Source organism: Stegostoma tigrinum, chromosome 19, assembly GCF_030684315.1.
Source record: "Stegostoma tigrinum isolate sSteTig4 chromosome 19, sSteTig4.hap1, whole genome shotgun sequence".
In the NCBI taxonomy this organism is placed as follows: domain Eukaryota; kingdom Metazoa; phylum Chordata; class Chondrichthyes; order Orectolobiformes; family Stegostomatidae; genus Stegostoma; species Stegostoma tigrinum.
In genome coordinates, this window is record NC_081372.1 from 26,191,503 (window position 1) to 26,335,681 (window position 144,179).

A 144,179-nucleotide genomic window follows, 5' to 3' on the forward strand; every position below is an offset into this window, starting at 1 on the left:
GTTGTGGCCATTTCGGAGACATGGATAGAGCAGGGTCAGGAATAGATGTTGCAGGTTCCAGGGTTTAGATCTTTCATTAAGATCAGGGAAGGTGGTAAAAGAGGGGGAGGTGTGGCTTTGTTAGTCAAGGTCAGTATAACGGTGGCTGAAAGAACTTTTGAGGAGGACACGTCTACTGAGGTGGTATGGGTTAAGGTCAGAAACGGGAGAGGAGAGGTAACACTGCTGGGAGTTTTCTTATAGGCCTCCACAAAGTTCCAGGGATAGAACATAGAACATAGAAAAGTACAGCACAATACAGGCCCTTCGGCCCACAATGTTGTGCTGTGGAATAATCCTAATCCAAAAATAAAATAACCTAACCTACATTCCCCTCAATTCACTGCTGTCCATGTGCATGTCCAGCAGTCGCTTAAGTGTCACTAATGACTCCGCTTCCACGACTACCACTGGTAAACTATTCCATGCGCTCACAACTCTGTGGGTGAACAACCTCCCTCTGACGTCTCCTCTATACCTTCCTCCTAACACCTTAAAACTATGACCCCTCGTGGTAGTCGATCCTGCCCTGGGGAAAAGTCTCTGGCTATCGACTCTATCCATGCCTCTCATTATCTTGTACACCTCGATCAGGTCACCTCTCTTCCTCCAGAGAGAAAAGTCCGAGCTCAGTCAACCTCTCCTCATAAGACAAGCCCTCCAGTCCAGGCAGCATCCTGGTAAACCTCCTTTGTGCCCTCTCCAAAGCCTTTCCTATAATAGGGCGACCAGAACTGGACACAATATTCCAAATGTGGTCTCACCAGGGTTTTGTAGAGCTGCAGCATAACCTCTCAGCTCTTAAACTCGATCCCCCTGTTAATGAAAACCAAAACACCATATGCTTTCTTAACAAACTTATCCACCTGGGTGGCAACTTTGAGGGAGCTGTGCACTTGAACACCAAGATCCCGCTGTTCCTCCACACTGCCGAGAGTCCTGCCTTTAATCCTATATTCAGCATTTAAGTTCGCATCACTTCGCATTTATCCAGGTTGAACTCCATCTGCCATTTCTCAGCCCAGCTCCGCATTCTGTCAATGTCTCGCTGAAGCCTGCAATAGCCCTCGATATTATCAACGGCACCTCCAACCTTTGTGTCATCAGCAAACATACTCACCCACCCCTCAACCTCCTCATCCAAGTCATTTATAAAAACTACAAAGAGCAGAGGCCCAAGAACTGAGCCCTGCGGGACACCACTCACCACTGACCTCCAGGCAGAATACATACCATCTACAATCACTCTATGCCTCCTGTCAGCCAACCAATTCTGAATCCAATGTGGAGGAGAGGAATGGTAAAACTATTCTGGGCAGGAGTGAAAGGAACAGGGTGGTCATTGTGGGAGGCTTTAGCTTCTCTAACATTGACTGGAAATGCTATAACTCTAGTACGTCAGATGGATCAGTTTTGTCCAATGTGTGCTGGAGGGTTTCCTAACACAGTATGTCGAAGGGCCAACAAGAGGGGAGGCCACACTGGATCTGGTACTTGGTAATGAACCAGGCCAGGTATTTGATTTAGTGGTAGGTGAGCACTTTGGAAGGAGTGACCATAGTTCGGTTATGTTTAGTTTAGCAATGGAAAGGGATAGGAACATGCCACAGGGCAAGAGTTATAGATGGGGGAAGGGCAATTATAATGTGATTAGGCAAGACTTAGAAGGCAGAGAATGGGTTAGCAAAATGCAGGGGATGGGGACAATCAAAATGTGGAGATAGATGTCAGAGGCAGGTTCTTTACTCAGAGCGGTAAGGGCGTGGAACGCCCTGCCTGCCAATGTAGTTAACGCAGCCACATTAGGGGCATTTAAACAGTCCCTAGATAAGCATATGGATGATGATGGGATAGTGTAGGAGGACGGGTTTAGATTAGTTCACGTTAGCAACATCAAGGGCCGAAGGGTCTGTTCTGCTCTGTAGTATTCTATGTTCTTTGTGTTGTCCAGAAAATTCCTTTATCATTCGCAGATATACCCAGATGAGAAGCAGCACAACTCAGCCTTCTCTCAGGAAATAAAGCAGGGCAAATAACTAAGGTGAGAGTTCAGGGAAGCACTTTGGGACCAGTGACCATAATTCTATTAGTTTTAGAATAGTTATAGAAAAGGATTGGCCTGGCATAAAAATTAAAGTTTTAAACTGAAGCAAGGCCAATTTTAAGAGTTTTGGACAGAAACTTTCAAAAGTTGATTGGGGCAGACTGTTCACAGGTAAAGAGACGCTTGACAAGTGGCAGGCTTTCATAAGTGAGATAACCCGCGTTCAGGGACAGTATGTTCCTGTTGGAGTAAAGGGCAAGGCTGGTAGTTGTAGGGAACTAAGGATGACTCAAGATTTTGAGTCTCCGGTCAAGAAAAAGAGGCATGTCAGGTATAGACAGCTAGGATCAACTGGAATCCCTTGAGGAATAGAGGAGAAGTAGGAGCATACTCAAGAAGGAAATCAGGAAGGCAGAAAGGGGATATGAGATGGCCTTGGCCAATAAGGTTAAGAAGAATCAAAAGAGATTCTACAAGTACATTAAGGGCAGAAGAGCAGCTAGAGGGGAAATAGGGTCCCTTAAAGATCAACATCTTTATTAACATCTGTGTGAGAGAAACCACAGAAGATGGGCAGGATACTAAACAAACATTTCACATTTACTATAAAGAAAGACATGAAAGCTAGGGAATTTGGGGAAATAAACAGTACTATTTTGAAAACAGTCCAAATTACTAAAAAAAGGTTGAAGGATAAAACATGGATAAAGGTAAATAAATCCTGGGACCTGATCAAGTGTATTCTAGAACATTGAGAGAAGTCAGGAAGAAGAGTCCCCAATAGAGATATTTGTATCATCTGTAGCCACAGGTGAGGTGCCAAAGATGGGAAGGTGATAATGTTATGCCTTTATTTAAGGAAGACTACAAAGAAAACCCAGTTAACTATTGACAGGTGAGTCTGACGTCAGTGGGGGTAAGTCGTTGGAAGGGGTTCTGAGACACAGGATCTACATGCACATGGTGGGGCAAGGACTGATTAGGGATAAAAACAAAGTTGCTGGAAAAACTCAGCAGGTCTGGCAGCATCTGTGAAGGGAAAAACACTGCATTCTGAGGAAGGTTCACCAGACCCAAAGCGTTAACTTTGCTTTTTCCTTCACAGTTGCTGCCAGACTTGCTGAGCGCTTCCAGCAACTTTGTTTTTGTTCCTTATTTACAGCACCCACAGTTCTTTCAGTTTTTACTGAAAAGGGATAGTCAGCGTGGCTCAGTGTGTCGGAAATCGTGTCTCACTAACTTGATTTGAGAACTTTTGACAATGTGACCAGGAAAACAGATGATGGTGGAGCAGCAGACATGTCATGCTGAAATCCATGCAGGCACTTTGACAAGATTCGGCACGGTAGGTTGTTGAGTGAGGTCAAATCTCACAGGATCTAGAGAGAGCTAGCCAACTGGATACAAAATTGTCTTGGTGGTAGGAGATAGAGGGTGGTGGTCAAGAGTTGTTTTTCAGACTGGACACCAGTGACCAAGCAATGTTCCACAGGGATCGGTACTGGGTACACTGCTGTTGTCTGTCATTTACATAAACAATTTGAATGAGAACATTTGAAGCATGGTTAGTAAGTTTGCAGAAGAGACCAAAATTGGTAGTATAGTGGACAGTGAAGATATTTATCCAAGAGGATCTTAATTGCTGGGCCATTGGGTCGAGGAGATAAATGCATTTTGGTAGACAAGCCAGGACAGGACTTCAACAGTTACCGGTAGGGCCCTGGGTAGTGTTGTCAAGCAGAGACCCAAGGGTTCAGATACATAGTTCCCTCAAAGTGGCATCACAGTTGGACAGGGTGAGAGAGCTGCATTTGGCATGCTTACCTTCATTCGTACAGGACTTGGGATGTCATGTTGCAACAACATAGGATATTGGTGAAGCCACTTTTGCGGTACTACATACAGTTCTGGTCACCCTGCTGTAGGAAAGATGTTGTTAAATTGGAAAGGTTACAGAAAAGATTTACAAGGATGTTACTGAGAATGGAAGGTTTCAGTGAAAAGGAGAAGTTGGAGCTTTTTTCAATGTAGTGTAGAAGGTTTATAAAATCACGAGGGGCATAGATAGGGTGAACAGCAAAAGGTCTTTTCCCTAAAGTAGGAGAGTTCAAAACTAGATGGCAAATGTTTAGGTGAGAAGGGAAAGATTTAAAAAAAGGGTCCTGAAGGGCAACTTCTTCCACATGGAAGGGTGGTGCACATATGAAACGATCTGCCAGAGGAAGTGGAAGATATAGGTACAGTGACAGCATTTAAAGGACACCTGGATGGGTACATTAACAGGAAAGAAAATGGACCAAACACAGGCAAATGCAACTAGTTTAGTTTAGGAGAGCTGGTTGGCATGGACGAGTTGGGCCAAAGAGTCTGTTTCTATGCTTGTGTGTGTTATGAATGAGACCAGAACCCCTCAAAACATTTTTTAAAAAAGTAGCCTAGACCCTAATTTTGTCTTATTTAAAAGATAAATACCAGATGCTCCTTTCCAAATGCAATTCAATTGGTCAAACTACTTGACTTTAAGCAAAACATTTATTCAAATACTTTAGTTCAAATACAAGGAAAGGAAAAAAAGAACTTGGAATAACAACTCAATTGGAAAACTTAACAGAATAATAAATACAGCAGCTATTACTAATTAACTGTCCCAAAAAAGTAACATCCCATGAACGTACCCTTGGCAAAAGGCACATTGACACAAATTGAATTGTGTCAGATGCAATCAAGCAGCTTAGGAAGAGAACATTCAGCTTTTGGCTGTAACTGAGAGTAGGGGAGAAATTGCTTCCACTTCAAGACCCCAACAGCAACAGCTGCTGAAAACTGGAAACTAAAAATCCCTGGTTCTCTGGTGGGAGTTTGACCACACCCATTCAAGCTGATTCTACTGTTCCAACTGTAAATAAAAACACCCAAAGCTTCACACAAGTTATTAATCTTCTCATAAACTGCTCAGTACCTGTCCCCCAATCTCTCTCTCTCTCTAAAAGAAACCAGGACAAAACACCCCTCTTAAGTCACAGCATTGTCACAGATGACTGTGTTTGGTTAAATTGAGTGATGAATTTAATACAAAATAGGTGGTTACGCTTCCACAGCATAGGGTATTGCTGATAGCATACCAGGAACATGATGCAAATTACTGGTCTCATTATTTAGGGAAATGCATAAATGCCACAGAAGCCGTTCAAAAAAGGTTTGCTAGAATTATGCCTAAAATAGAAAGGTTGTCTCATTAGAAACTACACTTGCATCTACTGGAATTTAGCAGAGTAAAAACATGACTTGATCAAAACATAAAACATCTCAGGGTGGTGGAGGAAGAGAAAGGTCGACAGTGTGTGTGGAAACAGGATGTTTCCTCCCATTGGAGAATCCAGAACTAGTGGGTCACCATTTAAAAAATAAGGCGTTGCTCATTTTCATTGCGGGGATGTGGGCTTTGTTGAATCCCATCTGTGATGAGCTGCCGTCTTGAACTGCTGAAGTTCATGTGGCACAAGGGCACCCACAGTGTGATTAGGGAGAGTGCTCCAAGATTTTGACCAAACACAGATGAGGCAATTTCAAGCCTTTGGAACTCTTCCTCAAAAGACAGGTCAATCATAGGAGCAGGTCAGAAGGTGGGATGTTCTACCGTGCTAATTCATCTCCAGACTCACTTTAACGCCATCCACTATCCATGAGGCACAAGCTGGGAGTATCATCTAATCCTCCCATACCTGAATGAGTGCAGCTCCAACACTCAAAGCTTGAAAATACAGGACCAAGTGACCCACTTCAACCCAAGCACTATCTTAAACAGTGATTTGCTTCACCAATGGTAGCAGTGTGTAGTCTACAAGATACACTACAGCAACAACTAAGCATTCTTGGACAACAGCTTTTATAACTGCCACCTTCACCAACTCAAGAATTAAAGGCAGCAGATTCATCTGAGCACCACTGCTTGCATGTGCCTGTTCAACTCACTCATTATTCTGACTTGGAAATCTAACCACTGTTCCTTCATTATTGCTAGCTCAAAGTCATGGAACTCTTTCCCTAAAAGGAACTGTGGCTGAACCAACACAACAATGAAAGAAGCAATTCAGAAGGCAGCTCACCACAACTTTCTAAGATGCAGTTAGAGACAGACAATTACTGCTGATAGCAGTGTCACAACAAACTAACAAATAAAAATATAGATATGAACAAGTTTTTAAAGCTTAAATTCAGGTCTATCTTAAGAATATTCTAATTTTTTTGGCTATGCAAGCAAAGCATAGACGTTGCTTTATAGTAGGGTTGACAACTGAAATCGCTGACCAGGCACAGGTGTGGCAATAGCAAGACAGTTTTAGTGATATGCACTAATTATAACCTAAAACGTTTTAGACACATCAGCACAACATTAGTAAACATTGTTCTTGTGAGGCATTTTACTCAAAATATCTATTCTTTAATCGAGTGAAGCACTTAACCAAAATATGACTTCTACATTCTGCTTTTGTCTTACCATTTTAATCAACAAACACACAATAATGTGGAAGGACACAATTAGATGTTGTGTCAATGTGTACCGAAATCAAATGCCCAGTAAAACATTAATTGTTGAATCAGAAGTGCAAGATTAAGAAATAACTGCATACACTCATTGGTAAATGTGCTGGTCAACCTTATCACAGAATCACAAGTGTGGAAACAGGCCATTTGGCCCAACAAGTTCACACCGCCCCTCCGAAGAGCATTCCACCCCAACTCATTCCTCTATCCATGCTTTTCCTCATGTCTAGCCTGCATAACCCAAACATCCCTGAACACTACAAGCAATTTTGCATGGCCAATCCACCTGCCCTACACATCTTTGGGCTGTGGGAGAAAACCAGAGCACCTGGAGGAAACCCATGCAGACGTGGGGAGAATGTCGCCAGAGGGTGGAATCGAACCCGGGTCCCTAGCGCTGAGGCAGCAGTACTAACCGCTGCAACACTGTGCCACCCTCTTTGATGGAAGCAGCAAAAATGCTTCCCCTCGCACTACACAGAAACCTGAATATGAAAAAGCTTACAGTTTTGAAAGAAATCCCCACAAACACAGCAGTAAAAGCATCTGTGCAAGATTTTCACAGGCTTGTCATTAAAAATGCTAGCGCCAAATGATTGAATTAGAAAATAACCTACCATCTGGTTTCTGTTAATTAGCTATTACTGAAAAGAAAGACGTCAGATGTTAATCTAGCTCATTAGAGCTCCCTTAAATATGATCAGGACTCCTAGTTCTTTTTCCTTTATTTCCAGAACTGCCATTCAACTCCAACTAATTAATATCCAAAATCCATCAACAATAGTAAAAGCAAGCCTTATTTCAGTAGTGTAGCTCACAGATTCGGCAGCGTTTGTGGAATTAGCAGCTTTAAAATCAGTTTGGTCATGTCTATGCCTGAGTAACCTAGTGGGTACAGATTCTAAACTGATCAGTTTTTGTATTAGAAATTCAGGATACATAAAGAACAGACCTTATGAAGAAACAAATTCCCATTTTCAGAATTATCACTGAACATAGGGTAGGGGAGTCCAAAACTAGAAAGCATAGGTTTAAAGCGAGAGGGGCAAGATTTAAAAGAGGGCTGAGGGGCTACTTTTTTCCACATGGAGAGTAGTGCACGTATGGAACAAACTGTCAGAAGATGTGGTGGAGGCAGGTACAATCACAACATTTAAAAGGCATCTGGAAAGGTGCATGAATAGGAAGGTTCAAGAATATGAAGGTTTTAGAGGAATATGGGCCAAATGGGGCTAGATCAGTTTAGGACATCTGGTTTGTGTGGATGAGTTGGACTGAAGGGTCAGTTTCCCTGCTGTATAACTCAACGGTTTAAGAAAAATAGTGCCAAATGTTATAAGCCAGAAGTTTAAAGGAATTTTCAACAGTTTAAAAAATAAATTATTTTAACCTTTAACTTTCTACAACCCTTAAATAAGAATCTGAGAGAAGAACCCTAACAGATATATGGCTCTATCCCAAGTACTTCACACAGAAAAACAGATTCTGAACAACACCATGAGTGAGTGTGGATAGATGACCAATAACCATCAAATAGGTTTGATGGCAGTGTTTTGAAATGGGAAGAGGCAGAGTCATGCAGAAACAATGCACACATTAGAACAATATAGAATAATGGTGAATGGGATTTAAGAGATCAGGAAGAGCGAGTTTTGAGAAGATTTGTAGCTCAGGTCGAGGTTCTGGATGTGAGTTTGCTCGCTGAGCTGGAAGGTTTGTTTTCAGATGTTTCGTCACCATTCTAGGTAACATCATCAGTGAGCCTCCAACGAAGTGCTGGTGTTATGTCCCGCTTTCTATTTATCTGGTTAGGTTTTCTTGGGTTGGTGATGTCATTTCCTGTTCTTTTTCTCAGGGAATGGTAGATTGGCTCCAAATCAATGTGTTTGTTGGTGGAGTTCCAGTTGGAATGCCATGCTTCTAGGCATTCTCATGCATGTCTCTGTTTGGCTTGTCCTAAGATGGATGTGTTGTCCCAATCAAAGTGGTGCATTTCACCAGCTTCAAAGTCTCCCCTTCCCCAACCACATCCCAGTTCATCCTCTCCCCCCACTGCACCACACAACCAGCCCAGCTCTTCCCCTCCACCCACTGCATCCCAAAACCAGTCCAACCTGTCTCTGTCTCCCTAACCCGTTCTTCCTCTCACCTATCTCTTCCTCCCACCCCAAGCCGCACCTCCATCTCCTACCTACTAACCTCATCCCACCTCCTTGACCTGTCCGTCTTCCCTGGACTGACCTATCCCCTCCCTACCTCCCCACCTATACTTTCCTCTCCACCTATCTTCTTTTCTCTCCATCTTCGGTCCACCTCCCCCTCTCTCCCTATTTATTCCAGAACCCTCACCCCATCCCCCTCTCTGATGAAGGGTCTAGGCCCGAAACGTCAGCTTTTGTGCTCCTGAGATGCTGCTGGGCCTGCTGTGTTCATCCAGCCTCACATTTTATTATCCTTCCTTATCTGTATGTAAGGATACGAGTGATAGTGGGTCATGTCGTTTTGTGGCTAGTTGATGTTCATGTATCCTGGTGGCTAGCTTTCTGCCAGTTTGTCCAATGTAGTGTTTGTCACAGTTCTTGCAAAGTATTTTGTAGATGACGTTCGTTTTATTTGTTGTCTGTATTGTCTCCATCAACAAACATATTGATTTGGAGCCAATCTACCATCCCCTGAGAAAAAGAACAGGAAATAACATCAACGCAGGAAATGACATCACCAACCCAAGGAAACCTAACCAGATAAATAGAAAGCGGGACATAACACCAGCGCTTCGTCGGAGGCTCACTGATGATGTTACCTGGAATGGTGACGCAACGTCTGAAAACGAACCTTCCAGCTCAGCGAGCAAACTCACATCCAGATCAGGAAGAGCCAGATCACAGAAGGTAGGAGACTTAAAAGATTTGTATGGCACTCAATCACCTAAATTTGGAAACAACATAAATTTACATCTGCATCATCCTTTACAGTGGCAAAGATATAACCACAGGGCAACTAGAAAATGCATACAAGTTAGCTATCAAACATTCCAAAAGGTATCTTGATCAAAGGGTCAATGGCCTGAAAAATGACAGATGGAGTTCAATCTAGATAAATGAGAGGTATTGCATCTTAGTACAACAAACAAGAGTAGGGTTTATACAATTAACGGATCTAAGGACCTTAGATAGTGTTGTAAGACAGAGGGACCTGGGGGTCAGATACATAATTCTTTGAAGTTTGTGTCAAATATAGACAGGGTGGTTATAAAGGTGTTTGGTACACTTGCCTTCATTGCTCAGTCCTTTGAGGACAGGAGTTGGGAAGTCATATTGAGGTTGTACAGGGCACTGGTGAGGCCTCTTCTGGAATCCAGTTCTGGTTGCCAGTTGTAGGAAAGATATTAAGCTGAAGAGGGGTCAGAAGAAATTTACCAGGATGTTGCCAGCTATGAAAGGTTTGAGTTATAAAGTACGGCCGAATAGGCCGAGACTTATTTCCCTGGAGAGTAGGAGGTTGACAGGCCATCTTACAGAAGTTTATAGAGAGGGCTACAGATAGAGTTAATGGCAATTGTCTTTTCCCTAGGATAGAGGATTTCAAGACCACAAGGCGCATTTTTAAAAATCTCTCTTTTGTCACCTTAAAAAAAGTCATGAAAAGCAACTTTTTACACAGAGGCTCGTTTGCAGGTAGCAAGAACTTCCTGAGGAAATGGGGGTACTATCATAATGTTTTGAAGACATTTGGACAAGTACATGAATAGGATACATTTGGATGGATGTGGTTCAGCAGCAGGCAGGTGGGACTAGTTTAGTTTGGGATTATGTTCAGCATCAACTGTTCGGATGGAAGAGTGTGTTCCCATGCTGTGAGATTCTGATTCTGGAAGGATAAATTCATCATTATTGCTTTGAAAGCGTATTAATTCAACATTTGCCCAGAAAGTACTGGAATTAACATGTTGTTTTATGAGAATATGTTGCACAGGCTGAGCTTGTTTCTACTACAATTTAAAAAAGAATGATGGATGACCTGATTGAAGTGTACAATATCCTGAATGGTCTCGACAGATAGACATGGCAAAGATGTTTTCTCTCATGGGTCATGTCAAAACAATGGGACATTATTTTAAAGTTGAGGTGGACCTATTAGGGCAGAGACAAAGATATTGTAAAACTCAGCATTGTGCTTAGTAAACCAAATCAGAAGACAGCTTAGGTGCGTCATTAAGTATTTTTAAGACAAGGATAGATTAGATTTTTGTTAGGCAAGGGAATCAAAGTTATGGGGTAGATGGGTATGTAGAATTTGAAATACAAACACAACAGATATAATATTATTGAACGGCTGAACTGGCTCAAAGGGTTGCATGGTCTACTTTTGCTCCAACTTTTTAAATGAACAACTTTAAAGGTTAACCAAAAAGGAAATTTCCAAGAATTCAATAATGCGAGACCAAGGAGTTTTGTGATAAGATGAAGAGACAGAATGTTCTTCTGTTTGCTTCAAAAAGAGAATGATTTTTTTTCTGATGACACTAATTCTGAGGAATCACCCATTGTGAAAGTCACTAGTACTCCAAGTTGATGTTGGACCTGAAATCAGACCCTTATGATTATTTATGAAATCTATATTTTCAATTTTAAACTAACTTTGGTTTGACACAAAATTGTGCCGATAATCTGCAAACTCCATAGACTTCGTCAAAGATAATCACACAATGGGGTTAGTTAATTGTTGATGTTAGTTTACATATTAAACAATAGCTTACTACAGCTTAAAACAATTTTAATAACGTTGTTTATATTTCCCCAAAAATTTACTTAACATAAAAACTAAAAACATAAAGTGCACCTAAATCGTGGGTGGGGGTTATTCGAGAAACTAAACACAGTACAATTTAAAATCACTGAAAACTCACTTTTTTCACTCCAACATGCAACCTCAAAATCCCAGTCACAAGCAAAATACTAACAGCTTTGCCACATATTAGTAGAGATGAGAAACCATAACCTGTCCAGTAAAACAAATTTTTTTTTAATATTTCAAACAGATAAAATTTGGAGAATGCAAAGATCAGAGCTTCGTGGATTTATATGAACAATGTACAACATCACAATATAATTAATGTATTTTATTCAATTTACTACACAATTCAATACTGTGTAAAGGTGTAAATAAAAATACAGCAAATACAGACAGAAAAGTCACCCACGCATTAGAGACTAATAAATCCCAAGCATATACTCAGTCAACACAACAGCATGAACATAGACAAATAGAAAGGAGAAAGATTTGATGGCTGGAGATTAATGTACCCTGAGAATGAGTTGGTAAAGCCACTTCTAAATAAATTTATATTTGCAGAATGTCTTTGGTAAACAGGGAATGAGACTCAGGTCAAACAATGAAGTAAAAGACTTCTGCCCCATTGTTCTTTACAATTATAGATGGAAAACAACAAACACTTCTATAAGGCCACCTAATAAGCTTGCATCTTTGCTAACACTGTTCATAGGTTGTATTCTACCACTTCCAAATAATGGGGAAGCAAGCTAAACAAAACAAACTGTAAAGATACCGGTGTCAGTAATGCACTGGAAGCACCAAATACTGCACTCTCCAATTCAATCTTTATGAAGAGCAACATCACCAACATGCAAAGCATACTAATGTAGGAGACTATAAGCATTTTAACATTGAAAAAATAACTGAACACTGCTTTATATTAGGTCATGAACAAATAGCAAAAACTCAACATGCTTAATCATGTGGTCAGTTTTACAGTATTAACATGTTGCTTTCAGTTTTACAAACTAAATCAGTGCATAGACCATTATTGTGGAATCAACAACTTCATCTTTACACATTTCTGGTAAGAAAAGACTAGCATCAGCGAAAAAATTTCTAATAGGAATTCCAACAGATAGGTCCCTCATGATTTGCAGTCCAAAAATGGTTCATTAGGAACTGCTAAGATACACTTCCTAATGTATTTGCATGCAGTTTATCTGCCTTTCCATTTATGTACAGTGGCCAGACTGGACTCAAAAAAGGCAAAATTATACACAATGATACACAATTTTGATACATAAATGTTGCACTTTCACCATGCTATAATAATCCACATCATAGGGATTCAGATTAGTCATTTCTTCACAACAGTTCTTCACTATCTCACCACAAGACATGATACACAAAGCTTAGATGGGCCTATACAATCATCATGGCAAAATGCTCCACATCCTTTGCACATGATCATGGCCTTTAATCTGCAAGAACATTTAAAAGTCATTTCATTGACACCACTGCTTTCAGCAAATGTCTGAGCAGGAACCGAAGAATTATGATTCCCAAAGTTTGCCTTTTGGCTCAGTGACATTACGCTTCCAGCAAGAGATGCTGGAAAGTTACTCATAGAGAGTTCTGAAACAGATGCGTTGGTGATATGACTAAATCCTGTGCTACTAAAGGAAAGTTTAGGAAGCTTGCCGTATAACTGCTGTTGAATACTGAGCTGGGAATTAATCAGAGAATGTTCCGACGAATGCTGAAATTGTAGACCAGTCTCTTTAATAACCTTTCCAATATTGCAGTCCATCTTTATTGGTCCAACATACAATTTGTCTTTGGAATCAAACGGAACGTATGCGCCATCATTTACACCAATGATGTCTTGGTTTTGGTTATTCCCTCTACACATGGGAATATTTTCAGTTTTGATGACTTTAAAGCTTTCATGCAGTTTAGGAAGCCATTCCCTTCTTGCATTTGGCATATTCTCCATTCCAATTAAATTCCTTTCTGGTGAAGTCTGGGCAATGCCTGGCACATGCTCAATAACAGAACCCTTTGACTGAATCTTAATTACTTCTGTTGCTCTACAGCTTCCATCATTTTGCACAACAACTGTGTTATGCAAATAACCATGACTAACCTTTTGCCTCCCTGGAATTCCACTGCAAGCTTTAGCTATTACTGAACCAAATATTGTGTTCTGAGCCTCCAGACTTTTACAAAAGGTTGGTGTATTTGGAATGTAATAGCCAGACACAGTAGAGTTACTGATTTGCTTCAACGTCTCAGGCATGTTTCTAATTATAGGATTTTTCACATTGGAATTGTGTATGTTTCCAGGGGAGACTTTCATTAGCTCTTTGCTGCCATCTTCAAAACTGCAAGTAGCCCGAGTTACCTTTTCTGTTGTTGCATCAGACTCTTGAACAGGTTTAGAAAGATCTGGTGTTCTATTTTGCTGCTCCTGTATAACTGGACCATCTCCAAGACTCCTAAAATCTCTGTCCAAGACCATCTGTGATTGCACATATTGCTTACTGGACTGCAGTACAGATGACTTCATCTGTTCAATTCGTTTTTGAGACAGATCTCGAAAATCTCCTGACAATATTTTATGCAAATGACAATCAGATAACAGTGGATGTACTCCACTAATTATACTTTTGATATCAGTTGTTTGTGGTACATCATCAACAGTCGACTGACTGAAATTTCTTTCCTGCTTAACTTGTGGGTTCTCAGAAAGCAACGGAGGTGGAATAAGCAGTCTAGTTATCTCCAATTTGGTACCAGAATGAGATTGTGGCAAAACCTTCTCTAAAGGAAGGCTGCCCTGAAGTAACTGGGTGACCAAGGGGTTATTGACTTCAACGGATGACAGTGGCCTGTTCAAATTACCAATTTTTTTTGGCTCTTCAACACTTGGATGTAGCAAAGAGACAGTCTGATGCAGGTTATGCAAATTTTCAGCCTTACTGTTCTGACACTCATTTGGTCTTTCATCCTTTGGCAGCTGATCTTCCTCTACCATTTGTAACTGTTTGGGCAGATCACCATTATCAGTCCCTTTGCAGGCATCAGGACTTTCCACAATTACACCACTTTTAGAACCAAGAGAGGTTCTGTCATCTTTCAGTATTCTTTGATTTGTGGGCTGTATACAACTTTCATCAGACAGGCGGCTACCTTTTTCAGTCTTATAATACAAAGAACTCTTATTCAGATCACTCCCAGAATTTTGCTGCCTTTTGCTCACTAGCTGGCCAAAGACATCCTCTAATGCTGCAACATCTGATTCTACTGACTGGTGCCTGCCATTTGCTATTGTCTGCTCATGTTTCACAAGCTGCTCTGTAGCACCTTCTGTGTCATCAGAGACAAAGCAGTCATGCTGCTCAGACTTGAGAGAGAGTTTTTGTGCTAATGAATGGCTGGAATCTTTATTAGAGCATGTTGACACTATTACAGATGTCATTTGTTTCTCTGCGATATGTGATACATTTGAAGCTTCCGGCAATGTGTTTATTTCATGCTGGTTATTTACATTTACTTCAACACAATCACTGTCATTTTCGTCTTGTGACTGCAAAATTGGAGAACAAGTTACTTCATGGATTAATGGAGATTCAATTTCCTTTATGGTGCACCTATTAACCTCTTGCTCACATAAATCAGTTTCTGGAAATTCACCTGATAGTTGGGTGGACAAAACATCTATAGTGTTTACTTTAGTCTCCATTTCATTACTTGGCAATGAATCAGATTCTGCAGTTTTCACCCCCAAAACAGGGATGCCCATAGTGTTGAGGACGACAGTATTCTTAGTTTCATCAATTATTGGTCTAGAGAAACCACAGTTTTGAAGAGATTCTTCAATGCAAGTTGTTTTATCTTTTACAGACTTCTGGGTTTGATCACAGGGTAGATGCACAGGATCATCGGTTTCAGGAAATGAAAGGATTACTGCTTCACATTTAAGCTTTTCACTCGATTCTATACAAATATTGTCTCTGTCAACAGAGAAGTCCAGTGTTTCCGGTGGTTGGCCCTCTTGAAGAATTTCAGTTTCATCACTGTCTGTTTGCCCATCAGAAACCACTACGTCACTGAGTTGAGAAACAGTAGCTTGGTTGCAATCTTGCACATCGACCACTAAATCCGGTGATTTACTGTTAATTACTGTGTAATTGGTATCACCTCCCAATTCAGTTTGCTGGATGTCATCTGTCTCCAATTTACTTGGTGTTGTGTCAATTAGATCACTTTCCACACACTCCTCAATTATAACACCTTGCTTAACGCTATTCTCTCCATCACTGCTTTTCCCTGACTCATCTGTTGAGCAGGTTTGGAATAGCTGTGCTCTATACTGATGTTTTGTTGGAGTTTGCTCAAGGGCTTTTGCTTTTCCGATCTGTCCGAGGGAATCAATGCCCCGTGGTCCATTACCACCACTACCCCTTCCCCCTCCTTCCACTGTAACACTGGCAGCTGCAGCTGCTGCTGCCTCCCTTTGTGCCCGGGCTTGCTGAGCACGGGCTTTGATATCTGCAAGTGTTCTGGCACCTGTCCTTTCTCGACTGACTGTTCCAACTGTAGTGATGATTCTGGGGCATATCTGATAGGTTGGCTGCCCTTTGACAACCCATGGTGGTTTGATTCTTGAGAGTTGAATCTGGAAGAAAAAGAATTAAAATTTATTCCAAAAGCTTTTTATGAAATGAGTTCTACAACAAAGACAGCAACTGGTTATACTTCAAACAACATCTTTGAATGGTGATTATATTGCACAGACATTGATCCTTCAGCAATTGTTAACAATTTCAAAACACTATGTAGCAAAACCAAAAGGGAAACTATGAATGAAAAACTAAAGTATGAACAGAAAAGCATGATCATACGCAATGGGTCAGCTAATCTGTAAAGAGAAAAAATAAAGTTGTCAGTATGCACTGTTATCAAGCTGTCACATTAACATGCAAACACAAACATAATTTTACAAGTGACCGGCTGCAACTTAATGTCTTCAGGTTTCTCCAGCTAATGTGTTTATTCTCTCCATGTCATGGTTTACCAATAGAATGTACATTTACAGAAAATTAACAAAAAAAAACCAGGAATAAAAAATGTCTCGTTCAGAATGAGAAAATCAACAGTAAATTACAGGGCACTGCAAAAATACAGATAGCAGGAGCTTGCACTTTATCAAATCTTTTGGATTTCCAAAGCACATCAACAGTACAGTAGTCACTGATTCTCTAAAACTCAGGAATTCCAACCCAAAGCTCCATAAACAACACATTAGCAATTATTCAAAGTTATATTTCAAATGCTGTTGTGCACTGACAAAGACATGGGTCAGGACACCAGGAGACAACTATTTTCGTATCATTCTAAGATTCTTCAGAACTATTTAAGCCATCAAAATAAGCAACAAGATCTCTGTTCAAACTATCTAAAAACAAAGTGCTTTCCCAGTACTACATCAGACCCACTCTGGATGGAACACGCCAAGCCCACTGTGGGGCATAAATTCACAATATACAGGATCAGACATGTGCAAACCAACTGAGTAAATTGCTGTGTTAAATATCAAGAGATTATGCAAATTTTAAGGTCTTTAAATTAATAAAGCACAACATACGATTCATAAAGATCTTACTTTGTAATTATTAAAATCTATGAACAGAATACACTTCCTTCAGAATTTTGTCGTTGAAGGCTTTTCAACATATAAGTAGATGAGTTTGTTTACACCCAGGCACTTTTAGCAGAATATCTAAGAACTGATTTCTAATGTGAACAAAGAAATTAATTTGTTCAGCAATCAAACATGTTTTTGCCACTATAATATTTTAGACTGGAGAACTAACAGGATTTTTCAGGCATTAGGATGATGAATTAAGATGATCCCTAGACCCTAGCAACTGCAGGGAAACTGCACACAGAAGGTCAGAAAACTATTTAGCTAGATTTACTTGTAAAATAAAACTGTAAAAAATTGACAAAGTTTACAATTCCTAACCTAAAACTGCCGAATGTTTACTGATAAAGAGAGTGTATATCTAACTGTGATACTGCAATTATGATCTAAAGTACCGCTTATTCAGTGATTCAGTATCAGTTGGAACCAAACTGCTAATCTCATTTCGGATACACAACAACGGAAGTTATGACAAAATAAAATAAAAGTTTTAAGTAGGGCCTAACCTGTACTGCATCTCATCTGGGACCATTCAGCACGAAACTGTCAACTGTTGCAAATCCTTTAGTCGTTCAAAACAAAAAGGCTTCACTTTAAGATCAACCGAAATTGAAAAGAAAAATTGATGAAGCATTCAACATTGAAGAAAAGAGGACTACCCATTTTTAAGAGTTAAGAATTAGAGTTGTTATTCTGCATATGGAAAGAAGAAACCAGTGATTGTGCTTTTCAAATGGGAGGCTTGGCAGGTGAATCGTAGCATTTCCTAGATTTAAAATTAATCTCGGGCAAACAAAATAACACAGATACTGTCCTAAACTGTCTGAAAGCATCTAACAACAGTAAAATGGAAACTAGAATGTGCTTTTCAAGTGATGATCCAACATTTTTATTTGTACATACCCTAATTGGTGGCACCTTTGGTTCTTCTTTTGTAGGATGCTCTTTTTCTGTCCGAAAGCTATCAATTGTGGTCCGAAAGGACTGATGGTCTTCAAGACGTGGTTTTTTCTCAGGGCCAGAGGTTGAGGCACCGTGCTCAGAAGACTTTCTCTTTTGGTCTTTGGACTCTGAAGAATTGTGCTCTATCTCACTTTTCAAAACAGCACTCCTTATAGTAAGACAAGTGATCTGATCCTTAGAAATTCCAGCAGGTTGCACATCAGTCAACTTTGAACATCCATCAGATTTGCTATGTTCTTGAGATTGTATTCCTGCAGGTCTTTCTGTAAGTAATATAGGTTTCGAGTTTAAGACAGATTTATTTGGAAGATTTTCTTCTAGCTGTCCCGGTCTAGCTTCATTGTTACTTAAACTAAGTTGATCTTCATCTGCATAGCCAACAGCGTGAAACACCTTGGCCTCATGACTGTGCTGCTTCTGGCCTCTGGTATCTTGAAAAGACACCGTGCATGAATCTGTTTTTTCACTTGGCTCAGGAAGTTCAGCCTTTGCTTCTTTAATAAGGCTCCTCTTCACTCTACATTTGAGGTCCACCTTTGAACTTCTAGTACATTTCCTTAATCTCTCATCCTGCTTTTTAACCGGACTTTGCTGTTTAGATGGTCCTGCTAATACAGGTGAACTGGCTTCATTTTCTATTCCCACTTGTACTGACGTCTGCTGTTCTGATTCTTCTTTAGTCATGCCCAGTCTGTTAACATAACCAAAACAAATACACTCACATTTTTTGGATCGCATTGTATAGAAGCAACATGTGACAACGTTAATATTCAATTTTCCTTACTTAAATATTAATTTAAGTTTCATTTCCATTATTTAATTGGATTCCACCTGCACTAATTTCATCCTGAAGAGGTAATTCCTGCAGTTTAAGCCGGGTCTATTGCATATGTTCAAGAATATTGCAAGACAGGAGGTAAAAATTGGACTTTTTAAAACCAGGTTAAGTTTTAATTCATTTCTGAAATGTATGCCTGCACTGCAAAGTTAGACTGAGGCAAAATTCCATCAATAGTCATTAGGAGACAGTGTAGTTAACATTTCAGCACAATGGGAGGACTGTGAACTTTTATGTGCACAAATTGTTGAAACACTTATTAAATCATCAACAGAATGTTAAGGTGAATTCAGTGTTAAATTTAAGTACTGTGAAGCTGCATTAAAAATAGGAGAATCAAAATAATGTGGATGCTTCATGGTGTTGACTCTGGATAATGTCTGACAAGCAAATCAGGAACTGCAGCCACCCACAGAGAACTGACCAACATCATGCTGTGTGTAAAGTGAAATGTCTTAGCTGGTCTCAAGCCTAACATTTCTTCCTTTCTTTGTGAAGCTGAATTGGTAGTTAACATTTAAGTCTATGCTGTTGTATGATATGAACACACTGAGGTGAACTAAAAAAGTTAAGTTGAAAAATGTTGATTTATGTTGCAAAGCTAACTACCTGATATATCAGCCAATGTAATAGGAAACTGACTCAGAGTCATGTATAACATTAGCATCACAATTTGGAAACTGAAGGAATCAGAAATATTTTCAATCTCTGAAAACTGAAAATGGCTGAAAGCAGGATAAACCCGATTTATAATAGATTCTTGATCAGTTGAAGAATCAAAGGCTACGGGGAAAGGACAGAAAAGTGGACATGAGGAGCGCTGGATCAGTCACAACCCTATGAAGTGGCAGAGCAGGTCTGTTGAGCTGAACAGTCTTATCCTGTTCCTATACATTACTACCTATGATTAATGCCGAAAATAACTAAGGACAAGGTTCACAAAGCCTTGTTTGACAGAAGTACATATCAGGAATAAAGAAGTCAACACAACTTACTGTGTGAAATGTTATGTAGACATTTCAAATGCCTTTAATTTTTAAAACTTAGCCAAACTATGCAAACGGACCCCTCACACTACTATTTGCAAAGCAAAATTGGACACACTCATCTTCACACCCAATTATTAGATCTGTGCTCCTATTAAATGAGGTTCCAGTTTTGGAATGCAGCCATGCAAAACTTACCCCAAATGTGCATGAAGTGGTTAAGTCCGTAGAAATCACTATTGCATAAGAGGAAATGTTACAGAAATATTTATGAACTTCCTTAAAAAAGCATCACAAATCAGTATGGGACACTGAAATCAGACCATTTGGAACACAACTGTTCAAATATTTGGCTAGTCATTTCTAGGTGGGGTAGTCTACCTTTGTTCTTTGGTTGACACTCTACTTACCATCTATAATTCAGCCACAACACTAGGAGGGATGACTGGCATAGCTGAAATCAAGCGAAGTTCAAGTTGTGCTCATCTTTCCTAATAGATAGGTAGATCTAAGCATTAATGTCTAAATGAAGGACTACAGGTTGCTCCATTGCAGCAAAGTCAACCCAGCAATAGTTACTAAGAGTCCTGTTAAGTAGTTGTCACCTTGATAAATCACAAGTGACCACAAGAAAAAAGGGTTTTTTTTTGGACAAACTGTGGAGATTACTATTAAACTAAATGTTTGAAACACTCAAATGGAATTAAAATTTCTTGATGACATTTGCACATCCAAGATAATCCTGAGGATTTTTTCAAACTGTCAACAACTAGGGAACATTCAGTGCAGATTATATTGCAATTATTTCTGGCATTTATACAACACCTTTTAATCATGGAAAATATTCCGAGGCACTTAACAGAAGTGATACAAAAAAAGGTAATTAAGGAAAATACACAAACAAAATTGTCATACAAGTACTTCTACTCCAGGTTGCTCAAAACACCTGATAGGAAAATGTTTCCATTATCTGGAAATCTGGCTTCTGGGTTAGCTCAACAGATTGTGCCCAACATTAAGTAGATATTGCAAAAAATACAGCTGTCAGGATCAGACATTGAGAAGGTTGAAGGTGAGAGGATAAACTCATACTTTATATGGATAGTCAATGCCCATCATTTCAATCTTAAAACTGCAAACCTTTTGTGCATTAACATTTAGACAGATATGAACATCTTTATCTTCAACATTAATAACTGCTTAAATAGTCACTTTTTCAAAAAGCCAATCTGAAACTATTTCCCACTTTAGAAAATTTATTTCAAATTTGCTGTGAACAATTACAAACAAAACCAACTATGTGGTGGAGAGCAGCAGACAAAGCATAATGATGTCATGTTTATTTGCATGAAACAAGGGAAAGATAGCTGCAAGTGCCTTAACAATTAATATATTAAACAAGTACTGCTGAAATGGACTATTGGGAGTTTGGCAAGTTCAGGGAGTTTGGATCTCTATCTTAAAATTGTATTTGTATTTAAAAATTATCAGGAAAAATTCAGTTAAAAGCCACTGTTGAAATTCAGGAGCCGAACAAACTATTCACTGTGGACTGATAGTGCAGCTTGTGTGGAGCACTGGGAGTTTGGTAGGTTGGGAGAGAAGACAGAAGATGGTCCTTCGCTTTCTTTGTTGCCTTTTTCAACCTGGTAGAAACTTGTTTTTACTCTAATCCCTAATTACCCAATTGAGGATTACAGCAGAAGCTGGCTGGCAAGCAAAAGTGAGTAATTCTGCTTTCTACTCTCAGTTTGAATCTTCGCTCACCTTCAATCTGTAGTAAACAGTCTAAAAGAAAGTTTACAGAAAGGCAAGGCACCTTGTCCCACACAAAGCCTATCCCATGGCAAATGGGGAATCTTGGGATATTTCATGTCACTTACTTACATAGAACATTACAGCACAGTACAGGCCCTTTGGCCCTCGATGTTGTGCTGACCTGTCATACCGATCTCAAGCCCATCTAACCTACACTATTCCATGTATGTCCATATGCTTATCCAATCACGACTTAAATGTACCTAAAGTTGGCAAATCTACTACCATTGCAGGCAAAGCGTTCCATTCCCTTACTACTCTCCGAGTAAAGAAACTACCTCTGACATCTGTCCTATATCTTTCACCCCTCAATTTAAAGCTATGCCCCCTCGTGCTCGCCGTCACCATCCTAAGAAAAAGGCTCTCCCTATCCACCCTATCTAACCCTCTGATTATTTTATATGTTTCAATTAAGTCACCTCTCAACCTTTTTCTCTCTAATGAAAACAACCTCAAGTCCCTCAGCCTTTCCTCGTAAGACCTTCCCTCCATACCAGGCAACATCCTAGTATATCTCCTCTGCACCCTTTCCAAAGCTTCCACATCCTTCTTATAATGCGGTGACCAGAACTGTACACAATACGCCAAATGTGGCCGCACCAGAGTTTTGTGCAGCTTCACCATTACCTCTTGGATCCAGAACTCCATCCCTCTATTAATAAAAGCTAAAAACACTGTATGCCTTCTTAACAGCCCTGTCAACCTGGGTGGCAACTTTCAAGGATCTGTGTACATGGACACCGAGATCTCTCTGCTCATCTACACTACTAAGAATCTTACAATTAATTCAGTACTTTGCCGTCCGGTTACTCCTACCAAAGTGCATCACCTCACACTTGTCTGCATTAAACTCCATTTGCCACCTCTGCAGCTTATCTATGTCTCTCTGCAACCTATAGCATCCTTCGTCACTATCCACAACTCCACCGACCTTAGTGCCATCTGCAAATTTACTAACCCATCCTTCTACACCCTCATCCAGGTCATTTATAAAAATGACAAACAGCAGTGGACCCAACACCGACCCTTGCGGTACACCACTAGCAACTGGACTCCAGGATGAACATTTCCCATCAACCACCACCCACTGTCTTCTTTCAGAAAGCCAAATTCCGATCCAAACTGCTACATCTCCCACAATTCCATCCCTCCGCATTTTGTACAATAGCCAATTGTGGGGAACCTTATCGAACGCCTTGCTAAAATACATATACATCACATCAACCGGTTAACTCTCATCTACCTGTTTGGTCACCTTCTCAAATCTGCATACGTGCAGATGGTGTCACCAGCTGCAGAAACTTTAGTTCTAGATTTCAGAGCTCTAATGGCAGCTGGAGTCACTACAATTCATTTACAAGACAGAGATTTATGTTATCAGCACATGTAACGAGGTGGCCAAGACAACAAAAGCAAAGGTATGCAGGCAGATAAGGAGCAGATGACTGCTGGCAAGGTGAGAGAACCAGGCAGTTGCTGTAGCGGGAGACAGGCCCATGGCCCACGCAGCTCAAGTGTACAGGGACGAAGGAAAGAAAGAAAAAACAGAAGAGCATTTGTGATAGGAGGTGTGACACGATTTCTGCCCACAGATGTTGATTTTTATTGCTGCCTATTTTCTGACATGGATAGGCGAATTCACAACTTGTGATTTTGGAGACTCACAGGATTTACCAAGTATCAAACAGAAGATAATATCAGAATAATACCAGGATAATTGGGCGTTAAATATTCCTGGTTGTGAAGTGTTCAGCAAAATTGTGACAGCCTTGTTTGAGGATAGCACTGTCATGCTGGAGAAAGAAAATGTCCCAGAAGGTTCAAGAAATGATTTTGCTGGAGCCAAGGAACAAACAAGCTGCAATTACATTGCTCAGCAAGGTTTAAAAGGACACTAACGGATGCAGAGGAATAGAATTGCAAGGAAATTACAGTCTAATGAGAAAGGAATCACTGCTCCTCCTGGTTCTTCAAAATGAGGTGTATCAAGTAGACCAGATGCAAGTGGTAGAACATTTAAGAGAGACAGCGATCATCTATTAGATTGTTGGGATTAAGATGACAGTGGAAAAGACAAATCAATAATCAACTCTGGACAGCTGAAACGTGAACTCTAGAACGAGAGGAGAGTTGGGCAGTACACACTTGAGCCTAATGTTGGACGGAAATACCGTGGGTGAACAATGGGCTATCTTCAAAGAAGAGATGATGATTCAGGTATAGTCAAGTTGTATTTCTACAAAAGGAAAGGTAGGGCAAACAAATCCAGAGATGACTGGATAAAATAACGAAATAGAGATTAATCTAAAGAAGCACAAATGTGCTCATGACAGGTGTCAGGTAAAAAACTACAATTGAAAACCAAGCTAAAATATACAAGATTCAGAATGGAAGTGAAAAGCAATTAAATGAAACAAAGTATGGTTACTAGCAGCGAACAAAATCGAACCCCAAAGTCTTCTAAAAGGCACATAAGTTTTTTTTTAAAAAAGTGGCTAAAGGAGGGTTATGAGTTGGTTGGGAATCAAGTAGATAACTTACATATGGAAACAAGGTCATGGCTGAAGTATTAAATAAATACTTGACATATGCCTTTACCAAGGAAGCAAATGAAACTCAGCTTGCAGTGGGCAGAAAAAGCTCAGTCATTACAGGGTTCTAAATTAAAGCTGATAAGGCAAAAGGAGCAGATAAGAGGCATCTAAAGTTATTGAAGATGACTGAATGGAAATTACAGAGACATGAGCCACCAAGTTCAGTCTTGCTTACACTTAGGGGTGGTGTCAGAGGACTGGAGAGTTGCAAACATTATGCCTTTGCTTCAAAGCAAAAAGGTGGAAAGACAAGAGCAGCAATTACCTACCAATTACCAACCAATTATTTTGACATGAATGGTGAAGAACATAAGAACCAGAAGCAGGAATAGGCTATCTAGCCCTTTTGAGCCTGCTCTGCCATTCAATAAGATCATGGCCTTAATTCCACATAGCCACCCTCTCACCATAACCCTCAAATTCTTTCCTATTCATAAAATTCTATCGTAGTTCTATGGACATCCAATGTGGAAGCCTAAACTACTTCACTGAGCAGGGAATTCCACAGATTCACAATTTTTCAGGTGAAGAAATTCCTCCTCAAATCAGTCCTAAATCTGCTCCCCCTAATTTTGAGGCTATGCCCTCTTGTTCGAGTTTCACCCACCAGTGGAAGCAACCTCGCTGTTTGTATCTTATAGAAACATTTAAAATCACGAAGGGAATATCTAAGACTCCATCCTCACCCACCTCACTCTTCTAAATTCCAACGAATATAATCCCAGCCTATTCAGCCTCTCCTCATAAGCCAACCCTCTCAAGAACATAGAACAATACAGCGCAGAACAGGCCTTTCGGCCCTCGATGTCACACCGACCTGTAAACTAATCTAAGACCATCCCCTACACTATCCCATCATCATCCATCTGCTTATCCAAGGACTGTTTAAATGCCCCTAATGTGGCTGAGTTAAGTACATTGGCAGGCAGGGCATTCCACGCCCTTACCACTGAGTAAAGAACCTGCCTCTGACATCTGTCTTAAATCTATCACCCCTCAATTTGCAGCTATGCCCCCTCGTACAAGCAGACATCATCATCCTTGGAAAAAGACTCTCACTGTCCACCCTATCTAATCCTCTGATCATCTTGTATGTCTTGTATGATTAAATCCCCTGAGCCTTCTTCTCTCCAATGAGAACAGACCAAAGTCCCTCAGCCTTTCTTCATAAGGCCTTCACTCCAGACCAGGCAACATCCTGGTAAATCTCCTCTGCACCTTTTCCAATGCTTCCACATCCTTCCTGTAGTGAGGCAACGAGAACTGCACGCAATATTCCAAGTGAGGCCGCACTAGCATTTTGTACAGTTGCAGCATGACATCACAGCTCCGGAACTCAATCCCTCTACCAATAAAACCTAACACACCGTAAGCCTTCTTAATAGCACTATCAACCTGGGTGGCAACTTTCAGGGATCTATGTACATGGACACCAAGATTCCTCTGCACATCCACACTACCAAGAATCTTTCCATTGACCCAGTATTCTGCCTTCCTATTGTTCTCCCCAAAGTAAACCACCTCACATTTATCCGCACTGAACTCCAATTGCCACCTTTTAGCCCAATTCTGCAGTTTATCTAAGTCTCCCTGCAACCTGCAACATTCTTCCACACCGTGCACTGACTTTAGTGTCATCTGCAAACTTACTAACCCATCCAACTATGCCTGCGTCCAAGTCATTTATAAAAATGACAAACAGCAGTGATCCCAAAACAGATCCTTGAGGCACACCACTAGTAACTGGACTCCAGGTTGAATATTTTCCATCAACCACCACTCATTGCCTTCTTACAGAAAGCCAGTTTCTAATCCAAACTGCTAAATCTCCCTCAATCCCATGCCTCGCATTTTCTCCAATAGCCTACCATGGGGAACCTTATCAAAGGCTTTACTGAAGTCCATGTACACCATGTCAACTGCCCTACCCTCATCTACATGCTTGGTCACCTTCTCAAAAAACTCAATGAGGTTTGTGAGACACGACTTGCCCTTGACAAATCCATGTTGACTATCTCCAATCAAATTGTTGCTTGCTAGATGATTATAAATCCTATCTCTTATAATCCTTTCCAAAACTTTCCCTACAACTTTCCCTCAGGCTCACAGGTCTATAATCACCTGGGTCATCTCTACTGCCCTTCTTGAACAAGGGCACAACATTTGCAATCCTCCAGTCCTCTGGTACTAAACCTGTAGATGATGAGGACTCAAAGATCAAGGCCAAAGGCTCCGCCACCTCCTCCCTAGCTTCCCAGAGAATCCTCTGAAAAATCCCATCTGGCCCAGGGGATTTATCTACCTTCACACCTTCTAGAATTGATAACACCTCCTCCTTACTAACCTTAATCCTTTCAATTCTAGTAGCCCGTAACTCAGTCTTCTCCTCTACAATATTCTCCTTTTCCTGAGTGAAAACAGATGAGAAATATTCATTTAGCACCTCTCCGATCTCCACAGGGTCAACACACAACTTCCCACTTCTTTCTTTGACTGGCCCTATTCCTAGCATAGTCATCCTCTTATTCCTCACATACCTATAGAAAGTTTTAGGGTTCTCCTTTATTCTACCTGCTAATGTCTGCTCATGTCCCCTCCTTGCGCTTCTTAATTCTCTCTTTGTATCCCTCCTAGCTAATCTGTAACTCTCCATCGTCTCATCTGAACCATCTCGACTCATCGTCACATAAGCCTCCCTCTTCTGCTTAACAAGAGATACAATTTCTTTAGTAAGTCACAGTTCCTTTACCTTATCACTTCCTACCTGCCTGACAGGGATATACCTATCGAGGACACGCAATATCTGTTCCTTAAACCAGTTCCACATTTTGATTGTGCCCATCCCCTGCATTTTGCTACCCCATTCTATGCCTCCTAAGTCTTGCTTAATCGCATTATAATTGCCCTTCCCCCATCTATAACTCTTGCCCTGCAGCATGTTCCTATTCCTTTCCATTGCTAAATTAAGCGTAACCGAATTATGGTCACTCAACCCGGGAATCAATCTAGTGAATCTCCTCTGCACCCCTTCCAGTGCCAGAACATCCTTTTTCCAATAAAGGAGACCGAAACTGCACACAGTACTCCAGGTGCAGCCTCACTAGCATGCTATACAGCTGCAACTACTTTCAAACTCAATCCCTCGAACAATGAAGGACAAAATTCCATTTGGCTTCTTAATTACCTACAAACCAATTTTCCGCAATACAACAATTTGGGATAGATTTAAAATCACATGGATAAACGTGGGTTAATTAAGGGGAACCAGCATGAATTTCTTCAGAGAAAATAGCTACAGGAGCTTTTTGAACAGGTAACAGAGAAGGCTGATGAGAATAATGCTGTTAATATGATCTATGTGCACTTTCAAAAGATGTTTGACACAGCACCAGATTTGTTAGCAAAGTTAGATGTCACGGAATAAAAGAGGCAGCAGCAATGTGGATATAAAAATTGCTGAGTCATAGCAAAAAGAGTAATGGTTAATATGTATTTTTTGGGCTGGAGGCAAGTCTGTAGTGGAGTTCCCCAGAGTTTTGTATTAGGACCCTTGCTTTTCATGATTCATATTAGAGATCTGGACCTTACTGAGAAAAGGAATAAGTTCAAAGTCTGCAAATTACATAAAACTTAAAGGCATTATAAACTGAAAAAAAAGGAAGAATGTCAAAAGGACATTGACAAGGTGGTTGGATGAGCAAATAGGTGGCACATTAATTTCAATACAGAGAAGACTTATGTGGTACACTTTGCAACAACATAAATTAAAACATACGTAATTCTAAAAGGTATTGAAGGAACAGTAAGACCTGGGTGTATATCTGTCTAAGTCATTAAAGGTGGCAGGACAGGTGGAGAAAGCATTTCATAAAGCAGACAGTACAGACAGTATCTGAGGCTTTATTAATAGGGGCAGAGTACAGAAGAAGGAAATAACGTTGAACTGTAGGACACTAGTTCTATTGTGTACAGTTCTGAAAATGACACTTCAAGAAGAATGTCAATGTGACAGACAGAGCGCAGAAGAGGCTTATGAGAATGGTTCCAGTGATGACAGATCTCAGTTATGCGGACAGACTGGTAAATCTGGGACAGGCATCTAGGGAGAATGGAGAGGAAGAAATTGTTCTCATGAGCAGAAGATAATACTGTGTGACGCTGGAGAAACACAGCAGGCCAGGCAGCAGAGGAGCAGGAAAGTTGACATTTTGGGTCAGGGCCTTTCTTCAGAAATGGGCCGAGAGGGAGGAGGATAACTTCAAGGTAGGCATCCCTAGATGAGACTTCACAGTGGAGTTATAACTCACTCACAGATAGTAAGAACTGCTGGTGCTGGAATCAGAGATAATACAGTGTGGAGCTGGAGGAGCACAGCAGGCCAGGCAGCATCAGAGGAGCAGAGAAGTTGACATTTTGTGTCGGGACCCTTCTTCAGAAATGGGGACAAGGGGTTTCAGATTTAAAGTAATTTCCTAAAGCAGTAATGGATGTGACAAAATGCTTTGTGACAGAGAAGGGAGTTAGGGTCAGAAATGCACTTCACGGAAGCATGGTGAACAGCATTCCTTTCTGGTTGCACGGGCCTCTGAGACTGGAAGTCAATGTTGCAATTACCACATGCGGAACCTCGGAGCAGCTGCATACACACAGCTTAGAAGGAACGTTAGTGGCAGTTTAGTTGACACATTCAAGAGGAACATAAATGATTACTCGAAGGGAAGTGTTCAGGGTTACAGGGAAGAGCAGAAGAAAAAAACACGGTAAACTGCTCATTTGGAGAACCAGTGCAAAGGTGTTAGGTCAAACAGCCTCACTGCACACCGTAATAATTATGAGCTTCTGGGTATGGAGAGAGAGGAGGGCACCAATGGGTTCCCGAATATTGCACTAAAATTCTGCAAATCAAAACTAGTTAAGATTTGCTAATGCTATATAGTTATATTCCTTCAATGAACACTTCATGAATTTCTCTGTACGCGTCTTTTTTTTTTACATAAACCCAAAATAATAAAGAAAAAGAACAACCCTGTAAGCCTTAAAAAGGAATATCTCTTTATATAGAGTCTTTTACTACCTTGACACAAAATGCTTCATAGCAAACTGTAATTTTTGAAATATGTTAGGTCTTGTGAGGAAACACAGCGGCCAATATGTGCAATACAGGGACAATGAACCTCAAAGAGAAGTTGACCAGAAATTCATTTTATTTCTTAAAACTAGTTGAGAGACAAACTCTGGCTAAACTACCGGAGAATTCACTTATTCACTGCCAGACAGTGTTATGAAACTTTTAATTTTCATTTAAATGCACAAAAGGGCATAATTTTGAAGTCATAAAATGACATGAGACAGAGTAGGGGAGTCTTCCCTTTGGTTATGTTTAGTACAAACTCTTATCAATTTCTGAAACTGATCTGCAAGTAAAGAAGTTTCAGAAACCAACACTATATTTTGATGCTAGAAAACTGATTGGACATACTTAATCAAAGTTGTGCTTACTTCTGCCCATAGTAATCTTCAAAGAAATTCTCTTTCCACAGTTCCACTCTCTTTTCTTTTTCCATTTCTTGACGAAGCCGAAGTTGCATTTCAGGTGTAAATTCCCCTTCACAAGGTTAAAAGTACACAGACATTACTTATTTCAAATGAATAACATTGCACATTTTAGAATTAATAAGGTCCAAACTGTGTAAAAAGGTTACCAATGGATGCTTATCGGCAAAAATGAACTTTATGCCGTATATTTGTGTCCACTACTGTCAGATTGTGGATGCACTGCTTTGGAAGAAGAGAAAAGGAAAAATAAACACACATAGCAATTACGCTGGTGAAGCCAGGAGTTGGATGAAGAATTAAGGATTTTAGGGCTCATTTCTCTCTCAAACCTAAATTTTGCTAACTAAATTAGTGTTTGAAACAATTTGTTAAGTCTCTACCAGGCTTGGACTGCTAGTTGAGCTAATCAGTTAAGAAATTAAGCAGGATTCTCTGCTTTAGCTGACTCATTGCACCTATACGATTTTTGAGAAAGGAAGGTTTCTTCGTGCTGCTTGAGCGCACAATGTGAGAAGCCAGAAGTTGGGTTTATGAAGGGAGTTAATGAATACGCAGATTCCTACTCATGATCCCATCTCAATGCCTTTTAAATCCGGTGACTGTACGGGCCTCGACCACCTCCTCTGGCAGCTCAATCCATACACACACCACCCTCTGCATGAAAATACTGCCCCTCAGATCCCTTTTAAATCGTGTGCCTTCTCACCTTAAACCTATGCCCTCTAGTTTCTGAACACCCTTACCCTGGGGAAAACATTTTGGCTCTTTACCTTATCCATGCCTCTCATGATTCTGTAAGGTCACCCATTAGCCTCTGACAATGCAGGGAAAAAAAGCCCCAGTGTTTTCAGCCTCTCCCTGTAGTTTAAACTCTCCAACCATAGTATCATCCATGTCAATCTTTTCTGAACCTGTCACATTTCACAATATCCTTCCAGTAGCAGCGATACCAGAATTACAGGCAGCATTCCAAAAGTGGCTTCTCCAATATCCTGTACAGCTCCAACATGACCTCCCAAATCCTATCTCAACACACTGACCAATAAATGCAAGGGTACCAAACACCTTCACTACCCTGTGTACCTGCAAGTCCACTTTTCAGTAACTATGAACGTGCACCTCAAGATGTCTTTCTTCAGCAACATTCCCCAGGACATTACCATTAAGTGCATAAGCCCTGCTCTGATTTGCCTTACTGAAATGCAGCACCTCACATTAATCTAAATTAAACTCTATCTGCCAGTATTAGAGAAATTAATGGCAACAAAAGTAGTTAAATTCCCTGGATCCGATGATTTACACCACAGTGATGAAAGATGTTGCTCTAAAGACAGAAGCAGCTTTGGCAGTCACTTTCCAAAATTCTAGAGATTCCAGAACGCACCAGGCTGATCAGAAGATAGCAAATGTCACCCCACAATTTAAAGGAGAGAGAAAGAAAATTGGTAGCTACAGGCCTACAAGGCTATTACCAGTCAAAGGGAAAATACCAGAAACTATGACAAAAAAAGCCATAATAGGACACTTCAAAGATAATGACTGAATTTGGCAGTGTTGACATGGAATTATGCAAGGGATATCATGTCTGTCAAACCTGTTGAGGGGTTTTGTTGATCTAATTAGCTGAGTAAATAAGGGGGAAATCAGTGGATATGGGAAAGTTAGACTTTCAGAACCACTTCAAAAAGGTTCCATACAAGTGACTGGTGAGAAAATAAGGAGTGCATAAGATTAAGGAGAATCGTTAACTGATTAACATACAAAAAACAAAGACAAAATAAATGGGTCATTTCTCGTTTGGCAGGAAGTGAAGGAGCACTGCTTGGGTCCCTGCTATTCACAATCCACAGCCATGATTTTTATGTGAGGACTAAATGCAATATTTCCAAGTTTGCCTAGGTTACAAAACTATGCGACGTGAGCAGGACACTTCAAGGTGATGTGGAGAGGCAACATGAGCAGGCAAAACTTTGGCAGCCGAAATAGAAAAGAGAGCAATGTTAGGTTATCAACTTTGGTCAGAGCAACAGAAGTACAGTACTACTTAAACTGTGAGAAGCTGATGTTTCTAACTTCAAAAGGGACTTGGGTGTCCTTGTTCATGAGTCACAAAGTTAACATGCAGGTACAGCAAGCAATTAAGTAGGTTTATAGTAGGTTGGCCTTTATTGCAATAAGATTTGAGTAAAGGATAAACGATGCTTTACCTAATTATATCACTTGAGACTGGAGTATTACATGAAATATTTGTCTCTTTAGCCAAAGCAAGATGTAACTGCCACAAAGGGAATGCAAAGATGATGTACGAAACGAATCCCTATAATTTGGGAGTTTGGGGCATTCAAATTCCCATAGAACAGAGTCTCAGAACAGGGGACAGATCATTTAGAATTGAGAGGCAAAAGGATATTTTCATGGTAGTGTCTCTTGAGTTTCTTGCTCCAGGAATAGAAGTAAATAATTATGTTGAAGACTGAGATCGTTAGGTTTCTACACAGTAATACATTAAGAGAGAGTGCAGAAAAATTGAGTTCAAGTAGAAGATCAGCCATGATATCAATGAATGGCCAGAGTTATCCTTGAAAAGGCGGTGGCAGGCTGCCTTATTCAACCGTTGTAATCATGTGTTATAGATAAACCTACAAGGCCCTTACGGGGTGAATAATAAGATTTTGACCCAGCAACAATGAAGGAATGGCAACATATTTCTAAGCCAGGGTGGTCAGCGGCTTGGAGAGGAACTTGCACAGGTTCATCTACTCTAGCTCCTACTACTTCAATTCTGTTCTTGTTTTCATTAAAATAAATTGCTCGTCATACAGATACTATAATGACCTGGGTATGATGCACAAGCCTCCTTCATCAGTATAAATAAGTTAGAGATGGAAGTAGTAACAGGGGGTCTTGAGTCAAGTCTCAAAATAGCACACCTCTACACAATGCCACAGTGAATGCTTGGCCTATTTTCAGGCAGGATCTACATCCAAGATTTGATGTGAAACTGCCTAAGCATTTCACTTTCAAACTTCAATGAGCAGAAATGAAAAATTTCTATCATATATGAATTCCAGTTCTAGACATATTAAAACTGCTGTTATGAATACTTGTTTCAGAAAAATAGTTTGCAAAATAAATTGAAAATAACAAAAATACTTGCGTTTTGCGAAATGTGCTGAACAATACGTATCAAGTGTATTAGATCTTAAAGGTATGATGCATTTACATATCTTATTCAGGTATTCCAGTCGTCTCAATTTTGGATGCTAAGAACTTCTTAGAAAGATCGCATTACTCCCTTGCCCCTCCCACTCCCTCTTCCACCCTGCCCAATTTCAATTGTTTTCAAGATGTGTGACATCAACAGTTGTAAAAGACAACAAAGCTGACGAAGAATGAGAGCAACACTACTGCAGATGCTCATGTGGTTGTCAAAACAGCAAGAAACATGCCCTGGCATGCACAAAAAAGTAACAAAGTGAATTAATCTGTGTTTGAACTGACCACAAGCACAGCAGTATGCTTCATACTTCACAAAAACGACGCTTTCAAGTAGAAATGAGGTGCAGAACTTTCATTGTTACTTTAGACAGCAACCCCTACCACTCTGCTGGTCTGTGATTTTTAGAAACTGAATTAAGCTTATGATGGTAAATGGAAGGAAGCAAGCTAGCAAGAATAAACAGGGCAAATGAAAAAATGTCATCCACAATTCATTGAATTTACAGCACAAATGGAGGGCACTCAGCGCAGTACACCTCCAGTATTAATTCTACGAATTGATCCTCTGAAGGAGTAAAAATAAAAGCTTACTTTAAAATGAAGTTAAGGAATCTACTAAACAATCAAGATGCAACTTCTACTAGTAGGCTGCTTACCTTCTGCTAATCGCTCCTTCCATCCCTGAGCTGCAGAGGTGAAAAACTCATTATTTAGGGCTGAACTGCTGAGCCGCATTATACCATCAGTACCAACCTGGAAGAGTTAAAGAAGACAGTTTCATTTAATTTCAGTACAGAAACTGGAACTTTCATCCAAGAATGAATAAACACTGAAACACATGCTGCAAAAGCTATGAAACCTCCTTTAGGCATACAATAATTAGACTTGAATATATTAATTCAACAGAAACAGATAATCCAAAGTTTTGATCATTATCAATTTAAAAACCCAGCAGAATCAGTCCAATTTTGGGTCAAATGCCACAAAAGAACAGCACTGCAGTTGGTAGTGCAAGATTTCTTCTCCCGACGTGAAAGTGACACCCAAGATTCAGATACAGCTCAATTTTAGAAATCACAACTTGTAGTTTCTTCCCCCCAATAAAGCAGGATAAAAGACTCACAGAAACTCCCATCATTGCTTCTTAAAATAATAGATTTAAAACAATCCTTAAAGTTTTGTTTGAAATAGTCACATAATAAATCAAAAAATTTAGGCAGTTACAAGTTTAGCTTTAAAAGATTAATAAGATTTCAGGTTTGACTCCTGTTTCCGGTATAGTTAACTAAACATAACAAGGTTGGTAACAGTTGCTGTTTTGAAATGGAGAAATTGAAAGCTAGATTCTCACTTTTCATTAGCCTATACTCAATTTGAAGAATCTGCATATGGGAATGAAGCATGGGTAGAATTAGTTGTGAAAACACGTCTAAGTTCTAGACGGAGGTTTGGAGCAGTGGGAACAGCTTTCAGTAATGTACATCAAAAACTGCAATACTAAAGCACAAGGGTGGAAATTATAAAACTAATTAATATCAAGGTAAATACAAACTTAAAACAATACACCAACTGGCCAGTGGTTACTATAACCTAACTAAAACTTCAATTTGGTCATAAAAAGGAAGCAATCAACTTTTTAGTCTTGCAAAAATTTGGTTAATTTGTATTATGCTAGGATTAGCTTGCAGTGCAAACAATAACAAACCAGTTTGACCGGTTAAGTAAATAGTTAATCTTCTCCCACTAAAGCATCTGCAGACAGAGAAACATCTGTTCCCAGTAAACTGAGAAGTGTATGAGGCTCTCCACAACAGCCCGCTCCTTTCAATTTACAGTTTTTTTTTGTTACATTGCCATTTGAAGACTGCAGTTGAGCTACACTGCCCTCATGTTCATGTGCCATTCATACAAGTTCAAACAACTAAATGGGCATTCATGAGAAATAACTTGGTTTTCGTTAGGAGGAACATCTTGGTAGGTTAATATATAATAATGTAGATTTACAAAGTACTTCAACCAGGACTGAGATGCAAAATGATCTAGAAATTGTGAAAGTAAATGAAAGGATCTGTTTCTGTGTTGTATATTTCTACAACATTAACTAATCCCCTGCCTCCACCAAAATTAAAAGTGGAATATTTGCTCTTAACTAGAGAGCAGAAATGCCTTGTTGGAGAAGGGGTGAATAAAAATTTCGTTTACAAGTTCACAATTATGACTAATAATGAATTTAAAGCTTGTATGTTGCTACTGATCACAGTGCCACCCACTGGTCTGCACATCATACACTACCTATCAGAGATAACAAAGTATGAAGCTGGATGAACACAGCAGGCCAAGCAACATCTCAGGAGCACAAAAGCTGATGTTTCAGGCCAAGACCCTTCATCAGAGAGGGGGATGGGGAGAGGATTCTGGAATAAATAGGGAGAAAGGGGGAGGCAGACCGAAGATGGAGAGAAAAGAAGATAGGTGGAGAGGAGAGTATAGGTGGGGAGTTAGGGAGGGGACAGGTCAGTCCAGGGAAGATGGACAGGTCAAGGAGGCGGGATGAGGTTAGTGGGTAGGAGATGGAGGTGCGGCTTGGGGTGGGAGGAAGGGATGGGTGAGAGGAAGAACAGGTTAGGGAGGGGGAGACAGGCTGGGCTGGTTTTGGGATGCAGTGGGGGGAGGGGAGATTTTGAAGATGGTGAAGTCGACATTGATACCATTGGGCTGCAGGGTTCCCAAGCGGAATATGAGTTGCTGTTCCTGCAACCTTTGGGTGGCATCATTGTGGCACTGCAGGAGGCCCATGATGGACATGTCGTCTAAAGAATGGGAGGGGTAGTTAAAATGGTTCGCGACTGGGAGGTGCAGTTGTTTATTGCAAACCGAGTGGAGGTGTTCTGCAAAGCGGTCCCCAAGCCTCCGCTTGGTTTCCCCAATATAGAGGAAGCCACACCGGGTACAATGGATACAATATACCACATTGGCAGATGTGCAGGTGAACATCTGCTTAATATGGAAAGTCATCTTGGGGCCTGGGATGCAGGTGAGGGAAGAGGTGTGGGGGCAGGTGTAGCACTTCCTGCGGTTGCAGGCGAAGGTGCCGGGTGTGGTGGGGTTGGAGGGGAGTGTAGAGCGAACAAGGGAGTCACGGACAGAGTGGTCTCTCCGTAAGGGAGACAAGGGTGGGGATGGAAAAATGTCTTGGGTGGTGGGGTCGGATTGCAGATGGCCGAGTGTCGGCGGATGATGCGTTGTATTTGGAGGTTGGTGGGGTGGTGTGTGAGAACGAGGTGGGATCCTCTTGGGGCGGTTGTGGCAGGGGCAGGGTGTGAGGGACGTGTTGCGGGAAATGCAGAAGACGCGGTCAAGGGCGTTCTCGACCACTGCGGGGGGAAAGTTGCGGTCCTTGAAGAACTGGGACATCTGGGGTGTGCGGGAGTGGAATGCCTCATTCTGGGAGCAGATACGACTGAGGCGGAGGAATTGGGAATAGGGGATGGAATTTTTGCAGGAGGGTGGGTGAGAGGAGGTGGAGCCTATCACTCATTTTAGTCTTAGTATACAGCTGAGCTAACGATCATCCACCAATTAAAACAGAAAAGGACATTGGAAATGAGTTACTCAAGCTAATTTTCACCAAAATCACCAGATATATTCAAAATTTCTAAATCCTAGTTAGGAATTATTTTCTCCATTTCAAGATTTTAGTTTTTTTTAAAAAATCCTGTACAGCTTCAAGGTACATTACGTGGGTATATCAAGTTTACTCCTATCATCTTTAATTCATCGTTAGTTAAGTCTTGTAAGCATTTTGCAAACAAAAGACTCACCAATGTGCAGGAGAAACCCTAAGCTTATGTTAATTATCTTAAAAATCAAGAGCACTAATTAATCTTGTTAGCGGCAACCTTTTGTAGTATTTAATTTCACAAGAACCAGAATAAAAATTGATTTTGGTCATCAAATCTTCTCTCTTGCTGATATGCTCAACGGAAAGATATTCATCTGCAAAGTACAGCTAATCGGCTTCAAAATCCCTGTATTAGCAGTTGCAACCAACGCAAGGCATATATGAAGCAGTCCATAGTGACTTATCCCCTCTGTTTCTAGACACAGGAGCCAAACCTCAAGGCACACGCAAGATACTGAACAGAAATAACAATAGCAGGAACTTTACCACTTCATTTAGCACCAACGTGCAGTTGAACTGGATTAAATTTCTATTCTCAACAGTGAATCACAAAAAGAAAATTACCAAACAAAATACTTCAGAAACAAAATCTGGAGTGCTACAAAAATTCATCATTAGTGTCTTTTTACATATAAGGCTGCCAGTTAAAAGATCAACATCTGACATTAACACAAATCAAAGGGATTTTTTGAGGCAGCTCAGCTGTAGCACCTGAAACAATTCATTTTTTAAATAATACTTTTTCACTTCTCCTTCCCTCCGAGCAAGGGAGCCCAGATTTAAATCCCACCTGGTTCAGAGTGTGCAATAACATCTCCGACCTGGCCATTTAGTAAATGTTCCCATTTGACACTGTGTAATATTCACGATGAGGAAGCTGAAGACCTCATCAGAATACTACATTTGTATTAACTTTAGAATTCTTATATGTTCAAAGTTTTAAGAAGCAAAATTAAAGACAATTGCAAAATAGAGTTGAAATGAACTAGAATGAAAATGGTCTTTCAAAACCAGAAAATGCATCTTACAGAAGTGTAGACTGCACAAACTGACCAGATTTCAAACATGTAGGAGGTTAATATTTTTAGGCACCTTTACACAATTCATTTGTTCAATCTCATCAAAGCTTACATCTTATAGGATGAGAATCAGAGTATATAATCAGATTGCTCAACAGTTTTTCCTTAGAATTGACTAATTGCAAATTTCTTGGTGTTTTTCCCCTTTCAAAGAAAGATATCTTCCCAATGTTCAAGATTCACAGATTAAGAGGTAATTAATTTTACCTTGTAAACCAGATTGATGGAACTAGAATGAACATACACTGTGCTCAACTTCAGCCTAATCTATGTCGAGTCAACAACATTAACATGTTTTTGTTGTTATATCACATCCCAGTGTGCAAGTCAATTGCAAGCAACAATCTCAAAGAAAACTTGTTCACTGGCAAACAACAGCATGGAAAAACCAGGAGAGATCTTACCAGTCATAAGAAATCCACTAATAACATGGTCATCTGGTATTCCACAACAAAAAAAATGTCAACAGAATACTTTGACTTGTCCTGACAAGAGCATGGTGAAACTCATTAAAATAGCAATTCTGTCTGCAAATGAATAATTAACAAAATGAATCCTCGATAAGTATATGCAATGATACAAAGCCTCCAAATGTGTATAGGAACTTCTATTTGCATCGCACCTTTACTGTGATAAAATCAATCCAAATTTCATCACAAGACCACTGGAGCAGACTCAATGAGCTAAATGACCTATTTTTACTGCTAAACCTTATTAGAAAGCAAAATTGGACGCTGAGCGACATAATCTGATACTGGGCGGATGAATTTGATCAAAAAGATGCATCTTAATAATTTTTAAAAAGAGGAAAACTGTGTTTAGGGAGGGAATTTTACTGCTTCAGGTCTGAGGCAGCCTATAGCATGGACACCAAAAATGGATGATTAAACATGGATACCACAAAAATCACAATTGGAGAAGCACAGATATCAACGGGTTGAGAAGCTGCAGCAGATTACAGTAACAAATAATGTCCCATAATGATCTTTCTTGGGGCCCCAACAGTGCTTCTAACGACATACGCCTTTGGCATAGAATGCCACACATGCAAATTTGACATGAACACGAAGGTAGACAGCATTGTCAGGAGTGTTGATGCAATGTGATATTATATAGACAGATTACAATATATTCAAACAGGAGGTCAATCACTTCAGACCAAGTACATATGGAATAGGGTATTTCTTTATAACTGGAGAGCTAGAATATAAATGGAACAAATTTTTGCCAAAGCTGCAGAATGCTTTGGCTAGACCAGACCTAGAGGTCTGGGCAAAATTACAGGCACATCTTTCAATGGAAATACAAGCCAAGCTTGGAAGGAGCTCCACGTTTGTTTACTAGACTGTTATTCCAATTTCAAAGGTTCAAATATGAGGAAATACTATATACAATTGGAATAAAACCTGAAAATGCTGGAAATCGAAACAGCAATTGTGAAGAGAGAAACAGTTACCATTTCAAGTCCATGATCTTGCATTAGAACAAAATGAATTCAAGCTGCATTTCCAAGACCAAAGACAACTGAAGGCGGTGATTTGATTAAGGTTTTTAAGATTTTGAAAGAAGTTGAAACATAAACCTTAAAAGCAAAGCCATGACATCCACGGGAGAAGTTTGAAAACAATTCAGGTAAAGTTTAGCAGGAGTATAAATTTCATTCCCACATGAAACAGTAAGTACTATCGTAATTAATAATTTAAAAATGGAAATGAACAGATTACTTCCAGCAAGGGTGGAGCCAAGGTGGCTGGCTGGAGTAAACAAATTCATGAGCCATGAAGCAACTGAATGGTAGAACATGTTTGAAAGGGCTGTACTTAACTTTCAGTGTTCCCACATTAACTATATGGACATATGCTAACTTAGTGAGGACATTTTGAGAGCTTGTGAAAACACCAACACTCAAAGAGCCTTCAAAAATAACTTCAGAGCCACGTAACGATCCCAAAATGCTAAGTGGAGTATTTATAAAGGCCGATGACAAATGTAGCGTGACGATTAAACACTCAAAATTGCGTAGGAGTCATTCCTGCCAACAAGATTCCTCTTTGTCTAAATTAATATTTTTTTTAAAAAGCCATCTCATATGTGTTAAACCAAAAAAAGACTTTATTCATGTACAATTAGGTTATTTTTCTTGAATACTTGTGGTGATCAAAGGAAAACAAAATAGTTCAGTATGTCCTCTAGTTCTCAGTGCAGTTTGAAGGACAGTTTCTTAAGATGAAATGGCACCCTTTAGGCAACAAAGTAAATATAATATACAGACAGACGCTCGTTGCATGTTCTAATCAACATGTTCAATACCTCACCAGGTGCCACAATACAGCATTGAGCAGAATCTACCTGATTTGCAAATGATTTTGCCTACAAAACATGATCCTCAAAATTAACAATACAACTCTTCCAACAAATTCCAGAACAGATATTTCAGACTGAACAGTCAATGAGTTCAATCAGTTAATGCCACCCTTCAGACAGAAGTCAGCTTTGGCATCAAAGGTTAGAGGATATCAAGAACAGAATGTCATCTTATGGAGCAACACTGTCCTGAACGGTGGCCATTATTACTGATATTTCAATAACATTTTTAAACCCTTCTGCATAAAAAATATACAGCCAGTGTTGAAACTAGCTATTTGATTAACTACTGAAAGCCAAAAAACAAATGCTCGAAACCACAGCATGTCAGGCAGCATCCATGGAGAGACAACAAGCTAACATTTTACATCTAGACGACTCTTCATCAGAGCAGCTCCTGATGAAAGTCATCTTGACACGAAACGTTAGCTTGCTCTCTCTCTATGGACGCTGCCTGACCCACTGTGGTTGAGCATTTTTAGATTTCAGTACAGATTCCAGCCTCTGCAGTAATTTGCTCATTTGATTAACTAACCTGAAAAGCACCAGTAAATGATCAACCATCACTTTATACTCAATGCCAAACAAAGTCTTCACCACCTTGTCTGCCTGTGACTCCACATTCAAGAAACTATGCACTTGCACCACGACATCCTTTTGCTCTAGCAACATTTTCCCTCTTGAATTTGCCTTCCTAACTGCCAACTAGAATCCTGAAATATGACTAAGTCCCTTTGTGCTTCAGATTTTTGAAGCCTTGCCCTGTTCAGAATTTAGTCTACACCTTCCTTCTTCCTATAAAAGTACATAAACTCACTTTCCTAGTGTATTCCATGTGCCCATTTCAGAGCCCACTCTCCTACCCTGCCCAAATCCTGCTGCAGCCTGCCCGCTTCCCCGACATTACCAACCCCTCCACCTTTGTGTCAGCAGTAATCTTAGCATCAATGTCCTCAGTTCCTTCATCCAGATCATTAGTGAATAACACGAATAGCTACGGTCCCAATGTGGAGCCCTGTGGAACTCCACGAGTCACCAGCTGCCAGCTTGAAAGGGACCCATTTTATCCTCACTCTCTGCCTTCTGCCAGTCAACCAATCCTCTATCCATGTCAGGATCTTGCCCCTAACACCTTGGGATCTTATCTTATTTAGCAGGCTCCTGTGCTAAAGAACCTTGTCAAAGGCCTCCTTGAAATCCAACCAGATCTCACAGACTGGCTCTCCTTTGTCTAGCTTGCTTGTAACCCCAACTAATTCCAAACAGTTTGTCAGGCATGACTTCCTCTCGATGATGCCATGCTGATTCCACTCTATTTTACCATTACTTTACAACAGTCAAAGCAAGGGGTACTAAGTTCATTTCCACAAACAAAAACAATGCCAGGAGTACATAAATCTGATCGGGATCACAAATAATGCTAGTCTCTACAGACAAAATTCAACGCAAAAGCAAATTATGACAAAATCGAAATGCCAGAAATAGTCAACAGGTCAAGAAACAATGAACAGAAAAGCAGGCAGTTTTCAGTTTGATCAGCTGATAAAAGCTCATCGATCTGAAATGTTAATTTTGGTCCTACCCTCACAATTGCCAAGAATCAAATATATCAAGTGGAGAAAGTGAATCATAGCATATTGCATTTAGCCAGCATTAATACAATCGTTTGTTTTGGCCACATATTAGAGTCAAAGGCTTGTTATAGCACAGTCAAAAGCTCTTCAACCCATCTGTCAAAGTTGCCATCTTGAATGAGGAAAGGACCAGTATTTATTTTTATATACTCGCCACCCTCTTTTAATTCATTAAGCATGCATAGTTTTCCTTTTGAAACAAAAAGGATATTCAATATCCGTGCTCAGATCAATCCTTACCTGCCTGTCCACCTCCGGCAGTAGAAATAGCAGCTGTTGCTGAAAATGTAGTGGCAAAGAAGTAAAAGTCCGTGAGTTGATCAAAGCACGCAGATTCGTATTGACAAGAATTGATCCAGGTGTTTCAACATCAATCTCTTCCCCTCTGTTCCGCTTCATCTGTCCTGCTTTCAAAATACAATACCATGAATACAACAACATCGTATTTAGCTCCTGGCAGAATTTGATTTAAACTCTTATCCCTTCATGACATAACCACTGGGCAGTTTCCCAAGAAAGAAGTCTGAAAATTATGTTGTTTTGGATATCCAATAAATCAGAACCCAACTTCAAGTGCTTCAATGAAAATGAAGACAATTTGGGGAGTCAATTATCCCTTTATGAATCAACCGTCTGTAAGGTTACAGCACTGTATCAAGATAACTAATTGCACTTAGCAGAAAACTTGCACCATCTCAGTCAGTGTCACCCTCCCAAATTCATGCCTCTTCCACTCCCTGAACCTCCAAGCTGCTGGCAACTCTGCCTCTTGCTACCACCCTAGCTTTCACATTATCTCCCACAAGATAAGCGGTACAGACAGTAAATAACCAAGGTCTTTTCCCTATCACGGGGGAGTCTAAAACTAGAGGGAATAGGTTTAAGGTGAGAGGGGACAAATTTAAAAGGGACCGAAGGGGCGAATTTTTCCCGCAGAGGGTGGTGTTTGTATGGAATGAGCTGCTGGAGGAATTGGAAGAGACTGGTACAATTACAACATTTAAAAGGCACTTGGATGGGCATATGAATAAGAAAGGAGGGTTTAGAGGGATATGGGCCATATAGGTCTAGATTTATTTAGGATTAGCATGGACAAGTTGGACCGAAAAGTCTGCCTCTGTGCTCTACATCTCTATTACTCTACTAAGTTTCTTTTTGTGCTTCTCATTGCTGAACTACAGAGACCTTGGTCATATTCAGGGTTCAGGAGGAAAAGAGGCAGTGAGGCATGTGGTCAGGGAGCATTACATTTAGCGAGGTGGTGGTATGGCCAAGCAGCATCAATTGCAGGTGCAGAGGTCAGGAAACAGGAGAGGTGACAAGACGCATGATGAGTCAGAGGCTCAGCAAGCAGGATTGCCAACAGGAGGAGGGGTCACTGAGTGAGAAAAGCAGTGAAACAAAGTGGTGAGCAGATGTGAAGTAGGATGGTGGAACTAAAATACTTCTTCCACATATTTGAAATATTTTATTTTAGCTCTTATTTCAGTTCTGAATATGACCAATATTTATTTCTTTAACTGCATGTAGATTGTAGCGGTGAGATGGCTTTTTAAAATCGCTGCAGGTAATGTCACGTCGGTACACTCATAGCAATGAGTGGAAGGGATTTCCTGGGTTGTGACACAGCGAAGTGAAGAAACGATACCATTGATCCAAGTCAGGACTTGGAGGAATACTTGCAAGTGATAGCACTCCGGTGAGTCCGTTGTCGTTACTGACCCAAGTTGTACAGAATGTGGATTAGGAAGGTGCTGTTGAAGGAGCCTTAGTGAGTTCAAGAAGTGTATATTTTGGTAGCAGAGGCAGTGACTGTTTGAAGGTGGTGGATGGGGTGGAATAAAATACTTCGAATCATGATGGCATTGAGAATCTCCATCACACACTGCCTTGTAGATGAAGAGTAGGCTTTGCAGTCAGGAAGCAGGTTACTCACCTCAGAATTTCCAGCCTCTGACTTCCCCTTGCAGCCATAACATTTGTCTGGCTAATCCAGTTTAATTTCAGGTTCATGGTAACTATAGAACGTGTGAGTTCGTGTTTCAAGTTCAACTTATCACATTATAGAACATAAAACATTAATTCAAAGTTAACTGTAGATAAATGTGGACATCTCCTGAAGAAACTGATAAGCTAGCTTGTCATGCAATCCAAATCAAATGTGAAATTAAAAGTTAACTTGTACTTTATCTTAGAAAGATTATTAGGAGAGATGTGAAAGCTGCGGCATAGCAGTAACGCCACTGGACTAGCAACAGGAAGGTACACGCTAAAAACCTAGCCATGAAGCCATTGCTGATGGTTGCAAAAACAAAAATCTAGTTCATTACTATCCTTTGGGAAATACAATTTAACAACTTTACCTGGTCTCTCCCATTTGCGATTCCAGATCCCGTCTCTGCCTTATAGGGACCTAATGATCATTCTTGCTAATCTCTTCTTTTCTAACCAACATATATAGAAGAGTTACAACTTTTTTGCAAGTCTCTTGATGGTTTACTCTTGTATCCTACTTTTTTCAAATTCCTATTGATCTTTACTTCCAGGCTTGTTACTCTTTTCAGCAAAATTATATGTATTTTCCTTTGATCTAACAGTATGAGCAGCACTGTAAGGTGTCCTGTTTACCTTAAGTCAGATATCCAACCAAGTTGAACAAAGCAGCATACAACATGGTATCAAAATTTTTGGAGCCCCAAACATTTTTATGAAAGGAAAAACACAAAATTAAGCTATTCTGTTACTATCACATGCTTGCAATATACTACTACAGATTGAACACTAAGCATATTAATGATTTTATTTTCATTTTTTTCAAATGATTGTTCTGCATTTGGTACAATTCTCAAATTACCCAAAAATCATACTGAACCAATTGGGGATGCACTTTCACTCTCTGGTTCTAAGGAATCCTGGCTGAAAAACACTGTCTAACTGTTGTGAACTAACCCTCTGCCATTGCCTCATCCTTTTTAAAGTTGCCCAATTCATCTTTGCTAACTTTGCTGGTTTTGTTCAGATTTAGGTTCCTAGTTTCCTAAAGTTCTGAACTAAACTGTTCTCAAATTCATTGTAAAATTTTGTCACATTGTGAACACTTTTCACCAAAGTTTCCTTTACGATGTTATTAATTAAACGTGCTTCTCTACACAGAATTGGATCTCAAATAACCCATTTCCCAGTCGATTATATTATGAACTAGAGAAGAAATGAGTATTTCTTTGTCTTTTGCCTTCCATGTAATTTCAATTCTCCAAACTTAATTTTGTGTTCTTCCATGGGATATTTGCATTACTGATGAAAAAGCATTTATTACCTGTGTTTGCTGATTTGGAACTGAGGTAGTAGGCAGACTATTTCAAAAGGCTATTGAAGAGTCAAACATTAAACCCCTGTTACTAAGCCAGTAAACTACTTCCAGCATGGAGTAGGAATCAAGGGGCAGAAAACAAACACAAACTAATTCTATATATTAATTTTACAACCTAAAATCCTTTTTCTATTCTTGTTATTCTATCTTTTGTCCAAGGAAACCATCATCCATTTTGCCTGTATCCTCCAGGAGTCAAATATCTCAGATTATTTAATTCCTAATCACGGTGAATCTGCAATCACATCTCTGTAATAGCTATTAAAGCAAACCTATTAAATATCGGATATGAAAACAAAACACTGTATGTGCAAACCTGGTATGTATGAACAGAAATGCAATATAAAACATTCCATGGCCTTCCATAGACTAATCGCCTTTTGACATCGCTGTGAAAAATCAACTGTCTCAAATCACAGATGATAGCTCCAGATTGCCAGGTGCTTCCAGTAATTTGTTTTAACATTCATTCATTTTCCAGCATCTATAAGATTTACTGTTTGTGTCGATCTATAATGTATATTTTGTGTGGACCTTTAATTTATATGAGACTCCTTTTCGAGCACTATACCAATCTAAGTTGTTGAAGTACATCACAGAAGTTGCACGTCACCTGACATTAACATGCATGGTTCCACTGCAAGGAATCAACATCTAAATAAACAAAATATTTTTAAAAGATACTGGAGACATAAGTCTATGGACGCACAATAAACAGTCCTGATGTTTGCTTATAACTTGCCCTGTACATTGCTAGACACTCTCAAAGTACAATTTCCTATTGAGCTGATGAATAGTTACAGCACTTGTGAAACATAGAATTTTGAAACAATACATTTATCTGTCAACAATTAGAACAAGTACATTATTCCAAAAAAAGTAATAATAAAATCATTTCTTACCTGTGTTTGGCCTTCTCAGGGCTCTAAAATGCTGTCCAGGTTTCCGGTTCAGGCTAGGCCTGCATTGAAGTTTATTCATTTCTGTTCTGTTGTATTGTGTGCTCCCTGAAGTCACTGTGCAGGAACTACCACTAGATGCGCTGCTTGACTCACCATCTGTGTGCTTCGCCGCAAATGCTGAAAAAGAAATATTTCTTTATTCAGTTGTGAACACTTGAAGAAGTGGTATGAAGATGACATAAAAGGAAACTACGGCCTTGATCCAAAGCAGTTAGCTTCTTGATTTCAGATCGAAACAAGATTGAAGAAAATTAAACATCAGCAAATACAGCAATCTGGCCATAGATATAGATATAGATACACATAGATATAGAATCCCTACAGTGTGGAAACAGACCCGTCAGCCCAACAAGTCCACACCGCACCTCAGAACATGCCACCCAGACCCATCCCCCTACAACCCACCTAATCTACACCTCCCTGAACACACTGGGCAATTTAGCATGGCCAATCCACCTAACCTGCACATCTTTGGACTGTGGGAGGAAACCGGAGCACCCGGAGGAAACTCACGCAGACACGAGGAGAATGTGCAAACTCCACACAGACAGTCGCCCCAGACTGGGATCGAACCTGGGTCACTGGCGCTGTGAGGCAGCAATGCTAACCACTGTGCCACCATATGCTAAACATTTTCTGATAAACATTTCACCACTCAATAGAAATTCCACATCTTTGATTTAAATAGATCACTAGAGGAAAAGAAAACTGCAAATTAAGTCCTTAAAGTTTAAAAAGATAGGCACCTAAATTTGATTGTAAGTATGCAAAATCTAACAGCTCAACGAAACAGGTGTTACTCAGATCAATTCACTACAGGACTTTATCTATTCACTATAAATAACATTAACTTCTCAAAAGTAAACCTCTTGAACAAAGAAATAATATGCTTACAGAGCACAGCCTGTTAATATTTTGAGAGTAGGTGCCTAGTGTAGTTTATCCAAAAGAGTGAATCTGGAAAATCATTTTTTTTTAACATTTGTAAGACATGGGCATTCCTGGGTGGCCAGCATTTGTTACCTGGCCCCAGGTGGCCTTGAACTGAATGGCATGCTAGGCCATTTCAGAGAAAAGGAAAGAGTCAACCACATTGCTTTGGAACTGTAGTCAGATGTAGGCCAGACCAGGTGAGGATGGCAGATTTCCTTCCCTGAAGGAAAGTACTGAGCCTGATGAGTCTTTTCATCATTCAACGAAGGTGTCACTGTAGATTCTGGTTTTGACCTTTTTTGTTCATGTATTGAATTCAAATTCTACCATGGCAGTTTCTGGATTAATAGTCCAATGATAATATCATGCTGCTACAGTCTCCCTTACTATACACATGTAAGCTGGCATAACGCAAGGAATGCAAATGTACTACAGCAAAACAGCAGCAGTGCTTCTTCAAAGTCGAATAACATTTCCTCTAACTATTATATTAAAACAATACTATAATAGTAAAACCTGAATAAAATAATGAACTGCCCAAAAGCCATGGAAAAATAACTGAACAGTTGAGCAAGATGGTAGTATTACAATTTTAACTCATCAGCCCCTCCATTTATTACACTTTATCTCTAAAACACAGATCACATTATTAGTGACGAGTTTTCAAGAGTTGCATTTCCTTTCTCAAAGTAAAATAGACTTTTAGCTAGTTTATGTAAACAAGTCTTTCCCTACCCAGCATCCACAGTGATCTCCTTTTACTAAAGGATGGATGACTTCCTTCTGATGGAATTTTACAACAATCAGTCGTGGTTACGCAGCTGCCACTAAGCTAATTTTTCATTCAAGATTTGTTTCTTTTCATTGAATTCGCAAATTTCACCATCTGCCATGGTGGGATTCAAACCCATAACCCAGTGCATGAGCCTGGGGTTCTGGCTTATTCATACAACAACACTACCACTATTGCTGTAATAAGTGGAGTTACAGGGTTTTGATCAAGCAACAACGAAGGAACAGCAAGCTCCGAGTCAGTACAGTGGGTTTGAAGATAGCTTGGGAGGTGGTACTTTCTCTGTGCATCCATTTCCCTTCCAGGTGGTAGGCTGCAGGTTTGAAAGATACATTTGTTTTAATTTGTTGAACTGCACTGGACAATCATAAAGCTGCTTTCTTGAGACACTGTCGTCTCTGTGGTGTAGGGAGCCCCACCACGTGATTAGGAAAGTTGTTTCAGAATTTTAAAACAGTAACAATGAAAGAATGGCAAGATAGTTCCAAGTCAAGATAGTGTGCATCTGGATAGGAACATGCAGGTGGTGGTGGTCCTATGGGGTTAGATTGCAAGGAATTTGTTTTTACCTGTGCATTTTCTCAGAGGAAATAGCTTTGAGAAGAAGTAAGAGCAAGTTAGGGGCAGCATCGTGGCTCAGTGGTTAGCAGTGCAGCCTCACAGCACCAGGGACATGGGTTTGATTCCAGCCTTGGGTGGAGTTTGTGGTGTGGTCTGTGTGGAGTTTGCACATTCTCCCCGTGTCTGCGTGGGTTTCTTCCGGGTGCTGCGGTTTCTTCCCACAGTCCAAAGATGTGCAGGCTAGGTGGACTGGCCATTCTAAATTGCCTGCAGTGTTCAGGGGTGAGTGGGTTATGGGGGATGGGTCTGGGTGGGATGCTTCAAGGGCCGGTGTGGACTTGTTGGGCCGAAGGGCCTGTTTCCACAATGTAGGAAATCAAAATCAATAACAAAATTCAAATCAAATCAAAACAAAATTCAAATCAAATCAAATCAGGAGCTGTATCCCAGAAACGAAGGGTTATCAGACATCAAGGCTGTCTTATGACATGGCGTAACTTTGCAAAAAAGTGAGGCCTGTGCTGAGCCGAGGTGGTCTCACATGTGAGGCTCTTCGGTACAGCTGAAGGGCCTCCTAGCTGGATTCTAGTGGAAGAACTCCAACTAAATCACGGCCCTTGGAAAATAGCAGGAATTTCTAAAAGAAACAGAGAACTTGAGAGTTATGATACTTTATAAAATTCACTTTGTGGGATGTGAGCGACACTGACTGGCCAGCAGTTCTTGCCCATCCCTGAGTGCCCTTAAGATAGTGGTGCACTGCCTTCTTGAACCGTTGCATTCCTCCTGCTGTGGGCTTACCCTCAATGCTGTTAGGGAGGGAATTCCAGGGTTTTGACCCAGTGACAGTGAAAGAACGCCAATATGTTTCCAAGTCAGGATGCTGATGGAGTGACTTCGAGGAGAACTTGCAGCTGATGTTCCTATATTATCTTCTGCCCTGGTCTTTCTAAACGAAAATGGTCACGGGTTTGAAAGGTGCTGTCTGAAGATTTTTGATGAATTTCTACAGCGCACCTTATAAATAGTAAACACTGCTGCTGCTGTCGTTGCGTGTTGGTGGTAGATGTTTGTGATGGATTAGTAGATGGATGTTTGCGAATGTCATGCCAGTCAAGTGGGCTGCTTTTTCATTGGCTGTATCAAGCTTCTAGAGTATCGTTGGAGCTGCACCCATACAGGAAGTGGGGAGTATTCCATTATACGTCTGTTTTGCACCTTGTAGATGATGAATAGGCTTTGGGGAGTCAGCAAGTGATTTCCTCACCACTGTTTCCTAGCCTCTGACCTGCTTTTGTAGTCGTGTTTGTGGTGAGTCCAGTTAAGTTTCTGGTCAATAATGACCTTCAGAATTTCGATAGTGAGACATTTAGTGATGGTGACGTCATTGAATGTCAAGGGGCGGTGATTAGATGGTCTTTTATTGGCGATGTCATAGCCCAGCATTAATGTGGCACAAACAGCACTTGCCACTTTTCAGCCCACGTCTGCATATTGTCCAGATCTTGTTGCATTTATAAATGGACTTCAGTGTATGAAGAGTTGTGAACAGTGCCAAACATTAAGTAGTCATCAGTGAACATCACCACTACTGTCCGTATGATGGAGGGAAAGTCATGGATGAAGCAGTTTAAGATGGTTGGACCTAGGCACTGTCCTGAGGGTCTCCTGCAAAGATATCCTGGAGCTGAGATGACTGATGGCCAACAACCAGAACCATCTTTCTATATGCTGGATATGACTACAACCAGTGGATAGTATGGCCCGATAGCCACCAATTCCAGTTCTGTTCGGGCTCCTTGATGCCTCACCTCGGTCAAAAACAGCCTTGATGTCAAGGTCTGTCACTCTTACCTCACCTCTGGAATTCAGCTCTTTAGTCCATGTTTTAACCAAGACTGGAATGAGGTCAGGAGCAGAGTAGCCCTGGCAGTCCCAAACTGGGCATCACTAATCAGGTAATTGCTGAGGAGGTACTGCCTGATAGCAGTATTGATGACACCTATCACCACTTGACTGATGATTGAGAGTAGACTGATGGGCTGGTAATTGGCTGGGTTGGATTTGTCCCGTTTTTCTTATTTACAGAATATACCCGGATAATTGTCCACAGTATCAATAGATGTCAGTATTGTAACTATACTCGAAGAGTTTGGTTCGGTGAGGGTTTGTTCTGAAACACAAGTCTTCAGTACTACTGCCGGATTGATATCAGCATCCACAGTCTTTGCAGTATCCAGTGTTTCCAAACATTTCTTGATAGCATGTGGACAGGATTGAATTGGCTGAAGACTGGTGTCTGTAATGCTGGGGACTACTGGAGGAGGCCGAGGTAGATCATCCACTTGGCATTTCAGCCTTATCTTTTGCACTGAAGTGCTGGGCTCTTCCATCATGGAGGATAGGGATATTGCACAGCCTCCTCCTCCAGTGACCTGTTTAATCATCAATCACCATTCATGAGTGGTTGTGGCAGGACGGCAGAGTTTAGATCAATCCGTTGGTTGTGGGATTGCTTATGCTGTTTACCATGTAGGTAGTCCTGCTTGATAGCTTCACCAGGTTGACACCTCATTTTCAAGTGAAGATGGCTTGGAGGTAATAGTTAAGTGGGGGGTATGTTGGGCCAGGTGGTTGCAGATTGTGGAGTACAATTCCGCTCCTGTTGATGGCCCACAGAGCCTCAAGAATGTCCAGTCTTGAATTGCTAGATCTATTTAAAAGTCTGTCCCATTTAGCACAGTGATAGTGTCACAAAACATGATGGAGATTATTCTCAATATGAAGGCGGAACATCGGTTCCACAAGACAGTGCGGTGGTTACTCTTATTGATAAAATCATGGACAGATGCATCTGCAGTTTTTGCCTCCTGTTGATTCCCTCGCCATTTGCTGTAGACCCAATCTAGCAGCTCTGTCCTTTAGGAACCAATCAGCTTGATCAGCAGTACTGCTGCCAAGCCACACTTGGTGGTGGACACTGAAATTACCCACCTTTGTGCCCTTGCCATCCTCAATGCTTCCTCGAAGTGTTGCTCAACATGGAGAGGCCCAGGTTAACTTCAAACATTATATTTCATTTTTATGTTTGTAGCTGAGGTTATCAGCACTACTTAAAAATTCTTTGCTACAACTCTGTTCATTTAATTCTATAATGCATCAATACTTTTCCCATAGGAATTTGTCAAGCAAAACAAGGATTACATGGAAAAATAAAATCAAATGTATGCACCGAGCATTCTGCATCTTACCTGAAGCTGATTCCACATGTTCTCCATTTACTTTCAGTGGTGTCAACACAACTCTTGGAATAGATTTGCTCATCATCACTGGAACTCCAATCTTCTTTTTTGGCTGTTGCTTTACAGGCTGTTTACATATCATACATTTTTTAAAAATTAGCATACAATTTTAAATACAAAGTTCTAAGAAGTATCATGACTTGAGACTGTAAAAGGCACAATGTCTCAAAAGGAGTTGTACAGGCAACAAAGCATGCTCACTGTAAGGGCCAACAGCCAATTTATAATAAATCATAACTGAACAGACATTAAACAGATGAGTAGACAAAGTTTTTTAGAAGAGGGATGAATGTTAATCAGGACACTGGGTTAACTCTTTCTGAATAGTGTCACAGAATCTCTTACATTCAAAGATAAGGCCTTGATTTAACTTTTCATCTTAAAGTATTCACTCAGTGCTATATGAATGAGTCAGTCAATGGTATACATTGAAGTGGTCTGGAGTGGCTTTTGTATATTCTATGCTGACTCAGAGGCAAGAATGCAATCACTGAACCAAGTAAGCCAAAACTATGTCTCACAATTCTACCCGTTAGATCTCCAACTTGCAACTTTTGCACACATGGTAGCATAATGAGGACTCCAGACCAAAGTGGAAGGAGATTCTCGTTACTGGTCAGTCTCATTTCATTAATGTATCGGGATAAGCAGTTTTGACTTCAGATCTGTTGTTTGCATTAATGTTGCAGTGTTAATAGCTAGGGCACACATGTTCCATTATTGATCTACCTATGCTATTGCTAGATTTTACTGCATTTCCCACAGAAACAGGAGTAGGCCATACAGTCGCTTGAGTCTATTCTGCTGTTCAATGAGATCATGGCTGACCTGCGGCCTAACTCCATATAAAAGCCTTTAATGCATTTGTCTAAATACTTTGGCTCAGCAAAAATTTATCTTGCTCAGAATTAAAATTAAACACTGATCTTGCATCAGCTGTCATTTGTGGGAGAGAATTCCCAACCTCTACTACCGTTCGTGTGGTAGAAGTGCTTCTTCCTCTCCTGAATTATGCTGCCCTAATTTTTCAAATATATTCCCTACTTCGACAATCGTCAACCAGTGAAACAACATGGAACAAGACAATGGTTTGTTCAAAAGTGAAGATAAGCACATTAAGAAAACCACATATCCATGCTGCACCAATGAAAAAAAAAATCAACAATTTCCCTCACTTCAAGTAAAAAGGTGTTGACAATCATGTGTTACATGCAACCAGAGACCTGGCTACCTGAAGTTCAGAACTCATGCAACATCCCTCCATTTGAAATCACATTTCATTTTCACTATTTTGCCAGATTTAAACTTGTGCACTGGAGACTTGCAGAAGATTTCTCTCCCTGGTAAAACTCCCCTTCCAATAACACTGATTAAACCTCAACATCACGGAACAATGTCCACAAAGGCAAGGAGGTTCAACATCTCCAAATAAAACAAAAAAAATCTGCATTTTCAAATATCTTTAATAATAGTCAACAGTCTCATACTAGCCTAAATGCAGCATTACAACCTAGCCTCAAATAGAAGTCTGGTCATGAAAAATGGAACTACAAGTGCAGAACTCGATTTCTTGCCTCACCTATAGCCAGCTGAGTAATGAAATAACGCAACTGCACCATAAACGTTTCATGTAAACAAAATGTGAAAACATAGTGTTTTCGCAAATTGATTCAGTTCATCCACTGATCCAAAGATATTCAGAAATATGAATTAATCCTACGGTTTATTTTTGAAACAGCAACCAGTGGAAGTATGCTGCTTTTGCTGTATAGTTTCAACAACTGAAGAATTATTCCAAATAACTGACAGAACCAATATGAATTAGAACTAATTGCATGCGTTTTATTGAAGCAAGACAGTAAGGAAAACTTCTGTCAATAAATTAACAGAAATTCTAGTAACACTCAACAGGTGTAATTGCATTTGTCGTGACAGAAACAAAGTTAACACTTCTGATCTGTGACTTGTCATCTGAGATGGGCAAAAATCACACAAAAAGCTTTCCTCGAGTTAAGGGGCATGGGGGAGAAGAGCACAGAAGGACAGGCAAAACAACCAGGTCCAGAAAATGACAGTGAGGAGAAAGTCAAATGACAAAAAGCATGTAAGAGAGGATGTCCAAGAATGAATGTGTGTGTGCAGGCTTTTCTAAAGTTATACAATCACTAAGAATCTACATAGAGGCCTATATTTCAAACATAGCTCCCTGAAAGTTAATTGGTCATTTTCTTCTCATTTATCTGTGGAATTTGGTTGTACATAAACTGGCTTGTAAAAATCAATTTTCAGCATGTGGAATATCACATGCAGGCACAACTGGCTGCCTTTCAGTAACTTACTTTAAAACGTTGATGGTACAACTCAGTGGTTTGCAAAAATAACTTTTGGCAGGCAGGTGGGCAAGAGAGCTCAGTTCCTAATTCAATTTAAGTCAACCACCTTGGTTGAGAGTCATAAGCACATTAGCACTAAAAGGTATCAGCAATTCAGTCTCAAGTCTGCTCCACCGTTCAATACAATCATACACCGTTCAATACAATCATAGCTGATCTCATCACGGCTTCAATTCCACTTTCCTGCCCACTGCCCATAAACCTTTCACTTGTTCCTAATTAAAAATCTGGCTATGTGCCCTTTAAATTTACTCATGCCCTGGCATCCGCCACACTCTAGTGAGCAGCTTCCACAGATTCACAACCCTTTGGCAGAATTAAATTTCTCCTCATTTCTGCTTTAAAAATCTACTATTCCTTATCCTAGAATTATAACTTCTCATTCTAGGTTCCTCCACATGAGGAAACATCCTCACTACATCTACTTTGTCAAGAACAAAAACAAAGTTGCTGGGAAAGCCTGGCAGATCTGCCAGCATCTGTTTTTTTCCTTCACAGAGTTAATGTTTCAGGTCCGATGACCCTTCCTCAGAACTGAGGAAGGGTCACTGGACCTGAAATGTTAACTCTATATTTTCCTTCACAGACTTTGTTAGGCCTGCTGAGCTCTTCCAGCAACTTTGTTTTTGTTCCTGATTTACTGAATCTGCAGTTCTTTCGGTTTCTACTTTGTCAAGCCTTTTAGCATCCTATTGTCATTGGCAGTCACTCACAAGTATAACTGTTCACCTATCATCTTATGTACTTCAGTTAGATCTCCCCTCATGGGTCAGATCAGAAAAGGAAGATGCAGTTCTTACCTTGGACAGCCAAGCAAGTAATCAATTCTTTTTGATCAAAAATTCAATTCGGAAACTTTATCATTACTTTGATACCTGGTTATTTTGTTTTGTTTTAAATATCTGAACAAGATTGCTCATCCAAGATTCTGGCTGCCACAGTTGGCAGCACAGCGTTTGCAGTTAAGTATTAGAAACTGTGCCTAATTGCCTTGTGCCAATGATTATGTTTCATGTTATACAATGAATAACCAGAAAATACACTTTATCAGGCTACATCATACTTGGATGAGTTGGCAACAGACTAGGAAAGATGACAACTTGAGGAATAAAGAGGTTAGTTGTTCTGTTTTTGACTACTGGACTTAATCTACTAAGTAACTGGATATATATCTCCCTAGTCAGAGGCAACAGCTGGAAACTTATGGTTGCTATACATCAATGTAGATAAAAACACAGTAAAAAATTGTACAGATGCTGTTTTGTACCTAGAACAGTTCCAAACAACTTAGGATAATTATTGTTACATGCAACAGGGAAAGGCAGGCAAGTGTGACCAGAGCGGCAATACAAACAATTTGCAAGATGACCTGTGTTGCAAGTGTTCCACGATTTACCTAATTTTTCCAGTTAGAAGCCCAAACAAATAGTTCCAACTGGAAAGATGCATGACACAAACAACTAATTTTTGTTTGAATTTATGACGGAATATCCAGAAAAAATACGTAAAACAATCATTGGATCTGACTGCAAATGTTTCGACAAATACTTTCAGGATGTCCAAATGCACGATATTAAGAAAGCCAGATTCTTCTATTGTAAGTGTGCAAAATCTAAAGGCATAATCTCTTTCCAAAACCTAATAGGCATGTTAACTTTAATGTGTAAATTATCCCACTAAATGGTACTTCATATGAAGTAGGTTTACAATTTAGAGCAACTGTATTAACATTCAATCAATTTATATGTAATCAGTTTTGCAGCAAATTTATCTATCAGCTGTGTTTAATATATTTTTTAAATTTTCTAATCAACCTGTTAAGAGATATTATTACACATGGGCAGGGGAGGTGATGGCCTAGCAGTGTTGTCACTAGACTGTTAACCCAGACAATATTCTGGGGATCCAGGTTCAAATCCCACCACAGCAGATGACAGAATCTGAATTCAATAAAAATCTGGAATTAAGAAGGTAATGATGACCAAATATCCAGGGGGAAAAAAAAAATCATCTCGTTCACTGATATCCTTCAGGGAAGTAAACTACCATCCTTACCTGGTCTGGCCTACATGCTCCAGAACCACAGCAATATGGTTGGCTCTTTACTGCCCTGTGGGCAATTAGGGATGCACAATAAATACGGCCTGGCTATCAAGGCTCTCAGCCCATGACTGAATGAATAAAGGAAAAAAAAACCTCTGAAGAAGGTGGGACTTGAACTCGGGCCTCATGAATCACAGGTAGTACATAAGATTTAAAAACTTGGAAATATCAACATCCCTCATATTTGAACTAATGGAAAACAATTGATCAACTTACTGCCCTATTCAAATAATTTTACTGTTCAAGACAGTGCTAGAACCAAGTCCTGAAATTCTTCATCTGACAAGATGTGAAAGCAATTTCAACCTTGAACCACTACAGTGTAAGACATTTGTTCTCAAAGCAACCTAAGAATAAGCAATAAATGCTGGCCTTTCCAACAATGCTCACATCAAGTATGAATTAATTTTTTTAAAAAGTACCTTTTATTACAACCTGCAATCACTAATGCCTATGGATTATAGTATAAAGCAATCCAAGGTATATTTCAGTGTAATGACCAAGCCAATGTTTCCTCGAAGCTGTGTGGCTGTGAGGTCTTGTGCATTCTGATCAGCGTGCCAGCGCATGCAAGTTCGCATGTGGAACTTGCTGCCTTGCACAGATCTCAGAGGTCCACACAGCGAAAATAAGTTAGAGGGAAACACAGATGGCAACCCTGACATCCACGGATGAAGACGAACATTCCGTAATTTTTCATTTATATTTACATTCTTTTATTTACAACTGTAGAGCATCTTTAATTAGATGATAATCCAGTTGAATAATATGCATGTTAAATATTATCCAAGAATAAAATAATTCCTTAAAATGAAAAATTCAAGTAAGTACCTGTAAAGCTTGTGGAGTTCTACATTTGGAAAAACAATAAATTTACTTCATAGTTATTTGACACAAAAACAGAGGCCAGCCCTTCAGTTACTGTCATAGCCCTTTTAGATGCAGGGCAGCTATGTATCAATTGTAAATACTACTAAAATGTAATACTGTTAAGAAACATGACTCTGGGGATAAAACCAGAAAGATCAGTGCCAGATTACATTTCCATGTTTTAGTAATCATTCGTCAACAGATTTTACATTGAAAAAACAGCAGATACTACTATCTGCAAAGGTTTGCAGTCAGAACAGAGTTTGAACAGTTCCGAAAATGAATTGCTCAAGAACAGTTTCAACTGCATTACAATTTGTCTCACTGCCTCTCTTACCTGCTGAGTTGCTTTGTGGCTGTTCTGTTTGCCAGGGGACACTTGTTTGCCTTGATTATCAGTGGAACATGATGCATTTGAGGAACTCTCATCAGACACCGGTGATGCTAATTATGGAGTGAAAAATTAAGTGCTTAGACCGCTACCCTCTTTTTGATCTTCATTTATTCTGCATTTCACTAGTAATGGCATTAGCACTTATGGATGCAATTATAATTCAAAGCAATTTATTCCATGTTGTTTTAAAATCTAACTCAGCTTTCTTTACTTCTTTGCTCCTTTGCATGAAAAATCTATTGCGGATGAATTGTAAGCAATTTGATAATTCACAAAGATGCATTCTTTAGTGTAAAAATTCTAACTCCTCTGTAGGTTCAGAAAGCCTCCAGAAATGCACCAACTTTTTATATCTTGAATATTTTTATTTCTCTTTCAGGCCTTTGTGCGTCAATCACTCTTCAGTACAAGTTGAAGACCATCCAGTGTTAAAATGATAAAACCAGCTTATAGTCCTATTATCTCATAACCCTGTAATGCCTTCCATTAAAAAGTTTAATGGTTCTCATCTCAGCCTCTCCTGGCAAAGTTTTCCAAGTTCCAACAACCTCATTACAACTGAATTTCTTCTAATTGCTTCTCTTGTCCCCTATTGGTAACCTTCCAACTGAAGGCACATCATGCGCTACATAGCAGAAAAACTAATTTCAAGTTATGCAATTAGTCAGACGTAATTACTGTTTTGAGCATTTATAGCCTTAAACAAAACATCTACGAATATCATACGTTAACCAGCACGTACCATCATTTTCCTCACCCGTGGTACTGGTTTCATTAGAGTCACAGCTTTCCAAGTCAGGTCCATCATCATAACCTTCACCATCACCAATGGGTACATTTTTGGACCATAACAATGCATCTTTCTGAATGAATACAATTTTGAAAAAAAAATTACTCACTGAAAAACAATCAAGCTATAAATTATTGAAGATGGAAATTAACAAAATGCTGCCTTAAAAAAGGTTAGTTATTCCCAAAAGGTTTATTTCTAATGTAATATCAGCAGAAAAAGTGTAACTACTTTGAATAGCACAGCAAAGTGTTTAAAATGAACATGTATCCATTATTTCTGTAATAAGAATGAAATGTACACATTTCAGACAATTTCTTATAAATTACATACATGAATAAAAAAAAAGTGAAAGATGGCAGTATGACACTGTATATTTCCTTCCACTTCTGAACTATTAGGTTCATACTAATGCAATGTCTCCTTTTAATCGTGGCTCCATTTCTGAAGCAATACACAAATTAAAGACTCAATATTTTCTATATACACAGCAAAATAAACAGTATAAGGAGGTACCCAGGCAGCTCTTGTAAGATGGTTAGTTACACAGATCGGCCTGCTGTCTGATTACATCTCAACCAGGCAATGGTTTTGGGGACAGAGGGAAGGTAGTACAGATATGAGTCACACTAGCATCAGAAGGAAGTCCTCTATTTGTACTCGCACATTCAATATGTTAAACCCTAAGCAGTATATTGTTCTGAAAATAAGACATCACTTGCCAGATATATTTAATATTGTTAATTGATTGATTTGCTCCCCCTCAAAACAATGTTTGAGATCCACTCAAGTTCCAAAACTAAAGAAGTCACGCATCTATCACATATTTATTAAGAAAAATTTGTAAAACTTTTAAATGTTCACCGTTCTAATTACACAAGATATTCAATTTTATTCATGCAAACAATATCAAGTATTCTTTATTACATAATGACAAAAAAAAACAATTCCGAGGATACATGTAATTTGAAAAAGAAAAATGAAAATTTTGAAATAGGCAGCATCAGCAGAGGGAAAATCAGAGTTAAATGTTACAAATCAGTGACCCTTCAACGAAGTACTCAGTGGACAGATACAAGAACGCCATATTGAAAGAAGGAAACCTAAATGCAGCTCTTCAAAACAGGTACAGCATTGATTTGAAATTACCAGAGATGCAGTGCTGACATTTTGTGGCATAATTGCAAAGTTGGGAAGTCAGTGTAGTTTCAGAAGACTACTAATCTGTCTAGAAAACAAGATCCAATCTAGCCATAAAGGACATAAGTAAAGGCAACGCTAAGTAGTGAACAATGGTAAGAAATTTGCTACAATATTATATGCTCAATTTTTCACCCCAAAACCCATTAAAATACTATTCTTAAAAGAGTGGTGATTTACACATAATAGCAAAATATCATGTAATTATTTGTCTTCATCAGTTTTATTGTATAATTGATTCATGGAGTTATTGTTCGCAAGAACATTTTCTTCACAAACTGAAGGAGGAATACAGAACTTGTAAAGGAAACCTAGTTAGATTACATACATGCTGTGCACAATGTTGGGCAAACAACATCAAGAAGGATATAAAAACAAAAGGAAAAGGTCAAATATTCAAATAGTTTCTTTCAACACCATCTTTAAATTTCACTTGGTTGCCCATGCTTGAGATAACACTCCTAATAGATTGTCGTGTTCATTTTTGAAGACACTAGTGTTGTTACATTTTCTACAATAAATGCTTTGTAAGTGCACATTCGCCTCACTGTTACTAAGGTGGTGCTAGCAATTATTCACATTGTGAAGCGAGACTAGATAAAATTATGGATTTCTTTTACCCAAAGTGTAAATAGCATGGGTGACATGTTGTGATCCTCAGATAAAAGGCTGTACTGTATGGTAAACAGTAACAAACTCATCACTGGTCAGTGACAAGGTATCTTAAGGACACACAATTAAAAACATGATGCAGGAATTGAGGAAGCAGTAGAAACCAAGGCAAACATGACCAAGAAGAATAACAACAATCAGGGAACCATCACTGAAAAGAGCAGGGGAGGTGGTCAGAAATGCCTGTATTTCAATGCAGTAAGTTTAATAGGTAAGGTAGATGAACTCAGAGCTTTGGTTAGTACTTCGAACTATGGCATTATTGCAATTAGAGACACTTGGCTGAAAGAGGGACAGGACTGGCAGCAAAATGTCCCAGGGATATAGGTGTTTCAGGTGTGACAAAAGGGGATGTAAAATGGGTGGGGAGTCACTGGTAGAGGAATACGTCACTGCTATTCAGAGGGAGGATACATCAGATGACTCATGTGGGGAGGCAATGTGGCTAAAAGTCAGGAATAGAAAAGGTGAAGTCACCATGCTGGGGGTTATACTACAGGCCTCCCAATAGCCAGTGGCAGATAGAGGACAGAGTATGTAGGCAGATATAAAAACAACAGTGCTGTTGTGGTGGACGATTTTAACTTCCCCTATATTGATTGGGTCTCGCTTCATGCTAGGAGCTTAGATGGGACAGAATTTGTAAGGACCATTCAGGAGGGTTTCTTGGCACAGTATGTGAACAGTCCAACCAGGGAAGGGGTTATACCAGACCCGGTTTTGGGAAATGAGCCCAGCCAAGTAAGGGGGAGAGCATTTCAGGAGGAGTGAAAATGATGCTGTGGGTTTTAAGGTACTCATGGATAGAGACAGCAGCAGTCCTTGGGTGAAGTTGTTACATTGAGGGAAGGTGAGCTACAACAATATTAGGCAGAAACTGGAGAATTTTGATCGGAGGTGGCTGTTTGAGGATAAATCCACATGAGTTACGTGCAAGTATTTCAAACAGCAGTTGATAAGAGTTCAGGAGTGGTCCATTCTTGCGAGATTGATGGATAGGTATGGCAAGTTCTGTGATGCATGACCAGGAATGTTATGACCTTGGTCAAAAAGATAAAAGCAACTGACATAAGGTTTAGGAGGATGCAAACTTATGAAGCCCTTGAAGCATTTAAGGAAAGTAGCAAAGAAATTACACAAGGAACTATAAAGGCTAAAATGGGTCATGAGAAGTCATTAGCGAAACAGATTTTATGGAAAACATGTATAAAAAGCAGGAGGGAGCCAGGGAAAGGATTGGTCCACTCCAGGATAAAAGGAGGGTGTCTGTGCGTGGAGCTAGAAGAGGTAGGTGAGGTCCGAAATGAATACTTTATGTTGGTATTCACCAAAGAGAAGGAATTGGTGAAGGATAATCTCAGGGAATGGAGTACCAAATTTCTCAGTCAAGTTGCTATTAAAAAGGAAGAGGTATTGCAGGTCTTAAAAGTATTAAGGTAGGTAGGTCACCAGGTCCTGGTGTGATGTATCCCAGAATACTGAGGGAGGAAAGGTAACAAATTTCTGGAGCACTGACCAACATTTTTGCCTCCTGTTTGGCCACAAGTGATGTCCCAGAAGACAGGAGAATAACCAAAGTAATTCCATTGGTTAAAAAGGGGTAGCAGTGATAATCTGGAAATTACAGAGCTGAGTGCGTCACATCAGTGGTAGGGAAATTTTTGGAAAAGATTTTCAGGGACAAGATACATGTGCATTTAGAAATGAATGGACTTATTAACAATAAACAACATGGTTTTGTGTGGGGAAGGTTATGCCTCACTAACTTGATCGTGTTTTTTTGAGGTGGTAACGAAGATGGTTGATGAGGGAAAAGCAGTTGATGTCGTCTACATTGACTTCAGTGAAGCCTTTTACAAGGTTCTACATGGCAGACTCATTTAAGAGAAAGTCACATGGTATTGAGATGAGCTAGCAAGATGGATATGGAACTGGCTTAGGAGGTGTATGGTAGCAGAGGAAGGCTGCTTTTCAGAATGGAGGTTTATGACTAGCAGTGTTCCACAGGCATCAGTACTGGGACCTCTGCTGTTTGTGGTCTACATAAATAATTTGGAGGAAAACCTAGCTGGTGTAATTACTAAGTCTGCAAATGATACAAAGGTTGGTGAAGTTGACGACAGTGAGGAGGGTTGTCAGACGTTCAGCAAGATAAAGATCAGTTGGAGGCATAGGCAGAAAAAATGGCACATGGAGTTTAATCCAAACAAATGTGGGGTGATGTATTGTGGAAGGTCAGGTACAGGTGGAAATTATACAGTGAATGGCAGAACCCTCAGGAATACTGATATACAGTCACAGATCCTTGAAGGTGAGAGCGCAGGTGGATAAGGTAGTCAAAAAAAAAGCCTATGGCATGCTTACTTTCATTGAAAGGGGCATTAAGTACAAGGATAGGCAAGTTATACTGCAGCTTTAGAGAACTTTATTTGGGTCACACTTGGAATACTGCATACAGTTCTGGTCACTACACTACCAGAAGAATGTGAATGCTTTGAAGAGGGTACAAAAAAGGTTTACTTGCATGCTGCCTAACACAGGGCACTGTGTTCGTTTTCACTGGAATGCAGGAGGTTGAGGGGTGGTCTGACAGAAGTTGATAAGATTGTGAATGGCACGTACAGAGTAGAAAGTATGAGGCTTTTTCTCAGGATAGCGGGGTCAGTCACTAGGGGATACAGGTTCAAGGTGCAGGGGTGGAAGTTAAGAGATGTGCACGTTTTTCACACAAAAGATGGCGAGTGGCTGGAAAGCACTGCCAGAAGTGGTGATGGAAGCAGACAGTACAGCAGCATCGAAGAAGCACCTGAATGAATGCATGAATAGGAAGGGAATAGAGGGATATGGATCCTGTGTTCGAAGACAGTTTTAATGTGGAACAGCAAAATGCATTGGCACAGGCTTAGAGGGCCAAAGGGCCTGTTTCTATGCTGTATTGTTCTTTGTTTTTGTTTCTAAAATAAAACAAATGTGGTGAGAAGTGGAAATGGATGGAATAAAAGAAAAACTCTGACACAGGGACTCCCATGTATTCCAGTAAAGTGGGGTTATTTTCTTGTAAATTAAATGACAATATAGAGGACATGAGGTGTAAGGGAGTGAGATAAAACTGGGTGCACCACAAAGAAATACTATGGTACAGGCCTGATAGGCCAAATTGTCAATTTATGAGAACAGTCAACATTTTGAACATCAGTTAACTTCCAATTACAATCCAGCAGCTGAATGATAAGAACGTAATAATCAATATGTTATGCTTCAAAACAGAACAACTTCCAGATGGAGGATAAAAGATTAAAAAAGACCAAAACAAAAACAAACTATGAAAGGAAAATTAGGTTGCATCAAATTGAAGGCAAACTCCACGGCCACCGTGCATACATACCAGTTTCTGTGCCTTGTCCACGGAGTGACAGGAAGGAAGATCAGCTGCAGGGCATTACGTAAGGTCATGGAGATACTTTCTTACATGCTACAAACAAAAATGTCTGCTTGTTTTTTTGAAGCTTAAAATTTCCCAATTTTAAGGTAAATTTTAGACATGAAAAGCTAGCTTAGTTATTCATCTAGAAACCCAACAGAATCACTGTAGCACTAGAAATAACTCCGGGTGGTTTGCATTTATGATACTTTGAAGTTCATAGAATAGAATAGAACAAAATAAGCTGTGTGGAAACATGCCTTTCGGCCCAACAAGTACACACCGAACCTCACAGCATCCCACCAGACCCAACCCCCCATAACACACCTAATCTACACCTCCCTGAACACAATGGGCAATGTTAAATGGTCAATCCACCCTAACCTGCATATCTTTGGAGTGTGGGAGGAAACCAGAGCACCCAGGGGAAACCCACACAGACACGGAGAATGTGCAAACTCCACACAGTCAGTCGCCCGAGGCTGGAATTGAACCTGTGTCCCTGGGGCTGTGAGGTAGCAGTGCTAACCACTGAGCCACCGTGCTATTTCAAGGTCATTCTTTGGATGAAGAAATCTCAATAATCAAGAAAAACATTATTTTTATATCATGAACAGCTCTTTTCCTAATTAAAAAGCAACATTTCTTCATTTTTTCTCAGGATTTAATGAGTTTACATTAGTTATCGATGTCACAGCACTTCTCTACACTGATATCCTTCCATCTGTATATAAAGTTCAAACAGCAAATAAAATTGCATATGCTGTAGCTTTACATGGTTTACTTTTGCTGGCTCACAGGTCATGTTGTCATTTTCTTGCAATCAGGATCATCAGTCTTATGAGCTAGAATTGATAATTTAGGGTCTCGATGTCTAGAAGCTTCCAGGACTTGGAAAATTTCCTCATGTTCAGCAACCAAGATGAATTCTTCAGATTCCTGAACATCAGACTTGCCACAGGGGAACCCTCTATTTCTTCCAAGTTATCAGTAGACAGAACTTGAAGCACAGGGACCAGATGGCAGTTTGAATGACCCCCGAGAAGAACAGTTCTATCAATGCAAACAGAGTTCAACAAAAGGGGTGCTGCTGCACCAAGATTAGAATTGACAACTCTGGGTCAAGATTAGAATTTAATATGGCTATTTCCACTAAGCCATCTAACTGATTATTACCATCCTAATTGCTTCTTCACTGATTTGAAGATGAACATTAAGACCATTGAAAGCAGGTTGGCAAGAACATTAGCATCAAGTAGTGGGTTATGTGGAGGCTAAGACAGACGTTAGCAGATTTTCAAATTGTCGCAAAAAATTCAACAGAGAGTCTAATAGCAGCACTCTGGGTTGACGTGCATCATGTGGACTGCAGCTTACGATCTTCTCAACAGCTATTTGGGACACTGTCCTTGCCAATGAGTCTTGCGTTTCATAGACACATCCACAACTTTTGTGTTACTAGCCCAATAAGTGTAACCAATAGGTCACCCGATTTCTGGGTATTATAGTTTGAACAAATAAAAATGGAGCATGAACACCAGCAAACACATTAAAATCATACTCCATTTTCTCTTAATTAACAGATCTTAAAACGATATACATTATACACATACAATACACAAGGAACTGCATGCTGGATACAAGGAGAATTTGCTCAAGATTATTTAAAGACAGAATTACTGCAGCAAGAGTTCAGAGCTTAACACACTGTTTCACAATCCAATTGCTATATTAACAGCTGTAAACTCCTTTTAAAATTCTCTTCAGAACATTCATACCATTTGTAACATATTATGGAACAAAAATGAATTAATTAGCATTGACGGTCTCTTGAGATGGACACCTTAAATGCCAAGTTTATGAATGATATAGTGGATTCAACAATACAACATCGGGAATGACCAATTATGAAAAAAAACCTTAAATCTGAATTTAAAAATCTGCCCCTTTCAAGTCCCTTCAGAATACATTTCAATAAGATCACATCTCACTTTTTAAGCCCTCATGACTATAGGCCCACCCTATGCTCATGAGGCATGATGCCTTTTCAAGCGAAAAACATTTTACCTCTTGTGGTCAGTATCATCCTCTTCCCTGCCTATTCATATCTCTGTTAAAATTCCGCTTAAGTGTTGCATTCTACCACCTTTCTACCAGTGTGTTCCGGACACTGACTACCTTCTGTCCAAAAAAAAATTGCCTCTCACATCTCCTTTATACTTTCCTCCTTTTACCTTAAATCTATGTCCCCTAGTAAGTGAAATTCCACTCTGAGGAAAAGACTAACTATCCATTCTGTCAATGCCTCTCATAACTGTGTAAACTTCCATCAGGTCCCCCACCGGTTTCTGACTTTAAAGCGAAAATGTACCAAATTCTGGTGAACCTTTTCTGTACCCTCTCCAAAGCCTCCACATCCTTCTGGCAGTGTGGTGACCACAACTTTATGTAATGTTTCAAATAAGACCTAACTATAGTTCTATACAGTTGCAACATGACTTGTCAATTACTATACCTTATGCTCTGACTGACAAAGGCAAACTACTTGACTGTATTATCTACTTATGTTGTCACTTTCCAGCAACTGTGAACCTGTATACATAGATATTTTGATGTTACCATGAGTTCTGCCATTTACTGTATATTTTCTTCCTACACTAAACATTCAAAATGCATTACTCCTGATCACCTGCATTATTCAGCCTGTCGGCACTCCACGCACACCATTTGTATGATCTGTCAGCGACGCCCAGTTTTGGTTCTGCCCGGGCCACTCAGCTTCAGACCTCATTACAGCCTTGGTTCAAACATGGACAAAAGAGCTGAATTCAGCAATGTGGTGAGAGTGACAGCTGTTAACATCATGGCTACAACTGGACCGGACTATGGCATCAAGGAGCCCAATCAAAACTGGCATCAATGGATATCAGGGGGTAAACACTCTAGTGGTTGGAGTTACACCTAACACATAGGAAGACAGTCGTGGTTGTGGGAGGTCAATCATATCAGCTCCAGGACATCTCTGCAGGAGGCCCTCAGGGTAGTGTCCTTGGCCCAACCATCTTCAGCTGCTTCATCAATGACCTTCCCTCCATAAAGGTCAGAAGTGGGGATGTTCGCCAATGATTACACAATGTTCAGCACCACTTGTGAGTCCTCAGATACTGAAGCAGTCCATGTTCACATGCAACAAGATCTGTACAATATCCAGGCTTGGTCTGACAAATGGCAAGTGACATTTGCACCAAATGCCAGGCTGTGACCATCACCAGTAAGAGACAATCTAACCATTGCCCATGACATTCAATGGTGTTACCATCACTGAATCCCCCACTATCAACATCCTGCGGGGTTACCACTGACCAGAAACTCAAATGGACTCACCGCATGAACAGATTGGCTACATGAGCAAGCCAGAAGCTGGGAATACTGTGGAGAGTAACTCATCTCCTGACTTCTCAAAGCCTATCCACCATCTACAAGTCAAGAGTGTGATGGAATACTTCCCATTTGCCTGGATGAATGCAACCCAAACAATACTCAAGAAGCTTTACACCATCCAAGACAAAGCTGCCTGCTTGACTGGCATCCACAAGCATCCACTCCCTCCACCACCGATGATCAGTAGCAGCAGTGTGTACCATCTACAAGATGCACTGCAGAAATTCACCAAAGATCCTCAGACCGCACCTTCCAAACCCACGACCATTTCGATCTAGAAGGACAAGGGCATCAGATATATGGAAACACCACCACCTCCAAATCACTCAACATCCTGACTTGGAAATATACTGCCATTCTTTCACTGTCGCTGGGTCAAAATCCTGGAACTCCCTCCCTGATAGCATTGTGGATCAACCCACAGCAGGAGATATGCAATGGTTCAAGAAGGCAGCTCACCACGTCCTTCTCAAGGGCAACTAGGGATGGGCAAGAAATGCTGGCCAGCCAGTGACACCCACACTCCACAAAGTGAATAGAAAGAAATAAATCTCTGCCAATTGACCTCTCTGCTTATAAATTCTGTGCTGTGTGCTTCGCTCCTGCTTCACCTGAAGGGACAATAATCCAAAAGCTTGTGATTTCAAATAAACTTGTTGGACTATAACCTGGCATCATTTGACCTTGTCCCTCCACCCCAGTCCAACAATGGTACCTCAAAATCATGTTTATCTCGACTGACCCTTCCAAGATTTGTGTACAAGGATTTTCAGAACACACTGCACTACAGCAAAGTGTGATTTCTCTCTCCATTAAAATAATGTTATATTCTTCTATCTGCCAAAGTGGACATCCTGATCTGCCAATTTTTGCCGAATTCATCAATACATATCTCTTTCTATCTTGTCTCCTCACAGCTCATTTCCATATCTATCTTACTACCACTAGAAAATCTGGCTACAATGCAGTCAAGTTACTAACTTAGATTCTAAATAATTGAGGCCCCAGAATTGATCCCAACCACATTCCAATTAACCACAGTATGCAAACTGAAAATGAGCTATTTATCCCAATATTGTTTCCTGTTAACTAGTCAATCATCTACTCCAATATATCAACTCCCAATACAATGACCACTTTGTGCAATATATGGTATCTTGAAGAATGCCTTTTAAAATCTAAATATACTAGATGCACTAATTTCCTTCAACCAAACTGGATGGTCTGCTGTCCAAACTCCGATACTCGAACATGATTTCCCTTTTGTTCTGGGCCAGAATAGCCTACACCCTAGCGTTTATATTTGGTTAAAGACAAGTGTAAGACGCTGTGTTCCAGATGTAATCTGATAGGTCCACCACTAGGCTTTAAGCAAAACACATTTTATTCTTACAACATGTTTAAAATACAAACAAAAAGAACCGGCATAACTTTAATTCTACTGAAGTACTTAAGAAGATATTGTATTCTTTAACCACTGATCATCAACTGTTCCATCATAGATAGCATCCCATAAACACACCCTTGGTAAGGCAATTTATTAAAAACAGTTAGGGTTCTCACATGCTGTCTCTCTCCAGTCCAGAAGAAAGAAACAAACTACCCATTTTGATTTTTAAACGGAAGCCTTGTTGTCTACACTCTAGCAGAAGAGAGCTCAAGCTTTCAGCTTCAGCAGACCTTCAACTAACTGAATGAAAAACTAAAAACCTTCCTGGTCCTGTTTGAGCCTTAACCCTGTCCAATCATGATTGCTGTGCCTCATTTAAAGAAAAATGTAGGAAGAGGTCAAAAGTTGTTTACTAACTGCATGTCAGAAGGAAAAATTCTGGCACCACTGTGGCAACATCACTCAACAAGAGAAACAGGACAGGAGACATCTCTCAAAGGGTTAGTAGGAACTGCCATTGCTGGAGAATCTGAATTAACAAGGTGTAGATCTAGATGAGCACAGAGGCCAAGCAGCATCAGAGGAGCAGGAAAGTTGACGTTTTGGGCCTAGACCCTTCATCAGAAAGGAGGAGGATCCAGACCCAAAACGTCAGCTTTCCTGATCCTCTGATGCTGCTTGGCCTGCTGTGTTCATCCAGCTCTACACCTTGTTATCACTCTTAAAGGCACAGGTTTTGTGAAAGGGTGACAAAACTATGTTGGCTCTGTCTGACTACATTATGGTTTCTCCGTATGTCCTTTTATCACCTTCTTAATGGACTCTTGCATTTGTAATCAAAGATTTAAGTCTAAATTTGAGCTTTCTGTTTCCTGTCTTGGATAGCTATGTTACATTGGCAGCATTCAAATCGGCAGGCCATTTGCACAAAATTGAGGGTAAGTTGAAAAGATTAGAATCCATGAAAACATAACCCAGTCTGATCTGTCTCTCTGGCTCAAAGGGAAACAGCACACATTACATTTTATCCAGTGATATAAAAATTTGTGCATGTTAATATTCATCTGAATGATCATGGTTAATGGTAAACGATCATCCGAAAAACCAGAAGAAAACAAATCACGAAGTACAACTGGGGAAAAGAGGAGAGGAAGGAATGATCTTCAGAGATCAATACCATATTTACTTCAGCGAGAGAGGACATCTAGCACATGCCAGTGTACCTGCTGCACTCAAGTTTCCCCTTTTAATTGTAACATTTTATTCCCCTACTCCTTTATGCTTGTCTGGTTTCCCCTTAAATGCTTCTACACAATTTACTTCAACCAACCCTTATGGTAGAATTTCAAATTCTTAGCACTCTTTGGATAATAAGTTTTTTCCAAATTCTTTATTAGATTCGTTGGTAACTATCTTACATTAGTAGTTTCTAGATATTCTATCCATAAAAAAGAAGCCTGCTCTCTACACTCACTGAAAACCTTTCATAATTTTCCAGATCTCTATTCGGTCATCCTTTAGCATTCTTTTCGCAACAGCGTAAAGATCGAACTGTCGATCTCATGATATTGTAATTTGCACTTTTGGTGTCATCCTCATAAATCTTTTCTGCACCTTCGCCAGTACCTTTGTACTATTTTTACAGTATGGTAATGAGAACTGCACACTCCATTCAGTGTGGGTGAACCACAGTTCTATGCAGGTTTGGGAGAACTTCACTACTTTTCAATTCTACCTTTCAGAAATCGTACTTTTCTCACCTCAGTAATAGCATAACATTTACTGAATAGTGCAATTATTCTAAGTTAGTCCCGAATTAGAGATGTGTAGCCTTATGGAAAGAAAAACTGGAATATACAGACCAATTTGGACACTTTCTGGCCACAAGGTCAACCGTTTAATGCGAAGTATAGATCACCTACTCTTTACAAAAGAAGAAAAACACTGGAATGACAGCCACTCAATGAGACTATGGTTCCCTGTACTGGCAGTCACCTATTAACCCTGGACTTCAAAACCTAGGGAGTCATAAAGAAGATGACCTCCAAAGCTTCCAGCTATTACTGTAAGTTTCCTTTAATTCCAAAGTTCAAGTTGTGAATATAAATTCTTAACAGTGGTCCCAGCAATAATCCATGCAAAACACCACCTCCAGCTTCCACCACTTTGAATAACTGTCGGGTAAAGTTGTCATAGTGCTACTAGGCAGTCGGGCTGCTCTCTCATTAGAGAGAGAAGACTGCTGGTGGCTTCACCTAAGGATCACTACGTTTCAATCAAGGGGAGATAATAAGGAGGGGAATCTTTCATAGTAACCTATGCCAGTGCAAGAATTGAACACACACAGTTGGCAAAACAAAACAGCTGTTCAGCCAATGAGCTAACCAACCGACAAATATCTTTAAATAGATGGCAGAACCATAGGAACTGAAGAGCATAATCAGCAATGTAGCATTCCACAGATATGCATGCGCTGGATAATGGATTACCATCATCACCTTCTAATAGGAAGGATATAATTAAGCTGGGGAGGGTTCAGACGAGCTTTACCAGGACATTGCCAGGCATGGAGGGATGAGTTATAAGGAGAGGCTGAATAGGTTGGGACTTCTTTCACTGGAACACAGGAAGTTGAGAGATGACCTCAGAGGGTTACAAAATCATGAGGGGTATAGATAGGGCAAATGGCATCTATCTTTTCCCGGGGCAGGAAATTTCAAGACTGGGGACATTTTTTTTAAAGTGAGAGGGAAAAGATTTAAAAAAGACAAGAGACAATTATTTTTAAAACAGAATGGTTTGTGTATGAAATGAACTTCTGGAGGAAATGGTAGATGCGGGTACATTACAATGTCTAAAAGACTTTTAGACAAGTACAAGGATAAGAAATGTTTGAAGGGATATGGGTCAAACGCAGGCAAGTGGGACTAGCTCAAAATGATGCCTGAGCAAGTACTTCATCTTCCACAGAAATCTGAAAATTATTATTTCAGGAAGGCTGCTACAGAAGTCATTTTGTCGACTCAGCAGTACAGATACAAGGGGAGACGAGGGCCTCCTGGTCTTATCACCACACGATTAATTCCACAGACCCAGATTCAAATTCAAATTCTACCATGACAGATGGCGGAACCTGAATTCAGTTTTTAAAAATCTGGAATTAATGATCAAATGATAACGATGACATGGTGGTTGACTGTTGGAAAACCAATCTGATTCACTAATTTCTTCCAGAGAAACAAATCTGCCATCCTTGCCTGATCTGGCCTGCATGACCCCAAATCCACAGCAATCTGGTTGACTCTTAGCTGCTGTCTAGGTAATTAGGGACAGACAATAAAACGCTGGCCTAGGCAGTGATGCCCACATCTCATGAATAAATAAATAAAACAAAAAAATCTCTCTCTACAACAAAAACCTTTACTGAACCATCAGTTCCGTAGATTTCAAGAGTACTTCTGGCATTTGGCACATTTAAACAATGTGCGAACATGTCTGATAACTACAAACATTTTCATGGGTCTGTTCACTTTCACATAGGATTTACCACACCGTGGTCAATAGGTCATCCTTTTGTTTCAAATTAGATTTGTCCAAAGTTAGGTCAATTCTCCCCAGTGTTCCCAGTTTACATCAATGGTACACAGTATTTATTCAATAGCTACATTATTTGGTTACTAAATCCACATTGAACATTGCTAATCAATGCAACCCTTAGCCTTCAGGGAAAAAGTTGAACTGTTTAGTCTTATTCTGTTTCATGAATTGAAATTTGGCTCTCTATCAGATTCAGCATTCATCGAATCATACAGTTCCACGTTCCCAGTGAGTTCAACTAATAGAATCAAGCAATCAATCAATCACTACAAAAGGTTTTCTTTACCTCTGCCTCTCAATATTTTGGTGTCTCCTCTCTCCAAATTTGAAGCTGCTTTTTTCCAATTTTTTTCCCTCACCAATTCTCAACAACATTTTAATAAAACAGAGACGCTGTTTCTATATCTGGGAAACATTTTCAAGGATTAATTCGTGGTATTGGACAGCACAACAGTTTTCCCATCGACTAAACAACCCCTCTCTTACCTCTGACTTACACACCTCTGCATCACATATTCTTTTCCTTCCCTAATCAAACTACTCTAACCAACAGTTTCCACCATTCTGGTCTATATTCCACACATTCCACGACACAACATATCGCCAAACCTTGCAGAATTATCTGGGACCAGAATCAAAATCAAAATTTCCCATTGGACAAATAATGTCTTTTGGGAGCTTTAAAATTACACCTTAAAGCAAACGGGACATGTAATTCATGCAGACGCTCTGTCACAGCCTCAAGTTCATCAAAACTGTGATCTGACTGCATACATGGTTGTGTGATGATATTGAAATGGAATCCTGAGGAGATGTCTGCTTTCTCCAGCTACATGGTAATGACAGCGATCTGCATGGCTTAGTGGATGATGGATTTGCAGGACATAGACCCTCTTGGAAAACAAGAGAGACACCTTATTTTAATTTCCATGCCTCATAATCATTGGTAAAGGATAACATCATGGTCAAAACAGATAGTGAGCATGATTTTAACTTTCAAACTTGGATTATACACACAGCCGCCTACGATTTCATGGTCTGTACCTCTAAGGATATCAAGAAGAGTTGTTCTCCAAACGTCAATGCCCTCAGAAGATCTTATCACTACCTACTGCTGTTGATCTGCCCTATTGCTACAGTTGAAGAGCAAGTTTATCAACAATCTTAACCTATGCACTGTTTATACAACATTTTTGAAGGGAACAGTGAGGACATAAATGATTTAAGAAGTGATATATTGAAGCAATCGAGTCAGGAGTGTATTGTGTCCAACCTCCGGTCTGTAGGCTAAAAATTGCCCTAAAATCTCAGTAATCTGGCCCTTGAAGCCCCAGCAACTTAATCAGTGTTAATTATTGGTGATGTAATTATTTGTTTCTCAAACTGTGTGAACCTATAGTCTTGGAGTTAAGATTCTTCATTCAACTGACACATTGCAAGGTAAATCCTAAATCAGAAGATGTGTTAATATTTTAACTGGAAAGCAACAAATCAGTACAATGGTTCTTACCTTCAATGTATAAAGACCCATCCGCCCTGGAAGTCTGTAAAACATTCCATCATCTGCACGAGAATTAGTGTGAAGCATAGCATTCAGACATGCCAAGGGAGAAGTTCCACTACATAAAATAGATTGAAAAGCATATTTTACGTAAATACCTCAAATAAAATTCAGATTGGCACATTTTGCTCCAAATGGCTATTTTCACTATAAATGTTTACAGATGTAAAAGATACCAGCTAGATGAAATATAAAAATTCATTTTTATAAAGAAAATAACTTAACAATTGGAGACATTGTTTGCAATTGTTAAACCCCTTGATTTCCATTAACCCTCACTGTTGCTTCAGTTGTCAGACGAATTGTTGCGATTGAAACATTTCTTAATTAAAACCAAAAAGAACTGCAGAAGTTGTAAATCAGAAACAAAAACAGGCGTTTCTGGAAAAGCTCAGGAGGTCCAGCAGCATCTGTGAAAGAAATCAGAGTAAACATTTCAGGTCTGGTGACCTTTCCTCAGAACATGCATGTCTGAAGAAGGGTCATCAGACCCAAAATGTTGACTATGATTTCTCTTCATAGATTCTACCACACCTCCAGAGCTTTTCCAGAAACGCCTGTTGTTTTTTGAAACATTCCTTTTTCATCTCTTCATAATTAGCTTAAGCACAGGACATGAGTATAGCATCTGCAATTATCCCACTATCATTGAGGATGTAAGAAAGATTTGAGATTTGCCCAACACTTTGAATAGCCATACCATTTACTGATGAAATCGCACAAGAGATTTGTTTGAAGCTTTTCTCACTCAGTTCTTTTTATATATCAATTTTCTTTGGCACTTAACATGCTTCTCCGGCATGTTTGTTGGACAACTGAGTTTTGATATATCCATCACTGTAACTAAATTGCAATGCAAGGCTTTATTCTGGCTCTTATGACATTGCCAGTGTTTGAGGATCGATTAAGTCACATTATTTTCATCAGAGTACAGTTGTTTCAGATTACGCAATGCTAAAATAACCTTAAACAGTGATATGACAATAAAATTGCCTACTTTGTTAGTAACAGGCTCATTTTTAACCTTGGATGCAAGTCAACAAGTTGATATTCACTATTAATCTGCCACTTTTTTTCCCTAATCCAAGATGAAATAGTCTTATTCTAGTGAACAGAAACATGCAAATTAGTGCTGGGTCATTTGGACCCTCAAGACCAATATGCATTTTATCAGTTTATGGTTGAGCTATGGTAGCCTCAAATCCACTTTTCTGCCTACACCTTTTGACTCCCTAGCCAATGAAGGATCAAACTCAAGCTTTAAAAATATTCTATGATCCTGTTTCTTTTGTGCTTCAGAGGGCATTCTGAATTCCACAGTCTAGTGACTCAGGAAAAACACTTACAACCAAATATGCTGAATAGGTCGAGACTGTTTTCACTGGAGCGCAGGAGGTTGACAGGCGACCTGACAGAAGATTATAAAATGATGAGACATACAGATAGAGTTGATGGTAGTTGCCTTTTTCCAAGGAAGGGGGATTTCAAGAGTAGGGGACACTTTTTTTTAAAGGTGAGAGAGAAGAGATGATTTACAAAAACAGACATGAGAAGCAATTTTTTTTTTACAGATGGTGGTTTGCATGTGGAATAAACTTCCTGCGGAAATGATGGATGTGGGCACAATCACAACATTCAAAAGACATTTAGGCAAGTACATGAATAGGAAAGGTTTGGAGGGATATGGCCTAGAAGCAGGTAGCTGGGGCTAGTTTAGTTTGGGATTATGTTCGTCACGGACTGGTTGGACCGAAGGGTCTGTCATATGCTGAATGACTATGACAATAGAAACTGAGTTGGACTAGCTATATAAATACAGTGGCTGAGGTTGTTGACTTGATTGCTTTGCTGGCTTGTTTTTGTTCAGACGTTTTGCCACCATGCGATGTGACATCATCAGTGGAGCCTGCAATGAAGCAATGTTATTCTACTCTGCTAAGTTATACTGTCTGGTCCATTATGGTGAGTACTGTCATTTCCAGTTTTGATCTGTATCAGTTTATATCAACCACCACCCCGCAACATCAACTGTGGATCCAGTGCAAAGACAACACATTTGTCATTATTAAATGCAACAAATTAGAAGAGACCCACCACCTCATCAACAGCATATTCAGAGGGATTAAATTCTCAAGAGAAGAAAACAAAAATCGACTTCTGTTTCTGGATATTAAAGTAGAACGATTGACCAATGGGGAGTTCCAAACTTCAGGATACAAAAAAGCAACCTGTACAGATCAAATTCTCAACTTTCACAGCAACCAGCCCAATGTTCACAAACAAAGCTGCATTAGAAAACCATTTAAACAGGCCAGGGCACAATGAAACACCCCAGAACTTTGCTGGGAAGAGGAAGAACACTTCTACAAGATCCTTGTATTAAACTGATATCTCTGCAGCTTCATCCACAGATGCCTACAAAAACAAACAACAGGCAGACTGGCCACACTGCCTTATATCAAGAACATATTGGAACTGACAACAAGGCTCCTTAGACCACTACGAACCATGGTAGCCCACAAGCCCAAAGCCACACGATGGCAAACACTCAAGGATTAAAGACTCCATTCCCACAACATGCAGAAACAACATGGTTTACAAAATACCATGCAATGACTGCCAGAAACATTACATCAGTCAGACAGGAAGGAAACTAGCCATCAGAATACAGAAACATCAGCTAGCAACAAAACAGCACGATGAACTGTCCTTAATATTCAGACAATGAAGGCTATCAATTTAACTGGAACAAAGTAACCACAGTAGCCCAAGCCAAACATAGACACACAAAGGATTTCATAGAGGCGTGGTTCTCTACCCATACTTCAAATCAACAAGCAGACAGAATTGGACCCCATATTTAAATCTACACTGATCAAAACCAGAAAGGCCAGTCCTTACTAAAACGGACCGGAGAATATAAAGTCCAAGCACAGTAGAATAACGTTGCTTCATCAGAGACTCCACTAACGACGGCATTTAGTATGATGACAAAAGACTAGCCAGCTCGGCGTGCAAGTCTACAACCTCATCCACAACCCAAACTACAGATCTGTGCCAGAACTTTAAAAATATGGTAACTATAACAGTAAAATGAGGGGCTAGGAGTCCTGCAGTGAGTAACTCATCTCATAACTCCAAAACGTCTGTCCACCATCGACAAGGCATATGTCAGAAAGTGACGGAATACTCTCCATCCAGGACAGAGCAACCTGCTTAAGTGTTTGTGAACCTGGTGTCATTCATTCCTTGCAGCAATGATGCACAGGAACAGCAAGGTGAGATATCTACAAGATGCACTGCAATAAACTACAAAGACTCGTTCGGGAGTACGTCCCTCCCTAACAGAATCATGGCTGTTTCTTGAAGATCTTGTGTTTCAAGATAATCACTGTTCATTCTGCTCAACTCCAATGGACACAGGCCCATCCTTTCTCAGTAATCCTTTTATCTCAGGAATAAGTAGCCTGAACCTTTTCTGAATTGCTTCTAAAGCAATTTTCTCACTTTTCAAAAGGGTACCAAATTGTACACAGGACATGAGATTGATCTCAACTATAAAAAGTGTGAAGCTGTATCAAACATTTTTTACCTGTACATTCCATTGCTCTTGCAATAAATGACAAATATTTCATTTGAATTCCTAATTACTTGCATAATAATTTTATGATTCATTTACCTGGATAGCCAGATTTCAGTACACTTCCAAATTCTACAATCACTCAGTTTGAAAATAAAATTTGCTTTCCTAATTTTCTTGCCAAAGTGGACTTATTTTATGTCATCTGCTAAATTTTAAAATTCAGTTAATCAACACATAAACCCTTGCAGAGTCCTTATGCTGCCTCCCAAATTAACCACAGTCATTTCCTTTGACTTACAGCATATGGCAGCATTTAAATTCATAACATCTGAAACTGAACATCACTAATACTAGTGACCATGAAACAATCAGTTTTTCTAAACACCTTCACTGACATCTTTTAAGGAAGGAAATCTGCCAACCTTGCCTGATGACCTATATTCAACTTCCTACACTCAGCAATTTGGTGGACTTATATCTGTCCTCAAATGACCATTTCTCAACTACATATTGACTGCCTTCATTCAACTCTTCAACTGAAAGTAGTTGAGGCTTCAACACTGATGTCTGCAGCAATCCACTAGTTAGAGCTTGGCAACTGAAAATCACCCATTTACCACAACTCTCTGCTTTCTGTTAGCTAAACAGCCTTCTATCCATGCGATTCATGTATTTTCTTTGATACCATTAGGTTCTGTTTTGTGTAGTTACCTATGATTAATGGGAGATGGTGGCATAATGTCAATGGACTGGAAATTCATATGCCCAGGCTTATGTCCTGGCCACAGACAAATCTGATCACAATAAAAACAGCAGGATTTAAATTCAAAATGTCTGAAACTGAACATTAGTTATTACCAGTGACCATGAAACTATCAGTATTTTCTAAAAACTTTCACTGACATTGTTCAAGGAAGGAAATCTGCAAACTTTGCCTATATGCAACTTCAAACTCTCAGTAATTTGGTAGACTCATATGTGTCCTCAAATGGCAATTAAAGATGTGCAACAAATGCTGGCACCCAAAGCAACACACACATCCCATGAAATCTATCATAATAATGTGGTATTCGATCAAATACCTCTTGGGAATTAAGGGCATCACAAAAATATTCCCCTTTATCCAGGCCACTAGCATAATCCTCAAAAGAGCTATAATAAGTTATGATAAAAGATGATTTCCCTTCCACAAAACCATGCTAAGTCTTCCTAAGCGGATCAAGAATTTCTCATTCTCCTCAGAAAGATACTAGCATTTTCCTGATGATAGATGTTAGAATAACTGGCGTGTACTTGCCTGATTTCTGCCTCATTCTTTTTTTGACTAGAGCCATGACGTATGCTATTTTCGAACCTCAGGGGGCAATGTTCATTAAAATCCCATAAAATGAATTATTGAAAGGTGTTAAAGGTAGCAAGGAAGACAGTTTAAAATTAAAAATCTACCTCAGATGGAATGAAAATCTGAGGCAAAGGAAAATTTTGGCGACTAAGATTGTGATTGATCTTGGACCTGACCTTGTTCCCTTTGCTAAAGAGTTTATGCAGTCAATGAAAAATACATTTGAGCATACACACCAAACCAGAATTCACATTTAAGGACTTACTCTATTTACTTAAGCATTTCCCAAACAAATGTGCTCAAAACATTATGTTCTGTTGCACCCAATTGTAAACTTAATTCAATACATAACAGGCTGTGAAACTAACTCTGGGTATCTAGATTGGACAACAACATATTTCATTGATCACATGAAACCCAACTCAACAGACTTCAACACTAATGGGGATTCAAGATCTTAGGACCTGAACTTTGTCTTAATGGACAAGAGGAGTGCAAATGCAGTTAAACCTGTGTTATGAACAAATGTTATAGTACCAATCTTCAATAATTTCTTAACTAAGGTAATAGAAACACTCAGTAATGGAGAAACAACATCAAGAGCTTGCAATACTACAGTGCTTGAAAAGCTTAACTTTTAGAGTCTGCAACAATACACAGTCAAAATCATTTCTGTATCTGTAACAGGTAATTTTTGCATTAAGGAATCTAAAATGGTGTATTAGTTCATTTAAATCTTCGAACCTTCAATTTCAACATGAACTGATTTTAGTAGTGCCAAATTATGCTCAAAGCACAGATCACGTAAACTGTTAGTAAAATCCAGAAGTTTCCGTTCGATCATATAGAAGTGAGCTTTTTGTTTTTCCAAACAGTAATTCTGTTAACATCACATTTATCACTGCCTATGAACACCTTTTTAAAGCTCTACTAAGCAAAAATACATAGCAGGCATACAATAGAGATGCACACAGGCAGTTATGGATTGTTATTAATTTTTTGCAAGGATTTATTCAAAGGTAGCCTGGGAAAGATCTCACATGATTGATCTTACATCCATATACTAAGTATATTCATCAAAACTCAAACTATACTGAATAACATCATTTTCAACACGAGATGCAGTTATGGGATACAATTAGTATCCAGCAGGTCAAAATCCCAGCATGGAGATATTCAAGAGTTCAATCCCACAGAACTTAATGCTCTCTTTAGTGGTTTAGCAAACTACTGGGGTTGCTACAAAAACAGTGACCAGATGGACCTAAGAATCTAGGATCCATTATTCAGGATGACAGAATTAGGAACAACATAGAACACTCAGTATTCTATGGGTACTGCCGCAGCAATGAACAAGAAAATCAACAGTGAAGGAAAATCAGCTTACTTTCACTGGTAACAGAGACGTTGGGCTTGATATTAAAGTCCTGCACACCACTGGTACGCCACAGCTGCAGTGTGCTTTACTTGCAGGAAGCAGTGCAGTATCTAAAACCTATCCACAGCAGTCGCAAATCTCTTGATTACAAATGCTAAGGCTGACAAGGGCAGCAATGATACAAATACAACATCATATCAACACATGGTTTTAAATTGCTTGTAATCCATGTGACCAGGATCAAAAGTCAAAGTTTGGGAATTGCCTCTTTCATACCATCTTGGGAGCATTTCTCAAGGTTTCTACAAATCAGTCAATATTGTGCCAGGCCAACATAGGATATACACTAAGCAAGTGACACACATTAACTGTGCAATTGGACAAAAGAGAGATTCTTTCCAATAGGATTACATTGTTTGGCAAACTGCAAATTGGTTTGCATGATGATGGAGAAATTACGTTTTCCAGCAGCACATCTGTCTTGTGGTTCATTCATGTTCTTCTGATTATGGTTAATATTAAAGACCTAAAATATCAATGTTAAAAGCTGAATATGAACTCTTGTTCTTCCCCAAGCTTGCCAAGGCCAAAGTCGGAGTAGGTTCATTTAATTCTGTTGTGCTGAAGAGAAATTTTAATTGCCAATTTAATATAAAATCTGTCCATTAGGACTGTAGCTGCAACTAAACATCTAATTCTGTATTGTATTGCTTGAACCTTAAATGCATTTTGATGGAGTACCTAACTATACTGAACAAGAAACTTAAATGTTTCATTTAACTCCAGTTTGTCCGGCTAGAGTTCAATATTTCAAATGTCTCAAGCCAGGACAACAGTGGGAGCACAATGAGCTTAACATCTATGGGCTGCAGTTATTAAATATACAGACTTAACGTAGATAAATCAGGATGGCTATATTTAATTAGGAGATGGTACTACACTTCCACTATTGTCAAGCAGTGTGTCAACAACTACTACCTTTGGTGCTACAGAAGGAACACTGAAAAGATGGTGGCACTTATATCATCATGTTACCATCTCATGGGTGCACAACAACAGACAAGGAAAAAATACAGACAAGTAAAGTGAATGCTTGATGGCATCCTTCAATATTGGGTTTGAACGGCAATGCTTTCAATCATACAACAAACCCTTTAGAAGTGAACTGCACTGCATTGGCCAAGGTTTTATACAAAACAGTATGGAGCCTGTAACTGAGTTAATCTTGATACAGGACAATGTAACAAAGCAAAAGGGATTAAGCACAAAGTTTCCTCACTATGTCATCAAGGCAGCTGAAGACTTGATAATCAAAGGGTGTGTGCACACCTGTGTGGCATGTGCAATAAATCAGCTTTTTAACTACACGCACTTAGACAATTTTAATCAATTTCTCATTTAAAAGAACTTAAGGATTTTTAAGATCAGGAGGCAAAGGTGCAAGATGCATTCCCTAGCAGTCAAGGTTTTAGCAACTTTGTATGAAGCTAATTTTAGCAAGGCATTTTCTGGGGATAAGTCCAATCCTGAGACAAACAGCAGAAAAAAAAGTGTAGGACAGCATTTCTTATTCCTTATCGCAACTGAAAAGAAAATCAAGGAGAGTGGCACAAAAAAAGGGGGGAACTAATAGTCATTGTGAAAAAGGCAAAGGTCAACAAATTTCTTAAATTGCTTGCTTGTTAGTTTTGAACAGGACCTGATAGGGCTCCTGATACTAGGTCTCATCTTTTATTGACAGAAACCCAAACGTAAGCCTGCTGAACTTTGTCAGGTAAGAACACAAAAGGAAAACTGGGTGGTCAGCCAATACAGGAAGTTGAAGTTTACATTGTGACAATGCACAAACGTCACATTCATAAGAACCAGTAACACAGCTTGGCAATTTTAAAAAGCAAAAGGAGAACAAACCACAAATTCCATCAGCAAGATAAGATACATTAAACAAACCTGTTCAGAGATGTTACTACACACCTCTAGAGGAGGTGGACTTGAATCCAGGTCTACAGGCTCAGGGATATGAGCACTACCACTACACCACAAGAACCTCATGGGCAAGACTGAAATACCATGAATAACATTGAACATACAAGGAAATCCAGTTGACACTAATTTCCTGCTTTACAGTTATACTGTTGGCCAAAAATCAATATACAATTACCAAGTTTCACTGTGTAATGAATAGCTATGTAATTTCTGATACACGTTTGAAAATTGTGGGTCTTGGTAAAAAGAGTTTTAAAATTTCATACAGCACAATTCAGTGACAAGTCCACAGCTTGTGTCAACTGATTTTTCCCTCAAAAACCAAGCCCATTTTAGGACTCCTTGTAAAGCCTACCACTGCAGCCATCTGTTTAAACATTCAGAGCTGCAGGGCCCATCCTACTTGTCAAACAATATCTTGCACTCCATTATTTACACTGTTAGTAGCTGTAAGCCCAAATATACTTCTCAGCTCACTATACACTACTTTAATGGTTGAAAAATTCATTACAGCTTTTAAAGTCAAAGAAATTTAAACATGTGCCATAAAATTATTGCATTCCTGTAGAATATCATTCCTTGTAATAGACAAATTGGTTCGGAGTTCTCCGAGATTTCTCACCAAGAGAGAGGAGTTTCCAAGTCATACTTATGTTGAGTAATTGTAGTTATCTACAGTACCTGATTAAACATCAGGTACTTCATCCATTTTTAAAGTAGGTTTTGAACAAATTGCAATCAAGCTGAAGCTGAATTAAAATAGCAATTCTGTGCACTTTGCTTGTGTAACAAGCAGAAAACTGGTCAAGTCTTGTTGAGCACAGATGTACAATTCTTTTCCAGCCAATTTTTTCCAAAGACTTTCATTGTGAATCCAGACAATGAGCGCTGGCAGGTTTTCTGATGGAGACATCACACCAAAGGCTGACTCTTGACTGCATTCAACTTCCACACAGTCATGCATTTCCATTTCAAAACTGTGTACAATGATCAAATGCAGTAATGCCAAATTGTGTTCTTTTAGTCTGTAACATTTAGTTAACTGTACCTTATGACCACCTTTGCCAACATCAGTTAATTTAGCATGGTACAAGGACCAAACCTGAAGCCATTTTTGTTCTGACAGACTCCAAGTTGCCATCAGCAACTGACACAAATGATGAAAACTAATATAATGCCTGAAGACTGACTGCAGGTATGAAGTTGTTTTAAAACTACTAACCAATTTCACATTGTCGTCACACACAGTTTCAGAATGGAGACTACATTTTTGGGCCTGTTTTAATCCTGTTCACCCTTTCTCGTTCTGTTTTCTATTCATTTCCTCATCGCTCCATGACCTTAAATCCCTCCATCTTTAAATCATGCTCAGCTCTATAATTTCTGCAGTATCAGTGCTACTCCAATTCTGTATCCTGAACATGCCCATTTTTAATTGCTCCATCAACAGCCCCTAGCATCTGTATTCACTATAGATTATGCTCAGCCACCTCGGCCCAAGTTTTTGAGTTTCCTTTCTAAAACTGCATATTTCTCTTCACCCCTCTTTAAGAACCTCGAAACCTAGCCCACTGAACAAGCTATTAGTCACGTGCCCGAATACATGCAAGGGAATATATCTGAAGAAGCGTTCCGACCCAAAACGTCAGCTTAGAACATAGAACATTACAGCGCAGAACAGGCCCTTTGGCCCTCGATGTTGCTCCAACCTGTGAACTAATCTAAGCCTATTACCCTACACTATCCCATCATCATCCATATGCTCATCCAAAGACTGTTTAAATGCCCCTACTGTGGCTGAGTTAACTACATTGGCAGGCAGGGCGTTCCACACCCTTAGCACTCTCTGAGTAAACAACCCGCCTCTGACAAGTGTCTTAAATCTATCACCCCTCAATTTGCAGCTATGCCCCCTCATACAAGCTGACATCATCATCCTCGGAAAAAGACTCTCACTGTCCACCCTATCTAATCCTCTGATCATCTTGATCAGCTTTCCTGCTCCTCTGATGTTGCCTGGTCTGGGGTGTTCCGAGTTCCACACTGTGTTATCTCCGACTCCAGCATCAGCAGTATCTCCAGGGAATACAGTGTTTGAAAACTCTCCTGCAAACCACGTTAGTATGTTTTAAATGGTAATACATTCAAACTAAATACAAGCTATTATTGTTCTAGTGTTTTGTCTGCTTCAGCTTCAATCTTTCCTGCGTCCTTTACAGCAGGAGAGTATTTGGCACTAAACTCACGTTTTAGGAGTTTGGCTATAAAGTACTGGGTGGGGATGGAATCCAACCAACGCAATGGATATGTTACATTGCAGCTCATGAACAGGTGAAGAATTTGGGTCAAATGCCACACATTTTGATGGTGAATGCCGGACAGCTGGCCAATGAATGGCTGTCAACAGTCCTCTGGAAAGATGATGACATCTGCCAAGGTTCCTAGTGTGAGTTGACTCATCAGGCTAATCTGGAGCCACAGGCCTTTGGCATGTTAACAAAGGCCATGTCGGGTTTTTTATGTTGACTATTTTGTTGGATTTGTTGAGCAAAGAGATCGTACTACTGGTCCCTCTCTGGGCGCCTCAAAGTATGGCTTTGTCAATGGGTCGGAGATAATTCAAGAAGATTTGTGTGAAAATCTCTCTGTGGACAGAATGGCTATGCAGTTATGATTTCAAAGTACTGATTCATGACTTGTTGAAGTCAAACAATACTGACATGTCAGAAGTCAGAAAGGAGATTGTTGTACAGCTCACACACACGGCTTTGGTCATACGATAGATAATCTCGCATGTAATCTAGCAGTGACAGCATACTCAAATTTGATGTTTCCAGCTAGGTGCGTCAGATTCTGCTGACTTCCTATTATGAACATTCTGTTATGAAAGTTTCTTCCAACAGTCTCAAAGCTGGAGCATCCTTGAAAAGATAAATGCCATTTTCAGCTGCAAGGATGGGGAGGAATGTTTGTCTCTTTTGGTCTGTACATGGCATGGGTTACTTGGAAGTAGTTCCATACGTCTATGCAGCAGAGAATTTTATTGGCCTTCTCGACCCACTAATTATTCTTGATGATACGCATTATTCCGAGCTTCAGATTTAATTAACAAGTATTCACCTCATTTCTGCTCTGATGCAGAGTGATTCCAACATGTAATGAAAATGTTTCAATTACAATTGAGAATTGAGTGTTTTTTTTAATCATTTTTGAACCAATGTGGACTTCTGCAAAATTCAAACCTTATGATCTGGATATTTTCCATATTAGTATCAATGGAGCCTGAGAAAGCAAGCTAGAAAGAAAATTCAATCAGGAATTGTCCTTGCCTTCACAGACTGAAAAATGTGCTTGTTAAGTCTTCTCAGATTCCTTCGAGGATCTGTGGGTTTCAAGTGCCTGATGTATGACCATGGTGCAGCATATACATTTTGGCCCAATAATCAGTTGCACCAAAAATAACCCAGGTGACATATATATCTTTGAAATACTGACTGCAAGATCCTGCAAACCTAAGCAGATTAGTTCGGTTGGTTATTTCAAAAGGACTACAGTGCAAGTATATGCACATCAGATTGAAAATGCAAAATTATTTGCATCATGTCAGTCTTGGTTTATATTAGTTAAACTAGGAGAAAACAGGTACCCATTATGCCAGATTCGCCATGTCCATAAGACCATAAGACACAGGAGTGGAAGTAAGACCATTCGACCCATCAAGTCCACTCCGCCATTTAATCATGGCTGATGGGCATTTCAACTCCAATTACGCGCACTCTCCCCGTAGCCCTTAATTCCTTGCGAGATCAAGAATTTATCAATCTCTGCCTTGAAGACATTTAACGTCCCGGCCTCCACTGCGCTCCACGGCAATGAATTCCACAGGCCCACCATTCTCTGGCTGAAGAAATGTCTCCTCATTTCCATTCCAAGTTGAACCCCTCTAATTCTAAGGCTGTACCTAGGTCCTAGTCTCCCTGCCTAACGGAAACAACTTCCCAGCATCCACCCTTCCCAAGCAATGCATTATCTTGTAAGTTTCTATTAGACCTCCCATCAACCTTCTAAACTCTAATGAATACAATCCCAGGATCCTCAGCCGTTCATCATACGCTAGGCCTACCATTCCAGGGATCATCCATGTGAATCTCCGCTGGATACGCTCCAGGGCCAATTTGTCCCTCCTGAGGTGTGGGGCCCAAAATTGAACACAGTATTCTAAATGGGGCCTAACTGGATCTTTATAAAATCTCAGAAGCACATCGCTGCTTTTACATTCCAACCCTCTTGAGATAAATGACGACATTACATTTGCTTTCTTAATCACGGACTCTACCTGCAAGTTAACTTTTAGAGAATCCTGGACGAGCACTCCCAGATCCCTTCGTACTTTAGCTTTATGAATTTTCTCACCATTTAGAAAATAGTCTGTGCCTGTATTTTTTTTTCCAAAGTGCAAGACGTCACATTTGCTCACAGTGAATTTCATCAGCCATTTCCTGGATCACTCTCCTAAGCTGTCTAAATCTTTCTGCAGCCTCCTCACCTCCTCAGTACTACTTGCCTGTCCACCTATCTTCGTATCATCGGCAAACTTCGCCAGAATGCCCCCAGTCCCTTCATCCAGATCATTAATATATAAAGTGAACAGCTGTGGCCCCAACACTGAACCCTGCAGGACACCACTTGTCACCGGTTGCTATTCCAAAAAAGAGCCTTTTATCCCAACTCTCTGCCTTCTGTCAGAGAGCTAATCCTCAATCCATGCCGGTAGCTCACCTCGAACACCATGGGCCCTCACCTCACTCAGCAGCCTCCTGTGAGGCACCTTATCAAAGGCCTTTTGGAAGGTTAGTTAGATAACATCCACTGGGTTTCGCTGGTCTAACCTGCTTGTGAACTCTTCAAAGAACTACAACAGGTTCGTCAGGCATGACCTTCCCTTACTAAATCCATGCTGACTTGTTCTAATCCAACCCTGCACTTCCAAGAATTTAGAAACCTCATCCTTAACCATGGATTCTAGAATTTTACCAACAACTGAGATTAGGCTAATCAGCCTATAATTTTCCATCTTTTGTCTTGATCCTTTCTTAAACAAGGGGGTTACAACAACGATTTTCTAATCATCTGGGACTTTCCCTGACTCCAGTGACTTTTGAAAGATCACAAACAAAGCCTCCGCTATTTCCTCAGCCACCTCCCTCAGAACTCTTGGATGTAGCCCATCAGGACCAAGAGATTTATCAATTTGTAGACCTGTTAGCTTTTCTAGCACTCTCTTTCATAATACCTACCATACTCAACTCTGCCCCTAGACTCTCCTGAATTGTCAGGACATGGCTCATGTCTCCCACTGTGAAGACTGATGTAAAGTACTTAAGTTCTGGATGTAAGTTTGCTCACTGAGCTGGAAGGTTAGTTTTCAGACGTTTCGTCACCATTCTAGGTAACATCAAGGGTGAGCCTCCGGTGAAGCGCTGGTGTTATGTCCTGCTTTCTAATTATCTGTTTAGGTTTCCTTGGGTTGGTGCTGCCATTTCATGTTCTTTTCCTTAGAGGGTGGTAGATGGGCTCCAAATCAATGTGTATGTTTATGGAGTTCTGGTTGGAATGCCATGTTTCTAGGAATTCTTGTGCATGTCTCTGTTTGGCTTGTCATAGGATGGATGCGTTGTCCCAAAGTGGTGTCCTTCCTCATCTGTATGTAAGGATACTAGTGATAGAACACAGAACATAGAACATTACAGCACAGTACAGGCCATTCGGCCTCGATGTTGTGCCGACCTGAAGCCCATCTAACCTACACTATTCCATGTATGTCCATATGCTTATCCAATAACGACTTAAATGTACCTAAAGTTGGCGAATCTACTACCGTTGCAGGCAAAGCGTTCCATTCCCTTACTACTCTGAGTAAAGAAACCACCTCTGACATCTGTCCTATATCTTTCACCCCTCAATTTAAAGCTATGCCCCCTCGTGCTTGCCGTCACCATCCTAAGAAAAAGGCTCTCCTATCCACCCTATCTAACCCTGTGGTTATCTTATATGTTTCAATTAAATCACCTTTCAACCTTCTCTCTAACGAAAACAGCCTCAAGTCCCTCAGCCTTTCCTCGTAAGACCTTCCCTCCATACCAGGCAACATCCTAGTAAATCTCCTCTGCACCCTTTCCAAAGCTTCCACATCCTTCTTATAATGCGGTGACCAGAACTGTATGCAATACTCCCAAGTGCGGCCGCACCAGAGTTTTGTACAGCTGCAGCATAACCTCATGGTTCTGGAACTCGATCCCTCTATTAATAAAAGCTAAAACACCGTATGCCTTCTTAACAGCCCTGTCAACCTGGGTGGCAACTTTCAAGGATCTGTGTACATGGACACTGAGATCTCTCTGCTCATCTACACTATCAAGAATCTTACCATTAGCCCAGTGCTTTGCCTTCCGGTTACTCCTACCAAAGTGCATCACCTCACAGTTGTCTGCATTAAACTCCATTTGCCACCTCTCAGCCCACCTCTGCAGCTTATCTATGTCTCTCTGCAACCTACAGCATCCTTCGTCACTATCCACAACTCCGCCAACCTTAGTGTTGTCTGCAAATTTACTAACCCATCCTTCTACGCCCTCGTCCAGGTCATTTATAAAAATCACAAACATCAGTGGACCCAACACCGACCCTTGTGGTACACCACTAGTAACTGGTCTCCAGGATGAACATTTCCCATCAACTACCACCCTCTTCCTTCTTTCAGCAAGCCAATTTCCGATCCAAAACTGCTATATCTCCCACAATTCCATTCCTCCATATTTTGTACAATAGCCTATTGTGGGGAACCTTATCGAACACCTTGCTGAAATCCATATACACCACATCAACCGGTTTACTCTCATCTACCTGTTTGGTCACCTTCTCAAAGAACTCAATAAGGTTTGTGAGGCACGACCTTCCCTTCACAAAACCGTGCTGACTATCCCTAATCAATTTGTTCTTTTCTAGATGATTATAAATCCTATCCCTTATAACCTTTCCCAACACTTTACCAACAACTGAGGTAAGGCTCACTGGTCTCTAATTACCAGGGTTGGCTCTACTCCCCTTCTTGAACAGGGGAACCACATTTGTTATCCTCCAGTCATCTGGCACTATTCCTGTAGACAATGATGAGTTAAAGATCAATGTCAAAGGCTCGGCAATCTCCTCCCTGGCTTCCCAGAGGATCCTGGGATAAATCCCATCCGGCCCAGGGGACTTATGTATCTTCACCCTCTGTAGGATTTCTAATACCTCTTCCTTGTGAACCTCAATCCCACCTAGTCTAGTAGCCTGTATCTCAGTATTCTCGACAACATTGTCGTTTTCTGGAGTGAATACTGTTGAAAAATATTCATTTAATGCTTCCCCTATCTCATCTGACTCCACACACAACTTACCACTACTATCCTTGATTGGGCCTAATCTTACTTTCGTCATTCTTTTATTCCTTAAATACCTATAGAAAGCATTAGGGTTTACCCTGATCCTATCCGCCAACAACTTCTCATGTCTCCTCCTGGCTCTTGAGCTCTCTCTTTCGGTCTTTCCTGGCTACCTTGTAGCCCTCAAGCGCCCTCACTGAGCCTTCACATCTCATCCTAACATAAGCCGCCTTCTTCCTCTTGACCAGAGATTCTACCTCCTTCGTAAACCACGGCTCACGCACTCCACAGCTTCCTCCCTGCCTGACAGGTACATATTTATCTAGGACACACAGGAGCTTTTCCTTGAATAAGCTCCACGTTTCTAATGTGCCCATCCCCTGCAGTTTCCTTCCCCATCCTATGCTCCCTAAATCTTGCCTAATCTCATCGTAATTGCCTTTCCCCCAACTATAACTCTTTCCCAGTGGTATACACCTATCTATTTCCATCACTAAAGTAAACATAACAGAATTGTGATCGCTATCACCAAAGTGCTCACCTACTTCCAAATCTAACACCTGGCCGGGCTCATTACCCAGTACCAAATCTAATGTGGCTTCGCCCCTTGTTGGCCTATCTACATACTGTGTCAGGAAGCCCTCCTGCACACACTGGACAATAACTGACCCATCTATAGTACTCGAACTATAGTGTTCCCAGTCAATATCTGGAAAGTTGAAGTCCCCCACGACAACTACCTTGTCTCTCTCACTCCTATCGAGAATTATCTTTGCTATCCTTTCCTCTACATCTCTGGAACTATTCGGAGGCCTATACAAAACTCCCAACAGGGTGACCTCTCCTTTCCTGTTTCTAACCTCAGCTCATACTACCTCAGTTGACGAGTCCCCAAGCATCCTTTCTGCAACTGTAATACTGTCCTTGACCAACAATGCCACACCTACCCCCCTTTTACCGTCTTCTCTGTTCTTACTCAAAAATCTAAATCCCGGGACCTGCCACAACCATTCCTGTCCCTGCTCTGTCCATGTCTCCGAAATGGCCACTACATCAAAGTGTCAGGTACCAACCCATACTCTAAGTTCACCCACCTTATTCTGGACGCTCCTGGCGTTGAAGTAGACACACTTCAAACCAACTTCTTGCTTGCGGTGCCATCTTGCGTCCCTGAAACTTCATTTCGGACCTCCCTACTCTCAACCTTTTCTATAGTCGAACTACAATTTTGGTTCCCATCCCCCTGCTGAATTAGTTTAAACCCACCCGAATAGCCTTAGCAAATTTCCCCCCCCAGGATATCGGTACCCCTCTGGTTCAGGTGAAGACCAGTTTGCTTGTAGAGGTCCCACCTACCCCAGAAAGAGCCCCAATTATCCAAGAATCCAAAACCCTTCCTCCTGCACCATCCCTGTAGCCACGTGTTCAACTCCTCTCTCTCCCTATTCCTCGCCTCACTAGCACGTGGGTCATATAGTGGGTCATGTCTTTTTGTGGCTAGTTGATGTTCACTAGTATCCTTACGTACAGATGAGGGAAGGACACCACTTCGATTGGGACAACACATCCATCCTAGGACAAGCCAAACAGAGACACGCATGGGAATTCCTCGAAGCATGGCATTCTAACCGGAACTCCACCAACAAAACACATTGATTTGGAGCCCATCTACCACCCTCTGAGAAAAAGAACAGGAAATGACATCACCAACCCAAGGAAACCTAAACACACAAACAGAAAGCGGGACATAACACCAGCGCTTCACCGGAGGCTCACTGATGATGTTACCTAGAATGGTGACGAAACGTCTGATAACGAACCTTCCAGCTCAGCGAGCAAACTTACATCCAGACTCAACCTGAGCTACAAATCTTCTCAAAACTCGCTAGTATTTAAGTTCTTCAGCTATTTCCTCATCTCCCATCACTGGCCTTCCAGCATCAATTTGGAATGGCCCAATATCTACTTTCGCCTCTTGTTTGTTTCTTACGTATTGAAAGAAACTTCTACTATCGTTTCTAATATTACTGGCTAGCCTACCTTCAGATTTGATCCCCTCCTTCCTTATTTCTCTCTTTATTATCCTCTGTTTGTTTTTGTAGCCTTCCCAATCTGATTTCGCAGTGCTCTTGGCCACTTTATAGGCTGTCTCTTTTCCTTTGATACATTTCCTACTTCCTTTGTAAGCCACAGCTGTCTAATTACCCCGCCCCCCCCCCATTAATCTCCCTTTTCTTTGGGATGAACCTGTGTACTGTGTCCTCAATTACACACAGAAACTCCTGCCATTGTTGCTCTACTGTCTTCCCTGCTAGGCTCTGCTTCCAGTTGATTTTCGTCTGATCCTCTCTCATGCCCCTGTAATTACCTTTATTTAACTGTAACACCATTACATCCGATTTTACTTTCTCACTTTCAACTGCAGACTGAACTCTACCATATTATGATCGCGCTCTCTTAAGTGTTCACTTACTTTAAGATCTTTAATAAAGTCTGACTCATTACATAGCACTAAGTCCAGAATAGCCTGCTGCCTTGTCGGCTTCATCACAAGCTGTTCCAAAAGGCCATTCTGTAAGCATTCCATGAATTCCCCTTCTTTGGATCCAATGGCAACATTATTCACCCAGTCTACCTGCATATTGAAGTCCCCCATGATCACCATGACAGTGCCTTTCTGACATGCCCTATCTATTTCCTGGTGTGTCTTGCACCCCTGGTGCTGACCACTGTTTGGAGGTCTGTACATAAGTCCCATTATGGTTTTTTTTTGCCTTTGTGGTTCCTCAACTCCACCCACACAGACTCCATATCATCTGACTGAATGTCATTCAGTGCCTAGATTTAATTTCATTCTTAACTAACAAGGCAACCCCGCCCCCTCTGCGCACCTCCCTGTCTAGCTTAGTTAGGAGAGAAAGATAATGACAACGCAAAGCAAAACACAGCAGCTATTGGCAAGAATGCTAACTCTGATTATGATACTTAAATAGCAAATACTTGGTCATTCAAGCATCCAAAGGTGGAAATAAACATATCAATTTATTTAAAAATAAGGGAATCTACTATCATCTAGTGTAGCCTGAAGGAAAACTGGAGACCTAATGAAAAAATTTTAACTCAGGCTTAATTAGGTGAGAAACAAAACAAAGTTGCACTAAAAAAAAACTCAGCAAGTCTGGCAGCAGCTTTGAAGAAATAAAAAAATCAGTCAACATTTCCGGTGACCCTTCCTCAGAACTGACGGTAGCTAGGAAAATGCCAGTTTATATGCAGAAGATAGGGAGGGGAAGAGGGTGAGGAGTAAATGACAACCCAAAGAAAGAGAACAGTTGGACAAAGAAGTGGAGAACGATCTGGCTAGGAGTTAATAATTGATAATGGAAATGTTAGTGGCACCTGTTAGTCTGCCGTTACACACTACGTATTGTTACCCACTATGTGATAAAAAGAACTGATCTGCGGGGTTGGGAGCTGGGACATAGGAGAATTTAGCCCCTAAAATGACTCAACTCTATGTTGAATCTGGAGAGCTGCAGGGTCTCCAAGTGGAAAATAAGGTGTTCTTCCAATCTGCACTGAGCTTCGGTCGAGCATTGCAGCCAATCTGAGACAGAAATATTGGCTAGGGAACACGATGGTGTGTTAAAGGAGCAGTCAACTAGTAACTCAGTTATTTTTGCAGGCAGAACATAAATGTTCTGTGAAGCAGTCACCCAGTCTACACTTCATTTCCCTAAAGTAGAAAAGACTACATTGTGAGCAGTCAATGCAGTAGACTAGACTGTGGGAAGTGCAGGTCAAGTGTTGTTTCACCTGGAAGGTATGTTTGGGCCCTTGGATATTAAGGAGGGAGCAGGTAAGGAGGCAGGTGTTACACCTTCAATGACTGCAGAGGGAGGTGCTGTGGCACTGTGCGAGAGGTGGGGGTAAAGGCAGAAGTGTGGGAGATGTGTCCTCTCATTTTCTTCAGGTCAAAGGGGTGGCCATGAGTTCGCACATGGGCCCCAGTTAGGCCTGTCGCTTTGTCAGGTACATGGAACTTAATTTGTTCCAGTCCTATTCCAGCCCCCACCCACAACTCTTTCTCCAATATATTGTTGATGATGTAATTGGTGCTGCTTTCCACTCTCGTCCAGAATTGGAAAAGTTCAGTGATTTTGCTTCCAATTCCCACCCTGTCCTCACTTTCATTTGGGCTATTTCTGATTCCTCCCTTCCCTATCTTGATACCTGTCCCCATTTCTGGGGATAAACTGGCCACTAACATCCACTATAAACCCACCAGCACCTCCAGCTGTCTGGACTATACATCCTCACACCCTGCTTCCTGTAAGGACTCCATTCCATTCTCCCGGTTCCTCCGTCTAATTTGTTCTAAGGAGGCCAACTTTGATAAAGGTGCCTCTGAAATGTCCACCTTCTTTCTCGAGTAAGGACTCCCCAGCACCGTTGTCAAGAGAGCTCTCAACCAGGCACAACCCATCACCCACACTTCCACCATTAGCCCTTCCTCTTGTCCGCCCATGCAACAGCAACAGGGCTCCCCTTATCCTTACCTACCATCCCACTCACATCCACATCCAAAAGATCATCAACTGTCATTTCTGCTACCTCCAGCGAGGTACTAAACAGACTCCACCTTTCACAGGGACTATTCCCTCCAGGACACCCTGGTCCACTCTTCCTTCGCTCCCAACAGTGCCCCCTGGCACCTTCCTCTACAACCGCCAAAGATGTAACATCTGTCCACTTACCTTCTCCTTCTTCAGTATCCAAGGCCTAAACATACCTCCCAGGTGAAGCAGCATTTTACCTGCACTTCCCAGAACCTAATCAACTACATTCACTGATCACAACATGGCCTCCTCCAAACTGGGGAAACAAAGTTTAGACTGGGTGGCCACCGCAGCAAATGTACATTCTACATGCAAAAAAGACCCTGAGCTCCCAATTGTCTGCCACTTTAACAAACCATCTTGTTCCCTGACCAACACCTGTGTCTCAGGCTTGCTGCAGTGCTCCAGCGAAGCTCAGTGCAAGATGGAAAAATACCTCGCTTTCCAACTGGAGACCCTTCAGCCCTCCAGCCTCAATATCAAAGTCAATAATTTTAGGGCCTGAGCTCTCCCATGTCCTTGCCCCCTAACCCTATACACCAAATCTGGTTATTACAAAGCCTGCCATTACACACTACATATTGTTAGCCACTAACAGTCTCCATTAACAGCTATTCACTCTCCTGGCCACATCAATATCCACTCCTTTGTCTGTCCTACTGTTCTTCTCTCTTTGGGTTCTATTCCCACCTATCATTTACTCCCTACCCCCTCCTATCTTCTGTATATCAACCAATATTTTCGCAGCTACCGTCAGCTGAGCAAAATTCACCAGACGCAAGATGTTAACTCTGATTTCTCATCACAGATCCTGCCAGATGTCTTGAGGTTTTCCAGCAACTCCTCTTTTTACTTCTGATATACAGCTTCTGCAGTTCTTTTGTTTTTTTTTAAATTAGGTGAGAATTGGTTCTATCAATATACAGCCAGTCCCCAGGTTACAACCAAATTCCATTCGAGTACAAATCTAAGTCGATTTGTACACTAATTGGAACACAACATATTACAATATAAAACAACTGCATCTTAAATATGAGCAAACATTTAAAATAAGGGATCTTGTTCATAAATTGCAGACTGCCTGTAAAAGGAGCTAGCATCAGTAGTGATCTGAAGTGAAGCTCTCACCCAAAAGTGTGACTTGGATTTCCCATCAAATTAGAGAAAAAACACTCTACAACATAGCAAGACCTGCCACCTCTATATATGGTGCCAGAACCATTCCAGGTTTGAAACAGTAATTGTGGTACATTTCATTTGCCACTTGGGATCCTGCAGGTCTCAGGACTCAATATTGTGTTCAACAACTTTAGAGCCTGACCACCACCTTTATCCATAATCAACATTGTCCTGTCATCATATGGGCTGCTTTCAGCATAGCCAACCCAGCAACTCCAGAACTTATTAACAGCTTTCCTTCTCCTGGCTCACTAGTTCTCATCCTTTTGCCTGCCCAACTGCTTGTCCCTCTCTGGGCTCCATCACCAATCGTTTGGTCCTTGACACCCTCCATGCTGTCCTCAGCAAATACACCACCTTTTCCTAGCTACAACCAGTTCAGAAGCATCACTAGACCTGAAACTTTAACTCTGCTCTCTTTCCATAGATTTTGCCCGACCTGAGTTTCTCCAGCTACTTGTTTTTGAAACGGTCAATGACTTGTTAAAATTGTAGTGAATAATGGACTATGGTTATTCAACTTTTGATCCTTTGACTTCAATACAGAAACTGTCCCAGAGAAAACCAGTTGTTTTAAAGAAGGAAAACATAATGCAAATGGGCTGCTATAATCATCTGACAAGTCCAGGAAATCCAGAAGAATATACAAAATTTACTACATTGAAATTACCATTTTAATAAAGGAGCACTGAAGCTCAGAAGGGTATGAAATCTGCAACTCATTTTGCTGAAACTTGCATAATAAATTCATATTGAGAAATGAAGGTTTGCCTACAACTTTGGAGCTGCAAATTAAACAATGAAACATCAGAATCCACGAAGGAATTAGATATAAACTGCAGCCTTTGAACAAGACAGAAAGTAAAGTTGGCTGGTCACAGCAAGAATACCAAAAGCTCTTTGCTCCCACCCTATTGCACAATCCAACACTACTGAAAACTGAACTTGGGGAAAAAAAAACCTTTGTTCAAGAATCCAACATTATCTGCAAGCTTAACACTCCTGAAGAAATAAGACAATAACTGAACCTTTGAGACTCAGGTGTGATGCTCACAACTCAAGCATTCCAAGAACTTTAGACTACAACTGCCTTTACCACTGTCTCAGTGTAGAGAGCTTCTTCACAACACTGCTGCCTTCCCTCAGCTCCTTGTGCCCTCAAAAAAAGCCTTAGAATTGGCTCTCCTTTAATTTTGATCTGATTAATTTAGTTTAATTGAAGTGCAATCACCAAACACTTTAAACAAAACAAAATCTATTGTGATCACCTGACAGAGGTTAAAAAGAGGGGAGCGATTATGCCGTCACTGCTCTTCACCGAGTCTCTTATCAGCAACCAAACATGGGAAACAAACACTGTTGAAAAAATTATCAAAACACTAAGAAATACTTGAGAAAACGTGTCACATGGAGGAGACAGAAATGAGCAGGAAAAAAAAAACAATTTTACAAGTGAAATTTAGACTAAAGATCTACAGGGCTGAAACTGCGGCTACACAAGTCATCTTTACACTCAACACCAAATTCGTCAAGATTTTGGCAAAAAATTACAAAGCAAAAATTCAAATCCTGCCATTATGAAAATGTCAAAATACACTTGCAAAACAATTCAGAATTACTGTCAAACATTTGAGCACTGTTGCCAAAATTTGTAGTATTTGCCTTTTAAATATTAACATTTTGCCTTATTATGTGGCATATCAGATCCAAGTATTTTGCCAAGATTCATCAACAGCAACAGGAACTCTTATGAGATGAAAACTGTTATGCAATGGGTTCATGCTTTGCTAAATATACACATACAAAGCATTTTATCTCAAACAGTAATTTTTCAGTGCAATAAGTTTCCTGACCGGTACCACCATCTTGCACTGAAAACATGCTTTCGCATGTTACTGAAGCAGAATTGTGAAAACAGAACCTACAAACAGCTGTTGCATTGCAAGTAGATTGAAACGCAAACAACAGACTGTCTACCAAGAAAGAATTTACAATGACATGCAATTTCAGCATATCTCAATGTTCCAAAATCATAGAAATGATTTTGTTTTTGCAATTCAATCACTCTTACATTTTTAAAGAAAAAAGCCATTTGTGCAGTCACTTTTCTTAAGTAGAATTATTTGGTATGACTATCTTTTCCTGGTACATTGAAAATCAAAACAAGTATTTTACTGATTTTAATGAGAAAATGTTCAAGATTTTGCTTATTATTAAAATCAGAACAAAGGTGAGGGTGCAGCAAATTGATCCCCACCTCAAATTCAACATCTTCAACCATAAAGTGTACAAAATTCCTCCAATACAAGTATTGCAAGACTTTGTTACTTTAAAGTATAACTGGAACAGGTCAAAGGGGAGCAAAATCTTGCTACTGGAAACGTAATAAACATTGCTTGATTTTTCAGATCTGCATTTAATGCTACCACTGCAGTTACTCTACCCTATTCCAGTTCTCCTGATTGTGGGTAGAAATGGGAGACAAACAAACACTAAGTAACCTGCCTCTTTCCCCTATCTCAACTGTTACTGCTTTTCTGTGACAATTCCTTTGCCACACAGGTTCATAGTTTTCCCTTGCTTGTAAGCTGTATTCTATGCTGTGCCCATCATCACACACATCAGCAGACTGAATCAATCAGTGCACATAATTTTTTTTTGCCATTCATTCAATGGACACGGGTGTTGTTAGCTAAGCCAGTACTTATTGCCCAACACCAGGCGCCCTCAAGGAGACAGCGAGCTGTCTTCTTGGCTGCTTCAGTACGTATAACAAGCGGTCAGGAACAATGTGCCAGAATTTTGACCCAGGGACAGTGAAGGAATGACATTACAGTTGCAAGTCAGAGGGTGCACGCCATCTAAGTAGTGATGTTGTTCAACATGGTAATGATTGCTGGCTTGGGAGGTGCTGTCAAAGGAGTCTTGGTGATTGTTGCAGTGCAACTTGTACATGATGCACAGAGCTGTCACTGCACATTTGTGTTGGTGAGGATAATTGTTAAAAGTAGTGGACGGGCTATCAAATGGGCATCCTTGCTCTGGATGGTGTCAAGCTAAGTATTGTTGGGGCTGTATCCATTCAGGCAAATGGACAATGTCCTACCACTCAGAGTTCTGCTTTGCAGATGGACTTTGAGAGGCAGACGGTGAGCTACTTGCTGCAGGATTCTTCACCTTTGAGACAGTCTTGCAGCCACATTACTTACATGCCTCGTTCAGTCCTGCTCAGCTTTTATGTATGATAAATTTCCAGGTTTTACAGTGAGAATTCGGCAATAGTAATGCTAGTGAATGTCAGAGGGCTAGGTAGTTAGATGGTCTTCTGTTGGAATGGTTGTTGCCTAGCACAAATGTTACTGGCCACTTCTCAGTCAAGCCTGAATGTCACCTAGGTCTTGCTCCATCAAAATTTCATTACCAGAGGTGTTGCAAAATATGTTACCCAACTTGGAGCCAAATCAAGAAACACAGGGGTGACAGGTGAACAGTCATAATTGGAGATAAAACATGAACAAGGTTTGCATTGCCTCAGGTTTACGAAAGGTACAATATGGGACAAAAGTAGTAATGTGCTGGAAAAGAAAAGTCTAGACCTAACAAGGGAAGAAATGACAGTGTTTCAGCAGATGAGATGGTGGAAAATCTGAGGTAGAATTGAGCAGACTTAGCAATGGCATAAACATAGAATTAGAAGCTCCAGGTTGCAAACAGACTGGTTTATCACAGACTTCTCATTAGGGAGAGAGATAATGAATTTGATAGGTAGAGAAGGCAGTTGGGAGAAGGGACTGGAATCACTGGTTTAAAGTTTGACAAAATTTCTGCTCATAAGCAATCAAACAATTTCATAACAGTGAAGGATTTGAAACGGATGCTGGCAAGGTTGGTCTGGGTATAATCAAAATACATGTGAAAATATGCACAACAACAGAACAAATTACATCTTTTTTTGTGTTCAAGTAGAACTAAAATAAAGCGATTCGATGCCTACTTGATTTGACTAAGTATGTTTGAAGAAGCCTAAAATGGTTAAAAGAAAAAAGGCTGAAATGTACATGGTCATTGATTCAGACCATTTTAAATATTTAGTGAAGAAATGTTTACAAATTCAAATAGTTGATGCAAAATAAAAACATACAAAATTATTTCAGCAATAAGCTGCATTAAAAATTTGAGAATTCAAGCAACTGAAGCCACAGTAATTTAATTTTAAATCTTAATCAAATTGCAGCATGTTAAAGGCAAAAATCTCTCAAAATCCTTTTGCACAAAATGTTAGCACAATTAAAAATTCACAGCCTACCTACAATATGATCTCCTAAATTCTTGCTCCACCAAAAACTGACATTTGTACCTGTAACTGTGAGCAACCCAAGCTGATTAACAGAAGTGAAAACAGGATTTGGGCATATTAAGGATCATACGCAAGTATAATGAATGGTGGAAGAGGTCAGTTTTAATAAGGTCTTGCTTTAGAAACAAAGTCTCAAGATTTTATGCTTCCTGTATTAACTGTTTATGAAAGCCTCACATTCAATCTCTGTAGAGAGTGCAAAACAGTGTTCTTATAAAGGATATAGAAATGAAAGAACCAACAAGAGTTGAAAATTCATGCAAGGTTACTACAAGAACAATTTCCAGGAATGTACAATAGCAGCAACTGTGTGCATTTGTACAAAGGGGTTCACCTAAAACAAATAGATCTCAATTGTGTATACGAGAATAAAGATGCAGAAAATTACTAACATCAATTTTCCAGGTTAAACAACATGGAAAAAGCCAAAACAAAAAGAAACTAAGTACTCAAACAAACAAGAACATACAAAAAAAAAGACATTTCAGTTCTATGAACTTACTTCACCATTCAATACAACCATGACATATTAGCTAAAGGGATAGACAATAAATGTTGCAATGCCCTAGCTGGTGACACCTTCATCCTGTGAATGAATAAAAAAAATTTAATTTAACCTTACCTTTGCACATGATCCACATATCCCTCAAGTACCAAAATCTGCGTGCTTTGCATACTCTTATCAGCTGAATATCCTGTCATTCAATATGTCCTTGATCATTGCAAGCCTGTCCTTTCACAGCCACTCTACTGTCTGTTTTAGAAACGTAGTTCCCTTTGAGGATCAAAAGAAGAGCATCGAAACTGATTGAGGGCAGATGATGCTCGCTGGGTTTTTTTTTGAAAGGGTCATGGACCTCATTAAGCTGCCAATTGGCAGTGAAGGTATCAGTCAGGCTTGAAGACACCTCCAAGAATGCCTTAATTCTTAAGGAATCAGTCTGCAGGATGGTCGCAATTTCCATCAAATCTTCCTTCACCTCAACAATGCCCTGGCACAAGGACAAAGTTGAGGTAAAAGCTTTTGCCAGTGCTGAAGGAATAAGAAACAGAGAGGATTTCAGTGGAGACAATATCTTGATAAACTGAGATTGTGGTAAGGCATGGAGCGAAGTGGGCTGGAGGCATGGAGTGCAGCAGGGCCAGTTATTGGACTGGGGATCAGCATAGGCAGTCAGCAGCTTGCGAGGCCAGTCAGACCACACACGGAAGCCTCTGCACTGATCCACTGCGATATTGTGTTGATCTGTAATCTGCTAACCCATTACTGTAATGTTTATCCTTTTAACTGTATGTCTTCTTTTCTAACTTATACTATGAATTACTATAAGGTAACTTCTCTTCATTTCTCTTCTTAGTACCTAAGATTTGTACCTAGGTACTTCGTACCTAAAGATGGTTCCATGAGAAGTGACACTGTAAACTTTTCACTACGTACGACAATAAAACTTAATTCAAATTCTAATTCTGAGTGATGATAGCAACGTAGCAGCTGATTTGAAGGGTTTGGTCTCTGGACATCTTTTTAGTGGTAGTTCCAATAACACATTTACAGAGTACACTGGTCCAATAATGATCACAGATTTCACAAATGTGGTGGTCATGGATGAAGACATCAATGCAGAATACAAGGACAGTGGGGCGGTAACCTGATGTTTGAGAAAACAGAAGCAAGCGCAGGCACTAAGGATTTAATAGGGGTAGATACTGACTGTGGTGGCGACTAGTGAGGTTTCTCCACTATGTGGTGGAAAGTGGAGATGGATTTGGCAGCCAGTGTGGCATATGGTGCTTCCTCAAGTGAAGCCCCAGCTGCTTGACTACAGAAAAAAACCCTGTTGCTGAGGGCTATTTGATAAGCAATACTGCTCAATTAGTAGCTGTCTGACTGCTTGTTGGCACAGTGGATTTGAATCGTAATAATGATCCAGGCAGCAGACCCTGGCCGTATCAATGAGAAACTTGAAACAGAGGATCATGAGCAGGACAATGATTTCAAGAGGGCAGAACTGTGGACTTGAACAGCAAAGTGAATGCATATGTTAACAGTAGCTTTATGGGAAGCTGACAGTATCATGGTTATGGAATGTGTCTCCAATGGCAAACTTACCAGTGTTGTAGGGGACAGCCAATGGAAAGAGCTGGGTTCCTAAGGAATCTTGTGGTGCAGTGTCACTACCTCTAGGCAAGGGGACCCAGCATCAAGTCCCACCTCCAGAGGCAAGCATGAACATTTCAGAACTGGATAATCAGAAAGTATAAAAGCCAGCTGAGATCCTCTCCCACCAACTGCATTTTAATTTCATTCCCTCCCTTCTCCCTATCTCTCCTCACTTTTGTTGTTGCTGCATTGTCCTGATGGGCAGTTGTATTTTTTTTGTTTAATTAGAGACACAGCTGGTTTGCTGGTCGAGAAAGAAAAACTAACATGGGCAATTTGGTGGTCGTACAAACAGAGGTTTGAGAAAGCATCTCTGGATTGAGAAGAATAGCTGAATTTTTAATTGATGTTGATTTTAAAGTTTTTGAGAAGATTTGCTGTGGGTGAGATATAGACTTGCTGGCCGAGCCAGGACGTTCGACTGCAGACGTTTTGTCACCCTGCTAAGTCACATCGTCGTGTGCCTCCGGTGAAGCGTTGGTGTTCTGTCCCACTTGTTATTTACATGCCTCAGTTTGCTGGTGTGGTTGGCATCACTCCTGCTTTTGTTTTTATTTTATACTTCTGTTGATTTTATTTAAGAGTTGAGTTCTTGAGTGCCTGTGTGCAGTAACAGTGTACCTACCACTGAGCAAGGAGACCCGAGTTCAAGTCCCACCTGCTCCAGTGTGTAATAACATCTCCGAGCCAGGGTGTTTAGAAAATGAAGAGGTGGGTTCTTCCCCAATGGGGTAGGAACCTTTGGACAAGGAAAGATGGAACGTGTTAGCATTAAACTATAAGTATACAATAAAATGCTTGTAAATCTCGAAATCATTTTCTTCCGAATGCAACATATGGATCGTGATCTGTTAGCCTTCTTAACCTCTACCTCTTCTATATTTATATCAGCAAACCTACCTGACTTAAATTACACTCAGATTGTGAAGAGTTGACACCCAAGTACTGGTTCTTAAGAGTGCTATACTGGTCACAGACTGCCATCCTGAAAATAGGCTCCTACCCTCTGTCAATCTATAACACCAAACCAAAGAGTCATAATTTTGTGTAATTTTGTGTAACAACTTCATATACCACACTAACTAACTGAAAAATACAACGTACTAGACGCAGAAAAGGGTCCAGAGAATATTTAACAGGATGTTGCCTGAACTGGAGTTTCAATTCGGAACAGTGATTGGACAGGCTGGGTTTGTTTTTCTTACAGCAGAGGGGATTGAGAAAGCCACGACTGAGATGTATAAAATTGCAAGGGGCACGGATGGGCAGACAAAAAGAAACCTTTCCCGGGGGAATCAATTACCTGGGAGCATGGATTTAAAAGGACAAAGGAAGCGGGAGAAGATTCAGAGGAGATGGAAGGGAGGTCTTTTTCAACCAGATGGTGGTCAGAATCTGGAACCTGTTACTTCTAAGGGTGGTAGACATAGAAATCCTCCTAACATTTAAGCAGTATTTATAAATACACTTGTGATGCCAAGAAAAACAAGGTTATTAGCCATGTGCTGGAAAATGGAATTAGAACAGTTAGGTGGTTGTTTTTGACCAGTGTGGATGCGCTGGACCTAAAGGCCTTTTTCTATACTGTAGATCTCAAATGACTCTATTACTTGCACAATTAGTTCAATCAACTTGCCATAGACCATTAGGTCTTTCATACATCTGCATTCATCCCATCTAAATGTATGCTGATTTTCTGAGGAAGGGTCCCGACCCGTAACATTAACTTTTCCACTCCTCTGATGCTGCCTGGCCTGCTCTGTTCCTCCAGCTCCACATTGTTATCTCTGGCTCCAGCATCTGCAGTTCTTACTGTCTAACTCTGCAAAAGCCCTGTTGCCTTGTCCTTAAAATTGATTTCAACATTTTACCTACTACTGATCTCACCCAAACTGGCCTTGGATTTCATGTGTTCTCTTGTGAATTGAGGAGTTACGTATTCTCCATTCTAACTGATCTAACATAGGAAACTATAGAAGATCAAATCCAACAACTACCTCTCAAAACTCTTGGATGCAGGCCATGATTCCAATGGAGTTTGTCTACCTTTAGGCCCATTATTTTTTCCAGTGCTCTTCCTCTTTCAATTGTAAAAACTAATTGACAATCAACACTAATTGACTGCATTATACTTATGAGAATACTTAATTCTAAACATGAGTCTACTAAAAAAGACTTATAATTATATTACCTTACAAAAACCATAACCTCAGTATGTTTAGATTAGGTTGCCTATCATGAATAAAGACAGTGACGCTTTCCCCTTTATGGGATGAGATTTATAAAAACACAAAGCTTCATACTCAGCAATTCAGTATGAAAAAAAAAATCAGAATTTTAAGGAGTCTGTTCAGTCCAATGCGCACACAGACACAAAGCAACCAAGCAAACACAAGTGGTTTGATCAGATTAGTAAGCAAAGAAAGTAAGGAATTAAGACACATACACATGACCCACAAGTCAGTTGTCATTTTCAACAGCTCTTATCCAGCCAGTCTTAAATCAGTTTTCCAATTTATTTGCCAAATACAAATCCTAAAATACCAAGACGTGTCTTTATTTTTATGGAGCACTTCTATTACAGTTTGACACTGCGCATGCAACAGTTAAAACACAGCAAGATTTCTTGAATGGAGTCTTACTCTGCTCTAGAGTTAGTCTTCCCAGGTAACGTACATTCAGGTTTCGTATCGGCTTCTCAGCAATATTAAACTGGAAGCACAAATGCATCAGTCACGGAACAGGTCAACAAGATCTGTGGAAACCAACAGCTAAATTATCTGGGGTTTTTTTTGAGTTACAGAATGGAACTCAAAAGTGTATACTGGATGGCTAAAAGCAATGTGCCCTCAATAATGGCAAGTAAGTCCTATTCTGAAATAGGGGAAAATGTCTGATTTTTCAGTGGTTGGCAAAACACACGTCATATCTCTCTGTACTTGCACCAGAAAGAATAAATTTAAAAATTTACACATTTTAATAAAACAGGTTAACAAATATATTGCAGTACCCCACTTTCCTTGATTTGAAAAATAATCACTTTAAAGTCCTAACTTATTTTTTCATACTATAAGTGCAATGAATGTCATTGACAAATCAATAACACCACCAAGACACGGAAAAAGGCTTGCAGCTTTCAGTTACTTTTGAAATAGGGTAGTAACTTTGCGCCCAGCTGCTCAGTGAGGCTATTTTATTTTCAATGATGAAAGCATGCAAAATTAGATGCATTCCTAAACTAATAAGCCTAACGCCTTACACTAAGTAAACAAGCCTGTACTGTAATAACAAAATGAACATCAGTAAAAAACACACTGTGGGCACTAAAAAGCCTCAACCTTTTTTTGGAATAATGCATTTAAGAGGATGCAAGTGTCGGTCAGTACAAAACAGTGGCGTGATAATGGAATGCATTAAATAATGCTAAGAATTTAATGACTTAGGAGCAGCATTACTAATCACATGTATAGAAAGTAGCAGTTACTATAAGGGCAATCATAATCATCTGCTGCTGAAGTGTTCTTATCAGTGTAAAAGAATTGCAAATTACCATAATTTTTGAACAAAATTTTACTGCCGTGTTTTGACAGTGATCCACACAAAATTGTGTTTACCTGTATATTTTTGGCTTAATTAGTGCTTACCTTCTATAGTCATTGCATCACAGAACATGGACATGAAAAGGAAAAAAAAAACAACAATTAGTGCTATACAATACATATCCATGAAATAAAATATTCAGTAGGAAGGGGGGGAAAAAGACATTAACTTATAGTCACTGCATCACAAAACATACATAGGGAAAATTTTTAAAAGTGCTATACAACGTACATCCCTAGAATGAAATGCGCCACAGGACAAACAAGCATTAACTTATATCCAGTAAATGATCAACAAATTAAATTTGTCTTTCAGGAAAATTCAAAGACTGTTTACTTAAGCACATAATTAACAATTTAAATTGCTTTTCTTGCATTAATCCAGTTAAAAATGTTTTTATTTTAACTTGATTGAAATCTACGACAGTAAGACAGCAAGTAAAACAATTAGGCAGAGATACTGAGCTCAACAATGTAAGAGACATTTCATAATAGAATTTAGGGGTTAAAATTCTTCCTTGTTAACTGTCAAGAACAAACTTACAGAATGTCAAACTGAAATCACTAACACATATTCATCACACTAAACAGTTATTTTCACATATGGAACTGTATAATGCAATCCTCAAAATCCCAGTAAGGAGTTCCAGAATCCCATGCAATGTACAAAATTTGACTTCTTCACCATAAACCGGAGGCCTTGGGCAGAAGAAATCGCCATTAATCTTGCTTGTCTACACAACAAGTGTCATTAAAAATTAGTAGCTAATTGTACATGAACTACTTTTAGTCACTTGAGAAGTGTGTTATATCAAAGTATGTGTTTCTTGGTCCTTTTTACTTCCTAGCCAGATAAAGACTAAGTGCAAACGCCTGTTAAAATGGAAGTGAGCCAGGCTGCAATGGGCTACAGGTATGTGGCATTACAATATTAATGGCCATCTCTGAGAGGCATAAGGAAGAAAAGGACAGAAAGTGAATATTAACTTTTTCCTGAATATCTCCCTAGAACAAAAATCAACACGACAGATTAAATCAGGAGGATTTTTTAGTGTCTCTTTTTTTCAACTGAATAAGCAAGTCTTTGACATCTATTAGAAATCAAGCAGAGTTGGTAGCCCACAACAATTCTACTTACAGAGAACGTTGAACTCCCATTCTATAAGTGGGGTTCAAATTTAAAACAAAACTAACCTGTGAGCTAAGGTACAGATGGGTCTTTATTAGGCATTGATCTGGTCATTAGATGTAGACCTAGGTTTGACCTTTCCAACATTCTCTTTGTGAAGTTCTGTACATACTCTTACTCATCCAAAACACTTGCCACAAGTATGCTTCCTCACACTAAGTTTCACATACCTATTACTCTTGTTCTCAATGATTTACACAGGACCAGTGCACTGAATATTAAATTCTCAGTCACAAATCTCTCAAGAATTTTCTTCCAATCTATTCTGTGACTTCCTCCAATGTTGTTACAGGCCATCCTCCACAGTATTCCAACTTTAGTGTCCTCCCTTCAGTCTGCCCTTCCCACATGCTACACCTTTAGCCCCACTCTCAAGAATTCTACTAACTGCTTACTCTCTCTATTACCCTTTACAAAAGCATACAAGAAATCCATCTTTTTAGCAGAATTACAACCAACTTATCTTTTACTGCTCAGGATCTACATTGCTTTGATTATGCACTTTGGGACATTCATTAAATCCCACTTGTTTTACCTATTAGTTCATGAGGTGCTTGCAAAACACACTTAGGACATCACAGCGATTTGATATACAGTACCAACTGACCAGTGACAGCATGTAAGGAAAAGAAAATACTTTAAACATTATATTTTTGGAATTCATCTCTTTAGAAAAAAACCCTCAAATGATTCCCATCTATTAATCTAGATTAGAAGGGAGACTGGGTTAAATAGGACTCTGTTCTATTTTCCAATTCAGAATTTATAGTAAAAAACCCATTGACATTCTCCTAGCAAAGCCATTCACCACAACTGACCTCATTTCTTTGAGTCCTTCAGTCTCTATAACGTGCAGAATCTGTTTGGGGGTCATTGGAGCATCTGAGTAATTTTCCAACACCTGTGGACAGATATGTACTGAAATCCAAGTCAACCATTACCTGACAGCACAAAAAGGTTGAAAAGAAAAGATCATGTGCAGCAATATACGTGATGTAGGTTCTTTAATCTAAAGGACTTAAAAGCAATAACAGTCAGTTTGCAGACTATGGCCACATTAGTGTTTAAGATATAATTTATAGAAAGATTTTTTGGTAAATTAATGTTTTCTAATAGATGAAGACAGAATAAAATAATTCATAGGCCACAAAATGCATAATTCACTGAAAAATAATCTCTAATCAAAATATATTTAAAACAAAGCCAATGTTTTAAATTTAAAATACGTCTCTGCCATGGAGACAACAGGGTTCAGTTTATCATCTGTCCTTTGATCAGAGATAAATTCACCACCATACATAGACAGAAATACACTTTCAGTTCATCCCTCATGAAAACAGCAACATATATACAATACAGACTCCAGGAGGACAAGCAAAGGAAATGTTCTGATACCTGGCCCAAATGACTGTTTTTCATCTACAAGCCAAAGTGATAAGTGGTGCTAGATTAACTTTCTAAGAAAGCCTTACATGTTAGCACAATCCTGACTTTCACATCTGCAAATTTAATATGTGTTGCCAAGATAATGAAACCTTCCTTTGACTTAACCCTTATAAGCTCAATTTCTGCACTACCCCTAAAATGATTTCAAGGATCTTTCCATCATCATGGTTTAGATCCTGAAGCTTCCTTTGCTGTATGGCATAATGCTACACCAAATATCACACAATAAGACTACAAGACAAACAGTTTAACTTTAAAAAATGCAACTTGATTCAATTCTGCACAATTTTAAACACAAGTAACAAACGTTTAGAATAATACGCTTTAAAATTTAGATTACAGCCTGCAAAACCTGGAAGTATTTACGACTACAGCTTTAGCAAGTTAACTTTCAAAATTTCAGGAGCCTTGCTATTCTAAGATTTCTTGATGATGAGCTTCTGAGAAGATTATGCACTCCACTCCAAAATTTTTAGCCACTGGCAATATTTTGCACATCTGGACTACTTAAAACAGCACAGGATCTTAAAATTCCTCAGCACTGTTCATCATTCTACCGTCAGATAACTAACATTATTAAATCCTATGTGCGTAACCTGGTTGATGTCACCGTGAAATGGATGTACTTAAGAAATGCATAACGAATGTTAACGAATAGATAACCAATTGTCAGTTCTCTTGTAAAGCAGTCAGTATTACTGGTTAAAACTTCTGGATGCTGGCAGTAAAACTGTCAAGAAAAAAAAAACTGAAGCTTTGTGCAACCAGTACAGTTTTTCAGACTAAATAATGTGGGACTGCATATTGCCCTTACTATAGTACAGAAGGTGAATAACAAAAACTTAGGTTCTGGCAAAAGGTTTCAAATTAAGTGGTAGTCCAACAGATGGTATATTGGCCTATTATGTATGTTCAATATTTACCTTGTTTAAAAATAAGGTCCCTTTCTGATACAAATTAATTGATGCTGCACCTCATGCAGGATATAAATCTTATGCTATTTTAGAATATTATTTCCAACTGTTTTTAAAAGCTTGTATTAAGACATTTTGTTTCAAATATATTACAACACAACACTAAATGGATGCTGTCAAAAATGGCATTTAACACTAAAAAAGTGTGTTTGTGATATGAATGGGTCACTGAGGGGCAGCCCCAAATATAAGAGAGGTACTTCCCCAGAGTGATAGGGGTATATTCAAATGTACGTCACCCACGTGGTTGAAATGATTGGGAGCACAAAATAACATGAACACTAACACATGGATTAAGTTGAGTAATATGTTAAGAATCCAATCTTAAAAGCCAGATGGAACAGTTAATTATCACTCCTGGTTTGCAATCTTCTGTTATATAACTACTTAGCCTGTACTTCATTAGCATCAACTGAAGTATCAGCCATTACTTCAGTTTGCCTCCACTGCAATTCAAACTCAACAGTGCTTTGAGAACAGCAGTTCTATTTGTCCAACAGCAAAAAGATTAAAATTCTCAGGTTGGCTGAAAAAGTTGCGTTTATAATTGCTTCACTTGAAATAAGATTACTATCTCTCCCTTTTAAAAAGAACATTTTAAAAAACATCAAGTTTTTAGAGAAAATAAACTTTTCAGTTCATAAAGAATCTCAGTACTAAAATCTTGCTAACAAGATATGCATTCTGCAGTAAACATGTGATGCTCAAGGAATCTCCTTCAAACTGTATATCAACTACCTAAAATATGCCTGACCTAATGAGTCAAAATAAAAAATTTCAACATTTTGCTACAATTACTATTTTTGACAGTCATAATGCCAGTAGTTAATTGTTAATAATACTTATCAGGAAATACTGCTTAAAAGATGACAAGCTGCCAAATTTATTTGAGAAAGTGGTCTGGTCGAAGGAAATCAGGAAGGGGGCTAAAGTCCTCACAGCATTCCAGATCATTGTCTTAATGTGGATTCATTGTTTGATTATTAAAAAATTTTAAAAATTGCACAAGACTCTAGTCAAATTACTGGTGCCTAAATATGTAATAATTACTGGTTCAAATATGTCACTTCAGTTTTTTAAAGGCCAAATTCTAAAACACTTCATTGAAACATATTCAATTCAGCACAAGTTAATTCTCATGGACCCCAATCACTTATCCCAAAGACTTTGCAGTGCTTGTAACAAATCAAAGAATACCCTGCACTTTTTTTTAAAACAAAAGGAGAACAGGAGATTTATACCATAATACGTCAGAACATGCAGTTTATCACTCTGAAGAAAACACGGAAAGGGTACATGGTGGAACTCTTCCACTCTTCTACATGATCATGAAGGTAATTCTTTAGCAGTTCCTTTACGCAATTCAAAATCAGTCCAGTTTTTTAAATAAGAAGAAGAATTTTGTATGAACTATAACTGTAAAACTGGATTTTCACAAATCTGCTTCCATTTATCTCAGCAGTTTTCCTAATACATTTATCATTCGATTTGTCATGAGCAATGGTGTTCAAACTTTTAAGGAGCCATTCTCAGTAGGTTACATGTGACAAGTGAAGTGGTAAACATTTACGAATTTGCGAAACACCAAGATTCTCTTCTGAAAAGTAATCAAGATGTTACGATTACTGATTGTGTTTAAGCTGAACTCAAATGCAATAATTTTTCATGTACACAAACATTTGGAAGAATTATTCCATTATGTTTGGAGGAATGTTCTGAAACTAACATAGGCCAAAAGTTCAAGCATTTTTGCAGAGATATTTTGTGAAGATGCAGCAAATAAGAAATTAAATGATAAATATTTCTATTTGGCTCTGTGAAATGTATGTCCAAACAGGTGCAGTAAAATGTCCACAAATTTTTTTAAATGTAAATATTACAGTTTTCATCTTTTACTTGATGTGGATAAAGAAAACACTTTCTTGAAAGAAATTAAAATATTGGACTTGAACATTTGGTAGAGTTAAATTGATTGCCTTTTGTGTTCTTTGGAGATGTATATCATCCATTGACCTTTTAAATTTCAGCACATTTTTGACCTGTATGTAAAGGAAAATTTTTGATTGTATTTAGGAAAACTACTTGAGAATGTAAACACAGCGCCAAGATGGTGTCACGAGAGGAAGAGGAGGAGGAGGAGGAGGAACGATGGTGTTGTACGTTCTAGCTTGCTATTTCAATGCATGCAATCCTACAAATTCCTTAAGTACCAAGTCTCAGTTAGGAAAATCAAAACTGAACATTACAATCGTCACAGAATGACCAGAATTCATTTACTACCCTTTTCAAAATACACAAGTTGTATCAGTAAAACGATAAAAAAGGTACACCCAAACAAATGTACTTAAAATAAGCTGACAACTAGCTGAATTGGCACTACTGTCTCGACACCAGGGAGCCAGGTTCAATTTCAGCATCGGGCAACTGTTTGTGTTGAGTCTGTACATTCTCCCGGCGTCTGCGTGGGTTTCTCCAGGTGCTCTGGCTTCCTCCCACATTTCAAAGATGTGCAGGTTAGATGGATTGGCCATGATAAATTTCCCACAATGCCCAGTAATGTGCAGGTGAGGTGGGTTAGCCATGGTAAATGCAAGGTTACAGAGAGGGGGCTGGATGAGTCTTCAGGGGGTTAAAGTGCCTTACACCACAGAAACAGACCCTTCGATCCACCTTGTCCATGCAGACCAAGTTTCCCAACCACTAAAATGGTCGCACTTGCTGCATTTGGCCCATATTACCCTAAACCTTTCCTTTTAATGCACCTAACCAAATGTTGTAACTGTACTACATCTCGGGTCTATGTCGGTTCAATGGGCAAAATGGCCTGCTTCCACTGTTGGGATTCTATGATACTATGAAATTCAGACTGACAGGCAATTACCTCAACTCAGGATAGGTTAGGCCTTAAAGTTAAACAGTAAAAGCATCCCCATGTGCTTCCTATTTAAATCAAATCCAAACTATAGGTTCACATATTTGACCCTCACAATAACATGCATTACAACTTAAGGCCAGCATAGATATTATCAAGCACATATGACCGAGCAATAAAGATCTGAACATAATAGTGTGTTGGAATACAAAGACAATGCATAGCTGCAAATACTGACAGTTCAAGATTGATGGAATTAGCAACAGTCATGAAAGTGTTAATTTACTAAGATTTTCAACTGATAAAATTTAGTTATTAACTAACAATTCACTAACACTACTCATTGGAAGGAGGGTATCTGTTTCAATAATGTGTCATACCCAAGTATGACAAATGTAACAGATACCATTTTAATTATGATATAAACAGAGGCAGGAGGTAATTTGGCATTTCTTAAAAATTCACCTAGCCTCGTAGCATGAGTGTGGTCACATAGATTACAAAGTTCACAGATCTAGGAGCAAGTCATCTGAATGATTTAGAATTTCTGTAGTTTAGATAATGTTTGCGTTACTCAAAATTAATTCAGTTGTACTCTCTGAGTTACATATTACAAAACAGACTTGGTTTGGTCAAAACAAGCTTGGTTTTAGCATGCTCAAAAGAAATAGGTGAGTAGCCTTTTCCTCACAATCAAAATATAGAAGCACAAAATATAAAAGGATGATAAAGTGAATGATGAATGCTAAGTGGTTCATTCTTTCATGTACCCTCTACCTAATGGCAAGTCCTAGTTTCATTGTCTGATTTTGTCAGTGGTAGTTGGTTGCCACTGCTTTCTTGGTTCAGGGTCAAGGCAAGGAGGGAAGCGCAAGTCTACCTCAGCCAGAATAGGAATCCAACCTATACCAGTGGCACTATTCTGAACAACATGACAAGCATCAAACCAATTGAGCGTACTGGCCCCAATATGAGGTAGGAAGTGAAAGATATTGACTTCAGGCCTCCAGTCTGAATGATCTATGTGGGTGTAATGTTCACATTCATCAGCACTGTAAAAAAAAAGAGTCCAACCTCATAGACCATTTAGGTCTCAACTTGACACTGAAGAAGATGTCATCTAACCAAAGCGAAGTCCTCATACGTTTGAGGTTCCAGAGTCTGGTTTACATATGGGCTTCTGGAGTACTTCAATAAACCTGGCATTCTCAAGCCATTAAAAAGTTATTAAAACTCTCAGAACAGGGAGCTGAGAGTTGCAGTCGGGCATACAAAAAGTAAAATTCTAGTCTTTTTGGACGTGTTTCATAGCTACTGTAGTGTAATTGCTGCCATAGAAGATATAAACATACCATTGAAATCTATAGTATTAAAGAATGTTGGAACATTAAAGGAAATAATCAAGCACCAATTTACGATTTTTGTTTAAATTGAATTCTGTAATCACAACACTATCGAATGTAGCTTCAGTCCCTTTAAAGAAATTGTAGCATATAAATTCTGAATGCATTGCACCGAGGAAGCTGAAGCAGTGCCACTTTGCAATTCCAAGGCAAAAACAATTTATTTCACACATCTAAGACAGCTCCAAAGATTTGGTGCATGTTTACAGCATCCTAGGAATTATAAAACTGGGCACACAGCAAAAGAGCAAGGGAGTTATGTTAATTTTTTGTTTAAAAACTGGTTTAGCCTCAAGTGGAAGACTGCCTCTAATTCTAGGTGTCACTTCAGGAAAAATGTAAAGCACGAGAGAGAACGCAAAAAACTTTTCAGTATGACAAACTGCTGGCATGAAAGATTTCAGGGACGAAGAACTTGAGTTACATTGACAAATTGGAGGAGTTATGGGTGCTTGCCTGAGAGAATGTTGTAACAAATTCGACAGAGGTACTCAAAATAATGTGGAGTATGGAGAGAGTAGATGGAGGAGAAAACACTGAAGATGTAAGGATTGAGAATTAGAGTTATCTGTTAAAAAGAATAATGGAGACACAAGAAGAAACACTTGTTGGACAAATAAGTTAAGATCTGAAATATACTGCCCGAGTGCACAGTGGAAGCAAGTTAAATTGAGACATTCAACAGTAAATACAATGGTTAGCTGAAAAGTGAGAAAATGCAGGTTTATAGAAGTTGAGCGAATGGTGCTAGATGAACTGCTCATCTGGACAGCCAGCACAGCTAACATACAAATAGCCTCCTTCAGTGCTGCAACTATTCTCTGGTGCTGTTGCTTAAAATTCTGAAATTTCATAGAAGCGCTATTCAGCTAACTTGAGACCCATCTCCTTTATAATCTATGCCACTTGACCAATACTGATGAAAACAATTAGCATACAGACTGACTCGTAATATTAGTCAACTCTAACTTGTGTTGTACAACGAGTCCCATCAAAGCAATCAGCTAAAGTGACAAATTCTGAAACCTAGTTACACTCAGAAATGACAGTACAAATATTAAAATGCATTGAATGGGAAAGTCTTCAACAATCCAGAATACAAGATGACTTTAACTACTGTTTTAAGTCTACCTTCATTGAGGAAAAAAAAAGTCAAAAACTTCTGCATTTCTCTACATCTTACAAGTATTACTCCATGTTGAAGCTGTCTCCCATTATTCACTTTTATTTCGGTTACTAGAAATACAAGAGCCACCTCAGTGCTGGGTACAATACAGGAAGATATAAAAGGTCAATCTCTGGGTGCTGGATGGCTGCATTGAGGGGTAAGTTTAGGAAAGCCTGGACTCTCACCTTGAAAGCAGGAACAATTGTGGTATATAAACTCCTAAGTACAATAAAAGGTTAATACAAAGCACTGTTTCAAGTTAAAATAGGACTACAGGCCAAGGGAAGAAAAGTACAAACTTAAACCAGACAAGCTCCAACGGGACATCTGGAAACATTTCTTCAGAAAATAATTAGAGGCTAGAGTGATCTTCTAGCCAGAGTATTAGACCAAAATCTCTGGAATCAGTTGAGCAGCAAGATGGTGCGATTGGAGGGAACCCAGAAGTTTTTAAAAGGAAAATGGTTAGTTTGGCCAACATCTCCTTTATCTGAATTTATCTCAATTTATGAACTAATAGCCGTATTAACTTTTGACTTGATATGATATGTTAATTGTGAGAATTCAAGAAAAAAAAATCAACTTCAGAAAAATTGCCATAATTCTCTGGAGCAGACTATCCAAAATGCAAAGAAAAATTTAACTTTTCTGTATGACAAACTTCTGAAATTGAGAGCTGATAAAAAATGCAGCAAGAGCAAGTGGACAACTGGGATCCAAAACAAACAAGATAAATGATGGTCTATCTTGCTAAACGGGGAAAGACACTGTAAAATAAACAGTGCAAAAATCAAGAGGCAAGATCAAGTTAAAGTTGGTGAATTCAATATCAAATCATGCCCAAAGGAATAAAAAGAAGGAAGCACTGTTTCGAGTGAAAGGAATAATAATGAAAAAAATATGAAAAAATAAAATCGCCATCAATACGATGGATTGAGAATTGATACTTAAACGAGTCAGTTTTTTAGCATTCCAACAATTTATATTGCGGTTAACTAACATATCATATTAAAAACAGGACCTAAGACTAGAATACAAGACTTTGTGTCAAATTTAATCTGTGAATGAAATTCAATGCATTGCAGTGTAATCCAGATTTTGTATGGGGGAAGGGCAAGAGAGATGACATTTTGTGGAGCCAACAGTGTAATGCAGCAATTCAAAGAGCAACTTTTTGATACTGAGTTTTTGCTGCCTGTGACTATTCTTTTCCTCCCTCCTGATCTTTCTGTATAATTTGTTTATAAACCTTTAGTACCATTAGCCCTGACTTGATAGCTAATTCTGGCTCAACTTCATGTAAATCAAAAGTGGTCAGCACACTTAACTTCCATCATTGCTGTCAACTGCAAAGTAACAGAAATACAGCTCAAGTTTTCAATGTTAGATTTTGAAACTATAAAACAATAAATTGCCTAACTTAGGATACAATAGAAAAATGAGTTCAATGGCAGCAGCACTTTTAAACAATGCCTGATTTTAGGTATCAATCACAAAAGGCAGTGTCAGAATTTCTTACTATGAAAATAAACTGCCCACTCTAAATCCAACCCAGTGATACGCAAAGCCCACTGTAATGGTGTAAAACACAGTTTTTGGAAGCACGTAAATGATGTTTGTTTTCAAAAAAATATACTAAATATTTCAAAGCTTCTACAATGAACTTAACGTCTGTCACCATGTTGGACACTGGTGCTATTATTCACAGCAACTGGCTACCATTGTCATCTCAGGAAATGAAATGGAGAACGAGTGGCAATGGGCAGCAATTCCAATCAAAACCAGTTTTAGCAGCTGAAAAGAAAGGGATGCCATTGCAGACATCAGAGTAAAAAAAACAAAAGCATGTCTTTGTGGTAGAGTTAGTAGTGTTCACATGCATGCCCGATGCTGTATTTCCATTTGCCCTAAAGAAAGGAAAAGGATAAGACAACTGTAAATACCTAACAAAGATGCAACAGAAGAGCTCCACCATGGTTGCTCCTTGAAGCTTAAAAAAAAACAAGCAAAGTTTCAGTTAAGACAGATGGTTGTTTCTTTTTAGCCTCTTGCACATACTCATTGATTCTAGGATTCTCCATTAGATCATATTATGACTTAGACAAGGGTAATAAAAGCATCATGCTGAAAATGATGGACACTGAAATTACTGACTTGCAGATATGATTGGTTTTGCCAAACGATTCCTGCTGCCTCAGAAGTATCACAATGCATTCTCAGTTAAATACTGAATTTATCAATAAAACTTCCAGCTATGTGATACAAGAGTACTCACTAGATTGTTAATGAGGTGATGATAATAAGGCAGTTTTGAAAGTACAGTAAATGAATGACATTTGGTTGCTGCTTTAAATAAGGTCCACAGTGGTAACCAATGTTTGGCTGAACATTAAAAAAGGGTTCCTTGAAATTGATGCTATACTAAGGTTAGGGAAATAAAAGCTTTAGCACAACAGTTGTAAATATTGAATTACTACTCTGATCTATAAAATTTTCTAGAAAACCTACAGTATAGTGGGATGCTTTTTTTCAAAGGCTAAGTGTATGCTTACTGCAACCTAATTGACAACCAATATTCATGTTTAGCAATCCTGCTACTTAAAATGTTTAGCACCAAGACTATTAATTTAATGAACAGTAACTGCTGATACTATTCAATACCTGTATATTTTATTTGAAACTTCTAAACTCCAAGTTTTTCAAAACGATACTCAATGAATTGTTTAGATGATCAGATGCAGTATATAAATTTCTACAAAGTAAAATCACTAAAAAACCAAGGCAGATTGACAACATAATGTGGCAAAACAAAACATGCCACCCAATCTTAAGATAGGGCTTTTATGATCAACATCAATGGGCCAAAATTATGATACCAAAAAAAATCATAAATGCTTTTAAAAATGTCAGCAATTCCAATCAATTTTACTTCTACAAGGTGCATATTTTCAAAAAAATTACATGATAGAGGTGCAAATGGAAACATAAACAGAGCTAAATGGAAAGCAAAATTTCACAACTTGGGAGCATGCCATGATGATCACACTGGAGACAAGACTCAGACGTAACTCAACCAGTTACAGTACACAGTATGTAATTCATTTATAGCTAAGAATCCTTGTCTGTATAACTATGGGCTTCTTAAAGACAAAGAAAGCCAAAGGAAAAATGGATCAGTGGCTACAATAATGCAATGCATATTAAATTTCACCACATTATGGGACACAAAGAATAAGGGAAAGTATCTTTAATAGCTTACGAGCTACCTTCCTCCCTGACACCAAAAATGAGCTCGTTATACAAATGTCTAACAACAGCGAAAAAATGCACACATGAATAATTGAGATTCACCATGTCACGGGTAAGCATTTACATCATGCGCATTAAAATGCCTACATGTATTCCTCATATAAACCAACCACATGCAAAAGAAGTACATGCAATTATCTCCCCAAAACCTGCTGCAATCTTTGTGCAGGGGGGTGGAAGAAGGAAAAAAAATAAACATTTTTAAAAGCAAAAATAATAAAAGCACTGGGGAGAGACGCGAGTTAGTTGTTGGGTTACACGTCCAGGACACAATCTCTCTCACACTCACACATCCACACACACTCACACAGAGGATAAACATGTGCTGGATGAATTTTGATTGCCACATTATTATTGTTAGAGGAGCCAGCGCTGAACGCCCGCCCCCCATCGGGTCATGAACCCATTTCAGATGGTTCTGAATGGGGGAATGAAAATCTCAAACGGCTCTTAGTTACCATGCGGGCAGCCTCAGCCCACGTGCGGTCCTTCTTCTTCTTCTGCTTGTCTTTCATCTTTTTTTCCCCCTTCGAGTGTCGCTTCCCTGTCCTTTTGTTGTTGTTGGTGGTGATAGTGATGATTTTTTTTTCCGCGGGGGAAGGGAGGGAGGACAGAAGGCGGCGAGGCCAAAGCAAACAAAATAATCACACGATCGAGAGAAAAAAAATCACACGCGCAAACAAAACCAGAGCTCGATGTTTTCCGCACGATCCCGCTCTCTCTCTCTCTCTCTCTATGGGTGGGTGTGTGTGTTTTTGTGTAGTGGTGGCGGAGGCAGGGGGTGGGGGGACGGGACGGTTCGGGACGGCCCTCTCTCTCTCCTCACTCCGCAGATCCCGGGGCTTCTAAACGACGCAAACGGCCATCATGAAAACAGGGCCAAAGGGCAACTGACGTCATTAGCCGCATCAGCCGCTCGCCCTCCCCTCCCCCATTCGCCCTCACCGGTTTTATTATTAATTTTTTTCAATCAACGACGCCGTGTACAAAGAAAAGGGCGCACAGTCGAAAGGAGCAGCCGCCGAAACCTATTTATGATTTTATAAGCGCGGACAAGGCCCTGGCGCTAACCAAGCTGGGGGGGGGCGGAGGGAGATCGGCTCCAACAACCGCTCTGGGGGCTGAGAGTGGCGCTCTATTTGTTTCTGCACCCCCCCCCAATCCAGGCCTCTAGTCACACCCATTTCCCCCCTACAATAACCTAACCGCGATGCATTACGGACGTTGTAGTTCACTCGCGCCCGAGCTCCCTTTCCCTGCGACGGTCGCCTCCCGCAGAGTGGACTACAATTCCCATCGGCCCGAGCGCCCGTGGAATGCCGCGCAGACCCGTCAGCTGCTGTCCCGAGCACCTACCGCCGCCTGGTGGCAGTCGGTGCCACTGCGGCGATGTGACCCACTTGACACCTTGGGCGGAGCTTGATCATGTTTGTGCCTGAGGAGAATGTTGACAAATGAGCACGTTTGGGGAGCAGTGTTTGTGATAATGGGAACTACAGATGCTGGAGAATCCAAGACAATAAAATGTGAGGCTGGATGAACACAGCAGGCCAAGCAGCATCTCAGGAGCACAAAAGCTGACGTTTTCATCAGAGAGGGGGATGGGGAGAGGGTTCTGGAATAAATAGGGAGAGAGGGGGAGGCGGACCGAAGATGGAGAGAAAAGAAGATAGGTGGAGAGAGTGTAGGTGGGGAGGTAGGGAGGGGATAGGTCAGTCCAGGGAAGATGGACAGATGAAGGAGGTGGGATGAGGTTAGTAGGTAGGAGATGGAGGTGCGGCTTGTGGTGGGAGGAAGGGATGGGTGAGAGGAAGAACAGGTTAGGGAGGCAGAGACAGGTTGGACTGGTTTTGGGATGCAGTGGGTGGAGGGGAAGAGCTGGGCTGGTTGTGTGATGCAGTGGGTGGAGGGGAAGAGCTGGGCTGGTTTTGGGATGCGGTGGGGGAAGGGGAGATTTTGAAGCTGGTGAAGTCCACATTGATACCATTGGGCTGCAGGGTTCCCAAGCGGAATATGAGTTGCTGTACCTGCAACCTTCGGGTGGCATCCTTGTGGCACTGCAGGAGGCCCATGATGGACATGTCATCTAAAGAATGGAGGGGGAGTGGAAATGGTTTGCGACCGGGAGGTGCAGTTGTTTATTGCGAACTGAGCGGAGGTGTTCTGCAAAGTGGTCCCCAAGCCCTCCAACCCCATCACACCGGCACCTTCCCCTGCAACTGCAGGAAATGCTACACTTGCCCCCACACCTCCTCCCTCACCCCTATCCCAGGCCCCAAGATGACTTTCCACATTAAGCAGAGGTTCAGCTGCACATCTGCCAATGTGGTATACTGCATCCACTGTACCCGGTGTGGCTTCCTCTACATTGGGGAAACCAAGCGGAGGCTTGGGGACTGCTTTGCAGAACACCTCCGCTCGGTTTGCAATAAACAACTGCACCTCCCAGTCGCAAACCATTTCCACTCCCCCTCCCATTCTTTAGATGACATGTCCATCATGGGCCTCCTGCAGTGCCACAATGATGCCACCCGAAGGTTGCAGGAACAGCAACTCATATTCCGCTTGGGAACCCTGCAGCCCAATGGTATCAATGTGGACTTCACCAGCTTCAAAATCTCCCCTTCCCCCACCGCATCCCAAAACCAGCCCAGTTCGTCCCCTCCCTCCACTGCACCACACAACCAGCCCAGCTCTTCCCCTCCACCCACTGCATCCCAAAACCAGTCCAACCTGTCTCTGCCTCCCTAACCTGTTCTTCCTCTCACCCATCCCTTCCTCCCACCCGAAGCCGCACCCCCATCTACCTACTAACCTCATCCCACCTCCTTGACCTGTCCGTCTTCCCTGGACTGACCTATCCCCTCCCTACCTCCCCACCTACACTCTCCTCTCCACCTATCTTCTTTTCTCTCCATCTTCAGTCCGCCTCCCCCTCTCTCCCTATTTATTCCAGAACCCTCACCCCATCCCCCTCTCTGATGAAGGGTCTAGGCCCGAAACGTCAGCTTTTGTGCTCCTGAGATGCTGCTGGGCCTGCTGTGTTCATCCAGCCTCACATTTTATTGTCTGGGGAGCAGTGTTTACCTGGATTTCAAAAACATTAATCTTCATCCAGAATATTTGTGCGAACCTTGAAAACAAGGTATATAAATTAAAACAGAAATTAATGGAGAAACTCGACAGGTCTGACATCATCTGTGGAGAGAAAGCAGAGCTGACTTCAAATGTTATATTTTAGTATTTTGTTATAGTTTTATTTAATAAATAAAATTCTGTTTTTAATCCCTAAAAGTCCCTGATCTTTTCAGTTTCGTTTCACCATGCAATAAACTCCTTTTTCAATTTAACTGATGAATCAAACTAGAAAAGATTCAGGAACAGTGTTTACGAATAAAATATTTTTAACATTGGGATTCATTATTCTTTTTTATAAATTGGTCTGTAGTACTGTGGAATATTATTTTTTAATTTAATTTTCAATGTCAGCATTGAGTATTCCTTTGCCAATAAAAGCACACCCACGTGCAGAGTAAACATGGAGTGATGCAGCACATAAGCCAGACCCTTCAGTCCAACTCATCCGTGCAGACCAGGCATCCCAATCTGACCCAGCCCTGTTTGCCAGCATTTGGCTCATATCCTTCTAAACCCTTCTTATTCATATACCCATCCAGATGCCTTTCAAATGTTATAACTCTACCCATCTCCAACTCCACAGTAATTCCAAAATATACCTTGCTTGCCTTGGTCTAATTGAAAACTAGAATATCTTAGATAATAGGAATTCAAACTTTCTAGCTGCATCAGACCATAAGACCATAAACGTAGAAGCAGACTTGGCAGACTTAGGCCATTCAGCCCATCAAGTCTGCTTCACCCTTCAATCGTGCCTGACATGTTTCTCAACCCCATTCTTCTGCCTTCTCCCCATAAATCCTTGATCCCCCTAATAATCAAGAACCTTTTTATCACTTTCCTAAATGTACACAATGACTTGGCCTCCACAGCCTTCTGTGCCACTGAGTTCCAAAGATTAACGATTCTCTGGCTGAAAGAAATTCCTCCACATCTCAATTCTAAAGTATCATCCCTTCACACTTGAGGCTGTATCTTCAGGTGCTAGTATCTCTGATGATTGGAGACATCTTCTCCGTACCCATTCTAACCAACCTCCTGTAAGCTTCAATCAGATCACCCTTCATCCCCATAAACTCCATTAAGTACAAACACAAAGCTGTCAGCCAGTCTTCATATGACAAGCCATTCATTCCCATGATAATTGAATTGGCTGGCCAACAGAAGACAGCGAGTGGTAGTAGAAGGAAAATATTCTGCCTGGAAGTCAGTGGTGAGTGGGGTTCCACAGGGCTCTGTCCTTGGGCCTCTACTGTTTGTAATTTTTATTAATGACTTGGATGAGGGGATTGAAGGATGGGTCAGCAAGTTTGCAGACGACACAAAGGTCGGAGGTGTCGTTAACAGTGTAAAGGGCTGTTGTAGGCTGCAGCGGGACATTGACAGGATGCAGAGATGGGCTGAGAGGTGGCAGATGGAGTTCAACCTGGATAAATGCAAGGTGATGCATTTTGGAAGGTCGAATTTGAAAGCTGAGTACAGGATTAACGATAGGATTCTTGGCAGCGTGGAGGAACAGAGTGATCTTGGTGTGCAGATACATAGATCTCTTAAAATGGCCACCCAAGTGGACAGGGTTGTTAAGAAAGCATATGGTGTTTGGACTTTCATTAACAGGGGGATTGAGTTTAAGAGTCGTGAGATCTTGTTGCAGCTCTATAAAACTTTGGTTAGACCGCACTTGGAATACTGCGTCCAGTTCTGGTCGCCCTATTCTCGGAAAGATATGGATGCTTTGGAGAGGGTTCAGAGGAGGTTTACCAGGATGCTGCCTGGACTGGAGGGCTTATCTTAAGAAGAGAGGTTGACTGAGCTCGGTCTCTTTTCATTGGAGAAAAGGAGGAGGAGAGGGGACCTAATTGAGGTATACAAGATAATGAGAGGCATAGATAGAGTTGATAGCCAGAGACTATTTCCCAGGGCAGAAATGGCTAGCACGAGGGGTCATAGTTTTAAGCTGGTTGGTGGAAAGTATAGAGGGGATGTCAGAGGCAGGTTCTTTACGCAGAGAGTTGTGAGAGCATGGAATGCGTTGCCAGCAGCAGTTGTGGAAGCAAGGTCATTGGGGTCATTTAAGAGACTGCTGGACATGTATATGGTCACAGAAATTTGAGGGTGCATACGTGAGGATCAATGGTCGGCACAACATTGTGGGCTGAAGGGCCTGTTCTGTGCTGTACTGTTCTATGTTCTATGTTCTATAATTCTGTGAACCTCCTCTGGAAGCTCTCCAACACCAGCACATCCTTAAATACAGGTTCAAAGCAACTCACAAATACTCCAAAAGCAGTCTGACCAGACACTTCAGTAGTGCAGCTCTGCTGTTGTATTCTAGCCTTCTTGTATTGAATGTAACTTTTTATTTACCTTCCTCACTGCCAGCTGAACCAATGTGTTTACCTTAAGATAATCCTGAACTAGAACTCCCAAGATCCTCTGTACTTCAAATTTCTGAAGCTCTTTCCCATTTAAAAAATAGTGTATGCTTCTGTTCTTCCGACCAAAATGCATAACCTCACACTTCCCTACTTTGAATTCCAACTGACACTTCATTGCCCACTCTCCTAATCTGTACACATTTCTCCGAAGTCTCCCCACCTTCTCAGCACTACCTGCTGCTCCACCTATCTTTGTATAATCTGCAAACATAGCAGCAATGCCCTCAGTGTCTTCGTCCAGATCTTTAATGTAGAACATGAAATGTTGTGGTCCTAACAGTGAGCCCTGTGGAAAATCCACTAATCACCAGCGACCATCTTGAAAAAGAACCCTTTATCTCCACTCTCTTTCTTATGCCAGTCAGCCAGTCCTCTATCCATGCCAGTTCTTTGCATCTAACACCATGGACTTATCTTATTTAGCAGCCTCCTGTATGGCATCTTATCAAAGGTGTTCTGGAAATGAAAACAGACCACATCCAATGGCTCTCCTTTGTTTAACTTGCTCATCACCTCTTTAAACAATACTAATAGGTTTGTCAGGCATTGATGAAACTGTGTTGACTCCATTCTATTTTAACATGCCATGCAATCTCATCCTTAATAAGTGATACAAAAACCTTAACAACAATCGAGGTCAGACAACTGACATATAGTTTCTTGTCTTCTGTCTCCCTCTTTTCTTTAACAGGGTTGTTACATTGGTTATTTTCCAGTCCTCTGGACCCTCCCTCACTCCAGTGATTCCTGAAAGATCATCAACAATGCCTCTTCAATACCCTCAGCTATCTTCTTCTGAACTCTGGAGCGTAATCCATCTGGTCGATGTGATTTGTCCATTTTCAGACCTTTCAGCTTCCCCAACACCTTCTCCCTAGTGATGGCCGCTAAACTTATCTCTGTCCCCTGATTGTCTTGAAATTCTGGTGAGCTGCTTCCATGTGAAAACTGATGCAAAGATAGTCAGCTTCTCTGTCATTTTCTTTTCCTCATTGCTACTTCTCCACGCTCACTTTCCAGCAGTCCATGGTCTACTCTTGACTTTATCTTACCTTTTAGATATTTCAAAAAGCTCTTGCAATTTTGAATACTACTAGCTAGCTCACTCTCACATTTTATCTGCTCCCACCCCCGGCCACCACCATTATTGTGTTTTTAGTTATTATCTTATGGTTGTTATTGGCTCCCCACTAATCATCACCAGATCATATGCTTTTACTTTTACACTGTCCTTGTCAGCCTTAGTTGCCTCATCCTCCCTTAATATGTTTCTTCTTCCTTGAGATGAATTTTTGCTGTCCCTCCCAAATAACCCCCAGAAACTCCTACAATTGCGGCTCCACCATCTAATCAATTCTGACCAGTTCTTCCCTCATGTCTTTGTAGGTATCTTTCCTCAATTGTAATACCTTTACATCAAATTCCAGCTTCTCCCTCTCAAACTGCAGGGTGAATTCTATCATATCATGGTCACCGTCCTCGAGGGGTTCCTTCACCTTCAGCTCCCTAATCAAGTCTGCCCTGTGACACATCACCAAATCCAGAATTGCCTGTTCCTGAGTGGGCATTACCACAAGCCGCTCCAAAAAATCCATCTCATGCCATCCCACAAAATACATTTCTTAGGATCTGCTACCAACCTGATTTTCCCAGTCCACCTGCGTAATGAAATTCACCCATGAATATTGTAATAGCCCTTTCTTACCTGCTTTTTCTATCTCCTGATTTATTTTCTTCCCCGCATCCTGCCTACTGCTATGAGGCCTGTGCACAACTCCATCAGTGTATTTTTACCTTTGCTGTTCCTCAACTCTACCTACACAGATTCGATGCCTTTTCACCATATATCACTTCTTACTATTGATGTCATTTTGTTTCTTACTAACAAGGCAAGCCCTCCCATTCTGCCCAACTGCCTGCCCTTTTCATAGGATGCACATCTTTGGGTATTTAGTTCCCAACCCTGATCTTGTTACAGCCACATCTCTGTGATACCCACATCACACCTGCAAATTTCAATCTGCACTATTAGACCATCAACCTTGTTTTGTCTAATGCATGCCTTGACTTACACCACCTTCAGTCCTGAGTTGATTGTCCTCCTTCTCATAATAGTCCGCTCGTCTGCTACTCCTGAAGTTAGATTCTTGATCCTTTCTATACTTTCTAGTTCTCTTATTACCTGCGCTGGAAATTTTAATAACTACTGCTGAAGCCTCCTCCATCTTTACGTTTTTCCATAATTTTCCGTGCAATGGAATCCACTCTCCAACTAAAGCCCTATCCACAGCTCTTGTTATGTGATTCAGCAGGACTCTGGCCCCAATGTGATTCAGGTGAAGCCCATTCTATTGGAACAGCTTCCTCCTTCCCCAGTTCTCGTGCCACTGTCCCATGAATTTGAACCAGTTTCTCCCACACCAGTCTTTGGGACACACATTTATTTCTTTTATCTGTTGACCCTATGCCAATTAGCTCGTGGCTCAGGTAGTAATCTGGAGATTTTTACCTTTTTGGTTCTGCTTTCGACTTTCGACCCAAGCTGCTCACCTTCCATCTTACAACTTATAGTGTTGATACCCACGTGGACCAAACAACTGGATGTTTCTCTTCCTGCTCCAAGTTCCTCTGCAGCCTAAATGAGATATCCTGAACACAGACACCAGGCAGGCAACATGGCCTTCAGGCCTCTCAATCCTGGCCACAGAGAACAGTGTGTATTTCCCTGATTATATTATCCCCAATTACAACCACATTTCTCTTTTCTCCCTGCTCGTGAATGGCTCCCCGTATCATGGTGCTATGGTCTGTTTGCTAATTCTCCTCACAGCCCACTCACTCATCCAGAGAGGGAGCAAGAATCTCAAAGGGCTGAGGCTCTTTCAGCACTACTGCCTCAATTCCCTTACTGCCTCCCTTATTCTCCTGTCTCTGACCAAATTTGATTTGGTTAATCCAAGGGATGTGACTATCTCCTGAAACGTTTTGCCCAGCCAGCTCTCCCCGTGTCTGATATATTGCAGTCTTCAGAGCTCAGAATCCACCTCAACAACTCTGAGCCAGAGTTCTTCAAGGAACCAACACTTGCTACAGATGTGGTCACTATGATCAACAATGGAGTCCACCAGCTCCCATGTCACGCAAGTACAACATGTTGTCCGGTTTGGCATCTCTATTTTAGGTCTTAGTTTGATATTTTTTTAAAAATCCTATTGGTCTTTTAATTCATGGCTTGTAAATATTTACCCTATTTACCTTCAATTTGAAAATAACCTATAATAGATACTCAAATTAGTAGTTACCAACAAACAATGATTCACCAATAATGTCACTTTTTTGTGCTAGGCCCATGACCCTGGGCTTCAATGTATTTTGGGCTATGTTTCAGTCTGGATGTGATCTCTCCCTCTTGGCCATGTGAACCTTACTAATCATGTGCTGTCAAGAGGATCTCCCTTAAAAGATCATAGCTTAAGATTAGCATGTACAAATGCTTAAATAAACAAAATATTGTTTTATTAACATTATATACAATTTTTAAAATTTTCCTTGTTAATTACATGAGAGGTTTTGGAACAAAATCTCAAAATGGTTAGAGCACTTAAAGGGACCATTTGACATATTGGGGCTGTGCTGAGGGAACAGTTCATCTTGAAAAATTCCCTTCTTCTCCCCATAGGCCTGCACATCCTTCCTGTTCAAACTGATTTTAATTGAATGCCTCAATTGAACATGCCTCCACCATACTCATGAAGCACTCTAGACCCTTACTATTCTCTGTGGAAAAAAAATGTTCTTTTTCATTTCAACGTCTGCTTTTTCTGCCTATCTCCTGAAATCTGTGCCCACTGCTTCTTGATCCTTGCACAAGTGGACCTGTTTTATTGTATCTGCTATATCCATGATATCATGTTCCTTTACCAAATTGCCCCTTAACTGTTTTCCTCTCCATTGAAAATAGTCCCAGCATTTTCAGTCTGTACATCTGGTGCGTCCCTTCCCAGGAAACATTCTCATGAATTTTTTTGTGCACTTTCTAATGCCCTACATCTAAAACTCCTGTTGATTTAAAACTAGTGTTTTGACAAGTTTAACATCCTGTTGACATCCTTGCTTTTGTCCTCTATTTCTCATTGGATACTGTATGCTTTATTAACCTTGCACTTAACCTGTCTTGCCACCTTCAGTGATTTATGCACATATATATATTTCAGTCTTCTTTAGAATTGTAAGCTTTATTTTGTACAGTCTTTTCATGTTTATTTTACCACTATGTATCATCTCGTACCTCTCCACATTGTACATCACCTGCTATCTATCTGCCCATTCCTTCAACATGCCTTTGAAATTTGGCACTGTCCTCCTCATGGTTTACAATGCTTCCAAGTTTTATATCATTTGCATACTTGGAAAGTCTCTCCACAATTTTTTTTTCTAACAAAATGAAACACTTCACACTTCCCTACATTAAACTTAATCTGCCATTTGTCCACTCATTCCATCACCCGTTTGTGTCCTTCCGAAGTTCTATGCTTCTCCACAGTTATAAATACTTTCAAGTTTCATGCCAACCAGGAATTTTGAAATTATGCTTTCTACACCAAGCCCTGTGTCATTTACATATATCAAGAAAAGCAAAACCTTTATTCTATTTCCCATCACTCAGCCAATTTTACATCCATGTTGCAACTGTTCCTTTTATTCCATGAGCTGGAACTTTGCTCACAAGTCTATTGCATGGCAGTTTATCAAATGTCTTTGAAAGTGCAAATATACCATGTCAGCAAAATTAACCACCATCAATCCTGTTACTTAATTTAAAACACAAACAAGTCTGTTAAACACAATTTTGCATTATCAAATTCACGCTGCTTTTCCCTAACCAACATTCAGTTAATTTTGTTACTTCACATTTTTCCCAATAGTTGTAATCCTATTAAGTACATCAAACAAAGTGATTGCACTTTTTTTGTTCCTTAGCCCCAGCCAAATCAATCCTGCTCGACCCCCTTGGGAAACGCTCAGTCACTGCAATACTCTCCTTAATCAATATCGCCACATCTCCCCTTCCCTTCCAATCCTAACCCTGCTGCGCATCAAGCTGTATCAAGGAGTATTTAATACCCAGTTCTGCCCTTCTTTAACGCAGCCTTCTTCATTATCCTCTCTACCTATGATTCCACTTTCAAGGAACTATGAACCGGCACTCCAAGGTGTCTTTGTTCAGCAACTCTCCCAAGGACCATACTTAACTTAAATTTGCTTCCGCCTCTTTCTTTACCAAAGCCTCAATTTCTCTAGTTATTCAGCATTCCCTACATCTACCACCCTTGCCCTTCACCCTAGCAAGAACATACTATCTCTGGACTCTCATTATCTCATTTTTGAAGGCTCCCCGTTATTTAATTGTTTCTTCTTGATTTTTTGATAGTACGCCAGATCTTGCTTCCCTGCAAACTCTTCAGTCCATACTGTCCACATCCTTCTTCTTCTATTTCTTCGTGGGATGTAGGCATCACTGAGTGGACCAACATTTTATTGCCTGTCCTGGTTGCCCTTGAGAAGGTGTTGGTGAATTGTCTTCTGAAACTCCTGTTGTCCATTTGCTTTCAGTGCACACAAATGCTTACTTGGTTGACAGTTCCACAACTTGACACAGTGATACTGAAGGAATGGCATTATATTTCCAAGTCAGGATGGTGAGTGGCTTGGGGAGAAATTAAAATTTGTGGTGTTCCCAAATATCTGCTGCTCTTGTCTTTTCAGATGATAGCTATTGTGGGTTTAGAACGTGCTGTCCAAGAAGCCTTAGTGAAATTCTCCAGTACATGTTGGTATATAGTACACAATGCTGCTACTGAGCACCCGTGGTGGACACAGTGAATGTTTGTGGATGTAATGCCAATCAAATGGGTTGATTTGTCCTGGACTGTATAAAACTTCCTGAAAGTTGTTAGAGCTGGGCCCATCCAGGTTAAGTGGGGAGTGTTCCACCACAGTCCTGACTTGTGCACTGGGGTAGATGAACATGTTTTGGGAGTCAGAGGTGAGTTACTCACTACAGACTTCTAGTCTGTAATTTGCTCTAGTAGCCACAGTACTTATTTGGCTAGTCCAGTTCAGTTTCTGATCAATGGTAACCCCCTCGATTGTGATAGTTGGGGATTCAGCAATGGTGATGTCAATGAATACCACATAAGTACATATGTATATCTATATGTACATATATAGCACACATATGTGCTATCCACAAAGATCTCAGCCTCAGCAATACACTGCAATGACACCAGTTGTTACACAAGCTCAGAAACTCAGAGCTTAAGCTGCTAAAATTGATGATGCTTTCTGCGCATATGGTTATCCCGGAAACGGGTGCATCCCAGTGTCTCCATACACCAGAGATGATGCAATCCAGAGGTTGGAGCTGCCATTCCTTTTTCTATTCTATAATAAACCTTGCAATGACAGATGAACCTTCCAGTTTAAAATTGAAAAAAATCTCACCAGCTATGCACTTACTCTCTACTGACATCACTTAAATGAAGGAAAACTGCATACTTTTCTAAGCTCTCATTTTTAAAGACATCACAAATCAAAATTAGTATTAGTTAAAATCTAAAAAGATAAAATATAATTTTACTCCTGTAAAGTGGTTTTATAAAATAGATGATAGGCTTAAGATGACAAGAAAATGTTACATTTTAAAGAAAAGTTACTCTTTTTGTCAAGTAAATAAATACATTTTAAGTTACAAATCAAATGGCCTTGTAAAATTGGGAGAAAATCTTTGAAAGTTGTATGACAACTAAAGGAAGATTAAGAATTCTTTACTTAATTTGCTGAATTTCCTCTCATCAATAGCCAAATTTCGGGAATGCTTGCAGTTTCCTCTGGAAATTGTAAATTCCCATTAAATTGGGAGCTCAGAATTTCATGCAGTGCGCAAGATGTTATGTGTCAATAAAAATAAATGCAAGGAAATATTCCAGCTGGCTTGTTTTGTTTTGTGTCATCTGATTATGCCTGTTAAATGCTCTATACACAGTTATGGTGCATGATAAAATTATTTGGAAAAACAATTTTTAGCCTCAACCTGGTAAGGATGAAAAAAAAATCAACATTTAGCCTCTTATGATAATTGTCTCTTGCAGCTGTAGGCAACGCTATAAAGCAGCAGGAGACACAAGAAAGATAAGAATTATCCAGACAACAGGCCGGACAAATATAAAACAAGCAATGATGGAAAATTGCAATTAACGTGAAAATGGTAACAACCAAAGACAACCTATAGTTATTACACTTGTTAATTATTTGTATTCACTGCTAATTTCTCATCAAGGGTTTCTTGTTGAGCTGAAAGCCTGAAGTCAGAGACTTGCCCTTGTGAGATTTCTCAGTTAACAGTGCTGAATCTGAAGACGTGAATGTTCACACTTATATTTGTAAGTGTTCCTCCCAAAAAATCTGGAACATTTCTCAGAAACTTTCTCAAAAGCAACAAAAAGATTGATTAAAAAGCAACTTGAGTTACAGTCTCAGAATTGTCAAGTCTACAAATATGGGTTTAGTTCAGAATTGTTGATGCCCCACAAGTCTAACTGCTTAGCTTGGAGATTCTTAGACATGTCTAACTGCAAAAACAATCATAAGACACACACTGTAATGGCTATTGTCATGACCAAAAATTCTGATCACCACCTAGTCACTGAACTGTGAGTTAATGTACTTCTTAAAATTTGTAAGATTGAAGTAGACTTACTAAAAGCTATTGCATAAAATTCGTGATGATAAACAGATAAAATAATGTCTAAAAATTACAGATACTAAGAGGAGGAACACATATCAATAAGACTAAAGAAAATAAGGCAAAGATCCCATAATGTCTCTATTGTATACTTTTGGGGCCGGTTGCATGAGTTCCTTTTTGCTGAGGTAAGAAAGTTTAGAGATGCCTGCTGTAGCTGAATATTTTGTGATTGCTTGTACCAGTAGATTTGTGGAGAATTCCACACATTGCCAGCTCTCAGCCATCTATTACAGGCCAAAGCTCAAAATGGCGGTATTTCAATTTTGAGGAATCAAGGTTATCACAAACAAAAACAAAAATTGCTAGAAAATATCAGCAGGTCTGGCAGCCTTTGTAGAGACAAATCCAGTGACTCTTCTTCACAACAACAGGTTTTCACAAAGCAATCAATTTGATCTTCTTTCTTGCATCTTTTGTTCTTACCGAAGCTTGAATTCTCACTCTTCCATTAGCTATTTGCAAATTTTTGGATTTGAAGTGTTTTTATGTATCGTGGCATGTGTCTCTGTAATTCATTTAGTGCTTGGAGTCAGGTTGCAGTAGCCATGTTTCTCGCCATCTACCTTGATTCCAGTTAAAGTCAACTTAGTTTTTTTTTACAAAATTCTATGATTTCATAATTCCTTTGTTCTTGACACAGTATAAGAAAATCTTATATTTGCTCAGTGGAAGGTTTAATTTTCATATTCCCACCCCATTGTATGATAATAAGTAAATCTTTGAAAAATAATTTTTGTTAGCTTTTTTCTTAAATTTTAGGATTATTTGCCAGTTTGATAAGCTTACAATTGGTTTCAGTATTCAGATTAATTTACAGGTTTTGTTTAAAAAATAACTCAGAATTGACTAATGGATTCAACGTGTAACCTGACTAGAAAACTGTAAAGTTTGATCATCATCTCCTCTTGTATGCTATTGTTTTCACTGTTCAACACTTTTTTAATTGCTGTTTTGCACTGTCAATCTAACTTTGCACTCAGCTACTCTCCCTCAGCTATACCCTTAGCAATTTAAACATCATCCATAGAATATGCATCCTGTCTATTTCACTTCTTCTGTGAATCATTTCACATTTGTCCAAGTTAAACTTCATTTGCCATTGTTCCGTCCTTCTAAACATCTAAATAAAAGCAAAATACTGGGTGGAGAGACCAGCAGGTCTGGCAGAATTTGTGGAAAGTGAAACAGAGTCTGATATGACTTGTGAAGAAGAGTTTTACAGGGCTTGAAACATTACCATTGTTATACAACATATCCAGCTGGGCCTGTAATTTCCGCTGCGTCTCTCTCATTTCTGCTTCTCCTCACACTTTGACATCACCTCTACATGTGATCACTTTGCATTAATGTAGTGATTGGAACCAAGTTGACCTTGTTGACTACGAATTCATTAATTGGGGCTTTTAACATGACCATTTAGGAAAGCCCTGGCTGACTAAGATAACCAAGAGATAAGAATCTCCTCGGTTTAGCTAACTGACTCTGAGCTGGCTAGCTACAGCCAGTGTATTGTGCACAAGTAAATAAATGGTGACTTGGTGATGGGATACTGGCCTCTGTGCAGCTATTTCAGTTAAGTTGCTATCTTCTGAATGGTATCAGTTTCTTGATTACTGTTGTGGCTGAGCTTTCCAGTTCAATGTTCCATTGTACTTCTGATTTGAGATTTGTAAATGGTGGTGAGGTTTTGAGGAGATTAGAAAACAAACCAACTATTGCAGAGTAACGCAGCTTCTGCCCTTCACTTTTAACGATAGCTAGATCAGTTAAGATTCTGGGGCTAAGTCATTGGGTTTTTATTCCACTAAGTGTTATTTATGTCAAGATTTGTGGAGTTTTTTTGCCACAAATCCTAACAGGTTATCTTGTTACATCTTACCAAAAGTACCGAATCAATCACCTCCTCACACCAATGGCATCCATCTGATCCAATTCTAGGTTCATCTTGTCATGTGCCATTTCCAAAAAAAAATTTACCACTGTTTGATATTTCAGAATGGCCTGACATCCCTGCCCCCAATAGTTCTTCAACAAGCTGCTTTACACCTGGCCAAGCATTGTCAGTTTGGATCTACACTGCACAGCTCCTGACATTTGCCCTGGACATGGTACACAAGGAAAATTTAGCAGCCCGTTTTTGAACAGTGACCTGAAGGTCTGGAAGAATGCCCAGTGGTGTAGGAAGAAGGTTAATGAACGACCCAACTCTGCCAACGTAAGCGCCACTGTTTTCTCTCTGATACCTCATACTCAATCTATCTCTGCTACTGCATCCACCTTCCACTCAGGCTCACGCTCTACCTCTGTCATTATTGCCTGCAACATCTACACTCACTCATTCTCACTCACCCCAGGCCCCGACACCACTAAACCTGCAGACCTTCCGTGCTGCCTACTTACTTGGGACACCCCTCCACATGCAGCAAAATCAACATCGGTGCAATCCATTTTCATCTTCCTTGAAACCTGCCTCTTTCTCATTCCAAACCAACTACAAAAGATCAGAAAGAGTCAAGACAGTGGTGAGCTGCCCAATATTCAGCTCTTTACCCCTCACAGGGAAAGGATTCTGACTCTGACTGTACCAAGTGGCTGACTGATTTTGTCCAAGCCATTGGTATAACTGGCTGCCCTTGATTTACTGCTGTATGACTCTCTTACTGAAGGCTATCTCCGTTGTTTTGCTGACAACTATGACAAGCTCTGCGCTAAACATAAGGCAATGCATTAACACAATGAGCCTGGTATCACTGATTGAGGGGTAAGGTGCAAAAGACAAGGCAGGGATGCTGTGAGAATCAGGGTGGGATCAAAGCAAGTGAGCACCAGGCCAGCAAGAGAATAACCTGGAGGTGCAGCCTGATCCAATCCATCAGCTGGGTGCGTCCCTGTGTTGAATGTCTCCTTGCTGCCACATCTTGAGGTGCAGCATGGAAGAGCACAGTAAGGATGGGTATGTTCTTAGAGTCAGGCATTTATCAGATAACAATGTCCATGGATATGTGGTGTGTGTGGCTACAGCCCATGGATGCCATGAGATGTTGGCAAGTTGAATCCAACTTTGATGTGCCTTGGAACAACCTGCACTGAGTTTCACGTTGACAGTTCTCAACATTTAGCACGTGGGGTGTATTTGGTAAGATTGAAACTGAAGCCTTGTCACTTGGGAGATGCTGCTGCCTCAACAGTGCCAGGGACCCGGGTTTGATTCCATCCATGGGCGACTGTCTGTGTGGCGTTTGCATATTCTCCCCGTGTCTGCGTGGGTTTACTCCGGGTGCTCCAGTTTCCTCCTACAGTCCAAAGATGTGCAGGTTAGGTGGATCGGCCGTGCTAACTTGCCCATAGTGTTATCAGGTGGGTTAGGGGGGATGGATGGTGGGATGCTCTGGGGCTCGGTGTGGACTTGTTGGGCCAAAGGGCCTGTTTCCGCACTGTAGGGATTCTATGATTCTATGAAGACTCGCAATCTCAAGTTTTGTCTCACTGGATTTCTCACCTGACTTTGGTACATATCTTGCCATAATCAAGATGGTGGCAGAGTAAGACACTCCAGCCGGAGCTCCTCTGGTCTGCCTGTTCCTTTTCTTCCTTTAACTCTGTTTTTTTCTCCTCTTCTGCATTTTTTTTTAACTTACGCAAAAAGGGCTGGAGAAGGTGACTACAGCACAGAGGCTGCCGCTGAACTGGAGAGGAGTCGATGGACAGGAGGTTGGGGGCGGGGAGGTGTGAGGCAGACAGGAGGCCGGGGGCAAGGAAGCATGTCCCGGACGGGAGGCCAGGGGCAGGGAAGCGTGTCCCAGAGGTGAGGCTGATGGTGGGGAATTGTGTCCCGGAGGGGAGGCCGGCAGTGGGGAAGCGAGCCCGAGTGAAAACTTAACTTGGTGTGGCTGAGAGCTGCAGGGGAGCAGCCTGGAGGTTTGAAGCGGGACGTGGACAGTTGTTGGAGTGGGAGCTGGTGTGGGTGGTCAGACCAGATGTGGGAGTCTCTGCATTGAGCTACTGCAATGTAATGTTTATGTGTAATTGTTTACATGACTGTAATGTCTATCCTCTGAACTATGTCTTATTTCTAATTAATATAACGAATCATGGTGAAGTATTGCAACTACTTTTCTTTTTTATTCCACTTTTTGTGTCTGAGATTTGTACCTGGGTACTTTGTACCTCAGATGGTGCCTTAAGAGACGACATTGTAAACTTTTCACTGTAGTCCTGTGCTTCTATACTTGAGTAAACATGCACTGTACTCCTGTGCTTCTATACTTGAGTAAACATGCACTGTACTCCTGTGCTTCTATACTTGAGTAAACATACACTGTACTCCTGTGCTTCTATACTTGAGTAAACATGGCACTAAAGGATGTTCTAATTTTAAGTCTAATCCATATTTTTCAAGCCCTTGTAACACTCTGTCCTGATCTATATCCACCTGTAAGTTGCGACTGTTTTGGCAATTGTCGTGTCTTAAAAGCCTGGAAAAGTTTGTTGCAGATTTTGTTTTATCAACAAAACAGAAGTTTGTAACAAAAGAGATGAAAACAAAATACAACAAGCCAAAATATTTACTGATAACATAAAGTCAAAGATTTACAATAAAAGTACAATTACATTAATCTCAAAACACTCCTTTGCAAATTTAAAAGCAAACCAATAGTTTTTGTATCATACACAAAATAGCCCCCACTGCCAAACCCCAAACACACGCTGTATCATCCCAGATGGAAAGCTGATCCAAAAGGTAAGATCCTGTGGGATCTGAGGCAAATTGGCAAACATGATCCAAAATAGGTTTACAAATAGGATGCAAATAGCAATTGTTGAGGATTTTCTTTTTCATAATAAGTAGCCTGTTATCAGTGGTATTCCACAGAGTTTGGTGCTGGAATCTTTGGTATTTGTATTTACATTAATGGTTTGGATGTGAATGCAGAGGTTTAATTAGAAAGTTTTCAGATGACATGAAAATTGATCAAGTTGTTTATATTGAGGAGGGTGGTCTCAGGCTACAGTCAGATACTGATCAGCTAGTCAAACGGGCAGAGCAATGGTAGATGGAATTTAATCCGTATAAATGCAAGGTGATTTGGGAGGTCAAGTAAGGGATGGACATACACAATGAATAGTAAATCCTTAGAGAATGTTGAGGAATAAAGGAGCCTGGGTGTACAAGTCCATAGATCACTGAAGGTGTCATAACAGGTAGACAGGGTAGTGAAGAAGGCGTCCAGGATGCTTACCTTCATTACCCAGGGTATAGAATATCAGAGCAAGGAAGTCTTGTTACAACTTTGTAAAACGCTGTTAGGTCACAGATGTGCATGTAGCTCTGGTCACCACACTATAGGAAGGATGTGATTGCACTAGAGAGGGTGCAGCAGAGATTCACTACGATATGGCCTGGATGAAAAGTCTCGGTTATGAGGAGAGACTGGACAGGCTGGGTATGTATTCCGTAAAGTAGAGGAGGCCGACAGGATCATACTGAGGTATATAAAATAATACAAGGTACAGGAAGAGCAGATTGTGAGAATCTCTTCCCCTTAGCAGACATATCTAAGATGAGAGGGCATAAGTTTAAGGTGAGGAGTAAATGGTTTAGAGGAGATTTGAGAAAAAGGGTGGTAGAAATATGGAGCATGCTGCTTGAGAGGGTGGTGGATGCAGATACTTTTGCATTATTTAAGATGCATCTGGGTGACCACTTAAAATGCTAGGGCACAGTAGGCTATGGACCAAATTCAGGTAAATGAGATTGGAGTAGTTTGGCGATGCTGGTCAGCATAGGCATGGTGGGCTAAGGGCCTGTTTCTACGCTGTATAACTATATGATTTCTGGATTAACTGTAACATGACCTGACCACTGTATCCTTATTTTCACAGGCACACTAGTCTATGCAAGCATCTTTAGGCCCAGACTTTGCACGACTGGTTCAAACTCAAAGTAAAATTAAAAATAAAAATCTCTCCAAGTTGTGGTTATTTCCTTTAAACTTATAAAAACAAGTTCCAGAAATCTCCATCAAATCTGAGGTCCCTTTTTTTCACCTTGTTGGGTTGCAAAACAATTGAAGTTAAACGAAAATTAATGAGTGGTGCAATAAAACCCATTAATTTTAATGTTAGGCCTCACACCTGTTTAGAAATAAATCACCATGGCTACAGAAATAGTTAGAAGTTAATTGTTAGCCTCCGCCACACATAAAACCCATGTTACTAAAATAAATCAAAAACCCAAACTTACAATAAATGAATTTAAAATGTATATATAAATCATGTCAACTACATCACATTCAGCCTTGAATATTCTTAACAACCCAACTTCTCTTGCACTCCATGGTAAAGAATTTCACAAATACACTATTCTCTAAGTGAAGAAATTCTTCCTCATGTTTTAAGGGGGTGATCACAACTTCATTTGTCATTGATTACATTAGCACTTACATCACATATCCTTATCAATAAACAGGGTTATACTGCAGAAGGCCCTTTTATGGTCTCATTAACCCTTTGAAGCATTATTGTCACTGTGGCTCTACATTTCTCTCCTGTCTGCTCTCTTATCACCTCAAGGTTGTTACTCAGCTTTGTGAAGGTTGTTAAGTTTAACAATTTCAGTTCTTGGCTAGGTTTCCACAAAATTAGCTACCAATTCCCTACAGTAATGGTTACATTTCTCAACATGCTGAGTAAAGGTGCTCCCAGTTATATTGAGTCTATTCTAAAGCTACATATGGACATTTAAATATTGGACTAAATCAATTTTCTTAAATAGTCCCACTTTAAAAATCATAATAAGCAAATTTACTTTGTCAATTTCTCAATCATTAAAATTAGACCTGCATTTAATGCCCATGGAATCTAATGACTAAAAGCCTGGCTTCAAATAATAAGAACTTACCATTAGCATACACCATTTGAAATCTATATAGAACCATGTTGCTATGGTAATCAAGGTATTGCTTACAAGTATGTGTAATGTGCTATTGTACTGCGATGGCAGAAAGATTTATCAGTGACATCTATGTTTGCCAGACCATATAAACCTAAACCTTTTCGTTAATATCTTACTTGCTATTGACTGTTTAGGTAATGGCTGTTTTAGAATGTAAACTAAAAAGTATAGTACACTGGAAATGGTAGATTTTAAAGACTTGTTGTTATTGCACCTGACAACACCAGACAGTGTGAGAAACTGAAATAACAATGAAAAAAACCAGGCCTTAAGTAAGAGAAAGTAGGGCCTACAACTAATACTTCACTTTCCCATTTTTATTGCTATGTTTACAGTTTTAATAACTTCTTCCAAATATATGTTTATCAATCAAGTTATCCTAAATAATCCAGGCACAAGAGTTGTTAAACTGAAAAATACAACCAAAGAGACGTAATCTATTAACTACAACCTGAAGACTCTTAAATGCCTTAGATAGGAATTGCACGAAAGGGATAATTGAGGCCCTGCTGGTACTATTGTAGTCACCTACTGCTGGGCCAGAAGACCCGGATTCATGTCACATCTGTGGGACATAACAGATCCAAACAGGTTGATTAAAAAAATAACTATAACGCGAAAACTTTCCATCCCAAAAAGGTGGTCAAGGAATGGCAACTGGCAGTGCATAAATAGCCAAAAATACTAAGCTGATGATGTGTAATTTTCCCATGTTAGTTCATTTGAAGAATGAGTTTAAACTCCAAATAAAGCCTTGGCCAGGGTTGTGCAAATTCTAGCTAGCTGCTACAGGGGTATTAACGGTGCATAGACTGAAAATTATTATTTCAAACTTTTAATCATTCAAAATGGATTTTACATATTATCTGCCATTGCCAATGCTGTGGAGGTGGAATTAATTAGATTAGATTAGATTCCCTACAGTGTGGAAACTGGCCCTTCAGCCCAACAAGTCCACACCGTCCCTTGGAGCATCCCTCCCAGACCCATCTCCCTATAACCCACACACCCCTGAACACTATGGGCAATGTAGCATGGCCGATCCACCTAGCCTGCATATCTTTGGACTGTGGGAGGAAACCGGAGCACCCAGAGGAAACCCACACAGACTCGGAGAGAATGTACAAACTCCGCACAGACAGTTGCCCGAGGCAGGAGTTGAACCTGGGTCCCTGGCGCTGTGAGGCTGCAGTGCTAAGCACCGTGAATAAAGTGAACAGAAATCCATTGTAAAGGTACAGGTAAGTGCAAGTGGTATAATTCCTTGTTCAAAGCTGGCAACATGTCACACTGCTATGTGAAATGGCGACAGAAGGATTTGCCATGTCAGAAGTTAACAATTGCAAGGGACACACGCCTATCATGCTTATTCGCAGTTTGACACCAGTCTCAAATTGCCTGTATACGAGAACAAAGTAGAAAACCTCAAGTCATATGGTATGATAAAATGGTGAATAGTGTGTACTATCTGCAAGATGCACTGCAACATCTCACCAAGACTCCTTCAACAGTATCTTCCAAATGCACAAACTCTACTATCTAGGTGGTCAAAGACATGGCCATAACCACGCTATCTTAGAATTATATTGTTGTACGTTTTACTGTTGCTTGGCCAAAATCCTGGAAATCCTTTCCCTAGCAGCACTCTTGGTGTATCTATGCAGTAAGGATTGCAACAGTACAGAACGCACCTTTACAGGGACAATTAGGAAATGAGGAAATGCTAGCTTAGCAGAGAACAGGCATCAAAAAAGGTGTAGTTTATAGCAATGACTTCAAACGCAAGATGGCTTGCAGGTTGGGCACATATCTAGGATGCACAAGTGTTTCTTCAACATACATTTCAAAGCTTTTTTCCATTTTGTCTTACAAGCTGGTACAATGTTAAGGGGAACAGGTCCCAGATGAGAAAAGACTTGCAAACCACAGGGCTCTTTGGAGGGTATCATACAATATATCATGGCCTAAAACTGAAAAAAAGAGGTGCAGGAGCCGTAGGAAGAAGTGCTAGCTTATGAATGAATGGGTTTGAGGCAACAACAACTTTTGACCCCAGGTATCATTGCGAGTGAAGTGAGAAGCTCGGTGTACCTATTAGGCATCCTCAGGCGACTCAGAGGGGAATATTAGAATATTATGAATCTTTATTATGTGGAATAGCAATTCTGGGAAGCAAACAACTAGGACAGGACAAAAGCCAATTTGGAGAGAGTGAATGATGGCTGGGATTGACGCGGGTGAGTAGCAGACAGCAATAATTGAGAAGGGCATTAATCAGGAACAGAAGGTAGCAAAGGCATATCTTGAGTTTTGCGGTCATTATAGTTGGTCAAGGTCTTAATCAGGAACAAGAGAAATAATAGCCATCAACAGCCAACCTGGTAAGGAACTGCTTCATACTGTGATGAAAAGTATATAAAATATAATTTATTTTTTGGGATTTAAGGTTCAAAATAAGGCAGGTGGATGTGGATCTGAAAAACTAGATTTATTTTTAAAAAACTGGTTGAGAAATCATTTGGTCAGTGACTGAAATACATCAGTTTCCAAGAAAGCATGTGATTGCAGTCAAACCCTGAAGTATTATTGGATGAATGTTTATATTGTTGAGTTGATGACAGGTAGAGTAAACACATCAAGATCATTCATTTAATTTTGTTTAGTTTTGACTTCAGAATAGAAGATTCAAGGTCTCAGTCAGAAGAATCAAGGTTTTATTTCAGGTGAGCTGGCACTACAGCAAAAAGGATTACGGTCTGTGAAGTATCCAAGCCAGGAGAGCTTGTATGGAAATCACCAAGTTGTTAGAACCACCAAAATTGTGAGAGGTTCATATCGCAGAAAAGGCAAGGAATCATAAATTGTCTCTGCAGTCCAAGGGAAAGAAAGTAGGAAGATTTAGTTAAGTAAAGGAATGATATTTCTTTGAAATTGAGTATCTACAATGGATAGCATTTGGAAATAGGTTGGAATCTTGTTTCAACGTTTTAATAAGACCTTTCCAGCTGTCTTCAGCTTGTTTATTTATTTCTTCTTCTTTTGCATTGAAACTATATTCTGATTTAGAGAATATCTGCACTCTTGCATGAATATATTTCAGAGACTAATCATCATGCTAACCAACTGCAAAAATGAAACATATAATTTGTCAATTAAAAATAGTTTCCTTCTGGGATCTAACTAGTCCAGACTTATCATCAGCTGGGATCATAACAATGTGCAGGAGCCATGTTTAAAATGTTAGCGTTGGCTGTATCTGCAGCAGTCCCTTTAACCTTTGCGGGTTGCAAGTAGATCTGCAGCAGTCCCTTTAACCTTTGCAGGTTGCAAGGGCCAACTATGTTCAGGAAGAAGCTGATATCAGCTTTTGTGCTCCTAAGATGCTGCTTGGCCTGCTATGTTCATCCAGCTCCACACTTTGTTATCATAGTCTTTTCCTCTGCTGTTTGCATCAGCAGACCCTCTTACTGTCTGTCCAGAGTCTCTGAATCTGAATGTCTGTAAAGTACATTCAAACACAATGAATTTCTGAGATGGTAGAATTGTCGATGCTGGAGAATCTGAGATAACATGCTGGATGAACCACAGCAGGCCAAGCAGCATCGGAGGAGCAGGAAAGCTGACATTTTGGGTCAGGATCCTTCTTCAGAAATGGGGGAGGGCAAGGGGATTCTGAAATAAATAGAGAAAGAGGGGGAGGCAGTTGGAAGACAGATAAAGGAGCAGATAGATGGAGAGGAGACAGACGGGTCAAAGAGGCGGGGATGGAGCCAGTAAAGGTGAGTGTAGGTGGGGAGTTAGGGTGGGGGTTGGTCAGTCCAGTTTGTATTTAGTTTGTGTCCACCTGTGAAAGCAGGCACATGAGTTCTAAAAGGAATGTTCCTGCCCCCCCACACCCAACTCCATGGTAAAAATCACATAGACATCATGCTGGACAGAGCCAGCCGGAAGTAAAACGTCCCTCTCAATTGCTCAATTTTACACTGAGTTACAAGAAACATATTGAATGTGGCCACCTTATGAAACCTTACATCGGCAACTGGCTGTTTGACATCTTTGGACAGGCACTCCATGGTGGAATGACATATAACACTGACAATGCTGAACGAAAAATCTCTTCCGATGCCACATCCAGACTGGATAAAAATAATTTGAATCACATTTGAGTGACTCAGTAGCAACAGGTTTAAATAATTTTCTCTTATGTCCACAAATTAGGTAAAAAAAAATTCTGTTGTCTGCCATATCTAACATCAGGGACCAGGCAGAGAAGCTCTGGACTTGTAGGCACAAGGTGACCTTTGAAAGATAGCGCATGTTCAAGGTAGTCTGCCTTTCAGTGGATATCTGCCAACAATTATATACTAACTTACAAAATTATTTTTGAAATGCAGTGACTATCCTGATGCAGATTAAGTATAGAATTTGCCTTAAACGTTCATTTTCTCCATCACCAACTAACAGCAACAGCATCATTTACAAAATTAGTCGCAATGTCAGGCAGGGCCAATCTTGGGAGTTCAGAGGATCTCACTCCATCTTTTATATTTCTGACAAGCAGTGTGATAAATGTCTCAATAGGCAGGGGTGAACTGCCAATTAAATGGGATTGTAGCTTGTTAAGCACTTTGTTGACAGTGTAACTTATCTCCTTATTATTCAGCTTCCTATTCTAAAAAGCATGCCAAATGAGCTGGACATTATGAATAGTTGAAATGGAAGCCAAGGTAGGTACCTGATGAATTCAGCTTGCTACTTGGTTTGAGGAACCTCATGGTGGGCACTATGCACCAATATCTCGGAGTATGCTCCGTGTGCTTTGGACACGGTCAGGGGCTTTGGTGCATTCAAGTGGCCAGGGTCAGGATCCTCTCCACATACAGGTAGGAAGCTGAATATCGTGCAGTCTATCACTCACCTTAATTCTTTCCACCCTATTGTGGTCTGTTTTCCTCCTGAATGAGAGAGAGGATATGTGTTAAGGAAGATGAAAGTGTGTGACAATGGTATTACCTTTGGTGCAGGTGAAGAGGCGTCAGAAGCGAGTGAATAAACAATGTAGAGGCATGCAGGGTTAGTGGTTTCGGATTTGGCCTGAGTGACGGTGAGTGAGGAAGGATGTTGCAGGCAGTAGTGAGAGTGGTAAAGCATGACCCCTGGTGGGAGATGGGTACAGAAGCAGAGTTACAATGAGTGTGAGGTATCAGAGAGAAAAGGGTGACACATACTAGAACAGTGGGAAAGTCATTAGCCTTACTTCCTGCAGAGCAGAGCATTTCTTCAGATGGGTGAGTCTGCACCAAGTTGAGTGACAACCGTGGACCAGCTGCCTCAATCTGGAGTCATGGCCTCTGCTGCTTCCTTTGTCTGAACCATTGCATTCATCAGGAACTCTCTGACCCTGCCCTCAGAAAGGGATGGCATTTTCCTGTTGTCTGCCATATCTGGGGCTAACATCAGAGACCAGGCAGAGAAGCTCTGGACTTGTAGGTACAAGGTGACCTTTGAAAGATAGCACATGTTCAAGGTATGTCTGCCTTTCAGTGGATATCCACCAAGTAGTGAATTTTGCCCGGAACGTCGCATTGTCAGATAGGGATACAATTGGAAATGAGGGATGACATGGGGCCAGGGAAGGTAGTTAATGAGTTCATTTGATAAGATACAATAAGAAAATCTCACTCGGGCTTGTGGCAAAAATCCCTCCAAAAAAACTCAATGGCAAAAAGTAAGATTCAATGATAATCTTTTTTTTCTGATCTGTAAGAAAACAACCAAGAAAATATTACCAATCAAATAATATTGCCTCAGAAGATAATTTTGAAGGTGTCTGGACATTGTGATATAATTTAATGCCGAAACATATTCTGTGTGGGACAATCCAATCCAATTAAAGTACAGTGAATAAATGGATGATGGGAAAAAGAATGAATGGAAATGCTTGTCTCATTTCCCTTGTGGGATGTGTACAAATATAAATAGTGATTGAGAAAAGTCTTACAATGTATTAGGCTCCATCGCTCCAACACAGTAATAATGAACTCACCTCTTAAAACTGTCCTCAGGGAACTGGATGATTAAAAATAAAGTTTTAAGACAAAACTTTAGGAGATTTTCCAAACTACTCAACTCAAACAGGTGTCTGACTGAATAAAGCTGAGCTTTACAATGATATTTTTGTCTTTATGGGATGCTTCTCCTGATTCTCAGAGGCCCCATATAAAATCTAACCTGTCAAGTTGCTGCTGCAAA

The 144,179-nt window shown here is 40.1% G+C and overlaps 1 protein-coding gene across 3 annotated transcripts; it reads right to left on the reverse strand.

Annotated features, from left to right (window-relative positions):
* Positions 1-11,732: 11,732 nt before the first annotated feature.
* LOC125461414 (polycomb group protein ASXL1-like) lies at positions 11,733-118,488 on the reverse strand. 3 transcript variants are annotated; one of them, XM_048550163.2, is made up of 13 exons: positions 118,048-118,488; positions 107,236-107,318; positions 105,274-105,276; positions 73,550-73,658; positions 58,271-58,391; positions 57,472-57,578; positions 51,718-51,835; positions 46,120-46,296; positions 42,088-42,254; positions 33,745-33,841; positions 29,813-29,918; positions 18,018-18,768; positions 11,733-16,085 (listed from the first exon to the last, which is right to left on the reverse strand). In XM_048550163.2, the coding sequence occupies exons 1-13, from the start codon at positions 118,102-118,104 to the stop codon at positions 12,786-12,788; spliced, it is 5,196 nt and encodes a 1,731-aa protein (XP_048406120.1). In that variant the 5' UTR covers positions 118,105-118,488; the 3' UTR covers positions 11,733-12,785. The 3 variants fall into 3 exon arrangements, with proteins under 3 accessions (XP_048406120.1, XP_059508769.1, XP_059508768.1); XM_059652786.1 differs by lacking the exons at positions 105,274-105,276; positions 107,236-107,318 and having other exon boundaries at positions 42,088-42,251; positions 118,048-118,486; XM_059652785.1 differs by lacking the exons at positions 105,274-105,276; positions 107,236-107,318 and having other exon boundaries at positions 118,048-118,486.
* Positions 118,489-144,179: the final 25,691 nt, after the last annotated feature.

What these genes read in the sequence shown, in the direction of transcription:
- LOC125461414 (XM_048550163.2), bottom strand. Translation starts at nt 118,104, where the DNA reads ATGAAAGACAAGCAGAAGAAGAAGAAGGACCGCACGTGGGCTGAGGCT. An exon ending in TGCCGGAGGTGGACAGGCAG is followed by an intron (nt 33,842 to 42,087) that starts GTAAGGATTGAT and finishes TAACTCTTCCAG; the next exon opens with GTTGGTACTGATGGTATAAT. An exon ending in GAAGATTACTATGGGCAGAA is followed by an intron (nt 18,769 to 29,812) that starts GTAAGCACAACT and finishes TTATGTTAACAG; the next exon opens with ACTGGGCATGACTAAAGAAG.